This window comes from Oncorhynchus nerka, linkage group LG10 (assembly GCF_034236695.1).
Source record: "Oncorhynchus nerka isolate Pitt River linkage group LG10, Oner_Uvic_2.0, whole genome shotgun sequence".
Taxonomy (NCBI): Eukaryota; Metazoa; Chordata; class Actinopteri; order Salmoniformes; family Salmonidae; genus Oncorhynchus; species Oncorhynchus nerka.
The window spans coordinates 35,705,366-35,849,544 of record NC_088405.1 but is presented as its reverse complement, the minus strand read 5'-3'; the positions used below and the strand labels follow the sequence as shown (position 1 = coordinate 35,849,544).

Sequence of the window (144,179 nt, the reverse complement as noted above, 5' to 3'; positions counted from 1 at the left end):
GGCCCTTTCCCTCTCCCTACCAGTCTGTCATGCTCTGCCTGGCCCTTTCCCTCTCCCTACCAGTCTGTCATGCTCTGCCTGGCCCCCTTTACCAGTCTGTTCCTCTCCTGGCCCTTTCCCTCTCCCTACCAGTCTGTCATGCTCTGCCTGGCCCTTTCCCTCTCCCCTACCAGTCTGTCATGCTCTGCCTGGCCCTTTCCCTCTCCCTACCAGTCTGTCATGCTCTGCCTGGCCCTTTCCCTTTCCCTCTCCCTACCAGTCTGTCATGCTCTGCCTGGCCCTTTCCCTCTCCCTACCAGTCTGTCATGCTCTGCCTGGCCCTTTCCCTCTCCCTACCAGTCTGTCATGCTCTGCCTGGCCCTTTCCCTCTCCCTACCAGTCTGTCATGCTCTGCCTGGCCCTTTCCCTCTCCCTACCAGTCTGTCATGCTCTGCCTGGCCCCCTTTCCAGTCTGTCATGCTCTGCCTCCTCCCTACCAGTCTGTCATGCTCTGCCTGGCCCTTTCCCTCTCCCTACCAGTCTGTCATGCTCTGCCTGGCCCTTTCCCTAGCCCTACCAGTCTGTCATGCTCTGCCTGGCCCTTTCCCTCTCCCTACCAGTCTGTCATGCTCTGCCTGGCCCTTTCCCTCTCCCTACCAGTCTGTCATGCTCTGCCTGGCCCTTTCCCTCTCCCTAACACTCTGTCATGCTCTGCCTGGCCCTTTCCCTCTCCCTACCAGTCTGTCATGCTCTGCCTGGCCCTTTCCCTCTCCCTACCAGTCTGTCATGCTCTGCCTGGCCCTTTCCCTCTCCCCCACCAGTCTGTCATGCTCTGCCTGGCCCTTTCCCTCTCCCTACCAGTCTGTCATGCTCTGCCTGGCCCTTTCCCTCTCCCTACCAGTCTGTCATGCTCTGCCTGGCCTGGCCCCTTTCTGCCTGGCCTTTCCCTCTCCCTACCAGTCTGTCATGCTCTGCCTGGCCTCCCTCCCTACCAGTCTGTCATGCTCTGCCTGGCCCTTTCCCTCTCCCTACCAGTCTGTCATGCTCTGCCTGGCCTTTCTTTCCCTCTCCCTACCAGTCTGTCATGCTCTGCCTGGCTCTTTTCCTCTCCCTACCAGTCTGTCATGCTCTGCCTGGCCCTTTCCCCCCTCCCTACCAGTCTGTCATGCTCTGCCTGGCCCTTTCCCTCTCCCCACCAGTCTGTCATGCTCTGCCTGGCCCTTTCCCTCTCCCTCCCTACCAGTCTGTCATGCTCTGCCTGGCCCTTTCCCTCTCCCTACCAGTCTGTCATGCTCTGCCTGGCCATGCTTTCCCTTTTTCCCTCTCCCTACCAGTCTGTCATGCTCTGCCTGGCCTTTCTTTCCCTCTCCCTACCAGTCTGTCATGCTCTGCCTGGCCCTTTCCCTCTCTCCCTACCAGTCTGTCATGCTCTGCCTGGCCCTTTCCCTCTCTCCTACCAGTCTGTCATGCTCTGCCTGGCCCTTTCCCTCTCCCTAACACTCTGTCATGCTCTGCCTGGCCCTTTCCCTCTCCCTACCAGTCTGTCATGCTCTGCCTGGCCCTTTCCCTTACCAGTCTGTCATGCTCTCCCCCTTTCCCACAGTCTGTCATGCTCTGCCTGGCCCTTTCCCTCTCCCTACCAGTCTGTCATGCTCTGCCTGGCCCATTCCCTCTCCCTACCAGTCTGTCATGCTCTGCCTGGCCCTTTCCCTCTCCCTACCAGTCTGTCATGCTCTGCCTGGCCCTTTCCCTCTCCCTATCAGTCTGTCATGCTCTGCCTGGCCCTTTCCCTCTCCCTATCAGTCTGTCATGCTCTGCCTGGCCCTTTCCCTCTCCCTACCCTCTGTCAGTCTGCCTGGCCCTTTCCTCTCCCTACCAGTCTGTCATGCTCTGCCTGGCCCTTTCCCTCTCCCTATCAGTCTGTCATGCTCTGCCTGGCCCTTTCCCTCTCCCTACCAGTCTGTTATGCTCTGCCTGGCCCTTTCCCTCTCCCTACCAGTCTGTCATGCTCTGCCTGGCCCTTTCCCTCTCCCTAACAGTCTGTCATGCTCTGCCTGGCCCTTTCCCTCTCCCCTACCAGTCTGTCATGCTCTGCCTGGCCCATTCCCTCTCCCTACCAGTCTGTCATGCTCTGCCTGGCCTGTCTTTCCCTTTCCCTACCAGTCTGTCATGCTCTGCCTGGCCCTTTCCCTCTCCCTACCAGTCTGTCATGCTCTGCCTGGCCTTTCCCTCTCCCTACCAGTCTGTCATGCTCTGCCTGGCCCTTTCCCTCTCCCTACCAGTCTGTCATGCTCTGCCTGGCCCTTTCCTCTCCCTACCAGTCTGTCATGCTCTGCCTGGCCCTTTCCCTCTCCCTCTCCCCTGGCCCTACCAGTCTGTCATAATCTGCCTGGCCCTTTCCCTCTCCCTACCAGTCTGTCATGCTCTGCCTGGCCCTTTCCCTCTCCCTACCAGTCTGTCATGCTCTGCCTGGCCCTTTCCCTCTCCCTACCAGTCTGTCATGCTCTGCCTGGCCCTTTCCCTCTCCCTACCAGTCTGTCATGCTCTGCCTGGCCCTTTCCTCTCCCTACCAGTCTGTCATGCTCTGCCTGGCCCTTTCCCTCTCCCCCTACCAGTCTGTCATGCTCTGCCTGGCCCTTTCCCTCTCCCTACCAGTCTGTCATGCTCTGCCTGGCCCTTTCCCGCTCCCTACCAGTCTGTCATGCTCTGCCAGGCCCTTTCCCTCTCCCTACCAGTCTGTCATGCTCTGCCTGGCACTTTACCTCTCCCTACCAGTCTGTCATGCTCTGCTTGGCCCTTTCCCTCTCCCTACCAGTCTGTCATGCTCTGCTTGGCCCTTTCCCTCTCCCTACCAGTCTGTCATGCTCTGCCTGGCCCTTTCCCTCTCCCTACCAGTCTGTCATGCTCGGCCTGGCCCTTTCCCTCTCCCTACCAGTCTGTCATGCTCTGCCTGGCCCTTTCCCTCTCCCTACCAGTCTGTCATGCTCTGCCTGGCCCTTTCCCTCTCCCTACCAGTCTGTCATGCTCTGCCTGGCCCTTTCCCTCTCCCTACCAGTCTGTCATGCTCTGCCTGGCCCTTTCCCTCTCCCTACCAGTCTGTCATGCTCTGCCTGGCCCTTTCCCTCTCCCTACCAGTCTGTCATGCTCTGCCTGGCCCTTTCCCTCTCCCTACCAGTCTGTCATGCTCTGCCTGGCCTTTCCTCTCCCTACCAGTCTGTCATGCTCTGCCTTGGCATGCCTTTCCCTCTCCCTACCAGTCTGTCATGCTCTGCCTGGCCCTTTCCCTCTCCCTACCAGTCTGTCATGCTCTGCCTGGCCCTTTCCCTCTCCCTACCAGTCTGTCATGCTCTGCCTGGCCCTTTCCCTCTCCCTACCAGTCTGTCATGCTCTGCCTGGCCCTTTCCCTCTCCCTACCAGTCTGTCATGCTCTGCCTGGCCCTTTCCCTCTCCCTACCAGTCTGTCATGCTCTGCCTGGCCTTTCCCTCTCCCTACCAGTCTGTCATGCTCTGCCTGGCCCTTTCCCTCTCCCTATCAGTCTGTCATGCTCTGCCTGGCCCTTTCCCTCTCCCTACCAGTCTGTCATGCTCTGCCTGGCCCTTTCCCTCTCCCTACCAGTCTGTCATGCTCTGCCTGGCCCTTTCCCTCTCCCTACCAGTCTGTCATGCTCTGCCTGGCCCTTTCCCTCTCCCTACCAGTCTGTCATGCTCTGCCTGGCCCTTTCCCTCTCTCTACCAGTCTGTCATGCTCTGCCAGGCCCTTTCCCTTTCCCTAACACTCTGTCATGCTCTGCCTGGCCCTTTCCCTCTCCCTAACACTCTGTCATGCTCTGCCTGGCCCTTTCCCTCTCCCTACCAGTCTGTCATGCTCTGCCTGGGCCTTTCGCTCTCCCTACCAGTCTGTCATGCTCTGCCTGGCCCTTTTCCTCTCCCTACCAGTCTGTCATGCTCTGCCTGGCACTTTCCCTCTCCCTACCAGTCTGCCATGCTTTGCCTGGCCCTTTCCCTCTCCCTAACACTCTGTCATGCTCTGCCTTGGCCCTTTCCCTCTCCCTAATACTCTGTCATCCTCTGCCTGGCCCTTTCCCTCTCCCTACCAGTCTGTCATGCTCTGCCTGGCCCTTTCCCTCTCCCTACTAGTCTGTCATGCTCTGCCTGGCCCTTTCCCTCTCCCTACCAGTCTGTCATGCTCTGCCTGGCCCTTTCCCTCTCCCTACCAGTCTGTCATGCTCTGCCTGGCCCTTTCCCGCTCCCTACCAGTCTGTCATGCTCTGCCAGGCCCTTTCCCTCTCCCTACCAGTCTGTCATGCTCTGCCTGGCCCTTTCCCTCTCCCTACCAGTCTGTCATGCTCTGCCTGGCACTTTCCCTCTCCCTACCAGTCTGTCATGCTCTGCTTGGCCCTTTCCCTCTCCCTACCAGTCTGTCATGCTCTGCCTGGCCCTTTCCCTCTCCCTACCAGTATGTCATGCTCTGCCTGGCCCTTTCCCTCTCCCTACCAGTCTGTCATGCTCTGCCTGGCCCTTTCCCTCTCCCTACCAGTCTGTCATGCTCTGCCTGGCCCTTTCCCTCTCCCTACCAGTCTGTCATGCTCTGCCTGGCCCTTTCCCTCTCCCTACCAGTCTGTCATGCTCTGCCTGAACCTTTCCCTCTCCCTACCAGTCTGTCATGCTCTGCCTGGCCCTTTCCCTCTCCCTGCCAGTCTGTCATGCTCTGCCTGGCCCTTTCCCTCTCCCTACCAGTCTGTCATGCTCTGCCTGGCCCTTTCCCTCTCCCTACCAGTCTGTCATGCTCTGCCTGGCCCTTTCCCTCTCCCTACCAGTCTGTCATGCTCTGCCTGGCCCTTTCCCTCTCCCTACCAGTCTGTCATGCTCTGCCTGGCCCTTTCCCTCTCTCTACCAGTCTGTCATGCTCTGCCAGGCCCTTTCCCTCTCCCTAACACTCTGTCATGCTCTGCCTGGCCCTTTCCCTCTCCCTAACACTCTGTCATGCTCTGCCTGGCCCTTTCCCTCTCCCTACCAGTCTGTCATGCTCTGCCTGGCCCTTTCCCTCTCCCTACCAGTCTGTCATGCTCTGCCTGGCCCTTTCCCTCTCCCTACCAGTCTGTCATGCTCTGCCTGGCACTTTCCCTCTCCCTACCAGTCTGTCATGCTTTGCCTGGCCCTTTCCCTCTCCCTAACAGTCTGTCATGCTCTGCTTGGCCCTTTCCCTCTCCCTACCAGTCTGTCATGCTCTGCCTGGCCCTTTCCCTCTCCCTACCAGTCTGTCATGCTCTGCCTGGCCCTTTCCCTCTCCCTAACACTCTGTCATGCTCTGCCTGGCCCTTTCCCTCTCCCTAACACTCTGTCATGCTCTGCCTGGCCCTTTCCCTCTCCCTACCAGTCTGTCATGCTCTGCCTGGCCCTTTCCCTCTCCCTACCAGTCTGTCATGCTCTGCCTGGCCCTTTCCCTCTCCCTACCAGTCTGTCATGCTCTGCCTGGCACTTTCCCTCTCCCTACCAGTCTGCCATGCTTTGCCTGGCCCTTTCCCTCTCCCTACCAGTCTGTCATGCTCTGCCTGGCCCTTTCCCTCTCCCCAGTCTGTCATGCTCTGCCTGGCCCTTTCCCTCTCCCTACCAGTCTGTCATGCTCTGCCTGGCCCTTTCCCTCTCCCTACCAGTCTGTCATGCTCTGCCTGGCCCTTTCCTCTCCCTACCAGTCTGTCATGCTCTGCCTGGCCCTTTCCCTCTCCCTACCAGTCTGTCATGCTCTGCCTGGCCCTTTCCCCTCTCCCTACCAGTCTGTCATGCTCTGCCTGGCCCTTTCCCTCTCCCTACCAGTCTGTCATGCTCTGCCTGGCCCTTTCCCTCTCCCTACCAGTCTGTCATGCTCTGCCTGGCATGCTCTTTCCCTCTCCCTACCAGTCTGTCATGCTCTGCCTGGCCTTTTCCTCTCCCCTACCAGTCTGTCATGCTCTGCCTGGCCCTTTCCCTCTCCCTACCAGTCTGTCATGCTCTGCCTGGCCCTTTCCCTCTCCCTACCAGTCTGTCATGCTCTGCCTGGCCCTTTCCCTCTCCCTACCAGTCTGTCATGCTCTGCCTGGCCCTTTCCCTCTCCCTACCAGTCTGTCATGCTCTGCCTGGCCCTTTCCCCAGTCTCTGCCTGGCTTTCCCTCTCCCTACCAGTCTGTCATGCTCTGCCTGAACCTTTCCCTCTCCCTACCAGTCTGTCATGCTCTGCCTGGCCCTTTCCCTCTCCCTACCAGTCTGTCATGCTCTGCCTGGCCCTTTCCCCTCCCTCTCCCTACCAGTCTGTCATGCTCTGCCTGGCCCTTTCCCTCTCCCTACCAGTCTGTCATGCTCTGCCTGGCCCTTTCCCTCTCCCTACCAGTCTGTCATGCTCTGCCTGGCCCTTTCCCTCTCCCTACCAGTCTGTCATGCTCTGCCTGGCCCTTTCCCTCCCTACCAGTCTGTCATGCTCTGCCTGGCCCTTTCCCTCTCCCTACCAGTCTGTCATGCTCTGCCTGGCCCTTTCCCTCTCCCTACCAGTCTGTCATGCTCTTGGCCCTTTCCCTCTCCCTACCAGCAAGGCCCTTTCCCTCTCCCTAACACTCTGTCATGCTCTGCCTGGCCCTTTCCCTCTCCCTAACACTCTGTCATGCTCTGCCTGGCCCTTTCCCTCTCCCTACCAGTCTGTCATGCTCTGCCTGGCCCTTTCCCTCTCTCTACCAGTCTGTCATGCTCTGCCTGGCCCTTTCCCTCTCCCTACCAGTCTGTCATGCTCTGCCTGGCACTTTCCCTCTCCCTACCAGTCTGTCATGCTTTGCCTGGCCCTTTCCCTCTCCCTACCAGTCTGTCATGCTCTGCCTGGCCCTTTCCCTCTCCCTACCAGTCTGTCATGCTCTGCCTGCCTGCCCTTTCCCTCCCTACCAGTCTGTCATGCTCTGCCTGGCCCTTTCCCTCTCCCTACCAGTCTGTCATGCTCTGCCTGGCCCTTTCCCTCTCCCTGCCTACCAGTCTGTCATGCTCTGCCTGGCCCTTTCCCTCTCCCTACCAGTCTGTCATGCTCTGCCTGGCCCTTTCCCGCTCCCTACCAGTCTGTCATGCTCTGCCAGGCCCTTTCCCTCTCCCTACCAGTCTGTCATGCTCTGCCTGGCCCTTTCCCTCTCCCTACCAGTCTGTCATGCTCTGCCTGGCACTTTCCTCTCCCTACCAGTCTGTCATGCTCTGCTTGGCCCTTTCCCTCTCCCCTACCAGTCTGTCATGCTCTGCCTGGCCCTTTCCCTCTCCCTACCAGTCTGTCATGCTCTGCCTGGCCCTTTCCCTCTCCCTACCAGTCTGTCATGCTCTGCCTGGCCCTTTCCCTCTCCCTACCAGTCTGTCATGCTCTGCCTGGCCCTTTCCCACTCTCTCCCCTACCAGTCTGTCATGCTCTGCCTGGCCCTTTCCCTCTCCCTACCAGTCTGTCATGCTCTGCCTGGCCCTTTCCCTCTCCCTACCAGTCTGTCATGCTCTGCCTGGCCCTTTCCCTCTCCCCTGCCAGTCTGTCATGCTCTGCCTGGCCCTTTCCCTCTCCCTACCAGTCTGTCATGCTCTGCCTGGCCCTTTCCCTCTCCCTACCAGTCTGTCATGCTCTGCCTGGCCCTTTCCCTCTCCCTACCAGTCTGTCATGCTCTGCCTGGCCCTTTCCCTCTCCCTACCAGTCTGTCATGCTCTGCCTGGCCCTTTCCCTCTCCCTACCAGTCTGTCATGCTCTGCCTGGCCCTTTCCCTCTCCCTACCAGTCTGTCATGCTCTGCCTGGCCCTTTCCCTCTCTCTACCAGTCTGTCATGCTCTGCCAGGCCCTTTCCCTCTCCCTAACACTCTGTCATGCTCTGCCTGGCCCTTTCCCTCTCCCTAACACTCTGTCATGCTCTGCCTGGCCCTTTCCCTCTCCCTACCAGTCTGTCATGCTCTGCCTGGCCCTTTCCCTCTCTCTACCAGTCTGTCATGCTCTGCCTGGCCCTTTCCCTCTCCCTACCAGTCTGTCATGCTCTGCCTGGCACTTTCCCTCTCCCTACCAGTCTGCCATGCTTTGCCTGGCCCTTTCCCTCTCCCTAACACTCTGTCATGCTCTGCTTGGCCCTTTCCCTCTCCCTAATACTCTGTCATGCTCTGCCTGGCCCTTTCCCTCTCCCTACCAGTCTGTCATGCTCTGCCTGGCCCTTTCCCTCTCCATAACACTCTGTCATGCTCTGCCTGGCCCTTTCCCTCTCCCTAACACTCTGTCATGCTCTGCCTGGCCCTTTCCCTCTCCCTACCAGTCTGTCATGCTCTGCATGGCCCTTTCCCTCTCCCTACCAGTCTGTCATGCTCTGCCTGGCCCTTTCCCTCTCCCTACCAGTCTGTCATGCTCTGCCTGGCCCTTTCCCTCTCCCTACCAGTCTGCCATGCTTTGCCTGGCCCTTTCCCTCTCCCTACCAGTCTGTCATGCTCTGCCTGGCCCTTTCCCTCTCCCTACCAGTCTGTCATGCTCTGCTTGGCCCTTTCCCTCTCCCTACCAGTCTGTCATGCTCTACCTGGCCCTTTCCCTCTCCCTACCAGTCTGTCATGCTCTGCCTGGCCCTTTCCCTCTCCCTACCAGTCTGTCATGCTCTGCCTGGCCCTTTCCCTCTCCCTACCAGTCTGTCATGCTCTGCCTGGCCCTTTCCCTCTCCCTACCAGTCTGTCATGCTCTGCCTGGCCCTTTCCCTCTCCCTAACACTCTGTCATGCTCTGCCTGGCCCTTTCCCTCTCCCTAACACTCTGTCATGCTCTGCCTGGCCCTTTCCCTCTCCCTAACACTCTGTCATGCTCTGCCTGGCCCTTTCCCTCTCCCTACCAGTCTGTCATGCTCTGCCTGGCCCTTTCCCTCTCCCTACCAGTCTGTCATGCTCTGCCTGTTTCCTTTCCCAGTCTCCCTACCAGTCTGTCATGCTCTGCCTGGCACTTTCCCTCTCCCTACCAGTCTGCCATGCTTTGCCTGGCCCTTTCCCCTCTCCCTACCAGTCTGTCATGCTCTGCCTGGCCCTTTCCCTCCCTCCCTACCAGTCTGTCATGCTCTGCCTGGCCCTTTCCCTCTCCCTACCAGTCTGTCATGCTCTGCCTGGCCCTTTCCCTCTCCCTACCAGTCTGTCATGCTCTGCCTGGCCCTTTCCCTCTCCCTAACACTCTGTCATGCTCTGCCTGGCCCTTTCCCTCTCCCTAACACTCTGTCATGCTCTGCCTGGCCCTTTCCCTCTCCCTACCAGTCTGTCATGCTCTGCCTGGCCCTTTCCCTCTCCCTACCAGTCTGTCATGCTCTGCCTGTTCCTTTCCCTCTCCTGGCCTACCAGTCTGTCATGCTCTGCCTGGCACTTTCCCTCTCCCTACCAGTCTGCCATGCTTTGCCTGGCCCTTTCCCTCTCCCTACCAGTCTGTCATGCTCTGCCTGGCCCTTTCCCTCTCCCTACCAGTCTGTCATGCTCTGCTTGGCCCTTTCCCTCTCCCTACCAGTCTGTCATGCTCTACCTGGCCCTTTCCCTCTCCCTACCAGTCTGTCATGCTCTGCCTGGCCCTTTCCCTCTCCCTACCAGTCTGTCATGCTCTGCCTGGCCCTTTCCCTCTCCCCCTACCAGTCTGTCATGCTCTGCCTGGCCCTTTCCCTCTCCCTACCAGTCTGTCATGCTCTGCCTGGCCCTTTCCCTCTCCCTAACACTCTGTCATGCTCTGCCTGGCCCTTTCCCTCTCCCTAACACTCTGTCATGCTCTGCCTGGCCCTTTCCCTCTCCCTAACACTCTGTCATGCTCTGCCTGGCCCTTTCCCTCTCCCTACCAGTCTGTCATGCTCTGCCTGGCCCTTTCCCTCTCCCTACCAGTCTGTCATGCTCTGCCTGTTCCTTTCCCTCTCCCTACCAGTCTGTCATGCTCTGCCTGGCACTTTCCCTCTCCCTACCAGTCTGCCATGCTTTGCCTGGCCCTTTCCCTCTCCCTACCAGTCTGTCATGCTCTGCCTGGCCCTTTCCCTCTCCCTACCAGTCTGTCATGCTCTGCCTGGCCCTTTCCCTCTCCCTACCAGTCTGTCATGCTCTGCCTGGCCCTTTCCCTCTCCCTACCAGTCTGTCATGCTCTGCCTGGCCCTTTCCCTCTCCCTAACACTCTGTCATGCTCTGCCTGGCCCTTTCCCTCTCCCTAACACTCTGTCATGCTCTGCCTGGCCCTTTCCCTCTCCCTACCAGTCTGTCATGCTCTGCCTGGCCCTTTCCCTCTCCCTACCAGTCTGTCATGCTCTGCCTGTTCCTTTCCCTCTCCCTACCAGTCTGTCATGCTCTGCCTGGCACTTTCCCTCTCCCTACCAGTCTGCCATGCTTTGCCTGGCCCTTTCCCTCTCCCTACCAGTCTGTCATGCTCTGCCTGGCCCTTTCCCTCTCCCTACCAGTCTGTCATGCTCTGCTTGGCCCTTTCCCTCTCCCTACCAGTCTGTCATGCTCTACCTGGCCCTTTCCCTCTCCCTACCAGTCTGTCATGCTCTGCCTGGCCCTTTCCCTCTCCCTACCAGTCTGTCATGCTCTGCCTGGCCCTTTCCCTCTCCCTACCAGTCTGTCATGCTCTGCCTGGCCCTTTCCCTCTCCCTACCAGTCTGTCATGCTCTGCCTGGCCCTTTCCCTCTCCCTAACACTCTGTCATGCTCTGCCTGGCCCTTTCCCTCTCCCTAACACTCTGTCATGCTCTGCCTGGCCCTTTCCCTCTCCCTAACACTCTGTCATGCTCTGCCTGGCCCTTTCCCTCCCCTACCAGTCTGTCATGCTCTGCCTGGCCCTTTCCCTCTCCCTACCAGTCTGTCATGCTCTGCCTGTTCCTTTCCCTCTCCCTACCAGTCTGTCATGCTCTGCCTGGCACTTTCCCTCTCCCTACCAGTCTGCCATGCTTTGCCTGGCCCTTTCCCTCTCCCTACCAGTCTGTCATGCTCTGCCTGGCCCTTTCCCTCTCCCTACCAGTCTGTCATGCTCTGCCTGGCCCTTTCCCTCTCCCTACCAGTCTGTCATGCTCTGCCTGGCCCTTTCCCTCTCCCTACCAGTCTGTCATGCTCTGCCTGGCCCTTTCCTCTCCCTAACACTCTGTCATGCTCTGCCTGGCCCTTTCCCTCTCCCTAACACTCTGTCATGCTCTGCCTGGCCCTTTCCCTCTCCCTACCAGTCTGTCATGCTCTGCCTGGCCCTTTCCCTCTCCCTACCAGTCTGTCATGCTCTGCCTGGCCCTTTCCCTCTCCCTACCAGTCTGTCATGCTCTGCCTGGCCCTTTCCCTCTCCCTACCAGTCTGTCATGCTCTGCCTGGCCCTTTCCCTCTCCCTACCAGTCTGTCGTGCTCTGCCTGGCCCTTTCCCTCTCCCTACAAGTCTGTCATGCTCTTCCTGGCCCTTTCCCTCTCCCTACCAGTCTGTCTTGTCTGTCTGTGAGACACTGTCAACCCTCTGGATTACAGCAGGGAGCTGACAAACCACAGAGAACTGGGAGAGCTCCACTTCCCTTTCCATCTGAACAAACCCACAGGGTGGGAGAGTGGGTAGACAAATCCACACACACACACACACACACACGGATACACGCATACGCACGTTGGCCTACGCGTGCACACACACTCCACAGCTCGTTGCTCTGATATATACATTATTCCCATAAATATTTAATAACGCATGTAATGGAACATACCAAAGCTAGGAATGATTTTCTCCTCCATTCCCAATTGATGTGAGAATAACTAGACCCAGGAGTGGTGTAAGTATGTTGTCTCTCCACTAGATGGCGAGAGGGGGCTGTATAGTTAACCGTTATTGCAGGGTAGGCGTGGGTGTATGTGTGTGTTGTGTTTTGGGTTCTGCTGCTCTGTATTAAGTTCTAGTCTTAACTACCCCTACCATCCCAGACCTCAACTCACACCCTCAGGCACAGAGCAACTCCCTTCACCACCCCCTCTCCCACCCTCCGTCCCATACCAACAAGGTTATTGTAGTTTTGTGCTTTTATATGACTTTTTATTTCTATTTGTTTTCAAATGTGTATTTGAAATTCTGATTTGTTTCAGTTAGTTTTCAGATTTGATTTAGTATGTTTTATTTCATTTTAGTTTGATTAGAACATTTTCTATCATTTCAGTTTCAGTGTTAGGGACAGAAACTAGCCTCTGCGTAGAAGGCTGGGAGCCATTTATGTGTTGTAGGCCTAAAGTTTGTGTTTTATCCGGATGACACTGGTGATGGTCATAGGTTTGGTTCGGCTTAAATTCTAAATCAATTTTAGGCTACATTCCAGAGCTTAGACTTTGATTATGCCTGTCAGATCTTACAATGCCTGGATAGTTAATTCAAGTATCAGCTAACCACATCATATGTTATAGCAATCTGTCAGTCAATGACACAGTCGATGACGCGGCACGCAACCATTGGTTGATGCATGCAACGTCCGAGCAGGGGAACGCAACCATTGTCTGCTTATTGCCCCTGCAGTGCCAAGGTGGTGCCCCAGAGCGAATCATCTCACTGGAAAATTCTGCTTATTGCCCCTGCAGTGCCAAGGTGGTGCACCAGAGCGAATCATCTCACTGGAAAATTCTGCTTATTGCCCCTGCAGTGCCAAGGTGGTGCCCCAGAGCGAATCATCTCACTGGAAAAGTCTGCTTATTGCCCCTGTCGCGACCAGAAAACAATGGCAGATGGCAGGAGACAAGATCAGGTGGGACCATTCTATCCAATGAGAGGGCAGATACGCGTGTAAACAACAGTCACAACTAAGTTGTTTTGCTCAAAGTTGCCGAATGCCACATGCATACACCTACATCAACACATTTGTGACAATCGAAACATGACTCTGTTTATCAAATACGCCTCAAGTAATTTGACACTCTCTCACAGGTCTTCTTATCTCACGGGGACAGATTTTGGGCGGAGGTAATCCTCTCGCTTTGTCTCTCCCTCTCCGATAGTGATGCACAAGGTTTTACAATGCTTTTTTTTTGTTTTGTTTTTGTTTGTTTTGACGTCTAAGATAATAGTGTAGTGCAGATGGCCTAGCCCTTGTTCCCACCATGTGGTCCACGGTGCAGGTTCTGTGTGTATCACAGCCGCTCATTGGTTAACGGGTGTGCCATGTTTAGGTTAGCCAGTTGTCTAGTTTTTCCCACAGTTGGAAGTTTTGCTGGCATGTTCATGGCATGGACGTGGACATCGTTCTGTGCGCGAGCAAGAGAGCCGAGACAGAGCATGTGTTATCACATTTTTGTGTAAGAACATGCCAGTATCTTCATGTGAATCCCCATCATCATTATACTATATCATTTGAGAAGATCTTGTTGTCGTGGCCCTTCTTCACCCACGCGTCTGTAGCTAGGAAGAGCTCTATCCAGTAACACCAGAATAGTTTTCTTAATTATTTTACTTCATTAAATGTTTTGTTTTAGTTGACAATGACAACTTTGCATACCAGATCCCTCTACACCAGCTACTCCTCGCTCCCTCTCTGTCGACCTCTCTCAGACATACGTTCTCGTTCTCATTCTCTCCGCTCCTTCTCTCCTGTATGTCTCTCCTTCAGTTGTCATCTCCCCTCAGCCCTCCTCTACCCTGTGCCTAGTCATACCTTCACCCCCTTAACCATCAGTCAAGCACAATATGCCAAGATGTGCGGACGGCCCATGCCAACTCCCCCCCCCCCCCATGATAATCTGAAAAATGGACATTTCCACCACAAACATTTGAAATGGTTGTCTAACTGCTCCCAGCTGTGTTGTCGAGGCGGTGGTCCGGTGCGTTGACAACTGCTTGAACTGAGAAAAATGAATTAGCAAACCTGTTCATAAGTTAAAGATGTGACCCTACCAACAGAATCCAGTACAGAACTATCAGCACTGAGCCTGGAAAGCCACAGCCTGCATGTAGTTGATAGCCACCCTGTTAGACAGCTCCGATCGCTAATTATAAACTGGGTAGTTCGAGCCCTGCTCTAATTACGTTGGTAACAAGTTTATAATAGCTTTGAAACCTCTGGGGTTTGCGGTATATTGACAATATGCCATGGCTAAGGGCTGTATCTAGGCACTCCACGTTGAGCCGTGCCTAAGAACAGCCCTTAGCCATGGTATATTAGCCATATACCACACCCCCTCGGGCCTTATTGCTTAAATACACAGTAGTCAGTAGCATGCATCAACAGCAACTTAATCCTATTGCTAATGTACAGTAGAATTACATTGCGGGTCATTCTACTGGTGTGGTGTGGTTTGGGTTGGAGAGGTGAAATGTGTCTGTCTAGTGTAACTGTCCAGATTTCTGATATACTATGTGTGCGTTTACCACATCATTACCTGACCATTTGTGATCAGGAGACCTTGGCATCACATTTACCTTCCCCGTGACCCAACATCCCCTAACCCCCCTGTCCACCCACCATGCAGGATGCACCAGGAAATGAGAAGTATGCCGATGTGCCTGGAGAGATGAGGGGCTGCTGCACGCTGCAGAAGGGCGTGGTGCTGGACCCACATGGGCGATCACACAGCCACCCCTCCGGACCCACACCCCTCCCCAGACCCCTGATCAAAGACCTGGCTCACCCCTGTCTGCCGTGACAAAGTGCCCCCAACATAAACAGGAAGGCCTGCGTACATGAAAACATTGAATCATTTTTCTCCCCGAACAGCCAGTGGAGCAGACACTACTCTTAGGCTCACTACAGTCAACAGCTTGTACTTAGAAGTGTTGAGTTAGTGTTTACAGGTCGTGCATATGTTACTTCCTCAGGGTCTTCATTTGAATATAATGAGGGTCATTTCGGCAGTGTGATTCCACTTTCTTCGCGGTACTTAATATAGGAGAATATTAGTTGTGGAGGAAAATGCATTGACATCGATCTAACTATCTGTACTCTACTGTACCCTTTAAATGACTTTCCCAGGCTCGCTTAAAGTCGGCGGCAGTAAAGAAAAGGATGTCAAAGTATTTGTGGTCAATCTTGGCTAAGGTCGGATTATCACACTGAAGCAGGGGCTTTTTCAAAGGTACGTATACTGTAACATCTGAGAGAGGGTAGGACGAGAGAGATAGACTAAAAGCAACATACAGACAGTGCCTGGTCTACCTCAGAACGGAGAGTGTGTGTGTTGTTGATCCGGGTTCCCAGTTAAAGAGACAGAACTACTGTATCATTTCTTCATTATATCACAGACCCACCAGAGCCCTGGAGAGGGGATCAGGTCCAAATCCACAAACGGATTTGGCCACTCTGCAGTAATCAGGCAGCCTTAAATCCATCCCAAGTGTGTGTGGAGATAATGTACAGCATCGTATCATGGCATTCTATCAAATGCTCTCCGCTAAATTCAGCAAATGTACATGAGAAAGCAAACACAGCCACAACTCAAAAGCCAGTGTGACAGCATTTGGCGGTGGTTTCATGGAGCTTGTCCCATGAGACAAACACACACACACACACACACACACACCAACCCTGTATTGAAACCAAATATGCTTGACTTTGGGAAAATATAATAAACTTTCCCTGGATTGGAGTGCTTCCACTAAGCAGGAATTGAGCGTGAGCCCAGTGTTTAGGTGTTGAGTCTGGACAGAACCTCTGTCCAAAACCTGCTGTTCACATTATTGGGCTCCAAACCCTTGACTGTCACAGTGAAAAGCAGGGCCGGACTACCACTTTTGGGGCCCCGGGGCATCGACCTCCAGATTGTTTTAGAGGAAACAGCTAACTTCCTGCATTTCAACATGTGTGTAGAAAAAAAATGCAATTGTAAAGCAAATTTCCTCAAATTCTACACTTTTTGCCATGGGACAAAGAGAAAATGTGCTATTTTATAGCTCATCTCATGCTATTGTTCACATTTTGCCATGAGGCTGAGAGAAAATGTTGCTGAGCTAATAATTAATTTTTTTCTCTCATTTGGCTGAGAGATAATTTGACCCTTTTCAAGATAATTTCCTGCAATTCTACATATTTTGCTATCATATTCCAACTGGGGGGCCCCCTGCCCACAACTCCCCCCATAAAATTAAAATGATAATACTCAATTTGGTTGGGGGGACCCCTGGAGGTCGGGGCACGTGCCCTGTGTGCCCGTTCTGTAATCCAGCTCTGGTCAAAAGCCTACTAACAGTTTTATAAAAGCGTGTGTTGCAACACTTTTGGCCTGATGTAGTTTTAATTTATTATTCGTTGTGGAGATAGTTCTGTGGATCTCCGAAATTCAAAGAATACACCAAAGAGACCTTGAATTGGAGTAGCGATAAGGGTGGAGACTGGTTTATAAGCTACTACACACAGAGGGGAGGATGGATCGTGTTTGTGTGAGATGAATAAACAAGATGAACGGGGGATAGACAGAAGGCCACCCAGTGGACATAAATAAAGGAATAAAACAGGCCAAGGAAGAGACATGGGGGGGAAGGGAAAAAATGATACTGACAAGAAGATATAAAAGCCACTGCTGGACTTGCTACTGGAAACTCCCACTCCAAGCGATATACCAGTAATTGGGCCGGAGGGGATGGCTGCCGTTTTACAGGCTCCTTTTATTCAATTTTCGCCTAAAATGGCATTGCCAAATCTAACTGCCTGTAGCTCAGGCCCTGAAGCAAGGATATGCATATTCTTGGTACCATTTGAAAGGAAACACTTTGAAGTTTGTGGAAATGTGAATTGAATGTAGGAAAATATAACACAATAGATCTGGTAGAAGAAAATACAAAGAAAAAAACCAACCGTTTAAAAATGTTTATTTTTTTGCCATCACTCTGGTTGTAAATCCGATGGTGTCCACAAGATGGAAGCAGTGTATGTGCACTGTTTCAGACGGGTAACTTGAAGTATGAGTAAACTACATGACATTCAGTGTGAAGTCACCCAGGTACATTTGGGCAAATCGTGAAGGAGACTTTTGCATTCATATTATTTTCATTTTTCCTGCAAGAATATCATCACATCTGTATACTTGGACTTTGATTTAGCTTTTCCAGTATGAGTAGCCATATTATAAGTTCAACATTTGCAAAACAACCAGTTTTCATAACTTCATAACTCTGAATATTCTTACAATTTTTGTTCAAAAGGTAAAGGCATGCTGTCGCACAAGGTTAGCAGCTACGTTTTGCGACAGATAGCTCATTGGCTATCTAGCTAGCTTTGTTTGACCCCAATTGGTGCTTATTTGAGAAAGTTTGAGTCGATCAAGTGAAGACTGCCCGCGTCATCGGCGTGCCATGAAGGCGTCGTTCTCTGATCAAACTTGGTGTCCTATAGGATATACTACACCCCTAATGATAAACAGTGTGTAGCAGCAGTGTACAAAGGGGGGGGGGGGGGTCAATGTAAATTGTCCGGTGCCGATTCTATTAATTGTTCAGCAGTCTGATATGGCTTGGGGGTAGAAGCTGTTGAGGAGCCTCTTATGAAGTTACTTGGCGCTCCGATACCACTTGCCGTGCGGTAGTAGAGAAAACAATCTATGATTTATTGGACTTTAGGAAAGGGAGGGCCGAACAGACCCCCCTTAACATCGACGTGGCTGAAGTGGAGCGGTCGACAGTTTCAAGTTCCTTGGTGTCCACATCACCAACGAACTATCATGGTCCAAACACACCAAGACAGTTGTGAAGAGGGCACAGCAACACCTTTTCCCCTTCAGGAGACTGAAAAGATTTGGCATGGGTCCCCAGATCCTCAAAAGGTTCTACAGCTGCACCGTCGAGAGCATCCTGACCAGTTGCATCACCGCCTGGTATGGCAACTGCTCAGCATCTGACGGTAAGGCGCTACAGAGGGTAGGATCTCTATACATCCAGGATCTATATACTACTCGGTGTCAGAGGAAGGCCCAAAAAGTTGTAAAAGACTCCAGTCACCCAAGTCATAGACTGTTTTCTCTGCTACCGCACAGCAAGCAGTACCTGAGCGCCAAGTCTAGGAGCAAAAGGCTCCTTAACAGCTTCTACCCCCAAGCCATAAGACGGCTGAACAATTAATCAAATGGCCACCCAGACTATTTACATTGACCTCCCCTCTGTTTTTACAATGCTGCTACTCGCTGTTTATTATCTATGCGTAGTCACTTTACAAATAACCTCGACTAACCTGTACCCCCGCACACTGACTCGGTACCGGTATCGTCTAGGTATAGACTCGTTATTGTTATGTAATTTTCTTGTGTTACTTTTTGATTCTATTTTCTTTTAACTTTAGTTTATTTAGTAAATATTTTTCTTAACTCTATTTCTTGAACTGCATTGTTGGTTAAGGGTTTGTAAGTAAGCATTTCACGGTAAGGTCTACCTGTTGTATTCGGCACACGTGACAAATAAGCGCTTCTTTTATTTGACGTTGGCATGTTCTGAGCCCGAGTGAGTGGACGTCTCTTTCCCTGCCTAGTGGTGGGGAGAAGGAGGCTCCAGAGGCTGCAGCCAGAGCAGTGTGCTGTGGGTCTTCCTTATTACAGCTTTTCCAATGGCTGCAGTACAGCACACTGAACTCAGACTGGCTCCACCGAAGTCCCAGATTCCACTCTCCCTGCCCTGGAGCGGACCACTGTGTCTCCCCAGACTGTGCGTGGCCCACAGATCGTACCAACCCGTCCTGCGGAGGAGAAAGGGAGGGTGGGTGATAATTAAACCGGCCAGCATTCCAACACTATCTCACTACTGTGGTGGGTGAAGCTGTCTGTCTATGAGCAAAGACAGAGCACTTGATGATTACTGTGTATATGCTCACCAAAATATGACCTCCTTGTAGAGCTGGGGATATATACTGAACAAGAATATAACGCAACATGCAACAATTTCAAAGATATTACTGAGTTAAAGTTCATATAAGGAAATCCTCAATTAAAATGAATTTCACGACAGTGGGAGGGGCGTAGGGGCGTGGATCAGAAAACCAGTCCGTATCTGCTGTGACCACCGTTTGCATCACGCAGCGCAGCACATCTCCTTTGCATAGAGTTGTGTCAGCGTTCCGTCATTGCTAGAGCCATTTCCATAGTCTAACCATCTGCACTGTTCAACTGAACCAGTCTGAGCACCTCGCTGGACCGTTGACATCTGCTCTCTCCTTCATGCTACAAGTTTTTGTTGCCACGTTTAAAAGCCATGTCTGACAGTGGCCACAGCAAAGGCAGTAAAAAAATAAAAAATACAACACACAAATGCTGGATTGAATTTCACGTAAAGAGACGATCTCGCATTGAAATGCTCTTCCATTGGCTGGCCTTTCTGCTGTCAGTCCACTTCTGGTTGTGTAAGAGCCAGTTAAGCACTTTAACATATGGGGAGAAAGGAGAAGTCTGTCAGTGGCTGACACTTTAAATACCTGCTCTTAAAACTTTACACCGGAGAGGACAGAATGTATTAGAGAGAGGCACAAAGCACACATCAAACTGATCCTAAACATGTCCTCTGAATCTTTGTCTGTTCCTCTCTTTAGGAGACTGAAATGATCTTGGTGACACAGGTGATACATTTCCGTGCACGCTGTACCCAGTAGCGCTCTGTGATGTCAAAACGTTTTGGGTAATTAAAATGTCTCACTATTGTCTGAAGCAGGGAAGTTCATGGACAAATGATATAAGAGGACAATGAAATATTGTCTTTGCGGTAACATTTTCACGAAAGATGCTGCTGTGTACACCGCAGTTTACTCAACTGTAATCTGAGTTCACAACAAACACATATAACAAATCTCACCCAAACAGCTCCATACTTACTCTATTTACTCTTAAACTTTGCCTTCAACTTGGAATTCAGTGTAGTAAAACCGCCCCGTGTTTCCTGAGCCTCTAGACGTCAGCTAGACAGGTCGGCCATATTTTTAGAGGATGAAACAAACCCAAATCGTCATTGTAAACATATTTCAGTGGCAGGATTAAACTATTAGGCCTGTCTCGAGGGCATTGTCGTGTTGGTTTGAAAAACGGCTGCGTCTGCTGTGAGTCAATCATGTGGGTGTTCTCTGTGGCTTCGCCGGGAGGCCTGAAAGGCTTGTAAAATAGCAGCACGCAAAGGAGCAAGCCTCCCGCCCATCTGTCTGTCTCAGAACTCATCGACTACGAGCTCTTCATTATTCTAAATTTAGTTTGAATAGAAGGAATACGGAAGGCTCTATTCTACCTTAATGTCAATGTACTAGATATATCTGTCATGGTCGAAAAATCAACTGGCATTGGTTGTTGCGTTTTTCATGAAAGCGTTTCCCTTGACGTGTGTTTGACTTAGAGGCTTCGTGTGTGCATGTGTGCATGTGTGAGCGGCTGTGTCTGGGTGCGTGACTGTTTATGTTTTATGTGTGTGTGCGTAGTATGCGCGCATCTGTATGTGTGTCTGGCAATGTGTTCGTACAGCATGGCAGTAATTAGTGTGTAAAGGAGGGGTTTTACTGTGATGTGACGTCACCCCTCCAGTGGAGGCTTCTACCAGGGAGAAGGCCTGACTAAAAGGAACTGCTACTCCTAGAACTGTAATGCAATCTTTCGTGTGGGGACTAGAGGCCTTGCAGACTGGTAACCACTGAACAGCCAGCACACAGCAGAAGACATAGAACTCACAGGTACCACACTGGGATCCTATACTGGAGTCAGAGAACTGAGACGGTTTTGAGATTGCATCCAAAAGATGTAAGTTAGTGTGTGTTTCTCTCATTAATAAACCCTTATTCTTCTTGGAATAGGCATAGCAGACCTAATACTGCCGACAACATTCTGTATACTGTTGTTGACAATATCAACAGGACTACGACAGTAACTCTTCTGATGGAGGCATTGGTCCATCAAATGCCATGGTGGACCAGTAAGCCAGTGTCTCACACTCTCTCCCCATCTGGGTCAAGGTTCAGTTCAGAGGGGCCAGCCTCTCTCTCTGTATGTGTGCCTAGCTCCAACCTCTAGAGTGTGCTCTGCTCTGCACACATGTGTTGGCCTTAAAGTAGCTATATCCATCACAGTCACAGCAGAACCATACCGGGCTGCTCTGGTGAGCCTTAGGGCGGGCCGATCTGTCAGGAGCCTGGCTCACATCAAAACCGGCCAAAAAGTGAAACTAGCCGCAAAGGGCATCGTCATGGCAACGTGCCAGTAACCAATGCTCTAGGTCAAAGGTTGAGTGTCTGGAGGTGAAGCTTGAAAGGCCAGAGGAAAACCATGGTTTTACTCCCACACCTCATGCATTAGTGTTTAGCATAGAGCTGTGTTTAGATGTATAGATCAGCAGGAGTTGTATTTCCTATGAGGCTACCTTATATGGCCCCTTAATGTCTGGTTATGCTTTTCTGTATGGCCAACCAAACTCATATCGGTCGTTTTCACTTGATCTCTTAATTGATCCGTGGGCTTGAACGTCCCATAGCTCAATTGATATCCTCCATCTCCTCTACTGATAATTCATTACAGGGATTGAAAAGGCTTCTGGTTACTTTCATGTCACTTCCAGAGGGATCAAGTCATTGCTTGAGAAATGTTGTGAAAATATTGGCCTCGTATTTGTCATTCAGTGGAAGGAGGGGGGTTGTCATACAAAAATACTCAATATTTTTACACACGGGCATGGGTGCACACATTCAAACACACACACACACACACACACACACACACACACACACACACACACACACACACACACACACACACACACACACACACACACACACACACACACACACACACACATTCAAACACACACACACACACACACACACACACACACACACACACACACACACACACATACATTCAAACACACACACACACACACACACACACACACACACACACACACACACACACACACACACACACACACACACACACAAACACGAAGCCTCACCTCATCTCAGCAGTACAGCTTATTTTCTGCTACATTAGGAGCTCTCCAGCAGTATCTGTCTTGCAGATGGACTGCATTAGGATCAACCAGCCCTCTGCTGCACTATCTGCCTCTTGCCCCAAATGTACACAGCATATGGCCCATAAGCGAATCATTTTGGCGGGACCTGGGAGAGGGTAGCAGGATGGAGGGGGGAGGCTTGAGTGTGGGCTAAAACAGATCATCTGAAGCAGCTCCCTCACTCAGAGAGCTAAGCTGCTCTCCTTGTCTGATCTGAGCTGTGGCCTGTCGGATCTCACTGAAGTTTTATATCACCTTTTAGCCAGAATACTGAGGGGGAGAGAGAGAGAGAGAGAGAGAGAGAGAGAGAGAGAGAGAGAGAGAGAGAGAGAGACTCTCCCAAGGAGCAGAGCCCTCCAGCATCTCCATTTGAAAATAGCAACACCTGGAAAATAAACAGATGAGAAGGACCGTTGTTTATTTAATTTCTCCCCTAATCTTGATGGTTAATTACAGAACATGAAATAAGGGGGAGGAGAGTGTTGACAGCAGTCAGCGTTGTGTAGAGACCACACCACAGTAAACAACACTTGAGGTTTGACATGAGCTGCAATTTACTGAGAGAGTGGGGGGGCAGAGAGGCAGAGAGACAGAGAGAGAGGCAGAGAGACAGAGAGAGAGAGGGGGGGCAGAGAGGCAGAGAGACAGAGAGAGAGAGGCAGAGAGACAGAGAGAGAGGCAGAGAGACAGAGAGACAGAGAGAGAGAGAGAGAGAGAGAGAGGCAGGCCTCCAACAGGGGGGTTCTCCAAAGGATAAATATTTGGCACTGTTTTAATTCACAGTAAATCTATAATCCACTAGGTGGCCCTACTCCACACACTATTGTTTTTGATAATGAGTCAGTAAGTCACTGCAAGTAAGACAATTACAAGATTGATTGGTTAAAGCCTGAAGAGAAGATATCAATGTATGATATCAATGTCTGTTGAGATGTTCGGATCAACATGGTGTCCGTCCCACATTGACGTTATTAAGCCACGTTAGTGTCCTGATTATCAGTGGAATTCACCCAGGAAGTGACCATTTGAAGTTTCTTGCTGGACCAGATGTAGTTTGCGGCTGTCTGTCCTCAAAATGGCCGTTATCAGAAGGGCCGGTCTGAGTCTAGACTGAACTGAAGGAGCAGACAAGCATTCTCAGACAGATGATGAGGCGACCCTGAGAGTTAGAAGTGGAGCGACTTTGCAGTCTCTGAATTGATCAGATAAGAGCGAGCTGTTAGGTGTGCTACTCATTTGGCTGACATGGCTTTTGTTCCCTATACAGATCGAGGACATCAGAAAATATTCAAACCAGACTTTTAAAGTGATCACCAAATAGCATAATATTTGAGTGAGGCTAAGAATAAATGGTCGGAGTAGGAGCAACAGAAAGAGCATTAGAAACAGTGCCAGTGTAGCACTAAGGTAGTACGGCAGAGTAGTACAGTGCAGTAGAAAGATCCTCTGAGCGAGGCAGGGCTCCTAGGACGTGTTCCCCTTATGCTCAGGAGTAGACATTCCCCCTGCATGCAGTCTCTGTGTGTGGAGCTCTCTGGGATCCTACCTGCCCCAACAGTGCTGCCCTGAGTAGCCCCGCGCAACGTGACACACGATTCTGCCTGCCGTTTCGAAAACCCCAATTGAGCTCTAAGTGAACTCAGGTGGATTATCGATTGGATCCAAAAACAAATGGTTATTTCTTCACACATTCACCTATGGTCCTGCTGCACACACTGACTTGATTACTGTGGATGAGAGAGGTGACATGAGGATTGCAGCACAGCAGGCCTTTTTCCCCTTGTATCTTTCACGACACATTGCACAGGGATATCTTGTACAGGTGTTCTGCATTGAAGAGAGGCCTACGGTAATCTGCAACATTGCCCTTACCCAGACTCCTCTCTGCTACTCCTTATATTTTTGGTCAGGCAACTGCGCTCTCTCTCTTTCTTGACTTTCTCCCCCTTTTAATCTCTCTCTCGCTCTCTCTCACAATATCTATTTTCTATATCTCTGTCTCACTGGCTCGCTCTCTCTCTCTCGCTCCCTCTCTCTCTCTCTCTCTCTCTCTCTCTCTCGCTCTCTCGATCTCTCTCAATTCAATTTCAATTCAAGGGCTTTATTGGCATGGGAAACATGTGTTAACATTGCCAAAGCAAGTGAGGTAGATAATATATAAAGTTAATATATAAAGTGAAATAAACAATAAAAATTAACAGTAAACATTACACATACAGAAGTTTCAAAACAATAAAGACATTACAAATGTCATATTATATATACAGTGTTTTAACAATGTACAAATGGTTAAAGGACACAAGATAAAATAAATAAGCATAAATATGGGTTGTATTTACAATGGTGTGTGTTCTTCACTGGTTGCCCTTTTCTCGTGGCAACAGGTCACAAATCCCCCCCCCCCCTCTCTCTCTCTCTCTCTCTTTCTCTCCATCCCTGCCTCTCTTTTTCTCTCCACGTCTGTCCTCTCTCCCTCTCGCTCTCTCTCTCTCTCTCTCTCGCTCTCTCTCTCCCCCCTCTCTCTCTTGCTCTCTCTCTCTCCCCCTCTCTCTCTCTCTCTCCTCTCCTCTCTCTCTCTCTCTCTCTCCCTCTCTCTCTCTCCCTCTCGCTCGCTCTCTCTCTCTCTGTCCTCTCTCCACCTCTGTCTTCTCTCCCTCCTCTGTCCTCTCTCCCACCTCTGTCGTCTCTCCCTCCTCTGATCTCTCTCCCTCCTCTGTCCTCTCTCCTCCTCTGTCCTCTCTCCCTCCTCTGTCCTCTCTCCCTCCTCTGTCCTCTCTCTCTCTCTCTCTCTCTCTCTCTCTCTCTCTCTCTCTCCCTCTCTCTATCCCTCTCTCTCCCTCTCTCTCTCTCTCTCTCCCTCTCTCTCTCTCTCTCTCTCTCTCCCCCTCTCTCTCTTGCTCTCTCTCTCTCTCTCTCTCTCTCTCTCTCTCTCTCTTCTTTCTCTCCATCCCTGCCTCTCTTTTTCTCTCCACGTCTGTCCTCTCTCCCTCTCGCTCTCCCTCTCTCTCTCTCTCTGTCCTCTCTCCACCTCTGTCCTCTCTCCCTCCTCTGTCCTCTCTCCCACCTCTGTCCTCTCTCCCACCTCTCTCCTCTCTCTCTTGCTCTCTCTCTCTCCCTCTCTCTATCCCTCTCTATCCCCCTCTCTCTCTCTCTCTCTCTCCCCCTCTCTCTCTTGCTCTCTCTCCCTCTCTCTCCCTCTCTCTCTCTTTCTCTCTTTCTCTCCATCCCTGCCTATCTTTTTCTCTCCACCTCTGTCCTCTCTCCCTCTCGCTCGCTCTCTCTCTCTGTCCTCTCTCCACCTCTGTCCTCTCTCCCTCCTCTGTCATCTCTCCTACCTCTGTCCTCTCTCCCTCCTCTGATCTCTCTCCCTCTGTCCTCTTTCCCTCCTCTGTCCTCTCTCCGCCTCTGTCCTCTCTCCCTCCTCTGTCCTCTCTCCCTCCTCTGTCCTCTCTCCTCCTCTGTCCTCTCTCCCTCCTCTGTCCTCTCTCCCTCCTCTGTCCTCTCTCCCTCCTCTGTCCTCTCTCTCTCCTCTGTCCTCTCTCCCTCCTCTGTCCTCTCTCCCTCCTCTGTCCTCTCTCCCTCCTCTGTCCTCTCCAATAGAAATATTTCTAATGACGGTGAGTGATCCAGGGTCATAATTAGCAGAGTATTTATTGGAGAGTGGGGAGGTCAGGGGTCAGTATTTAGACAGGCTCTTGTTACTCCCTGATATTAAGGATAATCGAGACGACTCTGTGTGCTGCTCTGTCCTTCTCTCCCTGGTGCCGGCTGGTCTTTGGCCCGTGAGCCTGATTGCTCCCAGCTCATTCCCAGCCGGGATCCTGGTGCAGTCAGTCAGTCATTATGGAGCTATTTGGAATAGGGTGGGTCATCAAGAGGATACAAGATGACTGCTGGGGTTCTGTGTGACTGAGAGGGAGAGGATTCAGTGGTGGTGCTTTTAAAGCAGTAGAATAGACCTTTGTGTATTCCAGTGTTATGTGGATGGTTTTTGGTTCCAATTGCATGTGGATATTTGGTTTTTGCCATTGATTGACATCAATGCTGATGAGAGACTGAAGTAGAGAAGACCCCTCCTCCAACAATGTTATTCCATAGACTCCTTTCTGTCAAATTGGTGTCAAAACAATGTAAATGACTCATTCAGACTTGTCTTACTTTCCCAGGGAGGACAGGGCTGTTAAAGGGGACAGACAGTGCCCAGTGTGACCACTAGAGGGCAGACCCAGTATGGCAAGCAGACTGGTAGACGGCCTACTCACTCACCATACCTGTACCAGACCTGTTCCACTGGCTTCACCTGGTACTACAGATACTTACTTTGTTAAAAGTTTTCGTTCACATTTTCCCAATTTGTATAAAATGGCCCATCTACTCAAGTTATGGTGTTCCCTTCAAACCCCATCTAAGGCAGGGAGCCATTGGCCTCTCATTCTGCCTACACTTGGATGGTGGTGAACATAGATTTTGAAAATGTGATTTGGGATTAACAAGCTTTATCGAGATGCTGAAAACATTCAGAAACAGGACGCGACAAGAGTTGACAACATATGTCATTTTCAGCGGAACAATATTCAGCCTCATTCTTTGTGGAATGTTTCTAGAGATGAGCGGGATGGGATGGGGGCTGGCGCTCTGAACGGAGACTGTTTCAGACGACCATCCTATTAGTCTCTGACGTAGCTAAGAGAGTTATACGCTATCATTTACAGGGGCCTGCTCTGATGTTGTTCTAACCGCCAGGAACGATTGAGTCATCTCCAGGGGCAACAGACTCTGTCCAAGCTTGATATAGTCAGGTGACATCGGAGCAACACATTCACCAACATCCAATGGAATAGAATTAGAACAAAACTGCACTGTCCACACAATGTGGCAATAACTGAGTCAGTAACAATGAATCGCCGTTGCATCTCTATGAATCCGTCGTTTAGGACTATGGCTTATGATCTCGGACCCGCCAAGGCCCCCAGTATGTGTTTGATCACTTGTCTGCTGCAGCTCTGACATCTGCCCTCATGGCTTGACGGTGCTCTTTGAAGTTGGCTGAAGTAAAAAAAATAAAAAAAAATTTTACTTTCAAAAAAACACGAAGACCACATCAGAACGTCTCTCTGTCTGTCTGTGGGCCAGGAAAGACCTGCGTCATGTCATGGTCAATTACAGGCCAGTCTCCGTAGCTTGCCCTCTTTAATTAAAGAGGTTGCTCACGCACACAGGAAGCCTTTTTTGTTCTTTACTGGGTGAGGCTTATGGCCAAGGGTTCGGATGTCATTGCATGGGTCAGTTCCCTGTTGTTGCTCTCCTTACGCCTGGGATGGGAAGGCATCATTTCGTCTGCTCACCTCCATCTTTGTCTTCATTGGTAGCCCTTGCTTTTATACCAAAGGTGCTGGTGTGGCCGGTTCCCCTATACAAGCCACTGATATGTACATAGCTACCTCAATTCCCTCGCACCCCTGCACATCAACTCGGTGCGACCCTGTGTATATAGCCAAGATATCGTTACTCATTGTGTATTAATTCCTTGTATTATAATTGCTCTATATTTTTCTCTCTCGTTTGTTGGGAAGGGCCCGTAAGGAAGCGTTTCACTGTTAGACTACACCTGTTGTTTACGAAGCATGTATCAAAGAAAATGATATTCTGTCTTTTTATTTGACTTGATCTTCTGTCTTGCGAGGCAGGTCTTCGAGACAGGACGCTGCCGTCTCAGTGCTGCTCAGCACACTCACACACACACACACATCTGTTATTCCTCCAGCTGTCACCACGGCAACAGAGCTGGACTGTTTCAAGGTTCTGAAGGTTCCAGGTGAAAATAAACAAAGTCCAGGAGCAGAATCGACCGGAGGGGAGGGAGAGCGAGAGGGAGAAGTTCTTAGTTCTCACCATGCCAAGGATTCTCCTACCATACATCATATGTAACCTACCATATTGTCATGCGTTCCCTTATAACAATAGTTCTCTCTTTCATTCCATCTACCGTTTCAAGTGCAACAAATGAGCTGTGTCCCTGGTCCACCCAGATCCAGAGTGTGTTTGCCCCGCGTCTCAGTAGCCTGAGCTGATTACTGGGGAGCCTATGAAACACTCAGCAGACCTCCCCGTGTTGACAATACTGGTCTTTGTGGTTCGTCCCTGGCTGGAGTCAGAGCCTTCTGTAACCAGAGCAGAGCAGTGGAGGCCATCTGGCCCGTTTAGCCCTACATTGAGCAGACGGCACATACGGCACATACAGCACAGCACTACAGTCAGAGATGGATGGGAGGGATGCCCTGCCCTGGGTCCTCTGTGTGTGTGTGTGTGTGTGTGTGTGTGTGTGTGTGTGTGTGTGTGTGTGTGTGTGTGTGTGTGTGTGTGTGTGTGTGAGTGTGTGTGTGTGTGTGTTGTGTGTGTGTGTGTGTGTGTGTGTGTGTGTGTGTGAGGGGGGTGTATGTGTGTGTGTGTGTGTGTGTGAGGGGGGGTGTATGTGTGTGTGTGTGTATGTGTGTGTGAGGGGGGGGGTGTATGTGTGTGTGTGTGTGTGTGTGTGAGGGGGGTGTATGTGTGTGTGTGTGTGTGTGTGAGGGGGGGGGGTGTATGTGTGTGTGTGTGGGATCAAACCCACAGTAATAATTTCATTACAGTGAGGCTGTTACTGTAAAAAGAACACAGGGCCAGAATACAGTAAACACACAAAGCCACAGACACTCAAATACACAGAAAAAGAGAGAGTTAGAAAAAATGCTGTCACTTCTGGATTTAATTTACAATAATCCTCAAACCCAGTAAATTCATAATTTTTATACGCTCTCATATTTTTCACTGCAATGTAGCAGAGCCTAAGAAACAAAAATGACTCAGATAGACAAAATGTATTTATTATGTGTATCATGAGGAAGGAGTTTCCTCCATTTTAGTCTAAACTTTTATTCGATTCTGGGCGCTTTTGTTAATACTCCACCTTGCGCAGCTCCTCATCGCAGGCCCGGAAGATACTTCCTGTATCTAACTTTGTTGGGGGTTATCTATGATATTGGCTAGTCTAAGCGGGGCTTTTGAGCAATGACTGTATATATGAATAGACAAAGCCATCGATCACGTGACACCATTCCTTCCTATGGGAAGACTCAACGGTGCATGGAAGACAAATGAAGCCAGGTTAAGATGGCTAAGACATAAATCAAATCAAAACCTAGGAAGAAACCTAGAGAGGAACCAGGCTATGTGGGGTGGCCAGTCCTCTTCTGGCTGTGCCGGGTGGAGATTATAACATAACATGGCAAAGATGTTCAAATGTTCATAAATGACCAGCATGGTCAAATAATAATAATCACAGGCAGAACAGTTGAAACTGGAGCAGCAGCACGGCCAGGTGGACTGGGGACAGCAAGGAGTCATCGTGTCAGGTAGTTCTGAGGCATGGTCCTAGGGCTCAGGTCCTCTGAGAGAGAGAGAGAAAGAAAGAGAGAATTAGAGAGAGCATAATTAAATTCACACAGGACGCCGGATAGGACAGGAGAAGTACTCCAGATATAACAAACTGACCCTAGCCCCCCGACACAAAAATTACTGCAGCATAAATACTGGAGGCTGAGACAGGAGGGGTCAGGAGACACTGTGGCCCCATCCGATGACACCCCTGGACAGGGCCAAACAGGAAGCATATAACCCCACCCACTTTGCCAAAGCACAGCCCCCACACCACTAGAGGGATATCTTCAACCACCAACTTACCATCCTGAGACAAGGCTGAGTATAGCCCACAAAGATCTCCGCCACGGCACAACCCAAGAGGGGGCGCCAACCCAGACAGGAAGATCACATCAGTGACTGAACCCACTCAAGTGACGCACCCCTCCTAGGGACGGTATGAAAGAGCCCTAGTAAGCCAGTGACTCAGCCCCTGTAATAGGGTTAGAGGCAGAGAATCCCAGTGGAAAGAGGGGAACCGGCCAGGCAGAGACAGCAAGGGCGGTTCGTTGCTCCAGAGCCTTTCCGTTCACCTTCACACTCCTGGGCCAGACTACACTCAATCATATGACCCACTGAAGAGATGAGTCTTCAGTAAAGACTTAAAGGTTGAGACCGAGTTTGCGTCTCTCACATGGGTAGGCAGACCATTCCATAAAAATGGAGCTCTATAGGAGAAAGCTCTGCCTCCAGCTGTTTGCTTAGAAATTCTAGGGACAATTAGAAGGCCTGCGTCTTGTGACCGTAGCGTACGTGTAGGTACAGTGGGGCAAAAAAGTATTTAGTCAGCCACCAATTGTGCAAGTTCTCCCACCTAAAAAGATGAGAGAGGCCTGTAATTTTCATCATAGGTACACTTCAACTGCTAGCCTCCCTACACTGGCATCCTGTCAAGGCAAGGGCTGATTTCAAGGTTTTACTGCTAACCTACAAAGCATTACATGGGCTTGCTTCTACCTATCACTCTGATTAAGTCCTGCCGGGGGGGGGGGGGGGTTGAGAGAGAGAGAGAGACATATCTGTGTTTGTAATGACGGAGATTGATGTGGATCACATATTGTTTCCAGTGTCTAATCACTGTATGCTCTCTTGTAGGCTGGTATGCCTCCCCCCTCTTGACTGATTTGAACCTGTAACCAAATGATTGTAATAAAGGAAAAGCATATGAACTGCTATTGTAGTCTGCTTGGTCCATGGCCAACGGTTGCTACCCAAATCTAAGAACCTGAGTTTTTTTTTTTTTTACACATGCGTGCATCTCAAATCAAATCAAATCAAATGTATTTATATAGCCCTTCGTACATCAGCTGATATCTCAAAGTGCTGTACAGAAACCCAGCCTAAAAGCCCAAACAGCAAGCAATGCAGGTGTAGAAGCACCCAAAACAGATATTGTAAATCAAGAAATCGTGTCAATAAAAAAATCGTCAGGCTATCAGTGCGTCTGTCTGTGGGTCTGTTTTTCCTCTTCAATTCCCAGGTTATTCCTCGCCTTAGCTTGAAGCGGTATTTCCCTGATCACTCAGAGGTCAGACTGGCCCGCTGCCAGGTTGTAGACATGACGAGTATAAAACACAGCCCTTAGGACACCAAGAAGAGGTAGGCGTGTGTGTGTGTGTGCGTGTGTGTGTGTATTTGCAGTCTAAATGAAAATAAAATAACAGATTGTCCATGCCTGCACTCTAGTGAGTGTGTGTGTGTCCAATTAGTTATCTGCAATGATAAATGCCTGTATGGATAAGCTGGGACTAGCAAGATGACTGCTATCTGTGTAGTCGGTGATGTCTGGGAGGCAGGATAGCAGGGTGTTTGTGTGGACAGCTGCTGACTCCTTAGAGTGTGATTTATGTCTCCGTGTTGCAGTGCTCTCTCTCTCTCTTCCCCCCCCCCCCTCTCTCTCTCCCCTCTCTCTCTCTCTCTCTCTCTCTCTCTCTCTCTCTCTCTCTCTCTCTCTCTGAGCTGTTTCTGTCCTGCTCCATGTAGGATGAGAACTGGCTGTGCTGCATCATAAATCAAACAACCCCCTTCTCTCCCAACCTGAAAAATCTCCTCTGTCACTTTTTACATTTTGGATGAAGTGTTCTTTATGCCACGGTTCTGCTCGCTACAGTTCCCATCCCTCTGAATCTCGAGTCTTGACACAGTGCTTTCTCAGTACATTTTTTGACATCATTTGCATTTTTATAGCGCTAGAATGAACAGGGCCATAAACCATGAGGAGTGATCATACATACAGCCACGTCTGAACAGGGCTTTGAAAGGGTCACATTCAGTAAATGGATGCTGTGAGAGAGTCGAATGACTGTGCTTCATGGTCTACTGATTATCTGACATCCGCTGAATGTCAGTGCATTTTGTTTTGGCGTGAACTCACCCATAGGTCATCATTTCCCAGGCAACAGAAGGAGAGAACCGAGGAGGTGCATTGCAGTTGGACAGCGTTTTCATGGACAGTGTTTTCCTCGTTGAAACAAATTGCCTACATATGTGTGGTCTTAATTTGACCAGTTTCGTCGCTGGCTCTAAAATAATCCTGCAGCAGGAGGATTTGATTATTCAAAAAATAAAGTGATCATTTCTAACATGAAATTTGTTTTGATACAGTGCGCTATAGTTTGGATGTAGTCTACGGCTGCATTTCGGATACACTTGTATGTCGTAGTGAAGACCAATATCTATCTTGTGTTACTAAGCTATATAAAATGACAGTTGTTGATGTGTATGGCTGCATTTTAGAGACATTTTTGTACAATTTAATGTCACATAAGTAGCAGCTACTGTAGTAGGACATGTATTATGTCTGGTTCTTTAGCGTTTGAGCGAGTGAGAGAGAAAGAGAACAGGTTCAATTGAATTTCCCACGGCATAGGAAGATTCTCATCGACAACAGAGTGATCAAATTTAGATACTATATCTGTAAGTCAATTACTGTGCCTGGCTCTCTAATATTGATTTAGCGCTAACACCCTGTCCTTTGTGGAGTTGCTGTGTGGTTAATGAGGACATTTTGTATTAAGGGGACTGAAAGTGGCTAGCAGGCCAGATTCCTCTTACACCCCGCGTTGCTAACATGCCTGACTGAGCGGGTAGAGACCAGAGCCTTTGGCATGAGGCCGATGTGGGCTAGGCTAGGCTATGTGTTACGAGGACCACAGATGTTCCTGTAATCTAGTGGGTGTCCTGCCCTTCGCATAGTGAGAGCCCTTAACAGGACATGAAGCAAGATGAAATGAAACAGATGTCTAGCTGTTGCCTGTGAGAGGGGAAGAGCGTGGACACTCACACACACACAGGTCCAACAGGTCCGTCATCACAAACACAGATATGTCTCTCTCTCTCTCTCTCTCTCTCACCCCCCCCCCCCCCACCCCCACACACACACACACACACACAAATGTGTTTTTACAATAACACTTTATATCACCAGCAAACTTTCTCCTGGAGCTGTGTTGGCATGAGACAGGAAGTCGCCGTGCTGATATACAAGTGATATTCAAGAGTAGAAAAGAGGTGGCATGGAGGGGTAAGAAGGCTATCCCAGGTGCCCCAGCTGCCCTGGAGATTAGAGGGAGATTAACAAAGGGGTCACAGCGCTGGCGTGGGACACACAGCTGGGGAGACAGACTCCGGCTGGCCTGGATGGGCGGCAGTTTGGATAGTACTATTATGACTCCATTACTGCATTTGATGTAAGTAGAACAATAGTACCAGTTCATGCATCTGATTTGGACATACTTCACTTTTGAAAGTAATTGTTTATCCATGGATTTAGCGTAATTCCATCAACCACTTACAAATTTAACATCAAACGCTTCAGCTGCTGGAAACTTCCTCACATCCTCCGTGGATAGACTCCTTCGCACCCTCTCTCCTTCTTCCCCCTTTCACTCTCTCTCTCTCTCTCTCTCTCGTCTCCGTTCTCTCTCACACACGTACCCTTCTGTGGGGTGGCCAGCCTTGGCCTTCTGTTTCCTGGGGCATGCGTATCACGGACAGACTTCCTCTCACTGTCAGTCACAAATGACAGACAGAACACACTGGTCAAAATCACACTCTTTTATTATTACACTGTGTCCCTGTTCGGCACTGGTGCTAAATGTTTGGGCCATCAACTGAAGACTTGGTCTGTAAGAATGAGATGTTCAAAAGAAATACCAAACATTTTGCAGTAGAACTGTTGGTCATTTCTGATGAATTAATTTGCATAGGAGCAGGACTAAGGCTAGATTCTTCCTCCATGGTAAATAGACAAGGGGAGGACATAAGAAACCAGACAGTTTATCCAGAGCCTAGTTGAGTTGTTTGCTGCAGTCATCTGATCGAAGGCCTCCTACGGCACAATCCACACACGCTCACAAAGAACTCCATTCACCATTGATTATCACTGACAGTGTTTTCACTGTTTAATGAGAATCATCCCTGCTAATACTGGCTCCTGACTTCCTCTCGAAACCACATTTGCATCACTCCAATCACCCCTTCCCCTTTTTTCCGCTACCCTATCCTCCTTCTAGTGAGAGCAACCTGGTGCCAGCTAAATGGCCTGAATTGCACAAGACAGCAGACCTTATTAGGAAGCATGTAACGTCTTCTTCTTCCTTTCCACGACATATCATGTGCAGAATGATATCTTCCAGCTTTAGTCATAAATCAACACACATCCATCTCTCTGGAACAGGGCAAATATTTAGACGTGCATTCAGCAGCAGTTCCTGAATCAGAGCTGCTGGAGTCTGGAGACTAGGGGAGAGTTGTGGAGGTTGTAGATGATAGAATATGTCGTTGATGTATAATGGGCTAAAGTACATCAAAATAGATTATATCTCAATGGGACTAACCTGGACAAATATTCCGCCAAGTCCTACATTTTTACGCGTACAATATCACTCAGTGACGTCGATGCATCATTTACACCAATATCTGAGTTACTTGCTTGTATCTCAAGTTAAGGATTTGGCGTGGAGTTCACATCATCACGTAGCCTCTGTTTGGGCAGTCTTCCCTTTATTGTCAATGTATGTTGAAAATGAGGGAACTGGTGTTGGTTGAATTATGCCCTGAGCCCTGTGGTGCAGCTCTGAGCTGAGGACTGCATGTTGCTTTGAGCTCTGTGAAGGAGAGCTTACCTTTCTGTGTCTCTTGGAGTTCTGTTTGAGCACTGGGGATTTTTTTCCGCTCTGTGAGAAACATGAAAAGGCCTCAACTGGCAGAGGATGGAGGGTTTTCTGCTTCGGAGTAATCCTGAGTAATCCTCTGAGACTTTGTGGCCAGTCTCAAAAAAAAATCACCCAGATCCACTCGGTATCTTAGCAACCGCATGCCAACAACACCTCATTATGCTGTGAAGACTGGGGACAGGGAGTGTGATAGAATGAAAGAACCAGTAAGAGAGGGAGGAAGAGAAAGAAAGGGATTGAGATGTCTTTAGTCAAGAATTTTAAATGGACTCTCTCACAATTGACACTAGCCAGTGTTTGGGTGCCAATGGCGGAGCGAGTGTGTCAGCCCATTGGGGAAAAGCAGCCAAATATCACCTTGTGTCAATAATTTGTTTATTTTCATTTGCGTTTGCTGGCGTCCCATCGTCTGAGGCTAAAGCATTTCAACACATGCTCACGCTCTCACCTTCCACAGAAATGCAATCCCAATCACGCACCACCACCACACACACACACACACTAACACACACACCGCTCTCAGAGAATGTGTTAGATTATATTCCTGTGCTATATACAGTATGTGGACTTGCTGCAGTAAGTTGAGCTGAGGGAGGGCTGGCTGTTAGTAGTGCTGACAGGGCGTTTGACTGTACATCCACTCAGGCCTGGTGAGGAATGGGCCTGTCACAGCCATAGAACTGGGCCCAGCTGTGGGGCTGTGTGCATGAGACGCAGGGCTCTGGTAACTGGGCCTGACACATAGCAAGGCGAAAGCTTTCAGAGCCTAATCCATCATGCTGTAGCCAGGCTCTGCTAGCCACCCTGAACACTCCAGCAATGCTCCACTCAATGCCTGGCCTGCTAAGCCCACCACCACATACCGTTCACTACCATTTAGACCTATCCTTCAGCTCCAACACACAGCTGCTAATGTACTGCTAAGACGCTACACAGGGCATTGAGAGAGTCCCCAGCATGGAGCTCACCCAGGGGGCTCAACAGGGGTGAGGCTGAGCTGGGGAAGTACTTGTCAAGACGGCCGGTATGTGTTCACACCGGTGGACATTCTGTAAATGTATTTCCCGATGTTTACTACTTGAGCCTGAGGCTGTTATTCACCCAGATCCAGGCCAGGTAGGGATTAAACCAGCAGACCGTCCAGCAGAAAAAAAACTCTGGTTCCTGTGTTTGGCGGGCGTCCTGAATAGGGAGGGCAGGGGAAGGTAGGGCAGGATGGGCACCCAGGGGAGAGATGAGACTGCCCAGTGAAAGAGCCGCAGCAATGAGGAATTTCACGCCTGTTGGTTGGGAGTGGAGCCCCCTGAAAGAGGCAGTCTGTGCGAACATCGGGGGGGGGGGGGTCACCATTGTGGGGGTCCAGAGAGGGGATATGGGAGTGACATCATCATCATTAATGCCAATGAGAACAACAGCTGTCTCATGGAGTGCATATGGAAGCCGCTGTCTCTTCTATTCATACTTTTCTGGTGTTAATTAAGTCTACAAAATATAGTTTATTATATTATAACTATAATATAGTATAGTTAGTTTATTACTGCTGTAGCATATTGTCAACTATCACAAACAATATCTAACCCTTGGCAATAACTGAAATTGAGTCACCAAAAGTTGTTTTGTCTGCTTGAATGGTGATCTCTCTCCCTCTTTTGCTCTATCGCTCACTCTGTCTCTCTCTCTCTCTCTCTCTCTCTCTCTCTCTCTCTCTCTCTCTCTCTCTCATTCTGTCTTTATTTCTCTCTCCCTCTTTTGCTCTATCGCTCACTCTGTCTCTCTCTCTCTCTCTCTCTCTCTCTCTCTCTCTCTCTCTCATTCTGTCTTTATTTCTCTCTCTCTCTTTCTCTGAAAGGATGAGTTGTTGTAAAGAAAGATGTTTTACTCTGAAAAAAAGCATCTGTCCCTTTCTCTGAGCTACAGATTCAAACAGACCTTGGGTTCTTTTGGGTCACTGCCGCCATTCTCTGTCCTGTGCGCCAGTAGCCTCATCAGCCAATCAGATGCCTGCATGCTGTTTGAAGATCTTTACCACAAAGACATTCTTTGAAGTTATTCATTGTGACAGTGCTCAGCTGACATCTTTAAACCTAACGCACCAAAGCGCAGCTTATACTTTAACTCCAAAGTAGGCTATACAGTATCGTGGTGGGTTCTCTTCTTTTCAGTATTGGAATTGCTCTCAGATCTTCTGGACACATTTCCTTTCAGACTTGCTGCCATGCGTTCAACCGAAATGCAGATTCCACTTCTCCATTGAGTCTTTGCTTCTTTCCTTTCAGTGTGAGCAGTGGGTGAAGTGGCGGAACGGGCTGATCAAACGTGGACTAGCCTGGGTGCTTGGACCCCTTTTGTCCCACTAGCTTGTACAAACACAGTCCCCTCTGGCTCACTCAGAAAGCATAAGAGGAGGAAAAGATGGTGTGGATATATATAAGGTGTAAGGATATATAAGGTGCTGTAACGCCTGTCGTCGGAAGGAGTGGACCAAAGCGCAGCGTGAAAAGTGTTCATGATTTTTTTTTTATTATCAAAAAACACGAAAAAAGTAACAAAACGAAAGAGAACAGTTCTGTCGGGTAACAGAGACTCAACAGAAAATAACTACCCACAAACACAGGTGGAAAAAAGGCTGCCTAAGTATGATTCCCATTCAGAGACAATGATAGACAGCGGCCTCTGATTGGGAACCATACTCGGCCAAAACAAAGAAATAGACAACATAGAATGCCCACCCCAAATCACACCCTGACCTAACCAGATAGAGAAATAAAACATCTCTCTAAGGTCAGGGCGTGACAGGTACAGAATATCATATTACACTATATGTTGATAAAACTGTCAGTTTGGTCTACACAGCCATAAAGGTGGCCAATAATGGATAATATGACACCATATATCCTTCTGTTTTCTTTTTGGGTCCCTGCTTTGAATATAATCAAAGAGTAAATCAGAATACATCAGAGATTATTTTGTTTTATTTCTGGCATCAAACATATTCAGGGATTACACAGAGACACAAAAAGAGGGAATACTGATAGTGAAAGGTGCAGTGAACATGCAATTATGATTATTGTCATTGTAATTTGCAAGACATTATCAAAACCTGGGGAATGATTCTTGCTCTTGCTTTGCTAACAGTTAAAGTCACTTATCTGACTGTAGAACTCGTGCTGGACAAACACTCCTTCCCGACCTCCCTTCTGCAAATCAGATCACAACTCAATTTTGCTCCTCTCTTCCTATAGGCAGAAACTAAAACTTAGACCATGCTAAGGTCTATTCAACGCTGCTCTGACCAATCGGAATCCATGCTTCAAGATTTTTTGGATCACGCTGACTGGGATGTGTTCCGGGTAGCCTCTGAGAATAACATTGAAGGACACAAGTTCATCAGGAAGTGTATAGGGGATGTTGTTCTTACTGTGACTATTAAAACCTACCCAAACCAGAAACCATGGATAGATGTCAGCTTTCGCGCAAAACTGACAGCGCGAACCACGCATTTATCCATGGCAAGGTGACTGGGAATATGGTTGAATACAAACAGTGTAGCTATTCCCTCTGTAAGGCAATCAAACAGGAAAATGTCAGTATAGAGACAAAGTGGAGTTGCAATTTAATGGTTCAGACACGAGACGTACGTGGCAGGGTCTACAGACAATCACGGATTACAAAGGTAAAACCTACCAAAACACTGACGTCTTGCTGCCGGACTAGCTAAACACCTTCTACGCCCGCTTTAAGGACTGTAGGCTCTCGTTCTCCGTGGCCGACACAAGTCAGAAATTGAAACACCCCTCACAAGGCTGCCGGCCCAGACAACATCCATAGAAAATGCACAGACCAGCTGGCTGGAGGGTTTACGAAAACATTCAATCTCTCCCTATCCCAGTCTGCTGTCCCCACTTGCTTGAAGATGTCCACCATTGTTCCTGCACCCAAGAAAGCAAACATAGCTGAACTAAATGACAATCGCCCCGTAGCACTCCCTTCTGTCATCATGAGAGGCTAGGATCATATCGCCTCTACCTTACTGACATCCTACTGCTACTTCAATTTGCTTACTGCCCCAATAGAACCTTAGACAATGCAATCGCCATTGCACTGCACACTGCCCTATCCCATCTGGACAAGAGTAATACCTATGTAAGAATGCTGTTCATTGACCATAGCTCAGCTTTCAACACCATAGTTCCCTCCAAGCTTATCATTAAGCTCAGGGCCCTGGGTCTGAACCACGCCCTGTGCAACTGGGTCCTGGACTTCCTGATAGGCCGGCCCAAGGTGGTTAAGGTAAGAAACAACACCTCTACTTCGCTGATCCTGAACACAGGGGCTCCACAAGGGTGCGTGCTCAGCCCCATCCTGTACTCCCTGTTCACCCATGACTGCGTGGCCTGGTACCTCAATGGCACCGCCCGCAACCGCAGGGCTCTCCAGATGGTGGTGTGATCTGCCCAACACATCACCAGGGGTACATTGCCTGCCCTCCAGGACACCTACAGCACCCGATGTCACAGGGAGGCCAAAAAGATCATCAAGAACATCAACCACCCGAGCCAGGCCAGTTCACTCCGCTATCATCAAGAAGGGTAGGTCAGTACAGGTACATCAAAGCTGGGACTGAGAGACTGAAAAACAGTTTCTATATCAAGGCCATCAGCCTGTTAAATAGTCATGACTAGCCATCACTTGCCGTCTACCACCCGGCTACTCAACCCTGAACCTTAGAGGGTGCTGCCCTATATACATAGAAATGGAATCACTGGTCACTTTAATAATGAAACACTAGTCACTTTAATAATGTTTACATACTGATTTACTCATTTCATATGTACATACTGTATTCTATTCTACTGTATTTTAGGCAATGCCACTACTGTTAGATTTGTGTGTATTGCTGTGAATTGTTAGATACTACTGTATTGTTGGAGCTAGGAACACAAGCATTTCGCTACACCCGCAATAACATCTGCTAAATATGTGTATATAGCCAATAACATTTGATTTGATTTGAACACATTTCCCACCAGTTGAGAAAATTTCCTGGAGTAAAGTTTTCCCCCTGTTTTTATGACTGATAGTAACGGAATCTCCCCTGATATTTAGTTTATACCCACCTTTTTATTGGATCCACACATTGATATTTTGGGAATCAGAGGGGGTTGCCAGAGAGAAGAGAGACTGGTCTCTGTTTATCTCAGTGAAGAACACATGGTTATAGTAGTAAAAGGCTTTGAGACGTTGCCAGAGAGTTTTCCAAATTGGTTGCTTGTCTCGACTGGGATAGGGATCTTTTTCCAAGAGAGATGAATGCCTTCAAAACGAGGTGAAGGAGAAAAGCTCATCAACAGTAATGTAACAAAAAAGCATCTTGACCAAGCATGTCTTGAATATATTTATTTTCATATTTAGATTTAGATTTATGAACGTATTTATTTTTGTGGAGTAGGGCAATTTGTTTGGTGCCGGAGCGCAAAAAATATATATAAATTACCTCATCATTTCACAGTCAACGTTTGTCATCGTCACCAACAGGCCAATGCAACATATTAAAGTTTTTTGTTTTTTTACAAATGCATCTACAAATGAAACATCTGCCTATGCCTATACACACAATGGCTCAAATATTTTTCTCTTCTAACACCCTCAAGCATTAAATTAGGCTCAACTTATTTCAAAATAGGCATCACTGACATTGATTTAGCTTTGATCAACCTTTACGAGCACCATTGTGAGAAGTGGCAGAGTGCTGCTCCCCTGCTTACTATGCCAAAGATTTGTTTAACAAATGTTTCAATGCAACATGATCATAAAGGGAGTTACGAATACACATTGACAGCAAATATTTCTTTGCAGTAATTTGCAAATCTCCTGAATCCGATGCAACGCTCCAGGATCTGACAGCTACCCGACTGAGTTCTTCAAATACATTCACCATTAATCATCAAAATGGCAGGTGAAATATAACAATCCTCAACAATTCCACCACCCAAACGGAAACTATAAACTCATTGCTGAATCATAGCGACCGAACAGGTTTTATCAAAGGAAGACATCAAACAACATGCCTAGTCACTATTAACGGTATAACATCATACAGTTTAACACGGCACAGGCGAACCAGGCAAGGATGTCCACACTCTCCCTCACTCTTTGCTCTATTCATCAAACCACTTGCCACTGCTATATGACAAAATGAAAACCTCACTGGAATTCAGACTCTCAATACAAACCACACCATCAGCCTTTATGGAGACGCTATAGTGCTGTGCCTAGAACATCCATCAGAGTCACTACAAGTAGCCATTACACTCATAAATACATTCTCTGTTATATCGGAATACTTTATAAACTGAACTAAATCCACAATTCTACCCCTGAGTGGAGATTCATGCAGATCTCCTGGAGGAGTCCCATGCAGAATACATTAGTCTACACTATCTTCCCTTAAACAGATCAGCTTTTCTCTCTAATGTGGACATTGTGATTAAATCAACATAATATCAGTCCCTTTCAATGCAACGAAACAAAACTAATCTAACTTTGCAAGAGTCTGTGATTTTGCTGTAGGCCGAGGAGCGCATTGGAGTAGCCTTTGGTTGTGAGTGGCCTAGATGAGTAGCCTTTTGAGATTATAGCACAGCCACTGAGTGTAGATGTGTGTGCACATTTGTTAATATTCTTTGCTGGTTTGCAAGTTAATAGCCCAGTTATAGCTAGTTTTGGTCAGTAATGGAGAAGTGATTGTTGCCTGCAAGAGCACAAACTTGTACATATCTAACTCTCTTTGAAAATGAAAAAGTCAATTCAACTCAATTAAAAAGCTGTTTTTGTCTTAAAGGGGAAGTGTCTTATTTTGAGACAGGCTTAAATGCAAATAAGCCAAAAGGCAGAGGGTAGCATATATTTTTGTCTGATTCTCTGTGTGGTAATAATAATCATAACAATGCATTTTATTTTGTAAAGTGGTTGCTTTCATCATATAACACAATACAAAACCATTTTCAGCCATCTATTGGGCCAATGATGTTACAGATCTTTTTGTATTTTTGGAAAAGTAATTGGAGCTTTCGGAACATGTAAAACATCAGTCCTGAAATGGATCATGTCAAAGCCAAACATAATGTTGCCCCCATTATTACCCAAATAATGATCATGATCAACGGACCAGCCAGTCTGGCATTTGCCCAAACTGCCCTATGGCCCATCCATTTCTTATTACAGTGACACATACCAAACACAAACATCCTCAAAATGAGGGTAAGGACATGAGCAATATTTGCAGGTCGACAACTCAATGTGATAATGTAAAAAAAAAAGAATTAAGCAATTTCCAGAGTTGGACATTTCATCATGCTAACTTAGTCATTCTATCTTTAGAAGTTGGTAAAAGTGTGTCCCTGTCGATAAATAAAGACATTAGTCAAAAGAAGCCATTCGAGACAATGCATTCATCCACATTTGAGTATAGTAACTAATACGACTCCATACTTGACCAGTCTTACTGGTTTGATTGTTCTCAGCGACTGTCTGTTCAACAAGCTCTCACAGTCTCACTGCAGAATTAGACATTTATCCACGTTGCTCCAAAAGTCCCATTTCAAAGTTGCCCTTCCTGCTCTGTAACATTTCATTTCTACAAACGTCAAATTTGAAAGTTAAAGGTGAAGTTTAGGCAGTCATTCCGAATAGTTTAGGTAACCTAAGGGTTAAGGGATAGGTAAAAAAAAAGGGATAGGTAAAAAAAAAGGATAGGTAAAAAAAAAGGGATAGGTAAAAAAAAGGGATAGGTAAAAAAAAAGGGATAGGTAAAAAAAAGGGATAGATAAAAAAAGGGATAGGTAAAAAAAGGGATAGGTAAAAAAAAGGGATAGGTAAAAAAAGGGATAGGTAAAAAAAAGGGATAGGTAAAAAAAGGGATAGGTAAAAAAAAAAGGGATAGGTAAAAAAAAGGGATAGGTAAAAAAAAAGGGATAGGTAAAAAAGGGATAGGTAAAAAAAGGGATAGGTAAAAAAAAGGGATTGGTGAAAAAAAGGGATAGGTAAAAAAAGGGATAGGTAAAAAAAAGGGATAGGTAAAAAAAGGGATAGGTAAAAAAAAAAGGGATAGGTAAAAAAAAAGGGATAGGTAAAAAAAGGGATAGGTAAAAAAGGGATAGGTAAAAAAGGGATTGGTGAAAAAGGGATAGGTAAAAAAAAAAAGGGATAGGTAAAAATAGGTAAAAAGGGATAGGTAAAAAGGGATAGGTAAAAAGGGATAGGTAAAAAGGGATAGGTAAAAAAAAGGGATAGGTAAAAAAAGGGATAGGTAAAAAAGGGATAGGTAAAAAAAGGGATAGGTAAAAAAAGGGATAGGTAAAAAAGGGATAGGTAAAAAAGGGATAGGTAAAAAAAGGGATAGGTAAAAAGGGATTGGTAAAAAGGGATAGGTAAAAAAGGGATAGGTAAAAAAGGGATAGGTAAAAAAAGGGATAGGTAAAAAAAGGGATAGGTAAAAAAGGGATAGGTAAAAAAGGGATAGGTAAAAAAAAGGGATAGGTAAAAAAGGGATAGGTAAAAAAAGGGATAGGTAAAAAAAAAGGATAGGTAAAAAAAAGGGATAGGTAAAAAAAAGGGATAGGTAAAAAAAGGGATAGGTAAAAAAAGGGATAGGTAAAAAAAGGGATAGGTAAAAAAAAGGGATAGGTAAAAAAAGGGATAGGTAAAAAAAGGGATAGGTAAAAAAAAGGGATAGGTAAAAAAAGGGATAGGTAAAAAAAAAGGGATAGGTAAAAAAAAGGGATTGGTGAAAAAAGGGATAGGTAAAAAAAGGGATAGGTAAAAAAAGGGATAGGTAAAAAAAGGGATAGGTAAAAAAAGGGATAGGTAAAAAAAAGGGATTGGTGAAAAAAAAGGGATAGGTAAAAAAAGGGATAGGTAAAAAAAAAGGGATAGGTAAAAAAAGGGATAGGTAAAAAAAAGGATAGGTAAAAAAAAGGGATAGGTAAAAAAAAGGGATAGGTAAAAAAAAGGGATAGGTAAAAAAAGGATAGGTAAAAAAAGGGATAGGTAAAAAAGGGATAGGTAAAAAAAGGATAGGTAAAAAAGGGATTGGTGAAAAAAAGGGATAGGTAAAAAAAGGGATAGGTAAAAAAAAAAAAAGGGATAGGTAAAAAAAAGGGATAGGTAAAAAAAGGATAGGTAAAAAAAAGGGATAGGTAAAAAAAGGGATAGCTAAAAAAGGGATAGGTAAAAAGGGATTGGTGAAAAAGGGATAGGTAAAAAAGGGATAGGTAAAAAAGGGATAGGTAAAAAAGGGATAGGTAAAAAAAGGGATAGGTAAAAAAAGGGATTGGTGAAAAAAGGGATAGGTAAAAAAAAGGGATAGGTAAAAAAAGGGATAGGTAAAAAAAAGGGATAGGTAAAAAAAAGGATAGGTAAAAAAAGGGATAGGTAAAAAAAAGGGATAGGTAAAAAAAGGGATAGGTAAAAAAAGGATAGGTAAAAAAGGGATAGGTAAAAAAAGGGATTGGTGAAAAAAGGGATAGGTAAAAAAAAGGGATAGGTAAAAAAAGGGATAGGTAAAAAAAGGGATAGGTAAAAAAAGGGATAGGTAAAAAAAAGGGATAGGTAAAAAAAGGGATAGGTAAAAAAGGGATAGGTAAAAAAAAGGGATAGGTAAAAAAAGGGATAGGTAAAAAAAAGGGATAGGTAAAAAAAAGGGATAGGTAAAAAAAGGGATAGGTAAAAAAAGGGATAGGTAAAAAAAAGGGATAGGCAAAAAAAACAAGGGATAGATATAAAAAAGGGGGGATAGGTAAAAAACAAGGGATAGGTATTAAAAAAAGGGGGATAGGTTAAAAAGGGGGGTAGGTAAAAAAAACAAGGGATAGGTAAAAAAAAAAACAGGGGATAGGTTAAAAAAAGGGGGGATAAGTAAACAAACAAGGGGGTTGGTCAAAAAGGGGGATAGATAAAACAAAAAGGGATAGGTAAAAAACAAGGGATAGGTAAAAAAAAAAAGGGGGGTTGGTCAAAAAGGGGGGGATAGATAAAACAAAAAGGAATAGGTAAACAAAAAAGGGATATGTTAAAAAAAGGGATAGGTAAAAAAAAAACGAGCCAGAATGATGGGATTACACCCATGTGCCATCCCCATCCACAATGCCCTCGCAAAACCCAAGTCTACTAGATGGTAATAGTGTTGCCACTAGTGTCTGGTTTAGGAGGCTGTGTGTGTGTGTGTGTGTGTGTGTGTGTGTGTGTGTGTGTGTGTGTGTGTGTGTGTGTGTGTGTGTGTGTGTGTGTGTGTGTGCGGATATCACAGGTGTGTGACGGATTCTGCTATAATATTTAGATTTACCTGCGGCAATGCACCAAATTCAGGTTTCAGCAGTGGATCCTGCCTTGATAAATCGACCTGCTGAAGGACAAACAGAGTTGTCTGGGCTTATCGCCATACAGATGGCTCTGAGTGTTCAGTGGGGTTTGGCGGTGGCTCGCGCCTGGACGTGCTACGGTGGTGATGAAGAAATGCTGGCTGATCCCCAGTCAGGGAGAAGCAGTAAGTGAAAGATGGGGAATATAGGGATTAAAACCTCTCCAGTGGAAGAGAGATAAAGAGAGAGAGGGGAGGGGGGAGGGGGTTAAGGCAGGGCTCTAAGGTGTGTTGATGAAAAGCAGGAGGGTGATATGCATTTCCTAAACTTGATAACCAGTGCTGTGCTCATTTCTATATCTATGGTGTGTTTAGGATCATCCTTTAACAGTATGTCTCCTCAGGGACTACCTGACGTTTAACATATCCTTGTACATAGAAATGGGTATAGTCTTCATTTACTCCTTTCACGTGCGTAGGTATGTCCACATTTCATCATATGTTAAAATATTAAATCAGCTGTGTTTGTTACTTCTAGACAGGAACGAAAGACTGCACATAGATTGGCCACCGCTGTTTTTGTAGGTCAAGACTCACGGCATGGGAACATGACCATCTAAACCTATACAATCCAAGTTGCTAATTTATTGGTGCTTGGGAGATGTGGTCCCACTATTCCCTCTTGGCTTATATGGACATCTCAGACCTAGAAGTGGTGTTCCATTAGTGTCTCAGTGAGGTTAAACTGACTTGGGCCCATATCCACAACGTATCTCAGAGTAGGAGTGCAGATCTAGGATCTGTCCATTTAGTCTTATCCATTATGTTTCTTGAAAAAGACACAACAGATCCTAGATCAGCACTCCTACTCTGAAACACTTTACGGTCCTACAAGTCCCCACACCCTCCCTCCCGGAACCAGGCCCCAGACCCTAGATCCCAGCGTCAGATAAACCAGGTCTGAAGAGGTTATTAATTAAAGCCTGAGAGAGTGGCCGACCAACTGGCCGCTCCACTGCTTGACCTCTGACCCTGACCAGCTGCCCTGACCTTCCCAACCACATTCCCCTGATAAGACAGGAAGATAAAGAGAGAGGAGGGGGGGAAGAAATAGGGGGGGTCCAGAGCTGTGGAAAGGGAAGATGGAAGGGGAAGGGGTGAGAGAAGGGGGAGGTGTGCATAGAGAGGTTGAGGTAAGGCAGGGGTGGAAGAGGGAGAAGAGGGTAGGGTGGAGAGGAGAAGAGAGACTGAGTGGGTGAGATAGGAGAGAGGGAAATGGACGGTGGGTGAGAGATAAGAGAGGAAGATAGATGAGTCAAAGAGGAAGAGAGAGAGAGTGGGTGAGAGAGGGGAGGTAAGGGGGAGGACAGTGTGCATTTCAGCTTTCAGGCGGGCTGCCCTGGAGGCAGTGTTATCAGACCTGTCACTACACACTGATAGGACACAGTGTTCTGGTTGTCCCCGGCTCCAAACAACACATGTAAGGACTCAGCATTTGTGCCTCCAGTGATAGTGAGGAAGATACTGGAGATAAGAGTGTTGGATTAATTGGTGTCTCGCTCACATGAACTCACACACTCAGACACACACACACAACCACACAGATTCACAAATACATTTAGACACACACACTCACTCCCCAGACATACCTCCCATATTCCCACACACTGACCTCACACACAGACTCAGAGAGCCTCCCTGATGTATCATGCATTGTGCAACATTAGGAGTGTACTGCATCACTGTATTAGTCCAGAGGAGTCATGAAGACAAAGGGAACGCAGCCAGTGGTCTTTGACAGTTACATGTGCGTTATTGCGGGTTGAGATGATTGTAAATCAACGTTGTTTCCAGGCCTGTGACGGAGTTAGGAGTGTAGAACTGTATTTGCCAGGGAATGCATCGGCCCAGTACAGGGAGTTAAAATATGCTCTGGTGTCCTGGCTTGTACACAAACATACACACACACACACACACGCACACACACACACACACACACACACACACACACACACACACACACACACACACGCACACGCACACGCACACACACGCGCACACGCACACGCACACGCACACGCGCACACGCACACGCACGCACACACACACACACGCGCGCGCGCACGCGCACGCGCACACGCACACCAGGGGTGGTCGTTAATGTTTAAGATTTTATTATTATTATTATTAAACCTTTATTTAACCAGGAAGTGCTCATTGAGATTTAAAATCTCTTTTTCAAGAGCGTCCTGGCCAAGATAGGCAGCACCAAGTCATTACAAAAATTACAGACAAACAACATGAAAAACTACAAGTAATCTAGTAAAAACCATAGAATTCACAAGAATATAACAAAATCAAAAGCAGTGTGTTTTAATCAGTTATTTGGTTACATTAATATATTTAGTACAGTTTTATCTAAAAAGGATATCTTTTTTCATGTTCACTATTTTAATTGTTGTGAAATTCACTGAGGAGGATGGTCCTCTCTTTCCTCCTCAGAGGAGCCTCCACTGACACACACACACAAACACACACACACAGATTGAAATTGACTGTAAGTGAGGTTACACAGCTCATTTCGCTACATACTGTATGAAACACACCCCCGAAAGAGGAGAATGTCAATTTTCTTGCTTATCCACCCATGACATCGTATTGTAATGACACCTTGCATTTCCAAAGTGTTACTGTAAATTCAAACTACAAAACATTACCAAGGACCTAATCATTTAGGACAGATTTCTAAAATTCAGTAAAACTAAACACGTTTCCTGACAGCTCAGTATGAGTTTGAACCTGAGGTTTAGTTTGAAGCTTGGAGTTGTTTTTCTTCCCAACTCACCCATACCCAAGCCCTCTCTGTATGTCAGGCAGGCAGACTTCCTTCCCTAGTTGGCACACTGGGCAGTGTGGGCACAATGAACTCAGATGTCCTCACACTGGGTGGCATGGTTGCGTGTGCTGGGTGCCCAGACAGTGCCTTGCATGCCCACGGCGTGTGCTGATTACTTCCTTGTCAAGAGCCAGTCACCCACAATGCCCTCTGATAGCATCAGGACTGATGGGAATCTGGTTGGATTTTTCCCGGCTCCATGCTCCTCTATGGCATTCCTCATTCCTAAAGAAAAGGCTCTTTTTAGGTTTGTTTAAGAATTGTTCAACGCAGTTGTTCCATGAACAATGTTTTCTTTGTCGTCAAAAACTTGTTTAGAATTGCTTTGTGATAATGACGTCTCTGTATTTGTGTGTGTGTGTGTGTGTGTGTGTGTGTGTGTGTGTGTGTGTTGTGTGTGTGTGTGTGTGTGTGTGTGTGTGTGTTCTCCCTCATTCTGTAGTATCTGTGTGTGTGTGAGTGTAGAATGCAGGGCCGTGTAGAGAGCTGGGGAAAGGGGGGGGGGGGGGTCAGGAGAACCTGGGTGACTGCCAGACGACCTTGGAACGACCCCTGACTACATCAGACAGAGACAGACAGAGAGAGAGCAAGAGGGAGGAAGAGAGAGAGGCAATTCAGAGCTTCCATTCTACTCCCTCTCCCTCGTCACCTTCTTTGTGCCACGCACGTGTTGCAGCCTTGTAAGGCTGGCGCCTTGTGGGCCCGGGTATTAGGGCATTAGGGATGAAAGGGCAAGGGCCGCCACCCTGACTTCTCTTTATTTGAGTCTGTGTGTCTCTCTATCATTGCCTCAAATCACCCTCAATCCAGTCTGTCTGTCTGTCTGTCTGTCTGTATGTATGTCTGTCTGTCTGTCTGTTTGTCTGTACCTCTCTCTCGCTCCCTGTCTCTCTCTCCCTGTCTCTCTCTCTCTCTCTCTCTCTTTCTATCTCAATTAATCAAATCCAATTCAAAAGGATTTATTGTCATGGAAAGTATTACCACATACGTTGCCAAAGCAAATATATAGAAACATATCAAATAAATGAGTAACAACGATTAACAGGACAACACAGTAATATTGAATGTGGACAATAATTCACTAATGATCGAGGCAAAGGCAGCAATGTTATTGGCCTAGCTGGTCGTTCCACTGGCTGTCCCTACACTCACAGAAAACAAAATGCTATCTAGAATCTAGAAGGAGAAGCCGTTGAAGAACACATTTTGGTTCAGGGTATAACTTTAGATTTGTTTTGTAGAACATATGACCCAAAAGAGCTCTACCTGAAACCAAAAAGGGTTCAACCTGGAACCAAAAAGCGTTCTCCTATCTGGACAGCAGCGGAACCCTTTTGGAACTTTGTTGTATTAGTGTACGAGTGTGGCAGGAAGCTACTTATTTACAGTTGCTGTCTCTGCTCTCTCTGTAACTCTTTCTGGCTCCAAGAGAATTGGCTTTAATGTTCCGAACCCTCATTGGTTTGAGTAGCGTCAGCTATTTCTATATCATATTCTTTTGAATTTAACAATATGAATTGGGGTATTTAGCGTACTATATTGAACAGAACAAGGCCATGTCAATAAAACCTTGTTCAGACTGCAGGCCTTAATTCTCAAATCATTTAAAAAAAAATTTTTTATCCGTTTTGAAATACTCACTGTCCAAAACAGCAAGTTAACAAGTGACCACATCGGATGTGTGTGTTCAGACATTAATTTGCTGACATGGCTACGCTAGTTGTCATAGTAACGACTGGTGTGCGCTCAGTGGTGTAGGCTGATTGGTGGTGGTGCTCTGCTTCCTATCACTCAGCAGTTATGTAGCAAGCTAAGCTGAGAACAATGGCTGCCATGGACGTTTCCTAGTTGCTTTGAATGTTCAAAGTCACAGTGTAGGAACACGTTTAAAACCTCAAAGTATCCAGATGATCCGTCTTTCAAAGTAGTTCTTTTTGGCAAGCCACAGCAGTCACTTAGCTAGCTAGGTAGCTGATTACCTTTCGAAGTACATTCACTCATTTGTTTGTAAATAAATAACAAGCTAGTTAGCTACCACATATCCTTGTCAAACTGTCAACAGAGTAGCTAGCAAGCAACAGACTATGCCAACAGTATAAAAACACCTTGAGGGAAAATAAATCAGATTTGACCTTTCAGACACAAGTCACATGGTCAAGAATCAGATTTGACCTTTCAGACACAAGTCACATGGCCACGAATCAGATTTGACCTTTCAGACACAAGTCACATGGCCACGAATCAGATTTGACCTTTCAGACACAAGTCACATGGCCACGAATCAGATTTGACCTTTCAGACACAAGTCACATGGCCACGAATCAGATTTGTATGAAACTTCAAACCACCTGCGAAGGTGGTTTAAAATGTGGCTTGAAATAGCCAATTCCATGTGCTTTTTCACTGTTCAGACAGCAGGAAAAAAGAACAGATTCGAATCAGATATGCAAAAATGTTCGATTTGAGTCACTTCAAACTGCCAATGTGAAGAAGGCTTTACTCTTGACAAAAAGAAAACTGATAAAACCGTATAGTCCCAAGCTCTTGCATTGGCTCTCACAGACTCTCATCTGTGATTCTGCCCCTTCGAACACCTACCCTGTGTGCCTTTGAAACCACTGTCACATTCACTCACTGAAAGAACACCATCAGTCAAAAATGACAGTAAATGGACAATTACAGGATGGACATAACCAGAAGTTCAGTTCCCTGCTTGTCAGCTGCAAGCTGTCTATCTGCTCCATAGTTAGGGGTCTGTCTCTGGGGACACACTTGCTCTCTCCCCTCCCAAGGTGTTGACAGTCTGTTGTTAACACAGTACACAGTGGGGTTCCTGGTAAGACATCTCTCTCTCTGCTAGCTTGCCACACTGTCAGCTGAGCTAGACTATACCCCTTAGGTCTCTGGCTCCATGTCTAATGCAGCCAAAGTCTGTTTACATTGGTTGTGAGTTAATCACATGATATGTGGCTTGTTCTCCCATTGGATAAAGTCTGTCTCGTTTTGACTACATAATATTGTAATATAGTAGAATGGCTGGTGTGTGTTTTCTACTTGCTGGTGAGTAGGTATAACCTTCACTCCTCTATGCCTGAGAACCACAGTACACCCCATCCGGTGTCTCTCTGTCTCTCTTAGGTTTTTACCATTTTCACAGACTTCTAAAATCACTTGAAAGCTACCGGTTGAAGTGAATGTGTATAATAGTTTGGTAGTTGTGTAATCAGGTGGATTGTGTATGAGGAGAGATTTCTTGGATGTATAAACAGTCATTAAAGTGCTAAGAACACACTGTAGAGCTGGCCAGTAGCAGACCACAGGACGTTTCATACCTGCTTCTGGTTCTGTGTTTCTTTTCTCCCATCAGAGATTCTAAGAGCTTCCATATGAAGCAGCAATCCAGATAATTAGCCTTTGCCCAAGTGTGAGCTGAGAAAATAAAGTGTTTCTCAGTGGAAGCTACTCAGAGGAGGAAGGGGAGGACCATCCTACTCCTCTAACATTAAAAAAAAGTTATCATTTTTAGATAAAACTATACTAAATATATTCGCATCACCAAATAACTGACTAAAACACGCTGTTTTGCAAAGAAGGTCTACAGTATCCTCAACAGCACTCTGTAGGGTAGCACCATGGAGTAGCTGGAGGACAGCTGGCTTCCTTATTCCTCTTGCCGGTACATTGACTTCAATACAAAACCCAGGTTCTGGTTTCTAACCCCGTTCCATAGACTTACACAGTAATGATGACGACTTCCAGAGGACGTCCTCCGACCTATCAGAGCTCTTGCAGCATGAACTGACATGTTGTCCTTCCAGTCAAAGGATCAGAGAATGAATCTAGTACTGAAAGCATAAGCTCCAGCTAGCTAGCAGGGGAGTGCATAACGTAGAGGAGTGCATAACGTAGAGGAGGCATAACGTGTGGTGAGTAGTCTACTCAAAGAGAAAGAAAGACAATAGTTGAACAGTTTGGAATAAAATAATATCTTCAAAAATTAAGAGGAAGCAGCAGAGAGAGAGAGAGAGAGAGAGAGAGAAAGAAAGAGAGAGAGAGAGAGAGAGAGAGAGAGAGAGAGAGAGAGAGAGAGAAAGAAAGAGAGCGAGAGAGAGAGAGAGAGAGAGAAAGAAAGAAAGAGAGAGAGAGAGAGAGAGAGAGAGAGAGAGAGAGAGAGAGAGAGAAAAAGAAAGAGAGAGAGAGAGAGAGAGAGAGATTAATTGTATTTTTTTCTTCTTCTTAGCGTGCTTGTTATTTACTCAGCTAGCTAATGCAGCTAATTTAGTCTACTCAACAACCTGACTCAAACAGAGAGGAATTCTATTTAAGTTAGATAGCTGGCTAAGGCTATCCAGCACTGCAACTCTTCCAACTCAAGGGAAGCTTTCGATTTTATTCATTTATTGCCACCGGAGCCCACCGGTGTAACTGCTAAACTGCTTGCTGTACACTGTACTGTATGATTGTACATATGGATTGGATTGTGTGTTTACTAACACATTAGCTGTGTAGAGGTAAGCGGTTATGGTATGAAGTTGTGACTTGGAGATGTGTTTTCGCCTGGTTGCAGTCAGCTGTTGTGTTGTGCACTGAAGTCCACAAGTGAAGGAAAATGGTGACAGGAGGAGAACACGTAGATGCGAGAAGGAACGGGCAAAGTGCCGATGTTGGTTGTGGCTGCTATGAAAGTGAACTGTGTGTGCGGTTGATCAGGGGTGTATTAATTCTGCTGATTCTGTTGCAAAATTTTTCCTAAAAAGGAAGCAAACGGAACGGAATGGGATGGACCTACCTGAATTGGAATGTTTTGCAACTGTTTGGACTAGTGATTGCCCAGATCCACTAAATGCAGGCAAGAGTGTGCACGGCGGTATTGAATGTGTCACTGTCTGTCACCTCGATTACTCCAATTTGTCTCTCGACCTGTGTGCACCTACGTTATAAACTTTCATTTTGTAGGCTCGGTTGTAGCAACCTCATGATGGGTATAGGAAACATTTGAGCATCCTGTAGTGGCCTAAACCTATGGCTGTTCCACTTCGCTGGGTGAATGGAATGTGAATGACTGTCATCCAATATGCTGTCATAGAAGTGGTCTTCAATGCTGTAAAAGATCACCCTCATAAAGAATAGTCTCAAATGGCCCCCGACCGCCACTGGAGTTACTGGTTCTTGGAAGTGTGTGTGTGTGTAAGGCGGGGGGGGGGGGGGGGGGTGCAATGCGCGTATGTATGACAGCAAAAGAGAGTAAGTAGGAGAGTTGAAAGACCAAAAGAAAGAGAAAGGCAGTGCAGGTAATACCACTTTCCTCTATTTCCCTCCATCCCCACTCACCTCCAGGCCACTTGATGCCTAGATTGAATGTCATGTCCAGACGTTCACATGTAGTCACCACCAACAACTGCTGCCATTGTTGCCTCTCTCAACAGTGCTAGAGAGAGACACAGGATAGCTGAGACAAAGGCAGGTTTTGAGAGCCCCTGTGACAGAGGACAATGCTGCTACTGTTGTCGGGCCTTAGGGCCACAGTTGGGCCTATGGGGCAAGTGCAGCCAGCAGCCACTGTGAGGTGCAAATCAGTGGAGGCTGCTGAGGGGAGGACGGCTCATAATAATGGCTGGAACAGAGCGAATGGCGTCAAACACGTGGAAACCATGGAAACCATATGTTTGATGTAATTTATTCCATTCCACTCCAGCTATTACTACAAGCCCGTTCTCCCCAATTAAGGTGCCACCAACCTGACACACACATACATTTATTTATTTTTTATTTTACCTTTATTTAACTAGGCAAGTCAGTTAAGAACAAATGCTTATTTTCAATGACGGCCTAGGAACAGTGGTTTAACTGCCTGTTCAGGGGCAGAACGACATACTGTACATGCATGCAGGCACCCACAAACACATAACACACACACTCCGAATGATGTTCTGCATTGAAGTGTGATTCATATGGTGATCTGCAACAATACCATCATCCAATGCCCAACTTCCCTCTAGCTCCAACCTGCCTATAGCTGCCATGTCCCTGTCTGTCTCTGACATATCTGTCTGTCTCTCATTAGCAGCCTTTAGCCCCGAGGAGGCCCTCTGGCCCTCCCTGCCCCTTCCCCTCCAGCCCCAGTCTAGTCCCCCCTGGCCCCCAGGCTCCTCCCCAGGAAAAGCCCTAATCCCCCAGGCCAATAAAACACAGATGCTGCGCCTCTCTCTGGAGACACTCCCCTCGCTCTTCCTGTCCCTCACACAAAAGACGCTGGTCTAGGGATAAGTCTTACTCTCTCTCCCTCCTTCTCTCGTTCCCTCTCTCTCTCTCTCTCTCTCTCTCTCTGTGTCTTCCACTCTATCCCTCTCCTTCTCCTCCCCCATTTTTAACTGGCACCAAAGCAACAACGTTTTCCCTCTGACATGAAATCAACCAACTTCAGACCTGTCCCTCTTGATATGAAGCACATGGCAGGTGTCTTCTTATTTGTCTTGTGTCCAGAAGAAAGAAAGTGGTCTTCCCACTAGCTTATAATACACAGCAATCACACACATTCATGCATCAACAGCCACATACAAGCTAACACATACAAGCCCAGATAGACAAACATGCTCTAAACAAACCGTTAGCGTCACCACACACACACGCACACACACACACACACAAAAACACATGTACAGACACAGTCTCTACACAGACACATTTCGTTACATATTATGCTGGTTGGTTTGTTTTGGAGCGATGGGTTTTGGGGATGGCTGGCCCGGGTTTACTGGACTCCCAGGCTGTCTGCTATATGGAGAACAGCTGCTGGTACACTGGAACACACCAGTCTATTAAACAGTACTACCAGTGGTTCCAGTCCAGGGGGGACTACATGCGTGACCACAGCCCTATACCTGCTGTGAGTGGGGTCGGTGTGAGTGGGGTCGGAATGTGTGAGACGGTGAACGCATTTGATTAATAATGTCTACAGTGTATCTACTCACACTGATTTACTCACATTGCACACCCTGGGACAAGAGAGGGAGATTAAACAATAAGGCCCGAGGAGGTGTGGTATATGACCAATATACCACAGCTAAGGGCTGTTCTTACGCACGACTCAACGGGGAGTGCCTGGACACAGTCCTTAGCCGTGGTATCTTGGCCATATATCACAAACCCCCGTGGTGCCTTATCGCTATAATAAACTGGTTACCAACGTAATTAGAAATATATATATATATGTTTTGTTATACCTGTGGTATATGGTCTGATATGCCACATCTGTCAGTCAATCAGAATTCAGGACTCGACCCACCACGTTGTGTAACTGTCATTAACATGAGTAGACCTGCACAATCACTTTAGTGTGTTGTTTCAGTAGATCGCTCCATGCTTTACCGAGACTCCTCCATTCTTTTCCCAGAGTCCTCCTTGCCCCCTTTCTGAAAAGGTCCTCCACACTGTATGTGTGTGTGTGCGTGCGTGCGTGCGTGCGTGCGTGCGTGTGTGTGAGTAAATGTGCATATGCCTGTCATTCCCTGTATTTCTGCCCCAGTTACCCTGTGACCAAAATCCCCACTGATTAAGTTGTAGAGAGAATGTGTGTGTTGACACAAGCAGCCTTTGAACACTCAATGGGAAAAAGGATTCCCCTCTATAGGATGCTCCCAGAGTCCCATGGCCTCCCTCTCTCACTGTTTAACAGCCTTTCCCTTTGTCCTGTCCACTCTGAGGTGAAAAGGTCAGGGGCCAAAGGTCACACGGACTCATTTCCACTGGAACGGTCAGACAAAGAGCCTCACACACACACACACACACACAAACACACACACAAACAGGCCCTCCCTACACGCACACTTCATGAAGAGTTGGGGGGAGTAAACAAAAGAGTGTGTTCTCTTCATTAAGATGTTGTTTTCTTTCCTGGGTGCTTGAAGGGCCCCTTCAGGACTTCCATTGGGTGCCCTTAGCCCCACAAGCAGGCCCCCACTCCCCCAGCCCCCTGGCTCTGTGCAGCTCTTTAAGCCAGTGACCCAGGACCGGTCCAGATGGGCTGCAGGCCCATGCCAGCTTCCAGGGCCTCTTTAACTCGCACTCCGTCCAAATAGTTCCATGATTGTAAAATGATGTTTGTTCTCAAAACACACACACTCTCTTACTCCTTTTTTTGCAGACAACTTTTTCCTTTGCATTATTCCCTCTTACATGTTTCCCTCTCTAGAAGTGAAGAATGAGAAACACATCTCCGTGTGTTTGTGTCTTTTGTTTGTTTTCACAATGGGCCAGGACTCTGAGGTGATTCCAGAGAAATGTGTCCTCAATCATTTCATCAGATGACAGGTACATCAGATGGGATGGGCATTCACTAGGCCAATCAACACCATCACTGGCTGTACTGTACCCCTACAGTAATAACCTGTACTGTTTACTAAACAATTATCTACCGTCTATATACAGTGCATTTGGAAAGTGTTTCCACATTTTGTTAAGTTACAGCTTTATTCTAAAATGGATTATATTGTTGTTTTTTCCCCCTTCATCAACCTACAAACAATACCCCATAATGACAAAGCGAAAAAACAGGATTTTAGAAATGTTTGCAAATGTTTAAAAAAAGATTATAATTAAATATCACATTTACATAAGTATTCAGGCCCTTTACTCAGTACTTTGTTCAAGCACCTTCTGCAGCGATTACAGCCTCGAGTCTTCTTGGGTATGATGCAACAAGCTTGGAACACCTGTATTTGTGGAGTTTCTCCCATTCTTCTCTGCAGATCCTCTCAAGCTCTGTCAGGTTGGATGGGGAGCGTTGCTGCACAGCTATTTTCAGGTCTCTCCAGAGATGTTCGATCAGGTTCAAGTCTGGGCTCTGGCTGGGCCACAATCCTGCATTGTCTTGGCTGTGTGCTTAGGGTCATTGTCCTGTTGGTAGGTGAACCTTCGCCCCAGTCTGAGGTCCTGAGCGCTCTGGAGCATGTTTTCCTCAAGGATCTCTCTGTACTTTGCTCCTTTCATCTTTCCCTCGATCCTGACTAGTCTCTCAGTCCCTGCCACTGAAAAATACCACCACAGCATGATGCTGCCACCACCATGCATCACCGTAGGGATGGTGCCAGGTTTCCTCCAGACGTGACTCTTGGCATTCAGGCCAAAGAGTTCCATCTTGGCATCATCTGACCAGATAATCTTGTTTCTCATAGTCTGAGAGTCTTTAGGTGCCTTTTAGCAAACTCCCAAGCGGGCTGTCATGTGCCTTTTACTGAGGAGTGGCTTCTGTCTGGCCACTCTACAATAAAGGCCTGATTGGTGGAGTACTGCAGAGATGGCTGTCCTTCTGGAAGGTTCTCCCATCTCCACAGAGGAACTCTAGAGCTCTGTCAGAGTGACCATCGGGTTCTTGGTCACCTCCCTGACCAAGGCCCTTCTTCCCCGATTAGTCAGTTTGGCCGGGCAACCAGCTCTGGGAAGAGTCTTGGTGGTTCCAAACTTCTTCCATTTAAGAATGATGGAGGCCACTCTGTTCTTTGGGACCTTGAATGTTGCAGAAATGTTTTGGTACCCTTCCCCAGTTCTGTGCTTCGACACAATCCTGTCTTGGAGCTCTACGGACAATTACTTTGACCTCATGGGTTGGTTTTTGCTCTGACATACACTGTCAACTGTGGGACCTTATATAGACAGGTGTGTGCCTTTCCAAATCGTGTCCAATCATTTGAATTTACCACAGGTGGACTCCAATCAAGTTGTAGAAACATCTCAAGGATGATCCATGGAAACAGGATGCACCTGAGCTCAATTTCGAGTCTCATAGCAAAGGGTGTGAATACTGTAAATAAGGTATTTCAGTTTTCCATTTATTTATAACTTTGCTAACATAAAAAAACAGTTTTTGCTTTTTCATTATGGGTTTATTGTATGTAGATTGATGAGGGGGAAATATATTTCATCCATTTAAGATAAGAATGTAACGTGACAAAATGTTTTCCAAATGCACTGTATATACTACATAGGGTTTTTCTGTAATTAAATAAAAAGATCTGTAACTCAAATAATCACAGACACACACACAGAAAGAGAGAGAGAGAGAGACACACACACACACACACACACCAACACACACACACACACAAATGTCTCATTTGCCACAAGTGTTGTATTTTTCCATATAAAAATAGCCATCTCGTCATTGTCATCATTATATACATCAATGAACAGCATACACAGTGTTAAAGCTTTTGTAGAATTCACTTTTGGTTTAAAAAAATCACAATGTTCTGCTTTCACTGAAAGCAAGAGCTCTTTGATACTTGTCTGATTATTTATCTAAAGGTTCATGTCACATTTCCTTAGGAAATTAGAATAGATGGAGATTACTTCCTGCTGTGTTTGCTCTAAACCCAGGGTCATATTCATTAGGGCAAACCATTGCAAAGCGTTTTGCAACAGAAAACGAAAATTAGAATTTATTTTGGACAAGTTTGGGTAATCCCTTCCTGTTTTAGTCCCTTTTGTTCCGTTTGGTGCCTAATGAACGCGACCCAGGAGTGGGACAGGAGCCAACACACACTGTCCTCAATAAATACAAAATGATCAAAAAAGTGACCCTCTCAAGGAGGTCACTACACTACATTACATTTGGTCAACATGCAAAATCAACAATGACACAATATTCCAAACAAGTCCTTGATTTTCCCATATGAGAACAATGCCTTTGTTTTCATCAACATAGGATTGAAATGAAAGATATTTGATCTGATAACTCAGCTGTTACAATCCCCTGTTCTATAAGAACAGATTCTTCAGCCACTAAGACGTGGAAATCGATCGCTTATTGAGTTGCTTTTTGAAAGCATAGAGAACCCCTGTTTGACTTAATCGAAAAGTGCTGTGGATCTAACACAAGACTGAGGAAGGGAAAGGAAATAGAGCGAGAGAGAGAGACAGGGTCGGGAAGGAGGGAGAAAGTCTGAGCAACACTCAGGCGTCAGAGAATTTTTAAAAAACAAGAGCTTATTCACTGACTAAGACGTCACAGTAACACTGGAACATCCGTCCTTTGCCAATACCTTTGTTAAAGCCTGAACCTTAGAATAAAGCCTGAACATGGCATGAAGACACACTATTGAACTAGTCCTAGGGCTCGATTCAGTCTGTATCGCTAAAATGTAAAGGTCATTTCCGTTTGAGCCGACATACGCAGTCTTTACCGGGAATGCAATCTCCGCTCACGCGGGAACACTGCCTTTACATTTAAATCACGCTATAGCACTGACCTTCAGCGATACAGATTGAACCCAACACTAATTTGGAAGTTTTCCTGGAATGTGTTTGTTGAGTACCTTTCCTGAGGCCGCCTCGAAACCTTCACAGAATAAGGATTAAACCAGAAGGAGATCCTTTTGACCAGATATGTGAAGGTAGTTTAGTGGGCACAGGAGGGGCATCTGACCACAGGGATACATTCTCACCCCTCTTAGCTAGGAGGGTAACCTCAGCATACCCTGAGCTAAAAGCCTCTGCACAACCCGAAAAATAGTCACGTTTAAGCATTGAATGGAGGACAGATCATCAACATCTATGTTATGATAAATGTTCTCCTTGAGTTATTATTGCACTTCAGCAGGAGCTGGTTTGGGTTAGCCTTCTTTACAGCCCATAGAGGTTCACACTGGAGGGTGTGGTCTAGGATCCATCTTACACTCCCTCTGCCCGACCCATCCAATGGGGTGGCTCACTATGCTGTGAGGGCATGCCCCAGGATCAGGTTAGCCAATCAGAGGAAGGTTTGGTAGTTAAGTCTCCTCCCTCTGCTTTGGTTCAGCTGCCCACTCTGACGTAGGTGACCCGTCCCTTGGCAGAGTTTAGACTGGCAGGGCCTGTCTTGAAGAATACAAGCTGGTGACCTGTAGACAGAGAAGAATAAAAAAAAGTAAACGTGAATAAAAAGTAGAAAAGTAGGAGAGACCGTAAAGTTGAAGACTTTATGTTAAATGAACGGAATGTACCCTAGCACGTGCTTCCCTTCTACAATGTATGGTTGGTTAATTGCATGAATGCGATGACAATCGTACAATGCCAGAGATGCGGTGAGAGATATACTGTATGACAGGGGAGGAGAGGATGAAGAGTGAAGAGAATGAATGTGAAAGTGCTGGCCTGGTTCAATAACGATTAGTGATTGCCATGCTGATGTGCTCCCTCCAGACTGAGCTCCAATTAAGTGTGTGTGTGTGTGTGTGTGTGTGTGTGTGTGTGTGTGTGTGTGTGTGTGTGTGTGTGTGTGTGTACAATACAATGATAACACTGTAGCGTGAACACATTCATTTAACTCTTACCTGTCCAGGTTGTCTGATTGGTCAGTACAAATGCTCGGCACTGGGCGTGGCTCTCACATACACCAATAGCCTCTGTGATGCTGTAGACTGACAGCAGACATCCATCGTGCTGATAGGAAGGCCAGCAGCGGTAGTTCTCCCCAGGAATAGAGGCATCCACTACACGCTTATAGTCTGCAGCGGAGAAGGAATTTAGTTAGCAAGGAAGGATGTGCGTGTGCGTGTGTCTGTCACTGGCAGGGTGTAGATGCACTGAGGGTCCTGCACGCGTGTAATGAGGTAGGTCATAGTGTGAGGGTCGGGGCTCTGTTTTGTCTGTCTATCAGAGGGAGTGCCATGGAGCTATTGGGGAGTGAGAGGCTGACATGTCTTCTGTGATCCTCGACGCCACCCCCCTCTCAACCCCCCCCCACACACACACACACAGACACACACACACTCACACTCCCCTTCTCCTCTCTCACCCTCCCTTTGCCCCACTAACTGTCTGACACACATTGTTAAAGGCCACTTTTCTACAATGGTTGCCATGGCAACCGCGACCCTGGGCAAACTGAACTCAGGAGTGACAGAGAGAGCAGAAGAGAGAAAGGGGGGAGAGAGAGATAAAGGGAGAGTGGTCTGAAGGGCCCAGGAATGAGGACCACACTAGAATACCTCTAAAATTATTTCTCTTCTCTCTATTTGTCTTCTCTGTTTTTATCATTCTAATCCTAAATCTTAAACGGGACACTTTAAAATATTATTATATATACTGTATATATATTTTTTAACCTTTATTTAATCAGGTAAGTAAGTTAAGAACAAATTCTTCTTTACAATGAACGCCTACCCCGGCCTAACCCAGACGACACGGCCAATTGTGCACCGACCTATGGGACTCCTGATCACGGCCGGTTGTGATACAGCCCGGGATCGAACCCGGGTCTGTAGTGATGCCTCTATCTCTGCTATGCAGTGCCTTAGACCGCTGCGTTACTCAGGATCCCTAAAATAGAAAAGGGCGATTGATTTAAAACATACAAATCAAATGAGATTACATTTCGATGTAATACATGTGTAGACCTAAATTGCAATTTAAATGTGCATTTACCATGGCAATACAGTAACATAACTTTCATCAAATTGTATAATAGAGTGAATGAAAAAAGATCAAGATTATTTTAACCAGATTCAGAGTTCCCCTGAGGATCCACTAACAATATACAGATCAAGTCAGAAGTTCACATACACCTTAGCCAAATACATTTAAACTCAATTTTTCACAATTCCTGACATTTATTCCGAGTAAAAGTTCACTGCCTTAGGTCAGTTAGGATCACCACTTTATTTTAAGAATGTGAAATGTCAGAATAATTGCAGAGAGAATTATTTATTTCAGCTTTTATTTCTTTCATCACATTCCCAGTGGGTCAGAAGTTCACATACACTCAATTAGTATTTGGTAGCATTGCCTTTAAATTGTTTAACTTGGGTCCAACATTTCGGATAGCCTTCCACAAGCTTCTCACAATAAGTTGGGTGAATTTTGGCCCACACCTCCTGACTGAGCTGGTGTAACTGAGTCAGGTTTGTAGGCCTCCTTGCTCGCACATGCTTTTTCAGTTCTGCCCACAAATGTTCTATAGGTTTGAGGTCAGGGCTTTGTGATGGCCACTCCAATACCTTGACTTTGTTGTCCTTAAGCCATTTTGCCACAACTTTGGAAGTATGGTGGGGGGGTCATTGTCCATTTGGAAGACCCATTTGCGACCAAGCTTTAACTTCCTGCCTGACTGATGTCTTGAGATGTTGCTTCAATATATCCACATAATTGTCCTCCCTCATGATGCCATCTATTTTGTGAAGTGCATCAGTCCCTCCTGCAGCAAAGCACCCCCACAACATGATGCTGCCACCCCCGTGCTTCACGGTTGTGATGGTGTTCTTCGGCTTGCAAGCCTCCCCTTTTTTACTCCAATCATAATGATGGTCATTATGGCCAACAGTTCTATTTTTGTTTCATCAGACCAGAGGACATTTCTCCAAAAAGTAAGATCTTTGTCCTCATGTGCAATTTCAAACCAAAGTCTGGATTTTTTATGGCGGTTTTGGAGCAGTGGCTTCTTCCTTGCTGAGCGGCCTTTCAGGTTATGTCGATATAGGACTTGTTTTACTGTGGATATAGATACTTTTGTACCTGTTTCCTCCAGAATCTTCACAAGGTCCTTTGCTGTTGTTCTGGGATTGATTTGTACTTTTCGCACCAAAGTACGTTCATCTCTAGGAGACAGAACACGTCTCCTTCCTGAGCGGTATGACGGCTGCGTGGTACCATGATGTTTATACTTGCATACTATTATTTGTACAGATGAACGTGGTTCCTTCAGGCATTTGGAAATTGCTCCCAAGGATGAACCAGACTTGTGGAGGTCTACAAAAAAAAAAAAAAATCGGTCTTGGTTGATTTCTTTAGATTTTCCCATGTCAAGCAAAGGAGGCACTGAGTTTGACGGTAGGCCTTGAAATACATCCACAGGTACACCTCCAATTGACTCAAATGATGTCAATTAGCCTATCAGAAGCTTCTAAAGCCATGACATAATTTTCCAAGCTGTTTAAAGGCACAGTCAACTTAGTGTATGTAAACTTCTGACCCACTGGAATTGTGATACAGTGAATTATAAGTGAAAGAATCTGTCTGTAAACAATTGTTGGAAAAATGACTTGTGTCATGCACAAAGTAGATGTCCTAACCGACTTGCCAAAACTATAGTTTGCTAACAAGAAATTTGTGGAGTGGTTGAAAAATGAGTTTTAATGACTCCAACCTTAGTGTAGGTAAACTTCCGACTTCAACTGTACGTTTGTCGACGAACAATAAATAAAAGCAAAAACATAAATCTAAAATACGAAACAAATGTACAGTAAAGTCAATAGAACTAAATAGTTTTCCTTTGCCCAGGCCCATATCAAACTACTGCTGGTAGCCAACTGTTAATAGCTGTATGTTGTACAAATTCAAGGTATTTTTCTCTATTAGAATAGCCTGTTTTAGTGTCCTGGGTTTTATGCTCAGTAGAGCAAGTCTTATATCTCAGAGTGTGGAACACACGTGGAACAATAACTACATAGACATAATGTACAACCAGGGTACATTACTGATTAAGCCCGACCAGACATGGTTAGCTGGATCTGAGATGGAAAAGATCCTATTCAGTGCATGGCTACCTGTGGAACAGTCTTTGCAACTTAGATGCAACTAACCGTATACAAGTATCAGTAAGTAGTTTGAATGATCAAACTTCAACAATTGTATATGATACATGGTCATGCTCTGGATTTGAGTGTTTTCTACAGCAGGAAAATAATCCTGCAGCAACAGTAAATGTGAATTATTATGTGGATTATATTCATATTAATGGACATTTTTGTAGGGGCTGATACATTTTTTTGTGAGAGAAAATCAAGTCTGAAATTTCTAAGTGGAAATTACAAACTTCAGAAGCCTTTTTAAATGTCAAATACACAACGAGTTTTAAATTCCCTGAAAGTTCTCCTGCGACAGGGTGATCAAATTAAGATCCTGCATATGTAGCTTGATTGATGTGTGGCAATTGTCATTCTCACGAAGTTAAGTAAAATAAAACACAATTGTTCTATGCTACTTTTTCTAGTGGTTAGAAACATCACTGACTATGATTACAGGCCATTGTTATGCTGGTCTTAGGATGCTAATAGTGAGGTTTTCCTCTGTCTCATCCCAAATGGCTATGATTACACTGTGGTTCTAATGGCTAGAAACCACACTCTACACAGTCCAGTCAGCAGGATAGCCATGTGTGTGTGTGTGTGTGTGTGTGTGTGTGTGTGTGTGTGTGTGTGTGTGCGTGTGTGTGTGCGTCTGTGTGTGCTTGTATGTGTGTGCTTGCATGCTTGTGCATGTATGTACAGTGCCTTGGGGAAGTATTCAGACCCCCTGACTTTTTCCACATTTTGTTACGTTACAGCCTTATTCTAAAATTGATTAAATATTAAATATATCTAAAAATGTTCATCAATCTACACACAATACCCCATAATGACAAAGTGAAAACAGGTTTTTAGACATTTTTGCAAATTTATTAAAATAAATAACAGAAATACCTCATTTACATAAGTATTCAGACACTTTGCTTTGAGACTCGAAATTGAGCTCAGGTGCATCCTGTTTCCATTGATCATCCTTGAGATGTTTCTACAACTTGATTGGAGTCCACCTGTGGTAAATTCAATTGATTTAACACGATTTGGAAAGGCACACACCTGTCTATATAAGGTCCCACAGTTGACAGTGTATGTCAGAGCAAAAACCAACCCATGAGGTCGAATAACTACTAACTACTAACTGATTTGATTTGAAGTAATTGTAATTGTCCGATTTGAAGTAATTGTCCGTAGAGCTCCAGGTCAGGATTGTGTTGAGGCACAGATCTGGGGATGGGTAACAAAACATTTCTGCAGCATTGAAGTCCCCAAGAACACAGTGGCCATCATTCATAAATGGAACAAGTTTGGAACCACCAAGAATCTTCCTAGAGCTGACCTCAGGGAGGTGACCAAGAACCCGATGGTCACTCTGAAAGAACTCTAGAGAACCTTCCAGAAGGACAGCCATCTCTGCAGCACTCCACCAATCAGGCCTTTATGGTAGAGTGGCCAGTAAAAGGCACATGACAGCCCGCTTGGAGTGTTCCAAAAGTCACATAAAGACTCTCAGACCATGAGAAACAAGATTCTTTGGTCTGATGAAACAAAGATGGATCTCTTTTGCCTGAATGCCAAGCGTCACGTCTGGAGGAAACCTGGCACCATCCCTACGGCGATGCATGGTGGGGGCAGCATCATGCTGTGGGGATGTTTTTCAGTGGCAGGGACTGAGAGACTAGTCAGGATCGAGGGAAAGATGAACAGAGCAAAGTATAGAGAGATCCTTGATGAAAACCTGCTCCAGAGCACTCAGGACAGACTGGGGCGATGGTTCACCTTCCTACAGGACAATGACCCTAAACACACACAGCACCCGAAGGTGCTTGAACAAAGTACTGAGTAAAGGGTCTGAATACTTATGGAAATGTGAAATTAGAGTTTTTTTTATGTTTAATAAATGAGGGGGAAAAAATGTAACTGTGTGCTTTGTCATTATGGGGTATTGTGTGTAGATTGATGAGGGGGGAAAAAACAATTTAATCCATTTTAGAATAAAGCTGTAACGTAACAAAATGTTTAAAAAAGTCAAGGGGTTTGAATACTTTCCCGAAGGCACGGTATGTGTATGATAATGAATGTATGTATGTACTGGTTAGTATGGCTCCATGAATCAGCAAATAAATCATTATTTCAATAACCTATAAGTTGTGATTTTAACTGAGACAGCATTCATGCTGTACATGAAGCAGTTTGAGCATCTGTACTTCCTCTACACAATCAGGATCCACTTTTCCTCTCTTCTGTGGGTTTAACTAAGCTTCACAGGACTGTGACAATGGGCCTAATGAGAAGGGCAGCTCAAAGCAAGTCCCCCCGCTCCTTTAAAAGCCCCCCAGCCTATGAAGCATGAATCATTGAGTCCAGCTTTCTCTTTCTTTCACTTTCTCTCTCCGTTACCTACTTTGTTTCTCTACTTCTCTTTTTTTTAAGTGTCATGCCTGGCTGGACCAGGAGTAGTTCTGGTGATTTACAGGGAGGGTTTACATGCCTGTTTGAAGAGGAGGAAGAAAGATGGCCTTTAAATGGAGGGAGGGGGGAAAGGAGAGTATGTCTCTCCAGGCACACCTGTCCGCGATTTATTATGTGGAGGTACACGCACGCACACACGCACGCACGCACACACGCACGCACGCAAACACACACACACACACACACACACACACACACACACACACACACACACACACACACACACACACACACACACACACACACACACACACATACACAAGCTGGCCCCCCTGCATGCATGGCAGCAGACAATCAATAACTACAACAATTGGACACTTTATGGCCATATTTAAATGCTTAACGTAGCTCTCACTTTCTGCAAATGTAGGACTTAATAGCTCCAGGAATGGCATGACAGGGAGAAGGAAGGGGAGGGATGGAGGAATGAAGGGAAGGAGGGCGCAAGGAAGTAGGCATGTCCATGTGTGTAATTGCAGAAAAATCACATGATGCAAGGCCACATTCCACAGGGAAGCCCTGCATGGGCGAACACTTCCCCAGCAAACACATAACGTTCTGAGAACCATATGTTTCTTAGAGCTTGGTGAGAGCGTGGTTGTCCTATGGTTAGTTTGCATACAACTAGGGCTGTGGCGGTCACAAAATTTCACCAGCTGGTGATTGTCAAGCAAATAACTGTCAGTCTCATGGTAATTGACCGTTAATTAACATATACACATTTAGCATCTCCTGGCTTCCACCTCAAGCCACTGATGCAGACCTTTGGAACATCTGCATTTTAGAAAGTCTAATAAATCCATGTAATATAGTCTACACCTTCACAATAAATCCATTATTTATTTTAGACAGATCTAAAGAAACATGATATGAAGAAAATATAGCATATTTCAGAAGAACAGAATAAGATACTGTGAGTTGTCCTTATGTTAGGTCCTGATCTGGTTATGCCATATGGCTGTAAGCTACACTGGCTCATTTAGCAGACAAGATTTGTTTAGAATTCCATGGCATTATTTTACATTATTTTATAGTATGAAGAATTAAATTTAACAAAGCTGAATAAAATGGAAAGGATATTTTCTCCAAACGATTTGAGGGAATTCGCACATGTGGCTACTGTGTTGAGCAGTTAAAAAATAAATAGGTATTCCAATATACTTCTTATTAATGTAACTTTAGTTGTTTTAGTTGTTTTACAAACGTTGTGCTATATGTTTTGTTTTTTAATACATTGTAAGGCTGCATGATGAGATTCTAATGACGATTTGAGTAAAGTCACTTGAAAGACAAGAGCTCTGCTTAGTTTTTTGCGCAGGCTGTACACACTTCATCAGTCTTTCATTCACATTGTGAGAATTTCCCGACGGCATCCCCTTTGTGTGGGCGTAATGCACCCTAAAACAATCCATGCCTTTTGCAGCCCTTCTCCCTGAGTGCATGCCCCGAAGCACCTCTCACTCACATGGCTACGGGTCTTTCTCACAGGCTACAAGTGAAGACAGACATATCGGGAACGCAACTGCACGCATCCTTAACCAATTCCGAGGTGCATATTGAAGATGTTGGAAAAACTGTCCACATTTACTTTTCGTCAGCCAACAAGATGAGTAGGCCTAACGAACAGCAAAAACACTAGCCTATGTCAATCTACTATCCCCCAGTACAAAGGTTGACCTACTCTATTCTGTGGGAGAAATAAATATTCCAAACATAGTCTGGGACAGTTGTGGGATGCGATAGATCCCAAATTAACACAACCACTATCATCAAAAAAACATTTTCAAGCAATGAGGCTAACGCAACAGATCAGAACGTTTATCTTAGAATGTTGATAAACTATTAGGCTATTTATTCACATTATAAGCGCAAACACAAGGGAGTAGGCTATTAGCGTGAAAACACAATTTTCAAAAGTGACTACAAATGTGATTATGCATGTAATGTTTTTATTATAAAGGTGCATTTTTAAGGTGAAAATGATCTTCCCCAAACTTTGATTAGATTTCCAATTACATTTGCATTGATGTCAAAGTGATTAGAGAGTGCTGAGTGCCAGGCAGTTGGCAAGTTTGGTAGGCTACTAATGACCAGCAGCAGCATCAGAGCTTGGAGAAGCCTAATTACAGTGACTAAACGGTCACGTAGAATTTGATTGCCTTCAGGTGTAGCAGTGATACGGTCACCGCAACAGCCCTACAGTACATACAACCTTCCCACAACTTTCTGGGAATGGTGCAGGATAGTTGCTTGGCTTTGGAACATTCTCAGGTTCTCTGTATTTCATTACTTTAACAGAACGTTTCCTAAAAGTTCTAGGAATGTTCTCCAACTGGTTTGGCATTGGGAATGTTCTCAAATAGTTCAGAGAATTTTATGAAACAACGTTCTTCTGTGGGAATTTCAGTTCTTCAGCATTACGTTTCCTACGGGTTCCCCCATGGTTCTATTCAAAGTCATGCTCTCAAATTGGTCCAAGAACGTTAAGAAGCAACGTTCGTCTGTGGGAATGTCAGTACTTCAGCATAACGTTTCCTACGGGTTCCCCCATGGTTCTATTCAAAGTCATATTCTGAGAAAATATACAAATGTCCATAAAAACCATAAGGAAACATCAGTAACTTTCAGAAAACGTTCTATGCATGTTATTTAAAAACATTAACATACTTTCTCCATCTTGTTAAGTGTGTTCAAATGTGTTGGCCACACCTGATCTTAATGAGCGCTTGTTTAATTTGAAATGGAGTCTGTTTGAATAGACTAAAATGAACAGCATAACATCATGGCACGCTAGCTCCATCCTGGTGGTGCAGTGGACTAATTACATGGATAGAGAACAGAAGATTATAGGTTTGAATCTCACTGGTGCCATATAAAAACGTGTGTTGCATGATGCTTAAGGAAATGAATTTCTATGTGTCCTATCTGTGAGTTCAAAAGAGTTAACCCAGAATAAGCTAGCAGTGTTTTTTTTTTAATCTTGTTGAAACATTCAGTTTAAGGAAGTTATTAAAAAAACATCCAAATAACCTATAATTACGTTTTCATAGTGTTAATAAAACCTCACAGGAAAACATTCAAGGAACCAGAGTAAAACATTCTCAGAAACTCCTGGCAACCTAAAAAAGAACATTCCCAGAAAAGGCTAAATTGTCACTTCTGTTCTCAGAACGTCTTAAAAATATTCCATTTTTACCATTCAGTAAATGAATGGCTTTGTTCCCACAACCAATGTGAAACCAAAAGCATACGTTCCCCCAACTTCCAAGGAACCAAATGTGATTGCTGGGTAGCCACTGAGAAAGACCCTGCCTGTGTTCCTCTGTAATAGTTATAGTAATATTGTTCTGTGTCAGTGAGAGAGGAGCTCAAGGTGCGGACTGGGGAGTGAGAGGCCTACTGGAGCAGCAGTGTCTTTGTGAATAGCTAAGCAGACCCAGTTGTGTTGGGCCCTTGGGCTGCGAACACTCGTCAGTCAACAACTGTCTGAATCTGCTTTACACTGCCAATGGAGGGAGGCGATTCGACACGAAGGAATGGAGAGAGAAAGAGCATGTGAAAGTAAATGAAGAAGAGCAAGGGACACCAAGTCAACATTAGAAAATGAAAACTGCCTCCTCCAGATAGAGGAATGGAGAAAGGTGAAAGGATAGAGAAGGAAAGATTTAGAACATACAGTAGATGAGAACTGAGCGGGAGAGAGGGAGAGCTCACTCAGTCTAACCTCCTCCCCACCCCCAAATGCACCCTGGGATTACCAGAGCTGTCCGTCTCTCCCATCCCCCACTGAGTTCCCTCCCGTTATATGAAGTGGAATCTTTTTCATCTCATTCTATTTGTACGCAGCATATCTGATCAGACCCCTCTTTCTCTCCTTACTTCACCCCCCTGGGCCTCTAGGCGTACTCACCTACACACACACACACACACACACACACACACACACACACACACACACACACACACACACACACACACACACACACACACACACACACACACACACACACACACACACACCAGCCCCTCTAAGGGCAGTCCATATATGGCCATCTTCACGGGCCCTCCAGTCTGTTATGTGGCAGTTCCAACCCCAGACTTAGGCATTAGTGTGTCCGTCGAGGGGATAAATGCCAGTAGCCCAGACATATAGCCAATTGAAAGGGGTAGTCCAGGACACAGAGAGTCCAGGGGAGTCCAGCCAGTTATGTAACTATATTACCGTATGAGCTGATATCTAGCACAGTGTGTGTGTAGGATGCACTGCTGGGTTTAATTACATTACGTTATCTTACACAGGAATGCATGGGAACAGAGGAATGATGTACTGGATTTGCTGTGGTATGACAGTGTGTATGCGTGTTTGGCTGTGCGTGTGCGTGCATGTTTGTGTATGCGGGTGGGGGTGGGTGTGTATGTGCATGCGTGCACATGTGTGTGTACTGTATGTATGTATTTGTGTTTGCATGCATATGTACCTGCTCTGTGCGTCTGTGTGCTGTTCTGTAGGTAAAATCCATTTCTGTACAGGTGCAACACTTCCTCCAACTGAAGTAGTGTCTCATCTATCCCCCATATCAGCTCTCCTGAAACCAACACAGGAAGAAACATTCAGATAGTGCAACACAGTTTCAACTCTACACCTTCAAATAAAATTCCACATCACAAGGTTAAGTCTCATTGTTATACAGACATTAAAGCATACAATTGAACCAAAATCTGGTTGAAACGCGTGTACAATGGCACAAACAAAACAGGCGCCGCTCAGTCTTTGAACATCAAGGGACATGGAGCTGTGTCTGTGTTGGCTATTCTTATAGCAGGGGTTCTCAAAGTGGGGTCTGCAGAGGGACTGCAGGGGGAACGTAGACAGATCTGATTTTAAATTTTTTTTTTAATGAATACTACTACTAACAACAGATTAAATCAATTTTGGCCAAGGGATCCATGGAATAAGTTTAAAGGGTGTAATACAAGACAATACAATGTAATATTAATCTAGAATGTATGTTCTTAACCCTGGGCAACATGGGCCTGGGAAGCTCACAGGGATATATTGGTGCCCACACCTATTACGCACTCAAAACTTGAATTCCTCAAAAAAAAAAAAAAATGTTTTTCATAATGGACTGTGATTTAAGGTTTAAATAAAACTGCAAAGTTTTCACTCTGCCTCATGTCAAAATGTGTAGAATTGCAGGAAATTTGCTTCAAAACTGAAATATGATCTCTCCGATGCCAAGAGGCGTGCCTTTTAAATGTTCCTTCCCGGGGCTCGAGACTTGGTTCATCAGGCCATGGACTGCCAAAGTCATGGGAAAGTCTTAGTAAAAATAATTTTGTGCACACAAAAAAATATCTCACTCCAGTTTTGTTCTGATTATGAGGAGGTCCCTGATGAATTTGCTATCACAAAATGGGTCCCTGGCCCCAAAACGTTTGAGAACCCCCGCCTTAAAGGAAAAGCTGCTCGGAGGTCGTGAAGCTGTCTGTCCGATAGGCTGACTGGGAGAGATAGGATCACCTGACTCATCCTCCAGTTGGCGCACACACTCACAAACACACAGATGCATGCACACACACATGCACGCAGACAGAGACACACACCGCCCGCCCTCGCGGCCTGCGCCTTCACGGCCTGTTGTGTCCCAGAAAAACAGATCTCAAACACCCGGCTGACATACCATTAACCTGAGGATAAGCCAGATAGGGATGAGGGGGAGGGAGGGGAGAATGAAAGAGGGAAGGGTAGAGAGACGGGGAAGCAAAGAGAAGGGTAGAGAGACGGGGAAGCAAAGAGAAGGGTAGAGAGACGGGGAAGCAAAGAGAAAGGGAGAGAGACGGGGAAGCAAAGAGAAGGGTAGAGAGACGGGGAAGCAAAGAGAAAGGGAGAGAGACGGGGAAGCAAAGAGAAGGGTAGAGAGACGGGGAAGCAAAGAGAAGGGTAGAGAGACAGGGAAGCAAAGAGAAGGGTAGAGAGACGGGGAAGCAAAGAGAAAGGGAGAGAGACGGGGAAGCAAAGAGAAGGGTAGAGAGACAGGGAAGCAAAGAGAAGGGTAGAGAGACGGGGAAGCAAAGAGAAGGGTAGAGAGACGGGGAAAGGGAGAGAGAGAAAAAGAGAGGGCAGGGTGGATATAAGGGGATCCAGCTTAAGCAGATAACGTAGAGAGCACTGAGGCAGACTAGGTATACTGGTAGCTAAAGTGGCTTCATCCCGAAACCAAACAGGAACTAGTGAGAAATGGGAAAGAGAGAGAGAACAAACACCCACTAGGCACAAACTGGTTGAATCAAGGTTGTTTCCACATCATTTCAACAACAACAAATAGTGTGATCACGTTGAATCAACGTGGAAAACTGATTGGATTTGCAAAAATCATCAATGTACAGGAATTTCAGGATTTGGGGTATTTGTTTCACCCCCTCCAATGACATGGTTCAAAGTTCACGTTAGTTGACAACTCAATGAAGTGTACATACAAAAAATTTAAGTTGAACTGACGTCTGTGCCCAGTGGGCACTCACCTGTGGAGTTAACTATCTTGTCCAGTAGGGGTCTTAGAGTGGGCGGGGCACTGTGAGGCAGCAGGTAGGTGAAAAAGAACCTGGAAATCAAAATCAACGCAGTTTCAAACACCACAGCCAAGATTCCTTAGACTCCAACAAATCCACCCCCACATTCTGAAATTGCATTTTTGGACCATGCAGACACCTCAGAGCAGTCGGGTAGGCTGTTTAGAGTGTTTACCCGACTAGATCATTATTTTTTTGTTATGTACCCCTGACTCTCATACGATGACGTAACTAATTCAGAGGAGGCTGGTGGCCGCTAAAATCGGAGGAGGCAATCATTGTCATGGCTGAAATGCAATGAACCCAACCAATCCTCGGATTACTCCTTCCCCACCAGTCTTCGCTGAACTAATTGGATGATCCTCTAAAATGGCGGGGGTCTTGATTCTTCTGTCAAATGGCAAAAGCTTGCTCCTCACCTATAGGCGTTGTAGAGATTGCGCTTCTCGTTGATGCCCAGGCAGCGGCCTCTGCTGCAGGGGAGGGTGAAGTTGCGGGCGGGAAACTCCATGACGCAGTCTGATGTGGAGGAGGGTGAGCAAGGGGCCTCCTCGGTGCTGGCGTCGTCCAGGTCGGTGACTTTGAGCTCCCCCGCCACCAAGACAAACTGGCGTGGTCTGAAGTCCAGCAGGGTGACAGAGCCTAGAGGAGAGTGTGCCAGGTAGTGGAGAAGACGTACCAGACTCAGACAGATCTACAGCAGAGAGAGGAGAGAGAGAGAGAAGTGATAAAGAGAGAGGTGGGAGAGAGAGAAATCAAACGTTAACACACATTTACATCACATCGTTTACAACCCATTCAACTCCTCGTTTATGCAAGCAACTGCACTTTCTTTATGTGGTAATTCTCTAAATCCCTGAGAAAATCCCTGAGAGGACCCTGTGTGTGTGTGTGTGTGTGTGTGTGTGTGTGTGTGTGTGTGTGTGCGTGCGTGCGTGCGTGCGTGCGTGCGTGCGTGCGTGTGTGTGTGTGTGTGTCCCTCTCTCATTGTGTGTGTCCAGGGGGCAAGGGTAAGGGCTGAGAGTAGCAAGAGGACGTGTGAAAGGGGGACTTGAGACCTATAGAAGATATACTCTAAACCACACAGAGAGAGGGATTGAGACGGAGAGAGAGAAAAGAGGTGAAGAGGAGGAGCTGAACAGCTCATTTATTTTCGGGCAAAGACAAAATCGTTTTTTAATGTACTGTGGATTATTAGTGAGTGGGAGAGGTCAGACTCAGAGCACTGAGGCGTGAAGGAAGTCTCTTTCTTACCCTAGTGAAGGAAGAGTAGTGCTGGAGGGATGCAATACTATATCACACTGTGCTTAAATGCTGGGTCATAGTCCACATTTCAGTGTGGATCCTTCCCTGTGTACAATGATGAGGCTAAAGCTGGAATTGAATCAGACTAGTCACAGGGTTGTTGCAGTGTCTTTGCTTACAAACTTCTCATAGTCTGTAATCAGATTTTTTTTTATGGTTGATTTGATTAATAGTCATAGGTTTTTTTTAGTACCCAAAACTAATCTTGTTTGACCATGGTAAAAAGTGCTACTGTGTATTGTAAATTCTACTATACGGGTTTGATTGAATTCAGCCATTAGTTCATAATATCCATACATGTAAATGAGCTGAAGGTTGACAGACTGCTGGGTGGGAGTGGTTGGTGAGGGAGGGGGAGGGGCTAAGGGGGATATGGGTGTGTCTGTCTCACTGACAGGGGCTGCAGGCCGAGGCCATCAAAGCCTTCATCAACGCTTACAGGAAATGGCTACAGACTTACGGTAAATGGAGCGTTTGAAATTCAGTGGGTTTACAGCGGGCCTCCCTAGAGTCTATTAATGTCTCGTGCGAATTGCAAAGAAGCGTTTTTTCTTCACTTTGCACTCCACATTTCAAGGGAAGGATCTTGGGTGAGAAGAGGGAAAGATACCTGACACTTATGTCGTGGGGAAACAAAGGAGCAACCAAAAACAGCACACACTGATGCCTCCACGAACACACACATCAAGATCCATAGACAGTATGTGGTGATACTCCAGTCAAATATTATTATTATATTAACGCTGCAGTATCTCATTTTTGGGGGCGACATGACCAAATTCACATAGAAAAGTCAGTTACAGATCTGCATTTCTCATTGAAAGCAAGTCTAAGAAGAGTTAGCTCTGTTCTATATGTGCTATTTCTATGCTTCCCATTCCATTTCTATGCGTCTTTTACTTTCGGTTTTGTACACCAGCTTCAAACAGCTGAAAATACAAAATGTGGGGTTATTGAAAATATATTTCACAGCCGTTTAGATGGTACAATGATTCTCTACACTATAAATTGCTTGTTTTGTCACATAAATTGAAATGGGGCGAACTATTCAAATTTTTGAAACCAGGAAATGACGGAACAATTTCTGCATATTGCACCTTTAAGTAAAAATATTTCAATGATCATCTCATTACATTTTTCTAACCTCATACTCTGATATTGCATTACGGTAAAATTGAGTTACACAGACAAAAAAACATATATTATGTAAATGCATAGTTTCTCTCAAAGGAAGACAAAGCCTTTTCCAACTGAGCCTCAGATCCAGTGAGTGAACCGCAAAGACATTAAATTAACAGAGCCATTTGGAGAAAAGCACGGATTTTATGTGCAAATGAAAGTTATTTGAATGCTGTTGCTCTATCCTACTTACAAAAAGGAGCCAGCACTAGGAAGGAGTCTTAAAAAGCAGGTATTTCATGGTTGCTGTTTAAAAGGTAAAAGGGGGAATTTATTTCACTTTCCACACAGTGGCTTAGAAACCTTTCTGGCTATCATTCAAGGCCCAGGAAATCAGTGGAAAGTTACCTCAATTTATATACCAGAAGGCAGATGTATTTGATGTGTCTAACTACACTATGCACCTCCCCGAAGGAGACAGCTCTGACTTTGGTTAACCTTTTACTGCAGTGGACTAAATCACTGTCACACAGTGTTTCTTGGTAGTCTTAAACAAATCTACTTTGAAACAAAAGTATACACCTCACACACATGGTTCTGGGCATAAAAAGAAGACACCTGAACAATGTCAGATATTGAGTTGAAATGTATAAAAAAAAATGCATCCCAATATTACACTTTATATACATCACAGAAGACTGAACTATAACAAAACCATTGACATAGAAACACTGGATTTTGGGCATTTAAAAAATATATATGTTTATTAATTATAAACTATGAAATATATTAATAACATTCCACCCATGAGGCCACTGGGTCATTTGACTGCAGGAAAGGGATAAAGTTCGCCTCTCCTCGACAAATACAGTGTTGATTAAGGGATGAAACAAATAATGCTTTAGGAGGTCATAAACTAGTGTGATGACATGTAGATGGGCGTAGTGTGTAGTGTTATAAATGACAGTGATGACACATCCAAGGACGTGTTGAGCTGTGCATGTGTCAATGGTTACACTGGGAACTCTACAAATAACTCCCCCATGCCCAGGTCCCAATCCACCCCTAGCCCCTACACCCTAGTCCCTAACCCCCAGGCACTTATTCAAATCTGAAAGGATTGGATAGATGTAAATGATATGGAAGCCCAAGACACTTAAGGAAGCCCAAGGACCTATCGGAGGCAAGGTGAAGCTAATAACACATTTGTTGTATATCTATCCATTCTATGTTTTTGTATATCTATCCATTCCTTTCAGATCCATAAGTGCCTACAGCTATACGATTTGGATTTGGCAAACAATCTCAACTGAACTTTTCCTCCCCGTATTCATCACTATACTTTTCCGTTGAAGGACGTCTCTCAGTAGAAGAGCTGCCTGTCTCAGGGAATCTCTTCCAGTCTTGCCAGAGAGAAATGAAAGGATACCTAGAAAGTTGTACAACTGAAAGAGAGCACTTGCTGGTGATTTCATGCACTGGAGCTCTTCCATCCTCTGTGTGGCAGGCGGGTGGACACTCCCAGGCCACAGGAAGCAATAGGGAATAATTAGAGTGTGGCGCTATGGCGATAGTGATCGGCAGACCAGGCCCAGCAGCCCCAGTGGCCCAGTGGCACACAGGCCCATGCTGCTAAGCTAGGGAGGCAGGAAACTGGGCAGGCTCTGGAAATACCATCTGCTGTACCAGTAGTGTCCCTATAAACCAAGTCAAGCCAGCCAATGCTACAGCCAATTCGCTCTGCACTCAGACAGCCTGTAATGGGTTTGAGTCACAGGAGGCTCAGTAAGACCACTCATGCATGTGATCCACCCTCAGTCCCTCAGTAACCCCAACCAGCATTCAGCCTACTCTGCTGACTCAAACATGTTGCACTCTGTTCAGTGAGATACAGAAAAGCACAAGAGGCTCACAAGAGAAGTGTTCATGTTAATGTGACATTAGATGAAATACTGGTAGTGCTTTAAGTGTGTGTGTGTGTGTGTGTGTGTGTGTGTGTGTGTGTGTGTGTGTGTGTGTGTGTGTGTGTGTGTGTGTGTGTGTGTGTGTGTGTGTGTGTGTGTGTGTGTGTGTGTGCGTGTGCGCGCGTGTGTGTGCATTGTAACACTCACCCTGAAGCGTTCCTCCCAGGAGGTCTGCAGTAGTTGGATCATCTCCAGAGGACTACCGAGCTCTGTAATGGCTGTCACTGTGTCCTGGATGTCATTGCTGTCCTGGTAGCAGTAACCATACAACTGGACGGGGACAAAGAGATACACTGGTTATTCATGTATACATACTGTACATGGTATAAATCTGAGCGGTCAAATGCAAACAATCTCTATCAGAGGATGACATTTGTGTATGTCAATTGCATGCATTCTGATTCTGAAAAGGCAATGACACATGAGATAGCTTTGGCACTGATGAATGTTTCTTTTGGTCGATTCCAGTTGTTTACCCTACTCTGTATTACCATGGCGACGGCCTCCTAGAGAATCTGGCTGGCCCTTTGCTTGCAGAAACATTTACATAAGATCATTTGTGCCCAGAAGAAGTCGTTTGAAATTAGGGGGCATGAAATTCAATCTAAAAGCTAAGCAACCGACATCGCCATCAACCATACCACCAAAACCCAAACCAAGGGGAAACATCGACTATGCAAAACAGAGGAGGTGGCATTGCGTGTTGTTCTTTGGTTAATAAAATGCTTCACACGTGAATGATGTGAGAATGTAGCGTGTCGGGGAGTGAAGTAAAGGGCTCATACACCTGGAGTCTGACTGATGTTTGTTGGCAGTTTTGGTGCATCTGTGAAGAGCGATGCAGAGACATTTATAGCAGTGGTGTGTGATAGAAAATGTGAGGTGCCCAGTGGGTGCCAACCCTGTGGGAGGAAAGGAAGGGCCTGTGGGCAAGGCTGGCAGAGTGCCCCCTCACCCCACTCATGGGTGCTGCACGAGAAATACATGGAGAAGACTTCACCCTTGCCTTCTTTGCACTCGCACTTGTCTTTTCCTACCAGCACTAACTTTCCTGATAATTACTTTATTATTAAGGAAAAATGTACACTCTGACTGTGATATGTGGTTGTCTCATCCTAGCTCTCTTAAGATGAGTGTAAGTCGCTCTGGATAAGAGCGTCTGCTAAATTACGAATATGTCATGTAGGTGTACACTTCTAGAGCTTTATTCAGGCCTCCAGGATAAGTCCGGTTCAATATTTTCCCTGTGCAATGAGAATTGCAAGTTTGAACTGAGTTTAGCCTACTAGAGTTGAGTTTTCTAGTTTTGTGGTCTCTTTATTGCTCTATAAATAGTGTTTTGTTGAGTACATTCATCCAAAGTGCATTTTTGCAGCAAAGATTTGCTATCTGAGATTAAATTCACATTAATGACTATTATCACCCTACTCCATCTCCCTCTGAATCAGAGGGGGTTGGGTTAAATGCGGAAGACACATTTCGGTTGAATTGCATTCAGTTGTGTAGCTCCCTTCCCAGATCGTGTGCGCGCACCACATCTGCAGCCTGTGCTGAAGTTGTTGGTATCGTGCAGCAGAGGCTTTCTTATGTGAACATGACTGCATCTGGGCAGTGTTGTTCCTCCGTGGCAGACTAGATTGATCGGCAGCTCCGCATGCCCTGAGTGAGACAGCAGCTGTACGCATGCTGGGGCAGTGTTTGTGTTTACTCTGAATGTGGTGCCATTTTGTCTGACTGGAGTTCAGAGGTCACTCACCTCGGTAGTTTGCTAGAGTCTTTTTACTGAGAAAGGCATCACGGAAACATTTTCGGGAAATGTTTTTTTTTTTTTACTGATCTGTTGTGAGTTCAGGTTTTGATATGTCTGGTTTTGTTTGCGGAAAGAAGAGATTTATCTATTTGCATTGTTGGACGGGTGTATATGGAGCATGACAGAGTGTGGCTTCCAGTGAAAAGGCTGAGAAGCTGTGAGGTGAGGTAAGTGTCAAAAGGCAGGTACGTTAGGAACAAAGCATGGTACACCAATCCCCTGGCAGTTCTCCCCTTTCCTGGCCACAGGCAGGAGTGAGTCAGCATGGTACACCAATCCCCTGGCAGTTCTCCCCTTTCCTGGCCACAGGCAGGAGTGAGTCAGCATGGTACGCCAATCCCCTGGCAGTTCTCCCCTTTCCTGGCCACAGGCAGGAGTGAGTCAGCATGGCACGCCAATCCCCTGGCAGTTCTCCCCTTTCCTGGCCACAGGCAGGAGTGAGTCAGCATGGTACGCCAATCCCCTGGCAGTTCTCCCCTTTCCTGGCCACAGGCAGGAGTGAGTCAGCATGGTACACCAATCCCCTGGCAGTTCTCCCCTTTCCTGGCCACAGGCAGGAGTGAGTCAGCATGGCACGGCTCGGCGTGGCCTCACCAGGAACAGAGAGAGGGGACCAAGGGCCAGGGCCACAAACACACACCAGCCCAGGGACCAGATACACTCACACAGGCCATACCCTGGGGTTTAACCCCACTGGACAATTGGCTGTACACACAGGAAGTAAGTTGAAGGAAGGAAGTTCTCTCTGTTCTTACTAAACCGAATGTAGGGTAGTGGGAATGAACATTTCAACTGAGACAGTCGTATAGAGATATTATAGAGAAGTGAGAGATGAAGATGGACAAAGAGAAGGAATCCATGCAGGTTCTGCTTGAAGTGGGACTGGGTAGTGGTCAAAGTGAGACGTTTCAAGCAGCCAAGAGGGGGTGCTGCTGCTGGAACAGTTGCCCCGCTCGAGAAGCAGATTAAATAGTTGAGAACATATGCGAGTCATAATATGCCAACACATCAGAGCTCCACAAAAGCATTTCTGTGTGGGACATTATTAATGTGTAAATAAACGCGGGGGCCGGCAGGGCAAGCCGAGCTGGCTGTTACCCCATTCACCACACTTTCTTTAACGAGGGCCTCCTGGTCCCTGATCAAACCGGCCCCGGGGCGGACATGTTTGTCCAGAGATGAAATCCCCAGCATCTGCCAGAGCCCAGAGCACACTGCTGCTATTCTGTTGGACAGGGTCACTGCAGGACTGAGTGTCAGGCAAACAAGAGTACCTCTATCATACGAACAGGATTCTCTCTGGATCTCTGCTATGGGCTGGTGGGGATCTACTATAAGCCCAGGTCAGGTCGTAGGCCCAATAAAAAGGTAGAGATTTTAATTTCACTCACAAATCATGTAATATTTTGATTATTATTCATGTGGAATTCATCAAATCCATGTGTGAAGAGTATTCATGTAGGGTTTAACTTAGCGCTCCTGTGTGTGTGTGTGTGTGTGTGTGTGTGTGTGTGTGTGTGTGTGTGTGTGTGTGTGTGTGTGTGTGTGTGTGTGTGCGTATGTAAGCCTGTGTGTGTATTCTGTGTGTGTGTATCGCATGAAGTTAATGGTTGAATTTCTTATGCCTTGTTTTAATCAGAGACTTGGGCCAAGTGCCACTGGCAGAAAAACCTCTAATGTCATTTTTATTTTCCATGTGAATTGATCCTAGTACATTAAATGGATTTGAGACTTATAATGCATTAAATAAATGAGGGTGAAATTGTTAAAACCATACGTTTGGGTGCATAAAGGGGTTTAAAAGTTTTGAGTTTCGATGATTAGACTCCGTTTATTACATTTTCCCCTTATATAATTTGCATGACTTCATAGGGTTGAAAACACAGAGTTTGGGAGAAAGTGTTCGGGCAGCAAAGACGTGTGACTGCTAAGTTAGGGACTATACGTTATTTATAACGAGCGATACCGGAGAAAATCGGACCTCTGAAATGAAAATGGATTGCCCACCCTTCAGTAAAATATATTTTTATCTGACCATCCCTGAACGCTTTAAAAAAAACATAACTTGGATAGCAGGGAACATGCCTACCATTTACCGTTACTCCCAGGACAGACCAGAGACTTAGATATGCAGTTTTAGAAACTGTTCTTCGTTTTGTAAAAAGTAGCCAGAAGGTTGTGGATTCGCAGACCACCGCGGACAAGGGTAGGGGAGAAAAGATACCCATTAAAATAAAAGAACAGCATGAATCTATCAACTTATTTGTGCTGAGAAAAAAAGTCATTTTATAAACGCATTTCATGCCATTTTAGGTCATTTTACATGATTGGAGACAAGCAGAATCTTTTTTTATTCCACGACAGAGCATGACAACAAATGAGTGCATGCTGCCTCATCGGAGACGTTTTGATTTCTATACAGGCTATCGTTTAAAAAATAGGATAGTCTAAGTTTGGAACAGTGTTGAAGTCGTCTGTAAACTGTAAAAAATGTTGCGCAACAGAAGCGTTTACAACTGAAATGTATCTGATCGTCAGTGGTTGTTTACTACAGCAGCCGCATATCATCAGGTAGACCGATATGCATTTGGGAAACTATCATTGTGTTGACTGTGATTAGGGCCCGCGAATACAAGAGCAGCTGCTATGGTAAATGAACAAACTAGACATGCATAGCTCACTGCATGATCCTCAAACCAATGACTGGCCAAACTCTTGTTTCTAAAGGGGATGTCATACGCACCGTAGAATGACTGTACAGCCTAATAAGGCATTTTTCGTTTCATTATTATGTCATTCGAAGTAATTATGTTTTCAATGACATTTTATGCAGCCTAAATGCGACATGTATGGGCATATTGTTGAAGTGCGGTTGTTGATGTGTTGTTGAAAAGCCCTCTTGTTGTTAGAAGCCTAAAGTCAAATTAAGATGAAGACTGTTTAAATGAATTAGGCCTCCTCGAATTAATTTACTTTCAGCACCCATGCGCTGTCTATTCCCGCGGCTGCCACTTCATGTAAATTACTCGAATATGGCTTATTGTGAGTTCAACAATTCTAATAAATAGACTTCATTATGGGCTAATAAACATATTGTTTTTATTCAAATAAATTATAACAGTAACAAGCTTACATCCGGTTCTCCTTCTCATCTTCCGCGCTTTCCCTCTAAAAACTGAACAGGACATCCGTAGGCCTAGTCCACGCGCAGAAATATTGCAATTTGGTTAGGCAGCACAAAAGGGTTTACATCAACAAGAGCAGGGCAGGCCAGGGCTCATGATTGTGAACGCCTATCCATTGCAGTGTGTAATGCAGAGTAACCTCCTTTCATATATACCATCCCAGCAGCGCCCAGCAGAGAATCAGGGATGAGGGGCATCATCGGGGGAGAAAAAAAATTGAGATACTACAATAAGCAAATCATTCTCAAAACCTGAGCAATACAAATCAAATCAAATCAAATTGTATTTGTCACACGCGCCGCATACAACAGGCCTTACCGTGACATGCTTACTTACAAGCCCTTAACGAACAATGCAGTTTAAAAAAATAAAAGTAACACGATAAAATAACAATAATGAAGCTAAATACAGGGGGTACCGGTACCGAGACAGGCTAGTCGAGGTCATTTGTACATGTAGGTAGGGGTAAAGTGACTGCATAGATAATAAACAGGGAGTTGCAGCAGTTGTAAAAACAAAGGGGGGCACTCTGTGACTTGGGTGACTGGAGTCTTTGACATTTTTTTCGGCCTTCCTCTGACACCACCTAATATATAGGTCCTGGATGGCAGGAACCTTGGCCCCAGTGATGTACTGGGCCGTATGCACTACCCTCTGTAGCGCCTTAAGGTCGCATTCCATACCAGGCGGTGATGCAACTGGGCAGGATCTTCTCGATGGTGCAGCTGTAGAACTTTTTGAGGGTCTGGGGACCCGTGCCAAATCTTTTCAGTCTCCCGAGGGGGAAAAGGTGTTGTCGTGCCCTCTTCACAACTGTCTTGGTGTGTTTGGACCATGATAGTTTGTCGGTGATGTGGACATCAAGGAACTTGAAACTCCCGACCTGCTCCACTACAGCCCCGTCGATGTGAATGGGGGCCTGTTCGGTCCTCCTTTTCCTGTAGTCCACGATAATCTCCTTTGTCTTGCTGACATTGAGGGAGAGGTTGTTGTCCTGGCACCACACTGACAGGTCTCTGACCTCCTCCATATAGGCTATCTCATCGTTGTCGGTGATCAGGCCCACAACTGTTGTGTCGTCAGCAAACTTAATGATGGTCAGTGGTGGAAAAAGAACCCAATTGTCATACTTGAGTAAAAGTAAAGATACTTTAATAGAAAATGACTCAAGTAAAAGTGGAAGTCAGCCAGTAAAATACTACTTCAGTAAAAGTATAAAAGTATTTGATTTTAAATATACTTAAGTATCAAAAGTAAAAGTACAAGTATAAATGATTTACAATTCCTTATATTAAGCAAACTAGACAGCACCATTTTGTTTTTAACGTATAGCCAGGGGAATACTCCAACACTCAGACATCATTTACAAACAAACCATGTGTTTAGTGAGTCACCCAAATCAGAGGCAGTGGGGATGACCAAATCAAATCAAATCAAGGATATTCTCTTGAGAAGTGTGTGAATTGGACCATTTTCCTGTCCTGCTAAGCATTCCAAATGTACCGAGTACTTTTGGGTGTCAGGGAAAATGTATGGTGTAAAAAGTACATCATTTTCTTTAGGAATGTAGTGAAGTAAAAGTAAAAGCTGTCAAAAATATAAATAGTAAAGTACAGATACCACAAAAAACGACTTAAGTAGTGCTTTAAAGTCTTTTGACTTAAGTACTTTGCACCATAGATGATGGTGTTGGAGTTGTGCTTGTCCACACAGTCATGGGTGAACAAGGAGTACAAGAGGAGACTATGGTGTTGAACGCTGAGCTGTAGTCAATGAACAGCAATCTCACTTAGGCGTTCATTTTGTCCAGGTGGGAAAGGGCAGTGTGGAGTGTGATTGGGATTGCGTCATCTGTGGATCTGTTGGGGCAGTATGCGAATTGGAGTGAGTCTAGGGTTTCTGGGATGACAGATTTCAAAGCCTTTTAAAGTACTTCATGGCTACCCGCCCTCCTTTCGGAAAAGCTGACCACGACTCCATTTTGTTGATCCCTGCCTACAGACAGAAACTAAAACAAGAAGCTCCCACGCTGAGGTCTGTCCAACGCTGGTCCGACCAATCTGATTCCACACTCCAAGACTGCTTCCATCACGTGGACTGGGATATGTTTCGTATTGCGTCAGACAACAACATTGACGAATACGCTGATTCGGTGTGCGAGTTCATTAGAACGTGCGTTGAAGATGTCGTTCCCATAGCAATGATTAAAACATTCCCAAACCAGAAACCGTGGATTGATGGCAGCATTCGCGTGAAACTGAAAGCGCGAACCACTACTTTTAATCAGGGCAAGGTGACCGGAAACATGACCGAATACAAACAGTGTAGCTATTCCCTCCGCAAGGCAATCAAACAAGCTAAGCGTCAGTATAGAGACAAAGTAGAATCTCAATTCAATGGCTCAGACACAAGAGGTATGTGGCAGGGTCTACAGTCAATCACGGATTACAAAAAGAAAACCAGCCCCGTCACGGACCAGGATGTCTTGCTCCCAGGCAGACTAAATAACTTTTTAGCCCGCTTTGAGGACAATACAGTGCCACTGACACGGCCTGCAACCAAAACATGTGGACTATCCTTCACTGCAGCCGAGGTGAGTAAAACATTTAAACGTGTTAACCTTCGCAAGGCTGCAGGCCCAGACGGCATCCCCAGCCGCGCCCTCAAGCATGCGCAGACCAGCTGGCTGGTGTGTTTACGGACATATTCAATCAATCCCTATCCCAGTCTGCTGTTCCCACATGCTTCAAGAGGGCCACCATTGTTCCTGTTCCCAAGAAAGCTAAGGTAACTGAGCTAAACGACTACCGCCCCGTAGCACTCACTTCCGTCATCATGAAGTGCTTTGAGAGACTAGTCAAGGACCATATCACCTCCACCCTCCCTGACACCCTAGACCCACTCCAATTTGCTTACCGCCCAAATAGGTCCACAGACGATGCAATCTCAACCACACTGCACACTGCCCTAACCCATCTGTACAAGAGGAATACCTATGTGAGAATGCTGTTCATCGACTACAGCTCGGCATTTAACACCATAGTACCCTCCAAGCTCGTCATCAAGCAGTAGTGGAGAGGGTAGTAAGTTTTAAGTTCCTCGGCATACACATCACAGACAAACTGAATTGGTCCACCCACACAGACAGCATCGTGAAGAAGGCGCAGCAGCGCCTCTTCAACCTCAGGAGGCTGAAGAAATTTGGCTTGTCACCGAAAGCACTCACAAACTTCTACAGATGCACAATCGAGAGCATCCTGGCGGGCTGTATCACCGCCTGGTACGGCAACTGCTCCGCCCACAACCGTAAGGCTCTCCAGAGGGTAGTGAGGTCTGCACAACGCATCACCGGGGGCAAACTACCTGCCCTCCAGGACACCTACACCACCCGATGTTACAGGAAGGCCATAAAGATCATCAAGGACAACAACCACCCGAGCCACTGCCTGTTCACCCCGCTATCATCCAGAAGGCGAGGTCAGTACAGGTGCATCAAAGCTGGGACCGAGAGACTGAAAAACAGCTTCTATCTCAAGGCCATCAGACTGTTAAACAGCCACCACTAACATTGAGTGGCTGCTGCCAACACACTGACTCAACTCCAGACACTTTAATAATGGGAATTGATGGGAAATTATGTCAAATATATCACTAGCCACTTTAAACAATGCTACCTAATATAATGTTTACATACCCTACATTATTTATCTCATATGTATACGTATATACTGTACTCTATATCATCTACTGCATCCTTATGTAATACATGTATCACTAGCCACTTTAACTATGCCACTTTGTTTACATACTCATCTCATATGTATATACTGTACTCGATACCATCTACTGTATCTTGCCTATGCCGCTCTGTACCATCACTCATTCATATATCTTTATGTACATATTCTTTATCCCCCTACACTTGTGTGTATAAGACAGTAGTTTTGGAATTGTTAGTTAGATTACTTGTTGGTTATTACTGCATTGTCGGAACTAGAAGCACAAGCATTTCGCTACACTCGCATTAACATCTGCTAACCATGTGTATGTGACATACAATTTGATTTGATTTTATTTGCTTTATGGGGCAGTAATCATTTAGGCAGGTTACCTTCGCTTCCTTGGGCACAGGTACTATGGGGGTCTGCTTGAAGCATGTAGGTATTACAGACTCGGTCAGGGAGAGGTTGGAAATATCAGTCAAGACACTTGCCAGTTGTTCTGAGTACACATCCTGGTAATCCGTCTGGCCTTGCGGCCTTGTGAATGTTGACCTGTTTTAAGGTCTTGCTTACATTGGCTATGGAGAGTGGAATCACACAGTCGTCCAGAACAGCTGGTGCTCTAATGCATGCTTCAGTGTTGCTTGCCTCGAAGCGAGCACAAAAGGCATTTAGCCCATCTGGTAGGCTCGTGTCACTGGGCAGCTCGTGGCTGGGTTTCGTGGCTGGGTTTTACTTTGTAGTCTGTAATAGTTTGCAAGCGCTTTGCCTGTTTGATGGTTCGTCTGAGGGCATAGAGGGATTTCTTATAAGCGTCCAGATTAGTGTCCCGCTCCTTGAAAGCGGCAGCTCTAGCCTTTAGCTCGGTGCAGCTGTTGCCTGTAATCCATGGCTTCTGGTTGGGATATGTACGTACGGTCACTGTGGGGACGACGTCGTCAACGCACTTATTGATGAAGCCGGTGAGTGAGGGGATATACTCCTCGTTGTACGCATCTCTGTGTGTGAAGTAAAGGTAAAACTGATTTAAGTTTGCCTGCATAAAAGTCCCCGGCCACTAGGAGCTCCGCTTCTGGATGAGCATTTTCTTGTTTGTTTATGGCCTCATAAAGCTTGTTGAGTGCGGTCTTAAATTACATGACCCTCCCCTAGACTAAATAAAAAAAATACAAAATCCTCCCCCTGACTGAAATTGAAAAATCATGACCCTCCCCCCATTTTCCTCCGGGTAACAATTGTGTAAATTTCGACCGCTCCCTTTGTGCTCTTTTGATGACTGTAAAATGGGCAGAAATATGTTTTTGGTGCCTTTATCTCAGTTAAATATAGAGAAGGCAGCATATTGAAATATGAACAAGTTTGATGAATTAGGACTGTCAACAACTTGTTTTCTCCAGCCGTTCAGTAAAATAAGCAACATTTCAAACGGTGTCAGGGAAGGAGAGAGAGGGAGATGACAGAGAGGGCTGCACACATGAGGCGTTTTGCAGAAAGAATTGACTCCAATACTCTGGAGTTATCTTCATCTTCTCATGTCCTCTTTATAAACACATCTAATGGTTTCTCTAGGCACAAATCAATACCTGAACTTCAGATTACCAGTTACCAGGAGCTGAAGATGTTCTCAGGGGGAAATAAAGGGAAGAAGTTACAGAGCTTTAACTAATGCAAATGATGTGGGCGACTCGCTGGCCCTATCAAATAGTGTTCCACACAAATTGATCGTCATCTGATCAAATCATTTTTAATGTGTCTGTTTTAAGACTGGGGAGATATCCATAGATATTCTGTGAGCACTTCTAAACGTATCTTATCGTTCCTTTACTTCAACTATTACTTTTGAAGGGATGACATGTATGTATTGCATATTCATTGAAAGTTTCAGAACAGGAAGAGAAGCAGAAATGGCTTGTGTTTATGTGGTGAGGGTGTAGGGGTCTTGGGGGAGCCCTGCTCTCCCTGCAGAGTGTGGGGGCTGCAGGGCTGTTGAGCCCCAACAGACCCAGACCCACAGCAGGGGTTGATCAGAAACAGGGCTGAGGGCTGAGAGAGGTATTGCAGGCAGAGGAGGCATTGGACCACATTTGTGTGGCGTTGCCCCCCCCCCCCCCCCCCCAGCTTCCTTCCCGTGGAAGTCGGAGGTTAAAGTGTTAACCCTGGCTTAATTGCAACTCTGTCTCCAGCTCACGCCCCCTCTGCACTCCCCCCACCCCCCTCATCCTCAAACTGACCCCAGGGCCTCTGTGGCCCGGGACACCCAGCTTTCACATTAACACAACCTGGTTACTGATTCCCCAACTAATGGAGGAGATCTACAGAGCAGGCCCTGGGGGAGAGAGGGAGAGGTTGACAGAATGACACGCTCGTGTAAATATAATCCAACTACATGGCCAGAAACAGGCCCAGACCCCTGCAGCAGCCCAAAGGTCCCACCACTCTCAGATCATCTGTATCCACCATACCCACATGCAAGTGTGCGTACGCTGACACACACACACACAATTTCTCTGAAGGATAACCCTTACCCTTCCACCTCCCTCTCCTCCTCCTTCCCTCCCTCACCCTACACACACTCAGGCAGGCAGGCCGACAGCCCCTCTCGTTATCTTACTCTCTGATCAGCTCAAATTCATCTTGTTCACACTCGCTCTAACATGGACGAGGGGAGAGAAAGGCGGTCCACGCCTGCCACGCGTGCTGGTGTGAAAAGACGTGTCCACAATCCACATCCAACTACACCGCCCAGTCAGTCACCTACCCCTTCTCTCCTCTCCCAAGGAGCGTCCCCCATCTACCCTGGACAAGCAGGCTATTGACACCACAAGTGTGCTGAATTAGGAGAACAGAGATGAACTGCTTTGGTTTCTACCTCTGATCCCATCTGTGGTAGTTTAAGGGGTGTGAGTCCAATAAGATCCCACCATCTCTAGTGAGAGAAAGCATGGGCCTCTGTCTCTCCTCTCATAGTGAGGGACTGGCCAGAGGCAGACACTAACCAGACAGTGTGTTGGAGACTGTTTTGCTCAGACGGAGCCAGACTTCATCACTCTAACAGGATGCGTTAGATCGGCGGAGCGGGACATGAATTGCTCTTTGTGACATTAAAACACGCTAAATAACGGTTAAAAATATTGTTATACAGACAGATTTCAAGTTGCGGTTCTAGTAAGTCAAGTTAATGTGGACCTAGGTCGGCTAAAAATAAACATTCCTTTTTTCAAGGTGAGATGCCTCTGTAATTCAGTTTTAAAGTTAATATATTGTTCATTTTTACAGGTAGTGGAGCATGTCAATAGAATTTACCAGAAGTCATTCAGGCATTATTTCCTGGTGCACAACAAAAAGGGCCTGGATTAGCCTTAAGGCCAGTGTGCTGTTTTAAATACTTTGCATATTCCTCATGTTCATAGAGGGATGAACAATTAATAATCGTTTCCCTATGATTTGAAAGAGACATCTCAAACCCTTTTCAGTTTATGTTAACATGTTCTAAAGCTATTCCAGTAATCCTTCAATATATCTTCCATGCCAGAAAATGAATTTTGTTATTTTTTTATGTTTATCCTGAAATAAATAATATTGCTATTATTTGCTTATGACAACGATGAGAGAGTGGGATAAAGCCCAACGTCCACTTTCCAGTCACGCAATGCTAGCGTCTACATGTGTGTGTAGAACTACGTGTTTATATATAGGCCTGCGCACGCTGTGTGTGTGTGTGTGTGTGTGTGTGTGTGTGTGTGTGTGTGTGTGTGTGTGTGTGTGTGTGTGTGTGTGTGTGTGTGTGTGTGTGTGTGTGTGCATTGCAGCATGATGGACAGAAAAGTCTGAGTGGACAGAGGGCATATGTGTCACCTTTGACCCTGACCGAGTCCACTCCCACACAAACCAAGACTCCAGTATCACAGTCAATATCAATGTAAATATATCCCTAGAAAGTACACTATCACAACATGGACTTGTACGACAGCGGTGAGAGATGGGCCGCTGCTATTGGCTCTGCTCCCCCTTGACTCCACAATGGATCTTATATAAAGAAAATAACTTCCTATCAATGAACAAACCAAGTAAAAGTAGAAGACACAGGGATGTGTAATAACGTAGAAGAAAAACAGCCCATGTAAAAGTAGAAGACACAGGGATGTGTAATAACGTAGAAGAAAAACAGCCCATGTAAAAGTAGAAGACACAGGGATGTGTAATAACATAGAAGAAAAACAGCCCATGTAAAAGTAGAAGACACAGGGATGTGTAATAACGTAGAAGAAAAACAGCCCATGTAAAAGTAGAAGACACAGGGATGTGTAATAACATAGAAGAAAACAGCCCATGTAAAAGTAGAAGACACAGGGATGTGTAATAACATAGAAGAAAAACAGCCCATGTAAAAGTAGAAGACACAGGGATGTGTAATAACGTAGAAGAAAACAGCCCATGTAAAAGTAGAAGACACAGGGATGTGTAATAACGTAGAAGAAAAACAGCCCATGTAAAAGTAGAAGACACAGGGATGTGTAATAACATAGAAGAAAAACAGCCCATGTAAAAGTAGAAGACACAGGGATGTGTAATAACACAGAAGAAAAACAGCCCATGTAAAAGTAGAAGACACAGGGATGTGTAATAACATAGAAGAAAAACAGCCCATGTAAAAGTAGAAGACACAGGGATGTGTAATAACATAGAAGAAAAACAGCCCATGTAAAAGTAGAAGACACAGGGATGTGTAATAACGTAGAAGAAAAACAGCCCATGTAAAAGTAGAAGACACAGGGATGTGTAATAACATAGAAGAAAAACAGCCCATGTAAAAGTAGAAGACACAGGGATGTGTAATAACATAGAAGAAAAACAGCCCATGTAAAAGTAGAAGACACAGGGATGTGTAATAACGTAGAAGAAAAACAGCCCATGTAAAAGTAGAAGACACAGGGATGTGTAATAACGTAGAAGAAAAACAGCCCATGTAAAAGTAGAAGACACAGGGATGTGTAATAACGTAGAAGAAAAACAGCCCATGTAAAAGTAGAAGACACAGGGATGTGTAATAACGTAGAAGAAAAACAGCCCATGTAAAAGTAGAAGACACAGGGATGTGTAATAACGTAGAAGAAAAACAGCCCATGTAAAAGTAGAAGACACAGGGATGTGTAATAACGTAGAAGAAAAACAGCCCATGTAAAAGTAGAAGACACAGGGATGTGTAATAACATAGAAGAAAAACAGCCCATGTAAAAGTAGAAGACACAGGGATGTGTAATAACGTAGAAGAAAAACAGCCCATGTAAAAGTAGAAGACACAGGGATGTGTAATAACGTAGAAGAAAACAGCCCATGTAAAAGTAGAAGACAAAGGGATGTGTAATAACATAGAAGAAAAACAGCCCATGTAAAAGTAGAAGACACAGGGATGTGTAATAACATAGAAGAAAAACAGCCCATGTAAAAGTAGAAGACACAGGGATGTGTAATAACGTAGAAGAAAAACAGCCCATGTAAAAGTAGAAGACAAAGGGATGTGTAATAACATAGAAGAAAAACAGCCCATGTAAAAGTAGAAGACACAGGGATGTGTAATAACATAGAAGAAAAACAGCCCATGTAAAAGTAGAAGACACAGGGATGTGTAATAACGTAGAAGAAAAACAGCCCATGTAAAAGTAGAAGACACAGGGATGTGTAATAACGTAGAAGAAAACAGCCCATGTAAAAGTAGAAGACACAGGGATGTGTAATAACGTAGAAGAAAAACAGCCCATGTAAAAGTAGAAGACACAGGGATGTGTAATAACGTAGAAGAAAAACAGCCCATGTAAAAGTAGAAGACACAGGGATGTGTAATAACGTAGAAGAAAAACAGCCCATGTAAAAGTAGAAGACACAGGGATGTGTAATAACGTAGAAGAAAAACAGCCCATGTAAAATAGAAGACACAGGGATGTGTAATAACGTAGAAGAAAAACAGCCCATGTAAAAGTAGAAGACACAGGGATGTGTAATAACGTAGAAGAAAAACAGCCCATGTAAAAGTAGAAGACACAGGGATGTGTAATAACGTAGAAGAAAAACAGCCCATGTAAAAGTAGAAGACACAGGGATGTGTAATAACGTAGAAGAAAACAGCCCATGTAAAAGTAGAAGACACAGGGATGTGTAATAACGTAGAAGAAAAACAGCCCATGTAAAAGTAGAAGACACAGGGATGTGTAATAACATAGAAGAAAAACAGCCCATGTAAAAGTAGAAGACACAGGGATGTGTAATAACGTAGAAGAAAAACAGCCCATGTAAAAGTTTTTTCATGCTGTTGTCAAAAAATGATCTCTGGTTATAGTGGTCATCAAGTTTTGATGAGAGTTTTGATAGAGTTCATATTTTGAAATATCCCAAATATTTAATGCAAATCAAATGACACATTCAGTTATTGCAACAAGTGTTTTTTTTGTTTTGTTTTTTAAATGTAACTAGGCAAGGCAGCTAAGAACAAATTCTTATTTATAGTGATGGCCTACACCGGCCAAACCCAGATGATGCTGGGCCAATTGTGCACCACCCTATGGGACTCCCAATCACAGCCAGTTGTGATACAGCCTGGATTCAAACCAGGGTGTCTGTAGTGATGCCCCCCCTAGCACTGAGATGCAGTGCCTTAAACCCATGTGCCACTCGGGAGCCCAAGTTCAAATATGTATTATTCCTTACTAAAGTCTATACATTTTATGTACATTATCATCTTGGTTCTATATTTTCATTTGGTATTTTAATTCAATATTAATGTAGGTTTAACATTGTTTGACAATTATATGTCCTTTGCAATACTACACATAAGAGAGTGATATTTCTTTATTGTATGCAATTTAAATCTTGATAAGAATGTAAGCTACATGTAAAGCTTCAAAAGGGGGAAATAACTTGATTATTGCCAAATATTCTCTTATATCCTCGGTTATCATACATTATTATCTTCAAATTGTTCTCCATTCACCAATGCACAAAAAAAATGTAAAGGCTGATAGAATTTATTCAAAGTAAGTGTGACACGTTTCGTTTTCTCAATGTTTAAACAGATACCTTCCCATTCGAATGTGCAAACCAAATACTGATGTGTAGAAATTCGGATCAAAAGGTCACAGACGTATAATATTGTCCAGAAAATGATTTTAGGGAGTATAATTGATTACATTTACACCACGCTGTACATTGATTTTTCTATTGTGTTATTGACTGTACGTTTGAATATCCCATGTGTAACTCTGTATTGTTGTTTTTGTCGCACTGCTTTGCTTGATCTTAGCCATGTCGCAGTTGTAAATGAGAACATGTTCTCAACTGGCCTACATGGTTAAATAAATGTGAAATAAAAAAATAAAAACGTATTGTATTTTAATAAATGTTCTGTATAGACTATTTGGCGGCTGTCTTGGTTCCTTTGTACCGTCCTAAAAACAGTATAGGCCTATCTTGAAAACAGACCACTTTTTACTTGGTTAAAGTGCAACACTATTTCTTACCTTGAATTACCCCATATTTATTAAGTTATAATAACTATCCTAAACTTTATTTCAGAACATAAAGGCACGTCTTTCACTTGTTTGGTGGCTACTTATCTATCCATTCAGTAAAAGTTGCATTGAAGGCAGGAAGCTCCCTCAACAACATCGTTTGGATATTTTAATTGGGCCTCATGCGGTGCATATTACAAGCACTAATTTAGGCTCATACTGTAGCCTAGAAATGACACTGTAACCAGTACTTCAAGGCCCTATATTTTTTAAATCTAGTATTAGCAAAACATGTGAAATAGTAGAAGAACATTTTTCAAATATATATAGGTTATTGTAAAATTGGACATTCGTGAGTATAAAGGCTTTCAAATGACATGTTCTAGAGATACTTGTACAGGCATAACTATTTGTAGACCTGTATTGTATAGGCTTATATTAATTATAAATGATTCGTGTGGATATTGATAAGGTCATTTGGCCGATTTATCGCGGTTTGAATTGTAAAATCGTCCTTTACGCATTTATTTAGAATATGTGGTAAAACGTTGCCTGGCGCTTCTTGAAAATACACGAACAAAAAGGGCCTAGGTGTAGAAAGACAAGCTTTTATATAATTACAGAAGTTAAAAGGTCTTCTTTCTTGTTTACAGAACTTGTCTAAATGCAAATAAATACGAGGTAGAATGCGACAAAGCCTCGGGCATCTCACCGGCTGGTGCGCCATGCAGAGCCAGCAATCTGCTGATCGGATTTAATCCACAGGGTAACAATGGAGCGATGGCCCTCATTCAACTGTTTAGCCTATAAACGCACAACACATCATCCAAATAGCACTATTAAATAATAGGCCAATCATGCACTTATTTCATGCTGACTATGTTGTTTTCACTGCACGCAACATGAATTGATTTCTCACGGAATCTCGTGGAAATGGAATACACACCAGTGCTCCAAGTGTTCAACCCATGTGTCACTTTTGAAACGCTGAGAGTAGAGTTTCACACCTATGGTTATTCAGTCATTAGGGAAAGAATGATTCATGGTTTGGCTGTTGGTATAAGACAAAATGGCTATTAACCGTAACTTCGATATGTATAACAAGCGCAAATTGGGTTAAATTTGAAGTCAAACTGAAATGATTTATAACGCCACTGCTACTGTTAGTTATAATGACGTTATAATTAAATTAATGGATGTCAGATAAATATCCTGTCGTTCTTGGTCTGTAGGCAACATAAAACATATAGGTTGCATCTTAAATGTGTATGGAATAGGCCTATAGCTAAATAAGTAATAGTGCTAATCATTTACAGAAATAGGCTAAAACACAGATTTCGAACATTAAAAAAATGTGAAATCATTCATCATCAATTTGTTAGCTAGCCTAGATATATATTACCTTCAGAATGTTGGGGTGCTGTAGCCTTTCCATCAGCGTCATTTCTTTCACTATTTTGAAGGACGCCAGTCTGTAGCAGTCTCCAGGTGAACCATATTTCTTTACGCAATTTTCCATATCGTGTCCCCCGAAATCCACCGATTTCAGAGCCACGGACAAGCTGTTGTTGAGAGCCGCCTTGTAGACCGCCTTTGTGTAGCCTGAGCCGAGGTACTGAACATTGGTCACGTTGTCTATGCTGCTGCAGCCAAGCATCGGTGTACTGTTAATGCTCCTCGAATTCATAGTTAAATCTTCCCGTGATTTTGTTTGCATGTATGTGGAAGATGAAAGCCGATTTTGAAAATGCGTCTGTTGGTTATCGGTTCGCTCAATGACTTTGATAGGGTCCCAATTGTCCCCTGGCTCTGAATCCATGAGCCTCCTTCTCTCCAGCGGGCGGACGGGGTCCCCGGTCCCAGACCCATGTCCTTGGCGCCGACGGTACCGCACAACCTCATCGAATCTCTCTCGTATCTGCAGTAATAAGTCCTGGTGATGCCTGCTTCCCGCGGCGATTTTACTATTGGCCTCCGCCACAGCTTTAGTGTCTGACTCGCCGACGTGAAGCTGTGAATCGCCTGTAACCCGCTGCTGTTTTTTGTGGTAGTACCGATGTACTCTATTGTCGTGGTTCTGATGGTGCTCGAACCCTGGTATGTACAGCAAATTCATTAGCGTACCGAGGAAGAAAGAGAGGCAGAAGCCTGCTGCAACCACAATCTTTCTTCGCTTCATTGTGATCAGTTGTATTAATAGCATAAAATATATTTGTCCGTCTTCGGCTCCAGTCCCCGCCTAAGTGTCTACCACCTCTGCAGCGGTGCCCGGCGTTCAAGGTTCGTGCGCGACAGAATTGAGTGGTATTCCGATGCCGAATGCGCTATGATCACGTCTTCATCTTGAATTATATGATTTATGCAGCCACACAGGTTTAAGATCCTCCCCATATAAAGTTGACCATGGTGACACTTGCCTTCACACACTGCAAAACCCACCACTTCTGTAGCCTATGAGCGCATCAGGCAGGGGTCCTCTAGCCTACTAGAAGCCCCCTGAGCGACTAAACAGCCGTGACGCCACTGTGATTGACAGCATACGTAGGTCATGCATCTGTGAGCACTGTAGTTTTCAGGAAGTCCATTTCTCATTAAGGTACGTTGAACATATAAAATCTTAAAACCACACTACCCATGGTGCAATGTAAAAATCCAGACAATTCCAGCAAACCAGCAGCTGTGGAACAGTGTTTGAGGTTTCTTAGAACTGCCGTTTCGAGTAGACCTAATGGCATGCGCAAAATCTGCCCACTGACGTTAGTGATGAAAGCGCATGAGTTGATGGACATTAATTATAATATCTACTATCTAATGTGTTGTTTTATTTCAAATTTTGAATGGCCAGGCTTATATGTGTTTTAAATATAGCCTTATTTGAATGTTTGCGAAGCCTTTCTAATAGGCCTATACGCCTTAATATGCCAATTGGTTATGTCATCCGGATTATTAATTGTTACCATTGCGCATAGTAACATTATGTAGCCTAGCCTATATCCAGTAGATTTTCTGCTGATGGTCTATACACAACATGGAAAGTAGGCTAAATTGAAATGTTTCCAACGAATAATGAACATTGCGCTATGAGACAACTGTGCATACGCATAAGAACGCTTCATGCTTTCAGCAAGTAGGGTATTCCTTTTAGCTAACGCTTTTGGATTGCTTTAAATCTTCCACCTCTGTTTTAAATTGGTTGAGAAGTCCAGACTCCTTGCAGGCTGAAGCTCTGCTGGCCCCTCTGTTACTTGGAAAGAAAAATGTGTATAATTATGTCTCTGGGGTCGGAGAAGTAAAACTCTAAATTAAAAGCAGACATTACGAAAAAGGGTGTATAAATAATCAAATAATAGGCTCCAGTACGGCTTTGTTAAACTCGGCCGAGATAAGCATTCCTTGACTGGAATCTCATGTTAGCCGGCACCCCGTCCCCCCAAATAAATCCCGTCGTGTTTATCTGCTGTAAATACACTATAGCAGTGCCAGCGACGTTTAAAAAATGAGCCACCACGACCCCTTTTAAGTGGGCCCAAACAGAGTTCACCACGGGGTCTCGCTCTCTATTGTGGTAGGCTAAATGATGATGAACTTTAAAATAATGTTATTAATGCTCTCATTGTTTATCGGATTACTTTAATAATGACACATTAGTTATTTCTGGTGCAGCTGAGGCAAGACCAAGCGGCCTCTATACCTTCATTAGGCCAACAAACCAGAAGGATGACGCGGGGAGCCCGGCCTGAGCCCTGCTTGAGATCCGGATAGTGTAGACCTGAATGCTAGTGACATGGCTATCCATCAAACCGACATTAGCATGTAGTTAGCAACTAATTAACAAATACAATCAACCTGGAAACTGAACAAACAAAGCGGAGACAGCGGGGCGCAGCCGCACGAAGGCCTGGGGTCGCAGGGAGAATTTGTACGAGAGGCGCGCGTCCACTCCTTTTAATAGCTTTGGTTACATTTTTTAAAAGGTCAAAGTAGTGTAAATATAATTATATTATATTAGTCCTATATTATATTGTTCTATTGGAACCATTTTATTATCCCTTTTTTGACAGGAAGGATCATTTGGGATGGAACTGCTTTGGAGCTGAAGCATTTCAGTAGCCTAACTATAGCCTACTTCTCGCGCTGAAATGGCCGCTATATCCCACACCAACTGTTATCATATCTGTCACTTTGAGACTGTTTAATGTCCACACATTTGACAAGTGGCAAGAGGGATGTGGAGAAGCTTAGCTCCATCTCCTGGACAACAGTCTTTGATGGTGATGATTATAAATTGTGACAATAATAATAATTCATAATTATTATCCGATAATTAACCGTTTGTGTGTTTGGCGGTTATTTTTCTTTCAGTTTTAAGCACGATGACTGGATTCAATCATTGTTATCTCTGTATATTAATGGCCATTAGAGTTGATTGTCCGTCATTATATAGTCCAATAAACATCCGAATGATTGACTACACTTATCTTGCCCTATTTAGCAAGTCATCTATACATTGTGGTGTAAATTCCTGAATATAAATATTTAAGGTACTTTTGCAATCCAACTGTCAAGAATAGCCTAACTCAAAACGTAGAATTAATTATTTGGCTGCATTTAACAGTAACAGAAGTGATGTGTAAGAAAACGGTATTTACCTCGTCAGTGAGGCAACTGTTGCTTTAATTTCCGATTTCTTACTGTGAGTGGAGTGGTCATTTGCATGGCCTAGTTTGGGGCGGACAGCTCTGCGGGAGGGGAGGCTCAATGCGCCTCGGGGGAGCTAACACGCATTAATCCCACTTAAATAACTTCATTTTCTCTAGGATTATTAGGGACAATAGGCAAACAGTGTATTCTAACCACTGTGCTGGGGCCTTTCCATTTGACCAGCCGTTTACATGGAGAATCCGGGAGTGGCAGTTGGCTGGCTCGCGGGTAACGGATTAGCCCGCTGCAGCGCAGGAATGTTACATTTGCTGTGCCTTTGTGATTGGCTCAACCTACGGCGGTATATGACTGAACAAATCCTTTTACACTTCTATTTTCTGAGGGGAATAATTATATGCCTTTGTTACTGTAAACCACACATTAATTAAAATTGGGGCGTAGGTTGGCCATTCATTGGCAATGTGCGCTTTAGTAGGCCAAATACATTATGTCACCCGAAGTAATGACGTGTCAATTAATCAAGTTTGAGCTGAAAGTATTTATCGCAATTTGCAACCTGCATAAGTGAATGCCATGGAGAAAAGGTCTAAAAAAATATATATAGAAGTTGTAAACTTGTGCATCCATTTTATTGCAAGGACCAAAAGTCTCAAAAGAAATTGGCTATATATCTTGAATAAGACATTTTTAGTCAGAGCCATTTCTGAATCAGAGCTTAAATTTACATTGGAGTCAGTCAACTTGAGATGTATTTAATGAACTAAAGACATTTCTGAACTGTATCTTGATGTTGTCCAGTATCTATTAAATGTGCTGTGCATCATGGTTTTGATTTTGTAAATGCACTGTTCATGTATTTAATCTCCCACTTAGGTGCCAAGCTTTTTTATGTTCTGTTTAAGTTGAAATTGACTCTTTTTCCATCTGAACCTTTAGTCAGGAGTTTTGTGTGGTTTCTTATTCATCCTCTCTTGCTGGCTGCTACAGAAAAGTGGAGTAGACCCATATCAGTGTCTGAGACAAATGGGTGATAAGGAGAGCGTTCTCTACTCCATAAAAGTTATGTTTCTAGAGAGGAACTTCTGGTTCTGTTTAGTTGAGAAAGGAGGGAGTTGGTGAGAGAGGAGGAGAGAGAGAAAGACTGGGGGGGGGGAATCTCAATTGCATTCTCCTCGCGTCCTCTCCTCTCTCCTTATCTTCTTCTCAAACCCCATTGGATGAGAAGGTCAGATGGTAGGGACGAGGAGAGAGGAGTGGAGGAGAATGCAATTGAGATCTTCCCTTGGAGGGAGGCCTGTGCCGCCAGCAAACACTCAGTCACACTCTGTGAGTTTATGAGCCTCAGACTAGTGTGGATATGACCTTGAAACAAGCACGTGCGTTGGTTGGCGCCATTAGGAAACTTGTCAGTGCGGCCCAGGTCTGGGCCACCGTATGCCAGCGTGTGTGTGTGCGTGTGTGTATCTATAACCTGCCTTACCTAACAGCCCTGGCTATCAGTCAGATGTTAAATGCAATGCAGGTGATGGCAGTTTTCTCTCCAATCTTCCAATTTAATGGTACATTAGCATATCTAATTAGTTGTGAAGTGGATCATGGCTTGGAGCACAATGGGACACTTGTCTGCGTTTTGCCAATACGATGCAAATTCGTTTGAGAAATCTTGTGGCCTGGAGAGGTGAAATACAGTTGAAAAGAGAAAACAAAATTCCTGGACTGGGGTCTTACTGTGAGATCTCAGGGGCCAGCAGAGAGAGAGAGAGAGAGAGCACTGACATTTGGGTGTGTTTGTATCTGTGTGTGCAGTGGTGCAAAAAGTACCCAGTTGTCATACTTGAGTTAAAGTAAAGATAGAAATAGAAATGTAGTAATAGAAATTGACTCAAGTAAAAGTGAAAGTCACCCAGTAAAATACTACTTGAGTGAAAGTCTAAAAGTATTTGGTTTTAAATATATTTACGCATCAAAAGTAAATGTAATGGCAAAAATATACTTAAGTATATACTTAAGTAAAATGATAAATAATTTCAAATTACAGTGCATTCGGAAAATATATTCCGACTCCTAGACTTTTTCCACATTTTAAAATAGATTTTTTTTAAAGCCTAGTCAACCTACACACAGTACCCCATAATGACAAAGCAAAAACAGTTTTTAAAATATTTTTGAAAATGTATTATAAACAAAAAAAAACTGAAATATCACATTTACATAAGTATTCAGACCATTTACTCAGTACTTTGTTGAAGCACCTTTTGCAACGATTACAGCCTTGAGTCTTCTTGGGTATGTCGCTATAAGCTTGGCACACTTGTATTTGGGGAGTTTCTCCCATTCTTCTCTACAGATCCTCTCAAGCTCTGTCAGGTTGGATGGGGAGCGTCTCTGCACAGCTATTTTCAGGTCTCTCCAGGGATGTTCGATCGGGTTCAAGTCCGGGCTCTGGCTGGGCCACTCAAGGACATTCAGAGACTTGTCCCAAAGCCACTCCTGCATTGTCTTGGATGTGTGCTTAGGTTCGTTGTCCTGTAGCAGGTTTTCATCAAGGATCTCTCTGTACTTTGCTCTGTTAATCTTTCCCTCGATCCTGACTAGTCTCCCAGTCCCTGCCGCTGAAAAATATTCCCACAGCATGATGCTGCCACCACCATGCTTCACCGTAGAAATGTATCCAGGTTTCCTCCAGACGTGACGCTTGGCATTCAGGCCAAAGAGTTCAATCTTGGTTTCATCACACCAGAGAATCTTGTTTCTCATGGTCTGAGTCCTTTAGGTGCATTTTGGCAAACTCAAAGCGGGCTGTCATGTGCCTTTTACTGAGGATTGGCTTCTACCACAAAGGCCTGGTTGCAGAGATGGTTGTCCTTCTGGGAGGTTCTCCCATCTACATAGGGGAACTCTGGAGCTCTGTCAGAGTGACCATTGTGTTCTAGGTCACCTCCCTGACCAAGGCCCTTCTCCCCCGATTGCTCAGTTTGGCCGGGCAGCCAGCTCTAGGAAGAGTCTTGGTGGTTCCAGGCCACTGCGTTATTGGAGACCTTCCATGCTGCAGACAGTTTTTGGTACCCTCCCCCGGATCTGTGCCTCGACACAATCCTGTCTCGGAGCTCTACGGACAATTCTTTTGACCTCATGGCTTGGTTTTTGCTCTGACAATGCACTGTCAACTGTGGGACCTTATATAGACAGGTGTGTGTTTTTCCAAATCATGTCCAATCAATAGGATTTACCATAGGTGGACTTCAATCAAGTTGTAGAATCTCAAGGATGATCAAGGGAAACAGGGTGCCTCTGAGCTCAATTTCGAGTCTCATAGCAAAGTGTCTGAATACTTATGCAAATACGTTTTTTTTTTTTTTTTAATTATAAAACATTTTCAAAAATGTCTGAAAACCTGTTTTCGTCATTATGTGGTATTGTCTGTTGATTGATGAGACAAAACATGAATTTAATCAATTTTAGAATAAGGCTGTAATGTAACAAAATATGGAAAAGGGGAATGGGTCTGAAAACTTTCTGAATGCACTGTATATTAAGCAATCCAGATGGCCCAGTTTCCTTGTTTTTAAATTTAGCAATAACAGGGTAATAACGACAACTCCAACACTCAGACATCATTTACTAACTAGTCCAGCTCAGAGGCAGTAGAGATAACCAGGGATTTTCCTGTCCTGCTTAATCATTCAAAATACTGTACTTTTGGGTTTCAGGAAAAATGTATGGAGTAAAAAACAGATTATTTTCTTTAGGATGTAGTGATGTAAAAGTTGTCAAAAATATAGATAGTAAAGTCAAGTACAGATACCCCAAAAACTACATAAGTAGTACTTTAAAGTACTTTTACTTAAGTACTTTACACCACTGTGTGTGCGTTTGCCATGCAGCTGAGCAGCGGTATGCCAGCTATGCCTTGGAGTGGAGATGCTAGTATTCTGCACTCCTTCTGTGTTTCACATCCATCTGACATCAGCCTGCTTGCACATCACCGCATTCCACCAAGAGACTCCTCATCAGATCAAAATATCTACTTCCTGGACAGAGTCACACGGTAGGCAAGCAGGTCACATGTACTGAGTCAGTATTTACACGTTGATTCAGTGATTCAAAAGTAAGAAGTTTGGAATATCAAAAAAACTACAATATACAATTGTAAATTCAATCAATCTTTATACCTGTTAGAATAGTCTAAATGACTCTCTCCTCTCCTCTCTAGGGCTCAATTCAGAGGTGTTATGCCCATAGGAGTCACAGGGGCACGTGCTCAGATTTGTCCTTAAAAATAAAAAAAAACATTTAAAAAATAATACAAATTTTTTGGTTACATTTTTTGTTGTTTCTTTGTAATAAGCCACCCAGCAATTTTGGCTTTAGTTAGCGCAGATAGTTGGCTTTAGTTAGCGCAGATAGTTGGCTTTAGTTAGCGCAGATAGTTAGCTTTAGTTAGCGCAGATAGTTGGCTTTAGTTAGCGCAGATTGTTGGCTTTAGTTAGCGCAGATAGTTGGCTTTAGTTAGCGCAGATAGTTGGCTTTAGTTAGCGCAGATAGTTGGCTTTAGCTAGCGCAGATAGGTTCCCAATCTCCCAACCTCATAATCAAATCAAATACAGTTTTATTTGTCACATGCTCCGTAAACAACAGGTGTAGGTAGACTAACAGTGAAATGCTTACTTATGGGCCCTTCCCAACAACGCAAGGAGAAATATTTACATTTTTGGGAAAAAATAATTACACATAAATACACACAATGAGTAACATTAACTTGGCTACACAGGCTACCAGTACCGAGTCGATGTGGAGGGGTACTAGGTAGTTGAGGTAGATATGTACTGTGCATATAGGTAGGGGTAAAATGACTAGGCAACAGGATAGATAATTAACAGTAGCAGTATGTGTGATGAGTCAAAGGATTTAGTACAACAAGGGTCAATGCAGATAGTTAACCAAATAGCTACCTGGACTATTTATCAGTCTTATGGGTAGGAGCTGTTCGGGGTCCTGTTGATTCCAGACCTGGCACATCGGTAGCAGAGAGAACAGTTTATGACTTGGGTGGCTGGAGTCTTTGACAATTTTTAGGGCCTTCCTCTGACACCGTCGAGGATAGAGGTGCTGGGTGGCAGGGAGATCAGCCCCAGTGATATACTGGGCCGTGCTCATCACCCTCTGTCGTACCTTGCAGTCGGGTGCCTTGCAGTTGTCATACCGAGCGGTGATGCAGCCAGTCAAGACGCTCTCAATGGTGCCGCTGTAGAACTTTTTGAGGATCTGAGGGAACATGCCAAATCTTTTCAGGCTATTAATCAAGTTAGAGTAGCTAGCTTGTCTAGCTATCTTGGCTGGCATGCCTGCTAGCGAGGTTGGTAGACTTTAGCAATAACTAAATGTACTGAATAAGACTCACATTCCTTTCAATCTTTCACCCAGAATTTTTTGCAGAGCTGTAGAGAAGAATATTTGGTTTCTTTAAAAAATAACCACCAGTCAGGAGGATACAGAGAGCAGAAGAGGTATGCTTAGAAAGACAGAAAAATGGACATATTTTGTTTAACATAGAATTAAGCATAATTATTATGGCTCTAGATTGCAGGAAAAAGCCCTAGCCCTTGTCTGGATGACACCCCAACCATCCACATGTACTTTGTGGTCCCTCAGACTTTTGGGGTGCATGACGCCCCTGGCTCTATTCAATCTGCGTCTGAGCCAACATATGCAGCGTGTACCGTGAATGCAGTCTCCACTAACGTGGAAACATTGTCTTTACATTTTTAATCACGCTGTAACGCTGAACTTCCACGATACGGATTTAATACTGTTTAACACACTTTTTATGGCTGTGAAAAACAGCAGATAAAGCAACACTAAAAATGTGACCTTCATTAAGCAGAAAGTACATGGGAACTAACATCAACCAACAGACCCTCAAGGTCTTGACTTATATGTACAATTCGTGCAAATATGTACAAAAAGTATTTCAGCAGATGTTGCGCGTTTTGTACGTTTTTGTGTAGCTTAATTCGCGTGAAAATACACACATTTTTGTGCGACTTAGTTCTTTAGGGCACAAATTCATAGGAAAATACAACTTCGGCACAATCTTTAGAAAATTATTGGAGCAATGCGTTTTGCCTTTTTTGTGTCCCACATTTATTTTATATAAAATATATATATATAGACAACATTTTGTTAATCATCCAGCCTTACATTAATCATCCAGCCTTACATTTGTTTTTGTTTTTATTAATGCTAATGCTAATGCTGTTTTCTATGCTTGTTTTCGCTACATACTTCGGAATACTGGTGCTATGACGGATTTTGAGGGTTGCCAGATTGGAGTAAAACGCTGTATTTGTCTGTTTTTGTGTGTGGTATCAATGAAGGTCTTGATTGGGGAATGGGGATACATTTTCATGATGGGAAATGAATTCATCAATAAATGTGGGGAAACAGAAGACCTGCAAAATAAATCTGTTTGGTTTCAATTCCCCTGTTGCAACTGCATGGTATTTGCCACTATAAGGAGTCTGGATCAATTAAACCATATCAATGCAGTTAGGCAGGTTAATGTAAAATAATGAATGATGTTGGTTTCCACTTATGGCTCTTCCAAGGCCATTTCATGTTTATTACGGTCATGTCAATCATGTTATATACTAGGTCTGTAGGTCTGCATTGTAGCCCTACTGCCTCTGCCCAGAGGCCTACTAGGCTTACGGAGAGCAATTTTCAGTGGTGGGACCAAGTCATTGTTTTACAAGTCACAAGTAAGTCTCAAGTCTTAGCACTCAAGTCCCAAGTCAAGGAAGGCAACTCCGAGTCAAGTCTCAAGATAAGACCGTCAAGTATTAAGTCAAGTCTCAAGTCCTAAACTTTGAGTTTCGAGTCCTAAACAAGTCATAATGTGCTCTTCACCAAATGTAATACCATTTCATATTTTTAATGAGTAATAGTATATTACATTTACGCAAATCGTGAATCCATTTAAAAACATCTATATATATATTACTTTCCAAGTAAACGTTATATTTCCATGGAAATACATGGGTAGCCATGAGAAAGACCCCCCCCCCCAATAGGGATCGACTATCAAGGATCGCTGTAACGATCGTCGTATGAAGGAGTGGACCAAAACGCAGCGTGGTAAGTGTTCATGATAAATGTAATACTCAAAACACTCGAACAAAATAACAAAGAGGGGAAACCGAAACAGTCCTTTCAGGTGCAGACACTAAATAGAAAACAACTACCCACAAATGAAAGAGGGAAAAAGGACTGCCTAAGTATGATTCCCAATCAGAGACAGATCAATCAGAGATAGACAGCTGCCTCTGATTGGGAACCACACTCAGACAAAAACAAAGAAATAGAAAACATAGAAATAAAGAAACTAGAACGCCCACCCTAGTCACACCCTGGCCTAACCAAATAGAGAATAAAAACATCTCTATGGCCAGGGCGTGACAATCGCTATGGGGCGCAATCGGGCGATGTAGGCTTGTACACAATCGCCCAACACACACACACACACACACACACACACACACAGACTCTCTCTCTCTCTCTCTCTCTCTCTCTCTCTCTCTCTCTGTGTGTGTGTGTGTGGTTACAGTGGGCTCACGTATGTCAATGGTTTTAGGAACAGTAGTAACATCAGGCTGGATTTAGGCTACCAACTGCCTAGCCAGTTGTAGCTCAATCTGGGGTGCAATGATCACGTTCCCGTCACTGACTGACTGTGTGGAGGCTCATTGATTTAACGTTACGTTAGCCCAAATGACACCCCAGTAAAGTAATAAAATATATAGCTGTCGGCTATATTAGCCACGACTTTGTGCAGCTTCAAATGTCGAACAAGTTGGAAATTGTTGCGACTCCGTCTGTAATTTTCTTTCCGCATGTTTTGCAAGTTGCAATCTGTTTTTTTGTTAATACAGCGTTGTCTTTATACCTGAAAATAAATAATAATTTGGGGTATCATCTTTCCAAGGGCTCCATCTGAATTCACCCGCCGACGTTCCTCTGCACTGCCACGAACAACTTTTTCTCAGCTGGCACAATTTGATTGGCTGCTGTCCAATTCAAACTGTAATCTGCTAAATGAAGAGTTGATGCGCTGCACACCTTTTTTAGTAGCATCATTCTTTATATTTGTGCTTGGGGAGGGTATCAAGTCAGGTCGAGTCATAAGGCTCAAGTCCAAGTCAAGTAACGAGTCGTTGGTGTTAAAGTCCAGTTGCAAGTAATCATATTTGTGACTCGAGTCTAACTCGAGTCCAAGTCATGTGACTCGAGTCCACACCTCTGACAACTTTCGTTTTATAACAGGTGGTGTCCATTTATTTACAGTACTGTGTTGATTAGTTATTGCTTTCTTCAGTGGAAATACAGAATATGTATAAAAATGCCAAGTATACCAAAAGCTAAATCAAGTAGAGATTGACGACTATTTAACCATGTTAATCATAACTGAAACAAGCAAACTACAAACATTTAAACAATGAAAGATAATGAATACATGACAAATAGATACAAATATTTAATAAAAAATAATTCATACAAAAGTCAAGAGATGGCTATAACATGAGTACAAAGTGTTTTTGAGCATCTGTGTGTATTATGGTGTGTATGATCATTTCCCATCTTAAAAATGTATCCCCATTCCCCAATCAAATACCTTCACCAAAAATACAAATCTGTTTTTTTTCTTCTCTGATCTGGTAACCCTCATAAAATTTGACATAGCCTTGTATAAAATGCATTATAAAATAAATGGTGTAATGTACACAAAGTGGAGCCTTGTATTAAATGCATGATGAGGAAAATTGTGTAATGTAGGCTCCATGAACTATGAAAAGCGTTATGAAGAAAATTGTGTAGGCCTACTGTTGCCTACACAAAAAAGGGCTTTTCTGCACAAGTATCCCTAAGTATTATCTGAAAAAAAACACACACAAAAACACAAGACTACTAGTATATTATAATTATTTTGGTGACAACCTGGTTAATTAACAATATTGTTCTTTATACAAATAAATGTGGGACACAAAAAAAGGTAGTGTAGAACGTCATTGCCCATCTAATAACTTTCAAAAAATTGTTCCGAAGTTTACCCCCAAAAAATGTGTTTTCCTATAAATGAAGTTGCACAAAACTGTGTATCTTCTCCTACGAATTAAGTCGCACAATTTTTGGGGACTTTTCACACAAATTCATTAAATCTGCTGAAATATTATTTTATATATATTTTTTTACATATTTGCACGAATTGAGTGTGAGATTGTGTTGTGTATTATCAGTAGCTAGCCAGCTAGCATTAGCATATCCCCCTGACAACCCCACTCAGCACCATGTAGACACCACCCAGAGTGGCCCAGCAGAAAATGATCTGGCCCGAGTGCTGAAAGATGGACGCGGTGCACTTTACGCTGTCAGATGGCCCTGATCGCTGGGCCGCGTCGGGGACCTCCGTTTTCCTGGGACAGTGGCTGGTTGGAGGACCGGGCGGCGGAGAGGGCGAAGGAACCCGATCTGGCGGGATGTTTTCCAGTGTGGAGCGTGAGTGCGGGCGCCTGGAGAGCAGAGGCCTCACAATGGAGCTGTTCAGCAGAGAGATGGGAGGACGTTCCAGCCCAGGGCCCAGGGAGAGAGAACCATTGTCACCCAACGCACAGGCACTCAGAGTGAGAGAGATCGAGAGAGAAAGAGAAAGAGAAAGAGAGAGAGGAGACTAAGGAGAGAGGGATGAGAGAGAGAGGGTAGGGAAATGATCACAGGTTCGTAGGGAGCACTTGTGATGAAGACATTGGGTGAATAAGCATGGATGAAAGTAATATAATATTTAGAGAGATACCAAGAGAGAAAAATTATGTGAAGTAGGATTGGTCAAAGTGAGAGGCATCACAAGGATAATTAATCTGTCCATCAGTCTGTCGCTATGGGAGTCAGTGGGGGTAAAAGAGCAGGATCAGGGCAGGCAGATGGCCCCTTCTAGCTCATAGTCTATATAGAAGACCTCTCCCAGTTAGCACATAACGTTCTGGGAACCATATGTTTCTTAGAGCTTGGTGAGAGTATGGTTGTCCTATGGCTATTTTGTGTACAACCTTCCCACAACTTTCTGGGAATGGTGCAGGATAGTTGCTTGGCTTTGGAACATTCTCAGCACATTTAAGGAACTTACTTTTCTTGGTATTTCATTACTTTAACAGAACGTTTCCTAAAAGTTAAAACATTGTTACATTTCATTTCATTTCCTAAACGTTAAAACATTGTTACATTTCATTTCATTTCAATTTTGGTAATTTCTCTGTCTACTCCCGCTCTCCAGCTCCGGCGATCAACGTCGCTGGTTTACTAACCACCGGTCCTGGCAACCCATCATTATGTACACCTGGCAACCATCATTACGCACACCTGCACCCCATCGTCATGCACACCTGGACTTCACCATCTTGATTACTTCCCCTTTATCTAGCACTCTGTAGCCTCTATCATCAGGCAGTAGTGGTTCTGTTGTCCTGTTCAGACACTTCTCGTCTTGTATCGCGCCATGTTCATTATTATTAAATGCACCAACTGCACACGCTTCTTGACTCCCCGTGTCTCCATTGCAGTAATGTTCTAGGACTGTTCTCCAACTAGTTTGACATTGGGAATGTTCTCAAATCATTCAGAGAAGGTTAACACCTTACACTTGTGGCAATTGTCCTATAAGGATAAGTTTAAACTGAAGATCCTTACAGAATAAATATGGAAAGCATATGCATAACCATGGTAGCATTTAAAATGGAACAGTTTGGAGATTATGGGAACGTTAGTAGACTGAAGGTGAGGGCACAACGGTTCACCTGACACTAAACTGAATCCGAATATTACACTGTTGATTTTATGTGCGCTTCACTTTTACTGTACTTTTCACCGCATTTGTTGATAACAAAATATGAAAATACTCTGGATACATTCAGCAACACGATAAGAACATTCCTAGAAAATGTGGAGTAGGTGCAACATAATACCCCCCCAAAAATGACAAGGGTTTGAGTGAGAGGACCAACTGGTGTCTCCAAGTGCCCACACACCTCCCAAAAGTGTGCAAGTAATTCCAATGCACTTTTATGACTCAAAGAGGAGTCTTCAACTATAAGGCGTTTTTTTGCTCGCCTAGCTGTGCTGCTGAGGAACTACAGCAAGCACAGTTGTAGTTGTTTTGTCTGGGACACAGCCCTGCATCCTCGCCTTTACGTAATTACTGTTGTTTACCACTCCAGAAAAACGGTCCATTATAAATCGCAGTCTGGGTCATGTTTGCATCATTTGAAAGCTTGTTCTATTGCCAACATGACTTGCTAAATTATAAAATGTGCTCTTACAGTGTCAGGCTTTCAGAAGGCAGATCTTAATTTGGTCGCGTATAGAGAATGGAGTCGTGAATTCATTCAGATGTGAGGTCTGCAGCAAATGTTCCTCACAGCACAACAAACACAGGCTCGTTTTGTTCAGGACAACCCAGGGTATAACGCCGTGTCATCTTGTAACTCCACAACAAACACAGGCTCGTTTTGTTCAGGACAACCCAGGGTATAACGCCGTGTCATCTTGTAACTCCACAACAAACACAGGCTCGTTTTGTTCAGTACAACCCAGGGTATAACGCCGTGTCATCTTGTAACTCCACAACAAACACAGGCTCGTTTTGTTCAGGACAACCCAGGGTATAACGCCGTGTCATCTTGTAACTCCACATCAAACACAGGCTCGTTTTGTTCAGGACAACCCAGGGTATAACGCCGTGTCATCTTGTAACTCCACATCAAACACAGGCTCGTTTTGTTCAGTACATCTTGTAACTCCACATCAAACACAGGCTCGTTTTGTTCAGGACAACCCAGGGTATAACGCCGTGTCATCTTGTAACTCCACATCAAACACAGGCTCGTTTTGTTCAGGACAACCCAGGGTATAACTGTCATCTTGTAACTCCACATCAAACACAGGCTCGTTTTGTTCAGGACAACCCAGGGTATAACGCCGTGTCATCTTGTAACTCCACAACAAACACAGGCTCGTTTTGTTCAGTACAACCCAGGGTATAACTTGTCATCTTGTAACTCCACATCAAACACAGGCTCGTTTTGTTCAGTACAACGTTTTGTTCAGGATCTTGTAACTCCAACAACCAGGGTATAACAAACACAGGCCGTGTCATCTTGTAACTCCACATCAAACAACAGGCTCTTGTTTTGTTTTGTTCAGTACAACCCAGGGTATAACGCCGTGTCATCTTGTAACTCCACATCAAACACAGGCTCGTTTTGTTCAGGACAACCCAGGGTATAACGTGTCATCTTGTAACTCCACATCAAACACAGGCTCGTTTTGTTCAGGACAACCCAGGGTATAACGCGTGTCATCTTGTAACTCCACATCACCCAGGGTATAACGCCGTGTCATCTTGTAACTCCACATCAAACACAGGCTCGTTTTGTTCAGGACAACCCAGGGTTAACGCCGTGTCATCTTGTAACAACAAACACAGGCTCGTTTTGTTCAGGACAACCCAGGGTATAACGCCGTGTCATCTTGTAACTCCACATCAAACACAGGCTCGTTTTGTTCAGTACAACCCAGGGTATAACGCCGTGTCATCTTGTAACTCCACAACAAACACAGGCTCGTTTTGTTCAGGACAACCCAGGGTATAACGCCGTGTCATCTTGTAACTCCACATCAAACACAGGCTCGTTTTGTTCAGTACAACCCAGGGTATAACGCCGTGTCATCTTGTAACTCCACATCAAACACAGGCTCGTTTTGTTCAGGACAACCCAGGGTATAACGCCGTGTCATCTTGTAACTCCACATCAAACACAGGCTCGTTTTGTTCAGTACAACCCAGGGTATAACGCCGTGTCATCTTGTAACTCCACATCAAACACAGGCTCGTTTTGTTCAGTACAACCCAGGGTATAACGCCGTGTCATCTTGTAACTCCACATCAAACACAGGCTCGTTTTGTTCAGTACAACCCAGGGTATAACGCCGTGTCATCTTGTAACTCCACATCAAACACAGTGATCGTAGATGTGGACACTGTATATTACATGAAATGTATGATGTGAAAATGGACTCACGGGTGTTTGGCTTGCTTTGTATGACATTAAAAGCTGTATTTATTATCATCCTCAATGTCTCATCTTTGAAAATACGTCAAATCCTTGTCATTTACAGCATTTCCCTCACCCAGTCAACAACAAATGTGCAAAAGTAGGCCAATTATAGGCAGGGATTGGGGAAACTTCTTGTTGCGTGCGGTGCTCAAGGTCAAAACCCACACAGCCCTGTGAAGCGCAGAACCAGAGCTCTGACGTCATGTATAGCATGTTACTGTACAGCCACTACATTCCAATTTAGGCACTTATTAATGCCCAAATCTACCATTTTCAACCTGTATATGGGTATGAGTATTAAGGGCTGCGAAATAACGTTCTTCTGTGGGAATTTCAGTACCTCAGCGTTACGTTTCCTACAGGTTTCGTCATGGTTCTATTTAAATGAGAGATGTGCAGTGAGGAATCTCTCAGGGCAGTTGCCTTGGGCTGTTACTCTTCTCTATTTTTACAAATGATTTGCCACTTGTCTTACAAGAAGTTAAAATTGCTATGTATGCTGATGATTGCACACTTTACACTTCAGCACCTACAGCCAGTGAGCTCACTTTAGCAAGCAGTTACAGTCAGTGTCAGAATGGGTAATTAACAATAAACTGGTCATAAATACATCTAAAACCTAAAGCATTGTAATTGGTTTCAAAGCATTCCCTTAGAACTGAACCTCAACTGGAGTTGTGTATAAAGGGTGCGACCATTGAACACGTTGAAGACGCTGAACTCCTAGGAGCAACATTGGATGGTCAGTTTTCGTGGTTCGAGTCATATTGACTAAGTTGTTGTGAAGACGGGGAGAGGTATGTCTGTTACAAAAAGATGTTCTGCATTTTTGACATAAAAGATCAACTGTACTAGCTGTTCAGGCTATGATCTTGTCCCATCTTGATTACTGTCCGGTAATATGGTCAGGTGCAGCAAAGAAAGACCTGGCAAAGCTGTAGCTGTCTCAAAGCAGAGCAGCCCACCTTGCACTTAACTGCACACACAGAACTAGCATCAACAACATGCGGGATAGTCTTTCACGGTTGAGGGTTGAGGAGAAATGGACTACTTCTCTTCTAGTCTTTAAAGAAGCATTTGTGTGTTGAAAATGCCTACCCACCTATATAATCAATATACATTCACTTCAGACATACACACCCCACCAGACACACCACTATGGGTTTCTTTACGGTACCCAAACCAAAAACAGATTGAATGCATCACTCAGTTATATATAGAGGAGTCATGTCATTGTGGAATGCTCTGCCACCAGAGGTTACTCAGGCAAAAACCAAGTTAAGCTTTAGTAAAAATTAAAAACCCCATCTTGTGTCACATCTTGTATTTCTAAAGACCTAATTTAACTGTACTGTATATAAGAATATGAATATGTATTTATGAATAGTGTATTTTTTGTACTTGGTGTCTTTCATATATACATATACAGTGCATTCGGAAAGTATTCAGACGCCTTGATGTTTTCCACATTTTGTTACGGTACAACCTTATTCTAAAATTTATTAAATAAAAAAATCTACACACAATACCATATAATGACAATGCGAAAACAGGTTTTTCGAAATGTTTGCAAATGTATTTCTTTTTTATTAAAAATGAAATACATTATTTACATAAGTATTCAGACCCTTTGCGATGAGCCTTGAAATTGAACTCATTCTGTTCCCATTGATCATCCTTGAGCAGTTTCTACAACTTGATTGGATTCCACCTGTGGTAAATTCAATTGATTGGACATGATTTGGAAAGGCACACACCTGTCTGTATAAGGTCCCACAGCTGACAGTGCATGTCAGAGTAAAAACTAAGCCATGAGGCCGAAGGAATTGTCTGTAGACGGAGCAAAGTACAGAGAGATCCTTGATGAAAATCAGCTCCAGAGCGCTCAGGACCTCAGAATGGGGTGAAGGTTTACCTTCCAACAGGACAACAACCCTAAGCACACAGTCAAAACAACACAGGAGTGGCTTCTGAAGTCTCTGAATGTCCTTGAGTGGCCCAGCCAGAGCCCGGACTTGAACCCGATTGAACATCTCTGGAGAAGCCTGAAAATAGCTGTGCAGCGATGCTCCCCATCCAACCTGACAGAGATTGAGAGGATCTGCAGAGAAGAATGGGAGAAACTCCCCAAATACATGTGTGCCAAGCTTGTAGTGTCATATCAAAGAAAACTTGATGCTGTAATCGCTGCCAAATGTGCTTCAAGGAAGTACTGAGTAAAAAGTCTGAATACTTATGTAAATATGATATTTCATTTTTTTGCATTTTTTTATTTGCAAACATCTACATTTTTTTTAAATGAATTTTAGAATGAGGCTGTAAATGTAACAAAATGTGGAAAAAGTGAATGTGTCTGAATACATATATATATACACTGCTCAAAAAAATAAAGGGAACACTTAAACAACACAATGTAACTCCAAGTCAATCACACTTCTGTGAAATCAAACTGTCCACTTAGGAAGCAACACTGATTGACAATAAATGTCACATGCTGTTGTGCAAATGGAATAGACAACAGGTGGAAATTATAGGCAATTAGCAAGACACCCCCAATAAAGGAGTGGTTCTGCGTGGTGGGAATCACAGACCACTTCTCAGTTCCTATGCTTCCTGGCTGATGTTTTGGTCACTTTTGAATGCTGGCGGTGCTTTCACTCTAGTGGTAGCATGAGACGAAGTCTACAACCCACACAAGTGGCTCAGGTAGTGCAGCTCATCCAGGATGACACATCAATGCAAGCTGTGGCAAGAAGGTTTGCTGTGTCTGTCAGCGTAGTGTCCAGAGTATGGAGGTGCTACCAGGAGACAGGCCAGTACATCAGGAGACATGGAGGAGGCTGTAGGAGGGCAACAACCCAGCAGCAGGACCGCTACCTCCGCCTTTGTGCAAGGAGGAGCAGGAGGAGCACTGCCAGAGCCCTGCAAAATGACCTCCAGCAGGCCACAAATGTGCATGTGTCTGCTCAAACGGTCAGAAACAGACTCCATGAGGGTGGTATGAGGGCCCGACGTCCACAGGTGGGAGTTGTGCTTACAGCCCAACACCGTGCAGGACGTTTTCATTTGCCAGAGAACACCAAGATTGGCAAATTCGCCACTGGCGCCCTGTGCTCTTCACAGATGAAAGCAGGTTCACACTGAGCACATGTGACAGGCGTGACAGTCTGGAGACGCCATGGAGAGTGTTCTGCTGCCTGCAACATTCTCCAGCATGACCGGTTTGGCGGTGGGTCAGTCATGGTGTGGGGTGGCATTTCTTTGGGGGGCCGCACAGCCCTCCATGTGCTCGCCAGAGGTAGCCTGACTGCCATTAGGTACCGAGATGAGATCCTCAGACCCCTTGTGAGACCATATGCTGGTGCGGTTGGCCCTGGGTTCCTCCTAATGCAAGACAATGCTAGACCTCATGTGGCTGGAGTGTGTCAGCAGTTCCTGCAAGAGGAAGGCATTGCTGCTATGGACTGGCCCGCCTGTTCCCCAGACCTGAATCCAATTGAGCACATCTGGGACATCATGTCTCGTTCCATCCACCATGCCACGTTGCACCAGGAGTTGTCCAGGAGTTGGCGGATGCTTTAGTCCAGGTCTGGGAGGAGATCCCTCAGACGACCCTCCGCCACCTCATCAGGAGCATGCCCAGGCGTTGTAGGGAGGTCATTCAGGCACGTGGAGGCCACACACACTACTGGGCCTATTACATCAAAGTTGGATCATCCTGTAGTGTGGTTTTCTACTTTAATTTTGAGTGTGACTCCAAATCCAGACGTCCATGGGTTGATAAATTTGATTTCCATTGATATTTTTGATTTTGTTGTCAGAAAAAAGTATTTAATAAGAATATTTCATTCATTCAGATCTAGGATGTGTTATTTTAGTGTTCCCTTTATTTTTTTGAGCAGTGTATATATATATATATATATATATATATATATATATATAGAGAGAGAGAGAGAGAGAGAGAGAGAGAGATAATAATAATTTTTAACAAGGCACACCTGTTAATTGAAATGCATTCCAGGTGACTACCTCATGAAGCTGGTTGAGAGAATGACAAGAGTGCAAAGCTGTCATCAAGGCAAAGGGTGGCTACTTTGAAGAATCTCAGAAATAAAATACATTTTGATTTGTTTAACACTTTTTTGGTTACTACATGATTCCATATGTGTTATTACATAGTTTTGATGTCTTCACTATTATTCTACAATGCATAAAATAGCAGAAATAAAGAAAAACCCTCGAACGAGAAGATGTCCAAACTTTTGACTGGTACTGTATGTACTCTTTTATATATATATATATATTATTTATTTATTTATTTATTTAATGTCATATCTTACGTTGTTCTTGTCTGCTACTGTTCTGTACTTGGTCATGTATTTGAATGTTTTACGTGGACCCAAGGACGAGTAGCTGCTGCATGTGCGGCAGCTGATAGGGATCCGTATAAACTAAAGTAATGTTCTCAAATTGTATGAATGTTTTAAGGAAGTTATTCGAGAGTAGTTCTCAGAGCGTTAATAAAAACCTACCAGGAAATCTTTCACGGAACCAGAGTAAAACATTCTCAGAACCTCCCTGCAACCTAAAAATAAACCTCCCCAGAACAGAAAATGTTTAGTAGTCAGGATACGTATGACATCATTCCCATTACCAATGTGAAACTAATAACATACTTTCCCACAACTTTCAAGGAACCAAATGTGCTAGCTGGGCTCTTGGAGTTGGGGAACACAGGTGCTCAGGGGGAGTCTGATCTCTCACCCCCCCCCACCTCTTCTTTCTCCTCCCCCCATTCCTCCCCATCTCTGCCCCACTGCACCACTGTCTCTCAGCCTCTTTGTCTGGCCCTCAGAATTCCTGGAGGAATGTCCCTCATTAAGACGTGCTGGTCATATGAGTATGGCTGTGGTTCCACTTCATGGCTAGAAGCTTGAGGCTCTGAAATGGCACACACACGCACACGCACACGCACAAACACACACACACACACACACACACACACACACACACACACACACACACACACACACACACACACACACACACACCGAAAGATATGCACGTACGCACACTCGCACACATGCACAAGCACACACACAGAAGTGCACAGACAAACACGCATGCACACACACAAACACATACGCACACACTGGAGCCATGGTGCAGGGGTTAGTTTACCATGTGAGTTCTAGAGATCTGTGGTGTGCATTGCAAGGCCAAAAAGACACATTATGTCCCCATAAATGACTAGTTCATGTGTATGTTTATTCTCAATGCATTTTTTCCTATCACTATTTGTATGATACATTCAGGTCATAAAAGGCACTGCACCTCAATGGCTGAATTTACCCACAAAACCTCTGCATGGTTTGCAACCCAGTCACCAGGCCCTGGATGTATGCGTGAACAGGCGTCTCAGTTTGAGGCCAGTACTAGCTGGCTGCACATCTGGCAACAACATGGTGCCCAAATCAGCCTAAGCCACCATAGTGTGAGCTGTCAGGGCGCCCAGCGCGACGCCAACCCCCCCTTGCATGCCCAATACAGTCTGTCTCCATCTCGCCATTCATCAGAAGAGTGGCTGAAATGCTTAATGCCAGAACTGGGCTCAGTTTACAGGTCAGAGACAGACACAGAGACAGAGACAGAGACGCCTCTCTCCTCTCCTTTTCTCTCCTCTCCACTCCTGCCTTACTATACTGAACAAATGTTCCATACATACACAAAAAGCGTATTTCTCTCAAAGTGTGTGCACAATTTTTTTTACATCCCTGTTAATGAGCATTTCTCCTTTGCCGAGATAATCCATCCACCTGACAAGTGTGGCATATCAGGAAGCTGATTAAACAGCATGACCATTACACAGGTGCACCTTGTGCTGGGAACATTAAAAGGCCACTCTAAAATGTGGCCAAAATATGCATATCTGTATTCCCAGTCATTTGAAATCCATAGATTAGGGCCTAATGCATTTATTTCAATTGACTGATTTCCTTATATGAACTGTAACTCAGTAAAAATCTTTGAAATTGTTGCATGGTGTGTTTATATTTTTGCTCAGTATAGATGTGCTGGGCTGAGGAGGTCAGGGAAGTGAGATGATATGGGAGAGTGGGCTTCCCCACTGTGCAGGCTCAGCTGTTGGGATGGCACCAGAGATCGAATGTACTCTACTGTACTGTTTGCAGACTGCGTGACACACCAGGTTCTCAGCTCAGACAACACAAGGGCTTTTCTCGTGACTCAACTGTCTGTCAATCAGAGTTTAATAACCTGTAGGGGAGACCGGGATTGGTTGTCTCATGGGTTGGTTGTCACAGTGTGATGATGCGTGGGTTGACCCTGCAACCTGGACTCTTAACCCGCAGCCCCCGCAGTTAGGAGCAGGCGGGTTTAGGGTCATTAAATATTGTGTGGATGAAGGGCGGGTTGAATAAAGAGAAAATATTACCTTAAAAAATACATAAATGTATAATTCTTGTGGAATTTAAATCTATAGGCTAGACTGAGGTTTTTCGTCATTATTTTAGGCATTAGTGCGTAAAAGCTTTATCTGTAGGCTATGCGCACCAAATAGCCTACACGCCAATCGCCAAATGCTTTTGAAAACGGGATGAAAAAGTTAGTTGATCCATGGTGGCAAAAAGGACAATGTCATTGTTTAATTCAATAAGAGAAAAGCTGCAAAATGGAGAATTGAAAATAAAGAGAAGGGGGAGCCAGAAAAGTAATGTCGTCATGGATCCGTCCGGAACTTTCATCACGCACACCTGTCCCCTATTCCCACTGATTAGTATTTGTATATATGTGCACTTTGGTTTCCATTGGGGGTTGATTATTGTTACAATGTCCATTTGTGCGTGTGAGTACCTGTGCTGTGTGTTTTGGCTTTCGTGCCCTTGTGCAGATGATTACGGGTCTCGTCCCGTGGGTTAAGCATTCTGCGCTTGTGTTATTTATTCGAGGTACTCCTCGCTCTTTTGTTTGGGTTTCAACCCTGTGTTTTTGTTACGTGTTTGTTTGGTCTTCATCCCCGTGCCTTTACACGGCACGCCGTAATTTGGGGTATAATAAAACATAAAAAAGCGATTGTGCATTCCTGCGCCTGTCTCCCTATCCTTCATGCCAACGTGATGAATGTTTGGTAAAGATTTGCCGAAGTGGTAAAAAGGATGCTAGCAGTGCCGGTTATGTTTGATGATAATGAGGCGCTAAACAAATTCGTCAGTCACAAGACGGGAATTCAAATAGGCCTATGGGCACGTCAAGGGAACTGTAGCCTACTGTTCAAATGCGTTAATACATGAAAACTGACATCTGGACACTGATGGTAGGTCTAGTACCTCACATAGAATGAACGATTTATTGCAGTAAAATGGTACACCAAATGTCGGCTACATTTTTACTCGGGAACAGTAGTGGAGAAATGTGGTTTTTCTCACAGCATCTTGAAAGAATGCAAAGGTGCAGTTAGGGACCGTCTGTAAAGGTGCTATCTTTATCAGCAACATAGAAGCTGATATTATTTCAACCACATCTGCATCCACGCTGAACTGAAATCTTAACAGAAACATGTTGGGTCATTTTCACAGCTTTCTATTTCATTACAACCGGTCAAGCTGATGACATTTGCATATTTTTGCATTTTCTCACTGGTCCCTAAAGTCTGCTCTGCGAAAGAAGCAGAGATGACAGAACTTTACCGTCAACTAGATTTAGGCATTCATTCTATCGATTTCTGACATTCTGGTGCGCATGTGTTTATTTAGTATTCTAGGGCAACATATGACAAAAGAGAAGCTGCATGTATCTAATTATAGAATAGTTGACTAACAGTCTACCAAAATGTCAGGAATTATAAGCAGAAAACGGACTGTAGCCTACAACACATTTTCTATATTAGCTGGTTAGGTTCGGGTGTGGGCCTCAGATATTCACTTTATCACATATAGTTGGGCGGAGGCGGATGGGGTATTAGCAATTGCAGGTGGGTGCTGATGAGCAAACAGCTGACTCGGGCACCACTATTACGGTGTTAACTACTACCAATCTAAATGGTGCTGTGTAAAATGTGTGAATTCTTTGAAGGAACTTATTATCCACCTGGTCAATTAATGTCAGCATGACAAAACAATGAGGTGAGAGGAATTTGTGTGTTTCATAGATTAACATAAAATCAATTATTGGTGTTCTCTTTGTACATTTTTGAATTATGGCAGTATCCATGAACAAATATGTTTGTTGAAAAGAGGAAAGTGAGAACTATATGTCAAACATATTTCAGAGTTACTTAGGTCAACTCATGTGGTAACTATATCTTAATTACCATGGGGCGGTTGGGGAGGGTTGTCATTATCTACATGGCCACTGCCAGTATAAAATAAATCCCAAGCTCCATTGTGCTTGTGCTATAAAGAGCTCCCTTCCTTGCCTCTCTCACACACACATATTGTATATGTGCAAACATAAGCGTACACACACACAAACGTACAAAATATTAAATATGTTATTCTCAAGGCATAAAATGTAGAATTTTGATAGGAACCTCGTTTGATCAAAGAAAGGTTTGGCATATTGCTTCACTTCCTGTTACAAAAAGGAATAAGCTGCTAGCAAACATTGTGACAACCAACCCCATACGGTGTGACATCCAATCCCATGAAAGAATAAGATCTGAGGATTAAAAAAGGGCCCCCATTTCAATATTGAAAAGAGTCTTGTAAGGTAGACTGGTGTTGAGAAATACACGCAAGAGTTAAAAGTGTGACAACCAACCCCGATCTCCCCTACTGCTTCCAGTGGGGGTTTTCCTTTCGGCGAAGCAGTAAGGGGGACAGAGATGGATGTGGCACAGCTGGGGCAGAGGGGTGAGGGTGTGATGGGGCAAGGGGTTGAGAGTGATGGCTGCTCTCTGACTGTCGACTCCGGGTCGGGCCCTGGGGGGTGAAATTACACGCTCTGTTTAAGCATACGGCTACCAAAGAGCAGAAGGCTGTGATGGATAACCAACACCCCACATGGAGTCCCACCCCGCCGGGTCACTGCAGTAGGCACCCACCGACACACACTCACACTGTATGCTGTACATATACTCACACACACACGCATGCACTCACACACACATATACACTCACACACACACACACACACACACACACACACACACACACACACACACACACACACACTACCTATAGACAAATTCAGCTTTAAGAAAAACCTGAATTCATAACATGTAGGCCTATAGGAGATAAAATGACATGCACATACTCTTTCTGGTGGTGGATGGAAGCCAGATTCTAGTATGGATTGAATCCAGGCCAATCATAAACTGCTGGTCCACATTAAAGCCCAGTTATCTCCCAGACTGACCTAATGGAAAGAGGCAGACTGTACGTTAACATGAGGTGAAGTCAAAGAGATTCCTAGAGGTAGTAGATAAGATACCTGCCCATACTGAAAAGTCACTTGCTGGTTTTTTTTTTTTTGGGGGGCTTCTGGTCTGGATTAAAGCTTTGATTAGTGTTTCAACTCTGGGTGTAATGATGCGTGAAGTATCTATAAGAGGACCAAAACAAGACTGTCCCACTACCCAGGATTTTAAAGCGAGCTGTTGAAACCGGGCCAAGGAATGGTGTGTGTGTGTGTGTGTGTGTGTGTGTGTGTGTGTGTGTGTGTGTGTGTGTGTGTGTGTGTGTGTGTGTGTGTGTGTGTGTGTGTGTGTGTGTGTGTGTGTGTGTGTGTGTGTGTGTGTGTGTGTGTGTGTGTGTACGTGTGTGTTTGTGTGTGTGTGTGTGTGTGTGTGTGTGTGTGTGTGTGTGTGTGTGTGTGTGTGTGTGTGTGTGTGTGTGTGTGTGTGTGTGTGTGTGTGTGTGTGTGTGTGTGTGTGTGTGTGTGTGTGTGTGTGTGTGTGTGTGTGTGTGTGTGTGTGTGTGTGTGTGTGTGTGTGTGTGTGTGTGTGTGTGTGTGTGTGTGTGTGTGTGTGTGTGTGTGTGTGTGTGTGTGTGTGTGTGTGTGTGTGTGTGTGTGTGTGTGTGTGTGTGTGTGTGTGTGTGTGTGTGTGTGTGTGTGTGTGTGTGTGTGTGTGTGTGTGTGTGTGTGTGTGTGTGTGTGTGTGTGTGTGTGTGTGTGTGTGTGTGTGTGTGTGTGTGTGTGTGTGTGTGTGTGTGTGTGTGTGTGTGTGTGTGTGTGTGTGTGTGTGTGTGTGTGTGTGTGTGTGTGTGTGTGTGTGTGTGTGTGTGTGTGTGTGTGTGTGTGTGTGTGTGTGTGTGTGTGTGTGTGTGTGTGTGTGTGTGTGTGTGTGTGTGTGTGTGTGTGTGTGTGACCATATTTGAGTATTTATGCCACGAGTAGGCTGTGTGTGTTTGCATTTAGACACAGCACTGTGGGTGGTTATGTGGTTATCTCCACATTGCTAAGTCAATCTGTGCAGTGTGCACATATTTAAGTGCAGCATGGTGGCCTATGTGCGCGTGCGTAGTGAGGAATCGCATGTCCTTAGCCAGTGAGAAACTATCTACTTTAACCCCATTTATATTGAAAAATATGACAATTTCCTTATAAATTTCTTTCCTCCCATGTAAAACGTTATAGACACACACACACACACATACACTCAGAGGTTCTCTGACAGTCTCCATCCTGAGTTGCCCTGTTGTGTTTTAGAGTTGGCTGGATCATCTGTCACAATGACCTTGGTACACCGGGTACAGAGGGTTATTTATTTCTCAGAACAAGAATAGACTGAGGAGTTTATGAAGAAAGTTATTTATTACTGGCCATTTTGAAACCACAAATGCGGACGCTCCAGATACTCAACTGGTCTAAAGAAGGCCAGTTTTATTGCTTCTTTAATCAGGACAACAGTTTTCAGCTGTGCTAACATAATTGCAAAAGGGTTTTCTAATGACCAAATAGGCTTTTAAAATGATTAACTTGGATTAGCTAACACAACGTGCCATTGGAACACAGGAGTGATGGTTGCTGATAATGTGCATGCCTATGTATATATTCCATAAAAAATCTGCCGTTTCCAGCTACAATAGTCATTTACAACATGAACAATATCTACACTGTATTTCTGATCAATTTGATGTTATTTTAATGGACGAAATGCTTTTCTTTCAAAAACAAGGACATTTCTAAGTGAGACCAAACTTTTGAATGGTAGTGTACATCAAACCAAGAATCAATGAGCTGCAATGAGGTGGGTTCATATCCTATAGTTAAAAGGCCTTTGGCTTTTGTTGTGGTTTACAGTACTTTTTTCTTTATTAAAGCCTTACCAAGTCTATGATTGATCCGCAAGATGAAGGTGCAGCTGCATTTTATGTACCCGCAATCTGTGTGATGTCTGAACCACTAAGAAAAGTCTGCATTCCCTGATGATTTACTGAGATATCTATAGGACGGGATCTTTTGAAAGCTGCTGACTAAAGCACTCAGGGGGTTTTGACAAGTGCAGTAACAAGGCATGTAATTCCATTGCTATGTCTCATCAACCAGATCGTAAAATACTGTGTGAATCACAAAGAATCACTCCCCCTTGGGTTGTTATACACACAATGTGTTCTGCGTGGACGTGTTTAACTATTCTTGTGGGGACCAGAAGTCCCCACAAGAATAGCAAACTAACACCAATTTGACAAACTGGGGACATTTTGTTAGTCCCCACAAGGTCAAATGCTATTTCTAGGTGGTTTAGGGTTAAGGTTAGAATTAGTGTTAGGGTTAGAATTATGTTGGTCAGGGTTATGAGCTAGGGTTAGTTTTAGGGTTAAGAGCAAGAGGTTATGTTTAAGGTTAGGGATTAGGGAAAATAGGATTTTGAATAGAACTGAATTGTGTGTCCCCAAAAGTGTAGCTGTACAAGACTGTGTGTGTGTGTGTGTGTGTGTGTGTGTGTGTGTGTGTGTGTGTGTGTGTGTGTGTGTGTGTGTGTGTGTGTGTGTGTGTGTGTGTGTGTGTGTGTGTGTGTGTGTGTGTGTGTGTGTGTGTGTGTGTGTGTGTGTGTGTGTGTGTGTGCGCGCCTGTGCGTACGTGTACATCTGTGAATGCATACAGTATGTGCGTTTGCATGTGAGAGAAAAAAGGTCGATCAATAGCGGAAACTAAAGCACTTCTCCACTGCATTTCCATGGCTGCTATGTGAAGCTGAGAGGGAGAATTCCAGAGGTGGTGGGAGCAGTGTGCCCTGTCTGCATAAACAGGCTGCTGAAATTTACTACCAGTGATTCTCCCTCCCTCCCTGCACTGCTCCCGTTTCCCACCTCTGTGCCAATCCCTGTCCGCCTCCATCACTCTACTGTCTACTGCTGCTCTAGGACCAGGGGCCAAAGGGTTTCTCTGTCCGTGACTAAGAGGCCCCACAGATACAATGGGGTTTAGCTGGCATAGAAAGCATAGACATCTTTTTTATTTTTCAAATGGCCTGCCACTGGCATTAAACAAAGCATGTGTGTCCATGTATGCTGATGATTCAACCATGTACGCATCAGCAACCACAGCTAATGAAGTCACTGAAACTCTTAACAAAGAGTTGCAGTCTGTTTTGGAATGGGTGGCCAGTAATAAACTGGTCCTGAACATCTCTAAAACTAAGAGCATTGTATTTGGCACAAATCATTACCTAAGTTCTAGACCTCAGCTGAATCTGGTAATGAATGGTGTGGCTGTTGAACAAGTTGAGGAGACTAAAAGACTAGGTGTTACCTTAGATTGTAAACTGTCATGGTCAGAACATATACATTCAATGGTTGTAAAGATGGGGAGAGGTCCATCCGTAATAAAGAGAAGCTCTGCTTTTTTGACACCACACTCCAAAAAGTCCTGCAGACTTTAGGTTTGTCTTATCTTGATTATTGTCCAGTCGTGTGGTAGAGTGCTGCAAGGAAAGACCTAAGCGGTGTTCGAATACTCATACAACCCACACTAACCAAACTATTTGTGACGTGAATGAGTATATAGTATGCTTATTGGTGTAACGGTTTTCTTCTGGTGAAGGAGAGGCGGACCAAAATGCAGCGTGGTTATAATTCATGGTTCTTTAATAATGAAACCATACATGAATAAACTACAAAAACAAGAACCGTGAAAACCTGAAACAGTCCCGTGTGGTACAAACACTGACACAGTAGACAACCACCCACAAAAACCCAACACAAACCAGGCTACCTAAATATGGTTCCCAATCAGAGACAATGACTAACACCTGCCTCTGATTGAGAACCATATCAGGCCAAACATAGAAATAGACCAACTAGACATGTAACATAGAATGCCCACTCAGATCACAACCTGACCAAACAAAACATAGAAACATACAAAGCAAACTATGGTCAGGGTGTGACAATTGGTCATAGTATGGATATAGTTAGTATGCCAAAAGTTCCCGGATGTCGTACTAAATTCGCCAAAATATGAAGTATACAAACAGAGGACACTATTTCTGTACTTTATGGCCCATAATGCATTTCTTCAGGAAATGTGCTTCAGGAAATGGCGGAAAATATGCAGCTGAAGTCCAACAATAGCGGATACAAATTCATTGCTTTAACTAACTTTGAGACATGTTAACAAAATGTTGAGCAATGTAATAATTACTTTTCAAATACATTACCTTACACGTTGTTGGCTGACTATTTGTTAGCTACGCTGTCCTCACGAATCACATAGCATATCATTACAGCAGTATGTTAGCTAGCTCCCTAACGTTAGTTGTCTACTTATATATCAAGCTTGCCAGTATATTAACTATATGTTATCTAACTAAATACACAACGTTTATTGACTTGATTATTCCCGTCATTCTTAGCTTAGCTAAGTGGTATAGTCGTTGTGCATTTTCAATTAACATTCGGGTGCTTTCGTAAATTCGCTCTGGCTACCTACACCGATTTCAGGGCACTCGTCTTGAGTGTACCAGAGCGCAGAATAATGAATTTACAAATGCTCAACACCGGTTGAATGTGGCTGGTGCCAGTTAACGTTGGGCAAAGAGCGTAATTAAATTGTTGCCAGCAAAACAGTCACTAACGCTCTGGATAACATGAAAACTGCCCAACCAGCTCTGCTAGGGCGAGGAAAATTGTTAGAGTGGTCACTCTCATTTGTGTCTGGAAGTAGCTAGCCAAAGTTAGCTTGGGTGCTTGACTGCCGTTGTAAGGTCATAACGCTAAAATCAAACCTACTCCTCCGACCTAGTGTCCAGTGTGCGCTCCGAGAGCGAAGCGCTCCGAATTAACAAAGGACAATTTGACAACGCTCTGAATTTACGAGCGCACTTTGGCATTCCAGATTGAATTTAAGAACACACCCGAAGTCGTAAAATGTCTAACTAGTCATTTGTTATGCTAACTAGCTAGCAAGAGGTTGCATAGCAACAGCATCAACTTCCAGTAGACCGGCAAAGAGCTAGTACGCTCAACTGAAAGGATACTGTTCTGTTTACAGTACACTAAAATGAACTAATAGTATATAGTATGTTAGCATGGGTATTTTAACACAGCTCTAGTTAAGTTCTAGCTGGAACAGAACAGAGTTGCACGTCTTGCTCTTTATTTTAATCAGAGGGCTAATGTACTGTAAATACTATGCATGCCAGTCTTTCTTGGCTAAGAGTTGAGGAGAGACTGACTGCATCCCTTCTTTTTGTAAGCTCCGACACACACACTTAACCCACCAGACATGCCACCAGGGGTCTTTTCACAGTCAGGAGACAAAGGGCTGTGAGACATGGGTTTGATCCTAGACACATGAAAAGTGGGCTGTATACAGAGGGTACGGGGTAACAGAAGACAAACAGCAGAGGGGCGAATGATCTTGGAGATGGGGAAAGGGCCGATGAACCCGGGGGAAAGTTTACGGGGCTCCTCCCGAAGGGGCAGGTCTCGAGTGGACAGCCATACCCTCTTCCCGAGACAATATAGGTGAGCCAGGGTCCAGTGGTGGTCCGCTTGTGGTCGATACCTGGAGGTGGTCTTAAGAAGAGCCTTCCAGGTACAATGACAGCGGCGGACAAACATCTGGTCCGTGGGTATGCCGATATTCGGCATATTCGACCCACACTAGTTGCTGGCTCCAGGTGGTGGGGTTGGTGGAGACAAGGCAGCGAAGAGTCGTCTCCAGGTCTTGGTTGGCTCGCTCCGACTGGCCGTTGGGCTGGGGGTGGAACCCGGAGGACAGGCTGGCCGTCAACCCAATGAGTGTGCAGAATGCCTTCGAGAACCGGGACGAGAACTGAGGACCCAGGTCGGAGACCATGTCCACCGGGAGTCCATGGATCCGGAAGACGTGTTGCACCATGAGCTGGGCCGTCTCTTTGGCAGAGGGTAGATTGGGGAGCGGAATGAAGTGGGTGGCTTTGGATAACCGGTCCACTACTGTCAGGATGGCAGTGTTGCCATCAGATGTGAGGAGACCCGTGACAAAGTCCAGGGGATATGTGAGGGGGGGATACAAATTTCACAATTTACATTACATTATCATTTATTATGGTATGACGTTTACCTCCTAAATGAAGTTTAATTTGTAGTAAGGAATGCCAATGCATTGCAAAAGTTATCCCAGGTTTACACAATGGCCCACACTCTCTTTCTCTTCTGTCACACAATCAAATCAGATCAAATCCAATTCTATTTGTTGCATGCACATGAATACAACAAGTGTAGACCTTACCGTGAAATGCTTAGTTACAAGCCCTTAACCAACAATGCAGTTCAAGAAATAGAGTTAAGAAAATGTTTACTAGATAAGCTAAAGTAAAAAGTAACACAATAAAATAACAATAACGAGGCTTTATACAGGGGGTACCTGTATATATCATTCATGTCATTATATATATATATATATATATATATATATAAAATATTTATCATTATCATTTATCATTCATGTGTTTCTGCCCAGGAGCATTTGTTGGACTTTTCATCACTTTTATGAGTGCTTCTAAAACTAGTGACATTCAAACAGACAAGACAACCCAAAGCAAACACGATATCAATCTGGCAGCTCAGACACAGGGCCCTGTCTGTGTTTATGCAAGCAGGTCTGTAACAGCACTGTGCAGCTCACACAAACGCATCAGGCACACATACACACACATGCGCAGACACACACACATACACACACATGCGCAGACACACACTTGAAGGGATGCATCACATTTCACACTCAGGTCCCATGTGGGTGCCGTGACGAGACCGTGTCCAAAGATCCTGACAAGGAGTATGTGGACAAAGAGAATATGGTGAGTTGGCTGGGGATGTTGAACTCTTGATGGTGGCCATTGTAAGTGAACTATTCATCTTTCAACTTTCTGCCAGTCTAAACTCAAAGCCTTATTTTCACAGCATCATTACCCCCCCACCTCAGCGTGTCAGGAGGGTTCACGCTACTCTCCATTCCCCCAGGAGGGTGTTCAGGGCTGGGGGGGTCAGTCTGGGGTCAGTCTAGCCCAGGGCTCCAGGAAGCTGGGCTGTCAGGGCCTCTGGGACCCCTGCTGTCTGTTTGGGTTGGAAGAGTCAAAGGGCGTGGCCAGCACAAATGGAAGGGCCCTCCTGCACTGACTGACAGGTATCCATCAGCTCTGATCTACTGTGGCTCTAAGAGACAACCTCAGAGACTGTGTGTGTGTGTGTGTGTGTGTGTGTGTGTGTGTGTGTGTGTGTGTGTGTGTGTGTGTGTGTGTGTGTGTGTGTGTGTGTGTGTGTGTGTGTGTGTGTGTGTGTGTGTGTGTGTGTGTGTGTGTGTGTGAGAGAGAGTATAGGATTGCTAGTCAATGGGTTTCTGAGTGTGTGGACATGTAGCCTACTGTGCTAGTGAACCAAAAATATCTCTATTTTTTTACAGGTTGGCCTTTCAGGTGTTTGCCTCTGGGAAGAGTCACCTTTAACCTGAGCTCTGCTGGAGCAAGGGAGACTGTGTTACAGTTTGCTTAGCCTGAGTTTGTAAGAGCTGCAGGTCAAATTATGAACGTCTGTCTAGTTTGAAAAGAGATCACTTGTTATGAACTTATGGGACGTGTACAGTACCCATACCTCTGACCCTATTAGCAATGTTTGGTCTCCACATCTCACATAGTGGGAACATGAGTAGAAATGCTCACAGTCTATTCCCTAAACACTGCATCTCTGAGTCCCTGAGCCGTTCCCCACAACGTTCTCTCTGCGCTCCCTGAACGTTCCTGGCTAGTGCAGTGGGGCTCCTGGTATTCTCCAAGCAGACAGCTCTTTAATGACTGTAACTCCTGTGAAAATCGCCAGCGGCGCATTTCCACTGGATGCCTCGAGGCTCTGGGAGCTCCTGGTAAAGCTATCAGCATCAGCCCTGGCACGGCCTTCTCTTGCTAAGTGGACGGTTGTAAATATGAGAGTGACAGAGGGGAACCCGACACCGCCCCCAACCCAACCACAACGCAGCAACGACGCTCAGGTCCATGTGAGGGTAATTACACGGGTGTGGGGCAATCACACACACACACACACACACACACACACACACACACACACACACACACACACACACACACACACACACACACACACACACAACATACAGCAACACACACCTGTTTAGTCACACCCTTGTACACTGGCTTGATGTTCTTCATTCTTTTTGTACATTTTACACTTAAAAGGGAAATCTGCATTTTCTACGTCCAGTTTGGACTTATAAATATGTACCCATTGATTCTTGAAGAATAAATGTTCTAAACGCCTCAAGAGTGTAGGCCATCAGAACCCCAAATATAAGCTTGTTTTACTCCAATGCGTTTAAACACTATATAGCCTTAAAACATGGCTAAAACTATAATTATAAAACCATAACATCATGGATGGTCAGTCCTTGTACCCATGGCTCTGTCTATACATTTGAGAGCGGTTCGATTTCTCCAGGCCCATCCCTCACAGCTTTTTACTGTGACAGCGGTGCAGAGAACTCTTCATTATTATTGTCTCAACTGCTTATCCCTGCATTAGAAGTCTTGATGAATCTCTTTAGTCATTTGGTTGACCGCATATTCCTTTATGACTCTTCCGTCTCTTCTTCATCTCTAAGCCCCATCCACGTGGTTCCATAAATACCAAACTTGACTTCATATTGGCTTATTGTCTACTGGGGTCATTATGGGGTCCCTAAAACTATCCTTATAGAAGAAGAAAAAAACAATAGATGTTTTATAGTGATGTGTTGTTTTACAGGGTTCAGCCATAGTAGTACAGCGCAAATGGAGAACATTAGGGTTAAGTACCTTGCTCAAGGGCACGTCGGCAGATTATTCACCTTGTCGGCTCAGGTATTCGAACCAGCAACCATTCGGTTACTGGCCCAATGCTCTAACCACTAGAACACCAGCCGCCCTCTGTATGTATCCATGTGTATGTGGCTGGGACTTCACCACCCTTTCACTTTATTAAGCAACTAAACACTGATTTAACAAACACACACGTCAGTCCTCATTTCTGTCCCAAAACAGACCCTTCAATTGCATTAGGTGGAGTGGTTTGTTTGTCTGTCTGTAATTGTCTGTCATTGGCTGGCGCTTGATTACTGTAGTGATTCTCATCAGGGACAAGAGTCGATGATTAAAGGTGATAATGGAAATCTTTTTGTTCATTTTCTCTTCTGATTGGCCAAGCAATCCTTTTATCACACCCTTAGGAAAAAAAAGGACTTGATTCGAACTGTTGAAAATCAGTGTTAGTGATAGCCATTAGCTTGTTTGGATTAAAATGAACGTTGGGTTTGTGGCTTAATTGATGCCATGTTGTGCATGTGTGTGCGTGTGTGGGTGCGTGCGTGTGTGTGTGTGTGAGAGAGAGAGAGACAAAGCAGGAAAGAGATATTACTCGTGATAGCCAACTGCACTATGTCTGTCTAAAAGTAACTATCGTTCTATTCAATCCGTATCGCAGAAGTTCAGAGCTACAGTGTGATTTAAATTTAACGGCAATGTTTCCGCGTCAGCGGAGACTGCGCTTGCGGTAAAGGCTGCGTGTGTCCTCTCTACCTGAAATGACCTTTACATTTCTATCACGCAATCTGTAACGCTGCAGCGATACAGACAGAATAGAGATCTGAATGAAGACGTTTCTCAGTGTCAGAGGCTGGCTCTGTTTTTCCTTCGTCTCTCCCCTCTCTCTTTCCAGAGTCAGTCTGAGTCAGTCTTCCTGTTGAAAATCCCTCCGATATTAAACCATAATTGAATTACAGACTGTCTGGTCAGGGCCCAACACCCTGGCCTCTATGTGGAGAACACAGCAGCTATACGGATGCCTGGAAAACACTGGGCAGTATTAGACACAACTCTCGAAAAAAATAATCAAGATTTTCCCCTACGTGCTAAGGAGTCCTCGTCTATAACATAATACCTTTCAAATAATCAGTGTCAGGTGGACGGGTTCAACAAATGTACGAAAAATGCAAAGAGCCAGCCGCGCCGGAATCCCATCTGATCTAACTAGGATTAGCGGAGGTTGAGTCTCACGCCTGATCTGGAGGGAGTCAGCAGGCCGGAGGGAGTCAGCAGGCCCAGCAGGTCGAACTATACTGAATGTGTGTGTTTAAAGACATGGGGGCATGTTAGGTGAGTGAGGAGCAACAAGCCAGGCTGAATCCCTCTGGACGTGCTCTGATTAGGGATTCACGACTGGCCTGGGCTCCTTCCGTTACTGCAGAGCAGCCAACAGCTCTTTGGACTGTCAGCATGCCCAAGCACCACACACAGTACAACACTGAATCAGACTGTGAATGGTAGCCTGGTTACAACTCAAAACACAGCCTAAACAAGGAGGCTTTACTCTATTAGGTCGGATTGAATAGATAAATAAATAAATGGCCGTAAATTATATTCACGTTTTATTTAAGCTTGGATTTAATGTATAGTGCTGTATAAATCACATTGATGGGGAAGATGACCAGCTGGCTTTTCTTGAACTTAACCCTATAAATCAGGTTTTAGTGTGTTTACATGGAAAGGCCGTGGCTCTACCGATATCATTGACTTAAACAGCCCCAGTGTGTGTCTATAAGTCAAACAGATACTTTCACTGCTGTTGTCTTCAGTCTGAGGTACAGATGCAATCACCAATCATTACATTCTCGTCCTCCGGGCAGTGCGCCTTGTGACATTAGTCGCTTCAAACTGATATACCTCTTGAGCCAACTCTTGCTCATCAGCACTAAACTGATTGGAATCTCCTCCTCCACTTGGAGACATGCAACAGTAACTTCCCTGGTAAGAAACTCTCCTCCCGGTTATAGGTGGTCCTAACTCGTTTAAATTGAACATCCGCCAGGCTTATAGAAGAGCCTACAAGCCAAGGCACATGAGGCCTTTAATCATAAGGTTACTGAATAGATTCTTCTCAGTCTGTCCAAGTCTTATAAACAGACAGCACAGCGCCCCCTCTTCCCCATCCTCCATTACTACATCTAACAGTACTGAGCAGGTCTCCTCTCCTCTTAACTTGAACAACTGACAGGCAGGGACAAAGATGAGGACTGTTCTGGTCAAGATGACTCACCTCATCCTGCTCTGGCTCTGAGCCATTAGGAAAGGAGCATCAGCAATAGCTCAGTTACCACTGGCCTCTCTAAGTCATCTGAAACAAAGGCCTTGTTTTTGCTCTCCTCATCTGGTTGAGATGTGCTGCTGGCTCTCTCTGCCTGCTTACTGCTTCTGGTTCTCATTTCACCCTATGTCTACGTTCCAGAGACTGTCAAGGTGAATCTTGTCTCTCCGCGGCCTGAACCATGTGGTGGCTGGGCATGTGGTGTGCACAGTGGTCAGCCCAGCAGCATGTTGCATTCCCTCACACCACCCTGGTGCACACAGATCAGAGGGCGCACTTGTTGCCATGGGGACCTCACGTTTGGACAAACAAAGCAGGCTCCTGTCCGTCGCTGTGCTTCTTGACTTTTTGACCCTGTGACCCCTGGTTTGCTGTTTTAACCTCACCTCGGCTGCAAAGCCCGCGTCTACTTCCTTCCCGGCGACGCAAAGAGCAATCAAGGTAAACAGGACAGAGTTAAGAGGACATTCTTCACTCAACAGTCATTCATTCATTATCAAATCAAATTGTATTAGTCACATGTGCCGAATACAACAGGTGTAGACCTGACAGTGAAATGCTTACTTACGAGCCCCTAACCAACAGTGCAGTTTAAAAAAAATATGGATAAGAATAAGAGATAAAAGTAACAAGTGATTAAAGAGCAGCAGTAAAAAATTAAATAACAATATATACAGGGGGGTGCCGGTACAGAGTCGATGTGCGGGGGCACCGGTTAGTTGAGGTAGTATGTACATGTAGGTAGAGTTAATTACAGTGACGATGCATAGATGACAACAGAGAGTGGCAGCAGTGTGGAGAGGGGAGTGGGGTGGCCCTTCACCACTGAAGGGCCCCTGTGTTGAGGATCAGCGTGGCGGATGTGTTGTTACCTACCCTTACCACCTGGGGGCGGCCCGTCAGGAAGTCCAGGATCCAGTTGCAGAGGGAGGTGTTTAGTCTCAGGGTCCTTAGCTTATTGATGAGCTTTGAGGGCACTATGGTGTTGAACACTGAGCTGTAGTCAATGAATAGCATTCTCACATAGGTGTTCCTTTTGTCCAGGTGGTAAGGGGCAGTGTGGAGTGCATTAGAGACTGTGGATCTGTTGGGGCGGTATGCAAATTGGAGTGGGTGTACGGTTTCTGGGATGATGGTATTGATGTGAGCCATGACCAGCACTTCATGGCTACAGATGTGAGTGCTACGGGTCGGTAGTCATTTAGGCAGGTTACTCTAGTGTTCTTGGGCACAGGCACTATGGTGGTCTGCTTAAAACATGTTGGTATTACAGACTCAGACAGGGAGAGGTTGAAAATGTCAGTGAAGACACTTGCTAGTTGGTCAGCGCATGCTCGGAGTACACATCCTGGTAATCCGTCTGGCCCTGCGGCCTTGCGAATGTTGACCCATCTAAAGGTCTCACTCACATCGGCTGCGGAGAGCGTGATCACACACTTGTTTCAACTTGTTTCCCTCCTTCGGTCAAGTCAATACGATGGTGAAGTCATTGTAAAGTGCCACGATGATTATGACAGTGATGATGAAATACAGTATTTTCACAACAGTGACTGAGGATGAAGAGTTTTAGTACAAAGTGTATTTGCTGTTATCCAGCTCACAGAAATTCGTATCCCACAGCCATAACAGAGGTTTTACAGCCTTGTGCTACCACAGAAGGTGCTGACCACACTGTAGAACCTGACAAGTTCTCGTTCTGCTCCCACTAACACCTCTGCTCTCCTAAGTCCAAGCCCTCTCGCTCTCTCCCCCCTTCACTCTCTGAGACGTTGGTCTGAGTCCAACTATTGACGGTCAGAGTGGAAAGTAGAGCATCCTTTATCCTCAGTTTGTACCCTGCTGTCCCCTAGGACGAGAGACAATCAACTCAAGCTGATGGTTATCAATGTACTTATCTGTCTGTTTCAAACAACCCTGTGACTGACTATCCCCTCCTGGTTGTACACATGATGCTGCAAAAGGTAAATAATCAAAGCCACAGAGAAAGAGTGATCTGAGTAATGAAAATGGCCCTGCGATAAGATTATAATCAACTCAGCAAAGTGGACTCAGGCCTTGGAAAAGTGGGTTTACTCCTAATAGAATAATGTAGTTGCTTGTTGCCGTAATAGCTGTCCACTTAAATTGTAGTTACTTCTCACAGCAATTGAAAAAATAGTTTCCACACCCGAGCAACAACTGGAATCATGTGTCTGGGATCTGAGAAGAGAGGGAGCTGACCAGAGAGAGAGCCTGTGAAATACGCTGAGAGGTGAAAGGGATTTGTTGCTTTGTCAAGCTGGGCTGTTTCAAACTAGTGTGCCAACGAAGTAAATATTATCGTTAATTCTAGCACGATTACTATAATTTTGCTCTTGGCAGGCGCCCTTGTCCAGGAAGATGTGCAAGTCGATCGTGAGGCTCAATAGGTCAATGGGGCACATTGTGAAACAGCTAAGCCGACGCATTGCAGATGACATTGGAGGAAATTGAGCATGTCGGACGTTCTGATCTATCATTATGATTATCATGCCAGTATCTTTTTTTGATAGTGGTTTATTCTATACCGTAGCTAGCATTTGTACCACCCATACTTTCCATAATAAAGTCAAATCCTGTTAAAGCCTGTTAACACTCAAACGCCAGGCTAGTTCCTCCATCACGGCAGTGTACTCCCAGAAGAGGTATGGAGGAAGGGAGAGAGGACATCTGCCATGGTTGTGAAGGGGGGCAGGTTGGAGAGACAAAGAGAGAGGGAGAATAATATGGATATGGAAATGTAACAGGAGAGCGGTATAGACAAAGATACTGATGACTAACCCAAGATCATTAATCAGCGTTGTTTACAATGGTAGCAAATCAGCACAGTGTGCAGAACAAGCACGGAGGTGAGCAGGGCTAAGCACAAGTTAGCAAGATCCTATTGGCTCGTTTTAGCATGTGTTTGCGTATATTTCCGTTAGGGAACACCTACTCTGAGAAGTGCGGGTGTGCAATAACTCTGAGGTGATAAACGTTTATTAATATTGTTTACTTAAGTCATAAATGTGATTTGTTTTTTGGGGGCTCCAAAAGCACGTGCAGTGGGGGGATCAGAATTCACCCTTGCAATGAGAAGATTAGCAGGATGTCGGTCCAGGTTCATCCCGCCACTGGACTTCCTCTCATCACCATATTTGGTGGTGAGTGGAAGTTCCAACCGGGTGCTTCAGATTTATACCCCCAGTAAACTATCTGGGTTTACCCTTTTATCTGTGGTATATATATATATATATATATATATAATATGGGAGAGGAAGAGAGAGGGAAGAGGGAGAGGGAGGGAGTGGTAGAGAGGACAGGTCTGCAGCTGTGCTCGGAGCAGGGCTCTTTAAAGACAACACGTTGTGATTAGATTACGTGCATTTGGAGGTTAAGCAAAGAGGCGTAACGGCTGCCTGAGGGGGCGTATCTCCCTCCGTACCAGAGGTGACCCTGCTAATGCCTGATTCCACGCCACTAATCTGTCCGGCTGCTTTCATTCTGCTCCCAGGTCAACCAGCTAATGTTTAAACTCCACACGGCTAGCATGGAGGTGAATGGGACATCAGACCTGGGGTTACTCTGAGTCCCGGACCCAAATGACTAATGCTCTGACTACAAACTCTGGTGCCGGCTTGCTGATGCTAACATCCTCCACCAGCTCAGCTTAGCCCGAGGGGAAAGAGAAAGAATGTGTGTAGAGGATATGTGAAGTAGCTCATAGACTTTCCATTCCTCAGGACTGTAGGTTCAAACCCGGCTTAGACGTCATGTCTTTGACCTGTAGGAAGGATATTTGGTTAAAAGGATTCCATGAAAACCCTGCTTCTGTTGAACTAGGTGGAGTAGTAAACTCCTAGGCCAAAGAATATGATAAGAGTCTGGTTTATCCTTAATGCAATGGGAAAAAATATTAAAGTGTTAATATAATATACGGTAGTGAAGAATTTACTGTCATTTGATATTTTCCCTCAAAAGCTTCAACTTTTCACACACAAACACACACACACACACACACACACACACACACACACACACACACACACACACACACATTTGTTTTACTATCCTTGTGGTGACCAAACATTTGATTCCCGTTCAAAATCCTATTTACCCTAGCCCTTAACCCCTAACCTTAACCCCAAACCCATAACCCTGATCCTAACCCTAATTCTAACCCTAACCTTAACCCTGATCCTAAACCTAATTCTAACCCTAACCTTAACCCCAAACTTATAACCCTGATCCTAACCCTAATTTTAATTCTAACCCTAACCTTAACCCCAAACCCATAACCCTGATCCTAACCCTAACCCTAACCTTAACCCATAACCATGATCCTAACCCTAATTCTAACCCTAACCTTAACCCCAAACCCATAACCCTGACCCTAACCCTAATTCAAACCCTAACCTTAACCTTAACCCCAAACCCATAACCCTGATCCTAACCCTAATTCTAACCCTAACCTTAACCCCAAACCCATAACCCTGATCCTAACCCTAATTCTAACCCTAACCTTAACCCCAAACCCATAACCCTGATCCTAACCCTAACCCTAACCTTAACCCATAACCCTGATCCTAACCCTAACCCCAAACCCATAACCCTGACCCTAACCCTAATTAAAACCCTAACCTTAACCCCTGACCCTAACCCTAATTCTAACCCTAACCATAAACCTGATCCTAACCCTAATTTTAACCCTAACCTTAACCCCAAACCCATAACCCTGATCCTAACCCTAATTCTAACCCTAACATTAACCCCAAACCCATAACCCTGATCCTAACCCCAATTCTAACCCTAACCTTAACCCCAAACCCATAACCCTGACCCTAACCCTAATTCTAATTCTAACCCTAACCTTAACCCCAAACCCTGACCCTAACCCTAGTTCTAACCCTAACCTTAACCCCAAACCCATAACCCTGATCCTAACCCTACTTCTAACCCTAACCTTAACCTTAACCCCAAACCCATAACCCTGATCCTAACCCCAATTCTAACCCTAATCTTAACCCCCTAAACCCTGACCCTAACCCTAATTCTAATCCTAACCTTAACCCCAAACCCATAACCCTGACCCTAACCTTAACCTTAACCCCAAACCCATAACCCATAACCCTGATCCTAACCCTAATTCTAACCCTAACCCTAACCTTAACCCCAAAACCCTAATTCTAACCCTAACCTTAACCCCAAGCCCATAACCCTGACCCTAACCCTAATTCTAACCCTAACCCCAAACCCATAACCCTGACCCTAACCCTAATTCTAACCCAAACCCAAACTCATAACCTTGACCCCAATTCTAACCCTAACCTTAACCTTAACCCCAAACCCATAACCCTGACCCTAACCCTAATTCTAACCCAAACCCATAACCCTGACCCCAACCCTAATTCTAACCCTAACCTTAACCCCAAACCCATAACCCTGATCCTAACCCTAATTCTAACCCTAACCCTAACCTTAACCCCAAACCCATAACCCTAACCTTAACCCCAAACCCATAACCCTGATCCTAACCCTAATTCTAACCCTAACCCTAACCTTAACCCCAAACCCATAACCCATAACCCTGATCCTAACCCTAATTCTAACCCTAACCCTAACCTTAACCCCAAACCCATAACCCATAACCCTGATCCTAACCCTAACCTTAACCCAAAACTCATAGCCCTGATCCTAACCCTAATTCTAACCCCAACCTTAACCCCAAACCCATAACCCTGATCCTAACCCTAATTCTAACCCTAACCTTAACCCCAAACCCATAACCCTGATCCTAACCCTAATTCTAACCCTTAACTTAACCCCTAAGCCTCAAATAGTATTTTTCCTTGTGGGGACCTGGCAAAATGTCCGCACATGTCCAAATGTTCTGGTCCCCACAAGGATAGTAAAACCAAACACACACACACATCCTCTCATCTTCACCCTCCCAGTCATCATGTCCCCTCCCGCATCAGCAGCACCATCTGTTGAAGTCAACTGAGGTTTCTCTGCTCCTCTTTTGTGGTCTTTCTAACCCCTGTCATTTCAACGTGACTGCCAAGGTTACCAATGATTCTCATCAGGCGTTGAGGTTCGCTTCATGATGTAATGCTTAGATTGCTGCTTTCAACGGTCACTACCTGATGGTAATGTTATGTGGGACCGTAGGAGGTGCACACTCCAGCCTGTGACAAATAACACCTCAGTCTCTCTCTGTCTCTCTGTCTCTCTGTCTGTCTCTCTCTGCCCTCTCTCTCTCTCTCTCTCTCTCTCTCTCTCTCTCTCTCTCTCTCTCTCCGCCGCTCTCTAGTTTCACTGAAACCTGACCTCCAGATGTCCACTTGACCAATGCCGCCCAGTGCGTGTGTGCGTGCATGCGTGCATCTTTGTTCGCCTGGTGTGCGTGTGTGGTGCTCTGCGCTCAGCTCGCAGTCCTTCTGGGCCCCGGCTCTTAGAGACTGCAATTACAGCCATTTAAAGCTCAAGACATTATCAAACGCTGCTCTACTTTACAGCTTTAGAAACACTCTATAATGTCTATCCACCTGTGGCCGGGCCCTGCAGTGCGGAGGGACCTGCAGACCAGGACCCTGACCCTGACCACTTCTCCCACAAGGGTCAGTCAACCTGGCTGATGTTGACCTGTGCCACCCCATCCACATTCCAGACGGAGAGGAGTCTGTGTTCTCGTGGCGGACAGGGGTCAGTTGATTCTACGGCCCAGCCTGTACGTCTCGGGGAGAGGGAGATGGAGAGAAGGAGGGAGAGAGGGATGGAGAGGGAGGAGGATAGAGTGTCCGTCTGGGTCAGGGGCTGGACGTAGCCCCTCTCAGCCTTATTTTCTGAATAGATTGTCCTTTTTTTATGTCATGGCCTCCTCTGTCCATCATGCCTCCTATAGGGCAGTAGGACTATGCGTAACCTCAATACCTGCCCTCTATTTTCGCAATTGAGAACATGGTCCATATGAGATTTTAATTATAAGGTTATTCCAAGGTTGTTTTAGCATCATCTGTCTATTTATAACTCACAGCTTTCACTCTCTTTTAGACCTCAGCTAATACTTTTAAACCAACAACCTCAGGATTTAACTTGCCCAACTCCCCCAGCTGCCTTAGTTCCATGATCCATCCCTCCTATGTCCTGACCCCGATCTCCTGGCTGGTGTACCCAGGGCTCGGGGCCCCTGTGGCGGGGTGAATTTCCGGACGGAGGGCCCCAGCTGGTAGTGGTTTCCAGGAGAGAGCCCTGCTAACCCCTGCTGCTGGAGCTTTAGGAGGCTCAGTTCCTTAATGAGCCTGAGAGAAGAGACCAGGCCACCTCTCTCTCGCTCTCTCTCGTTCTCTCTCTCTCGCTCTCTCTTTATTTCTCTCTCTCTGTCTCTCTCTCTGTCTCTCTCTGTCTATCTCTCACACATTCAATTCCATTCAAAGGGGCTTTATTGGCATGGGAAACATTTCATTGAGGAAATGTTGGAGTCTGCTGTTGGTGATACTGCAGGGGATTGCTGTTGACCCAGATTCCAAGGTAATTATTAGGGTCAAATTTGTCTTCACTTTCGTCGATAGGGGTGATCAGTCCTTGGTTCCAGATATTGGGGAAGATGCCTCTCTGTTTCTCTGTCTCTCTCTGTTTCTCTCTGTCAATTCAATTCAATTCAATTCAAAGGGCATATGTTTACATTGCCAAAGCAAGTGAAATAGATAACAAACAAAAGTAAAATAAACAAAAAATGAACAGTAAAACATTCCACTCACAAAAGTTCCAAAGGAATAGAGACATTTCTGCCTCTGAACAAGGCAGTTAACCCACTGTTCCTAGGTCGTCATTGTAAATAAGAATTTGTTCATAACTGAAAATAAAATGTCATATTATGACTGCATACAGTGTTGTAACTATGTGCAAATAGTTCAAATCCAAAAGGGAAAATAAATAAACATATCTCTGTCTCTCTCTCCGTCTCTCTGTCTCTCTCTCCGTCTCTCTGTCTCTCGCTCTCTCTCTCTCATACCTAGGAGCTATAAGACCCTCTGTAATGCCATGGGTACTGATCCAGAGCCCACACTTTGTGATTTACGCATCAGAGAAACTTACCAGGCGGAGCTATCAGAGAGTATGAGGGTAAGGGTGATTAGGCAAACGCAAGAGTTATGACTGGAATGTGTACTAGCTACTGGCTTAGGGTGATTGTGGTGTAAGAGAAGGGGGTCAATATGTCGAAAAATCAGGGGTTCAAGTGAGTATATCAGAGCACAGATTATAGAGGGAGGGGTATATTTGTATTAGAGGGGGAAGGGTGAGGGTAATAAAGGGCAACATGGAGCTTGCTGGCTGATTATTCTAGGGGGTAGGAGGCGATTGGGGGGTGCACAGTAGAGATCAAGCAGACCGGAGACACCGGCTCCGTCAACACCAGGCCACATCTGGCTAACCCCACACACACACACACACACACACACACACACACACACACACACACACACACACACACACACACACACACACACACACACACACACACACACACACACACACACACACACACACACACACGCACACCTCCAACCCTCCACCAGACAGATGTGAAGCCTGCCTTGCAGAGGCCCCAGGTCCAGGTCCAGCCCTCTCCTCCCACTATGAGGGCTGGTTGGATCTGTAGGGCTGTATCGTTAGTGTATGTTTTATGGGCAGCATACAATAATGACATATGACATACTTTATTGTCAACATACAAATACACAAACACAACACAATATATTACATTCAGCATGTTAAACTGGAAGGTTAGTACACAAGTCACATATCTGTGACTCGTTTCAGGAAACTAGGCATATGTCACATGTTACTACTTCACAGGAGAGGCAGAAATGCCTTCTGGAACATGTGAACTTTCATGTGCCTTAGTAACAAACTTGTATGCCATCTGTAAATATGAATAACATTGCTAAATTACGAGCCTAGTTGGTTTAGCCACAGAAAAATACAAGAACCTTCCTACTAGCCATGATTGGCTGATATAATGGATGTGCTGGACATGCAGAGGACCGAGTTTTTGAAATCAGCGGAATTCCCGGTGGAATTAAAGTAAGATAGCTAAGGAGATGGAGAAGATTCTGGCTTTTGATTGCAAATATGCAGAGGGAGTCAAAAAGAGAACACACAGAAGGCTGTTGTATTAAAAACCTGTCTCCAGATTACATCTTCAACCTAAGGGCAACCATGGCATCCGTGACAGAGAGGGGGAAGCGTCCATTCATCTATATGGGTAAGATAGTCTAGCTAGCTACATTTTCAGATATAATACGTTTTCATTTTGTCAGAAAGTTGTTTTCATTTCAAGTTAAAGCGTATTGTTAGCTAGCTAGCTAGCTATCGTTAGCTGGCTGGCTCACTAGCTAACATTACATGTATCATCTGTGTAGTAATATTATTCATATCTCACATCCATTTGCATTGCTAGTTATAGCCTAATGTGAATGTTACAAAAAAACTTTTATTTTATTTTATTTTATATATTATGTGTTTACCAGAGACATTAATGTGAAGTACATGAAATGCACCAAAATCAAATTAGGATAACGTTAGGCCAACAAGACCGTGTCAACGTTATAAAATTGTCCGGTAGAATGCCCAGATTTTTTCCGGCACACTCACAACCATAAGCTATTTTCTGTAATTGTCTCGCCATTAACTTGTAACTTAATGATCTTGTAGTGAGTTTATTTTCCTGTAATAATGAAGACAAGTGGACTAAAGTGAAGATGCTGTCAGCTACTGTACTGTATATGATATGCTCATTATTTGAACTGGCTTGCCAGCTAACTTAACATTAGCTAGCTAACAAGCTTGAAACGAACCAAAACATTGCTAGAAAGTTGCTTTCAGTTGCCTAGTTTGCTAGATGGACATATACTCAATTTATTTTTAAACAGGTGGGTTTATTGGTGTTAAAATACACTAGTTATGCTATTTTGGACCACCAAGCTACTGATGTCATGCAGCCTGTAGTTTTTGTATTTATTATTTTTCATAACGACAACGACAAGTTTTATGTCTGAGAATGTTCATGATTTTACTGCGACAGTATAAACCCGCCTTTAGTCTTGAGTCTTTGGTTGTTTAGTACATGGCCTCACGTGAATCCTTAAAGAGACAGGTGGGGCTAAGGCGTTATAGGGTGTGAACGCTGCTGAATGGGTGTAGACAAAGAAGAGCTCTCCAGTAGGTTTAACGAAACGTTCAAGGGCCATTTTATCAAAAGTGAGATTACAAATTTAGCAACTTTCAAAGCAGAATTACTTCCCCATTGTTCCTCAACTGTAGTGTATGATATACCATTTCATAGCTCTGAGTCTGTACTTTTACACAACGTAAAAAACACCATTTCAAATTTTGCTACATACATTTTGCTACATAAATTTTGCTACATAAGACCGAATCAAACCGGCCGGTCACATTTACATGTTCGCCTATTCAAAGCCTCTGCGGCCTACCGTCTGACTATGCATCGGGCCTGCATCTGTCCTATGTCCTACTGTTCAACAGCCTGATGACTAATGGAATGAAGCTTGTCTTGCTCCTATTCTTGCTGGACAGTGGGACCTTTAATCTCCTGTGCATGAGTGTATGTTCTTTCATTTGTTTAAAAGACAGACAAATCCGGGAGGGAGGTGGAGGGAGAGAAAGAAAACAGGACAGACAGGAGGGAGGGAAGAGGGAGTAGGGAGAGGAAAGAGAGAGAGGGGGGAGAGAACCACCTCTACGAGGCAGTAAAAACTCCTTCCTCACTGCTATGAACCTGTAATTAAAGCCAAATGAGATTTTTGTTGCTGCCTTTTAGTTTTTTATTTCTAGCCACAAACAGCAAGGGGGTCTCCCTCTACTGCACCGTAAACACCACCTCTGCTCGCTCCTCGCTTCTCCTTTCAAGCTCTAAACCAGCGACATCACCAGTTTGATTCTTCAAACAAACGGTTTAACGCGAGAACTTTCTGTCCCAAATCCCTATAGAAGTCCACAGTGGTTTTGTGTTTAAAATTCCATACCATATTAGATTTCACGCTTGGGTTAAACGGTATCCTATGGAATTCTCTGTGTTCACACTGACTGCCACTGGGTTTGAGCTAGGCGGTAATGTGCTTAGGGTGGTACATCAGGCGGAGATGTTCTGCCTGGTAGAGATCTTGTTAAATGGTGGTCTTTCTCTGGACTGGAGGTTTAAATAGTCTGGAGGCAGGGCCACTGATGACTCACACATGCTGATGACACACACACACAACCACACACATACACACACGCATGCACTCACACACACATGCACACACATGCACCCACACACACACACACACACACACACACACACACACACACACACACACACACACACACACACACACACACACACACACACACACACACACACACACACACACACACACACACACACCTCCCCTTCAAAGCAGTACTTTTTAGCAGCTTGGGATTTACAGTGCAGGATTTAAGGAGTACAGATCAGTGCTGTCCCCAGTTATGATTATTCTCAAGCCTGCCCAATTACAGTTCAGCTGCAGAGCTCCCCCATTACGACAATTGGAGGTGTGGTTATACAGTATAGCCCCTAAGTTGTACCTCACTTTGGCTCCTTTAGAGGTATGGTAACACACCACAGACAGTCTGTGCTCCATTACAGCTCTACTGGAGGTGTGGTTACATAGAGTACATGGATGAGCTGCACCCCATTAAGTCAGACTTTTCAAGGATGTGGGCTCCAGAAGCACTGGAATTAACTCAAATCCATAGCAGCTTTACTCCTATGGCTCATCAGTAACTTCACTGTGACGCAGACAACGTAACTTTCGGACAGTTCTGTCAAAGAGGACTGAGGGTGAACAGAGCTCCCCTCCTGATGTACCGCTTGGTCGTCACTGTTCACTGGGTATTTTCCTGACTCCTTTCTCCCCATTTCCCTGTAGTACTCAGAGTACGTGATTATTTTTCTCCTCGGCTCTGTAGAGCACAGCATACTGCTTGTAAAGACCCAAGTACGGCTGCCAGCGAGCATTTGGAGCTGTGGGTTTTTCACTGTGGTGTGTCCTGGCTGGGTGAGGTGAGGCGGGGCGTATGTGTGAACGGCCTGGATGGAGGAGAGGGGTGAGAAAGGTGAGAGAGAGCGGGGGGGAGGGGGAGAGAGAGAGGGGGAGAGTGAGAGTGAGAGTGAGAGAAACAGAAAGAGAGAGACTCACAGTTAAAGAGAGCGAGAGGGAGAGAGTGAGACAGAGAGAGAGAGAAAAGAGAGGTGTAGCACAGCGAGGCAGTGTGATCTGGCCTCTATAAACACTCTGGCCCAGGTCAGCCCAGTCAGTCCAGGCTGTTTCCGCCTCTCCCTCTGCCAGGACACGTAATAACTCCTCCAACATCAACCGGCGTGAGCGCAACACTCCCTCAAAAGTTTATTTGAGTTGCACACAACCGACACCAAGGGTGAGAGGGGTACAGAGAAGGGGTAACTGGTGTTTATTTGGAAGACGTTGGTTTTAGGGATGCGATTGGAATATTACAGCTCATGGGGCCGTATTTTGAGTTGCATTCGTGATGTGAATTGTGATATGTGGCTGTTTAAGTGGTGGGTTGGGTCAAAGACACATGCACAGGCACAAACAGACACACACACACACACTCAGGTTAGCTACTCATCGGACTGTGTGGGGGCTCAGCAGTGTTTTTGGTCTGCAGGAGCATATACCCTGTGTCAGGACTTGTTCCTCCCAGCCTCCCTATCCTTAGTAGATGTAATGCTCCCACAGTTCAGCTGACAGGCCTGGCTCTATGATTTA

At 44.9% G+C, this 144,179-nt stretch overlaps 1 protein-coding gene across 2 annotated transcripts; it reads right to left on the bottom strand.

Moving 5' to 3' along the window:
• Window positions 1–57,868: 57,868 nt before the first annotated feature.
• Window positions 57,869–95,384, bottom strand: pkdcca (protein kinase domain containing, cytoplasmic a). Of its 2 annotated transcripts, XM_029669714.2 has the most exons (7): window positions 94,348–95,384; window positions 76,874–76,996; window positions 72,758–73,032; window positions 72,291–72,370; window positions 70,244–70,351; window positions 60,069–60,242; window positions 57,869–59,636 (listed from the first exon to the last, which is right to left on the bottom strand). In XM_029669714.2, exons 1-7 carry the CDS (start codon window positions 95,146–95,148, stop codon window positions 59,551–59,553), a joined length of 1,647 nt encoding a protein of 548 aa, XP_029525574.1. In that variant the 5' UTR covers window positions 95,149–95,384; the 3' UTR covers window positions 57,869–59,550. The 2 variants fall into 2 exon arrangements, with proteins under 2 accessions (XP_029525574.1, XP_064879335.1); XM_065023263.1 differs by lacking the exons at window positions 57,869–59,636; window positions 60,069–60,242 and adding an exon at window positions 60,499–61,056.
• Window positions 95,385–144,179: the final 48,795 nt, after the last annotated feature.

Excerpts from the sequence above, each read along its gene's own strand:
- pkdcca (XM_029669714.2), bottom strand. The coding sequence starts at position 95,148 with ATGCTATTAATACAACTGATCACAATGAAGCGAAGAAAGATTGTGGTT. Across the intron at positions 76,997-94,347 it reads AGCACCCCAACATTCTGAAG|TTGTATGGTTACTGCTACCA; the intron begins GTAATATATATC and ends GTCCCCGTCCAG. Across the intron at positions 60,243-70,243 it reads CACACAGACGCACAGAGCAG|ACTATAAGCGTGTAGTGGAT; the intron begins GTACATATGCAT and ends TCTCCGCTGCAG.